General features: G+C 48.1%; 1 protein-coding gene across 1 annotated transcript; it reads left to right on the forward strand.

Annotated features, from left to right (window-relative positions):
• Nucleotides 1-21,143: 21,143 nt before the first annotated feature.
• On the forward strand, nt 21,144-74,255 carry LOC123448599 (RNA polymerase sigma factor sigB). The gene is made up of 6 exons (XM_045125549.1): nt 21,144-21,548; nt 33,879-34,433; nt 71,189-71,419; nt 71,515-71,655; nt 73,469-73,666; nt 73,749-74,255. The coding sequence occupies exons 1-6, from the start codon at nt 21,309-21,311 to the stop codon at nt 74,040-74,042; spliced, it is 1,659 nt and encodes a 552-aa protein (XP_044981484.1). The 5' UTR covers nt 21,144-21,308; the 3' UTR covers nt 74,043-74,255.
• Nucleotides 74,256-144,179: the final 69,924 nt, after the last annotated feature.

The raw sequence follows: 144,179 nt of genomic DNA on the forward strand, positions 1-144,179 counted from the left end.
AATGGGGCAATAGTTCAAGGCCGCATACTCAAGCCTAAATAAGGCAAATCCATTCTCACAGGCATGTATCTTGTCATAGGGCATCTTAAGTAGACGGAGGATTTTCTCTGACTGGTACAGGTTTGCAGGCAGTACATGGCCTTTGGGTAGAAAGCGTCCAAATATCGTCATCATCGCGTCGTAGCATTCTCTGCCTAGGTTGAATTGAGCCTTCGGAGCCATTACTTGTGCGATGGCATCCAGCTGGCAAAGCTTAGTCTGCTCGTGGAGAGGACGTTTTGAAGACTCCAACATTTCATAGAAGGCCTTTGCAGATTCCTCCATCTCATCGTCCGAATCCCGAGCATCATCAAAGTCTTGCACCATGTCTTCAATCTCGGTACCATGCTCGTCGGTGAGACGACGAATCACCTCAGCTCTGGCACGTTGGTCAGACTCACCATGAAAAGTCCACACCGTATAATTAGGCGTAAAACCCCACTACTGCAGGTGTTTACCCATTTCAAACTCTGTCAGCTTTTCCCAGTTGTCGCAGTTGGGACAGGGGCACCATGTTTTTTGCTGGCCATTTGCAAATGCGGCTCTCACAAACCCCCTGGTTTTTGTTAACCATTCATGGGTCATGTCTTTTCTGACTAGGGTGGCCAGTATACATCCAAGCACGATCACTCATGTTGCCTAGCTACCTATGGGTGCACAAGAAATAAATATATAATTCATCATCTATATTCATACGCTAATCAAGTTTGTCAGTTTTATTACGTCCATGCAACCTACATGCTAATAGGTAAAGATAGGTCCTAATCCCACCCGAGTATGTGTAGATTGGGTTCGTTTTCCCATGCTCTGCTCCAGATGCGACACAGAATTTCGGCAGCACCTCCCCGTTGTTCTCCTGATACACGTCTTGGCAATAAGCAGAGAGGATGTGTACCCGGAGAACAACAGGGGAGGCACTGACGAAATTCCGCATCGGATCCGAAGCACAACATACGGGAAAACAAACCCAATTTACACATACGCGGGCTGTCCATGGATAATGTTGGACAATTCGAAAGGATGGTGGTTATAAATATGCAAAGAAATGCATATTTATAGATGTCGCCCTTTCGAACGGGAGACGCATACTGGTCACACATACTCATGATTGAAGAAACCAATAGCTAACAAGTTTCATCGGCACGAAGACCGGGAGAGAGCAAATTAAGGGGGTAGGAGGAGAAGTCATTTGTGCTCACCAAGAAACACAAGGGCGAAGCTCGTCCAATGCTCGTGGAGGTCGTCGAACAACTGCACATTGAAATTCACACGATCAACACAAATATGATGTTTTTATAATTAACATAATCGGAAAATTTGTGACCTAACTCATAATTTACAAAACTATGACCCCGTGGGCCTCTAGAAGGCCAAAAAGCACCTTCTCGTTCAACAGTAAGTAGAAGAGGTGTCGGGGGTCGGGGCTTAGTGGCGTCGAGGGTCGGTGGTGTCGGGTGTCAGTGGCCGGGAGTCGGGTTAAATGCGTCGATGGTCGGGGTCAGTGTCGTCGGGGTAGAGGGTCACTAGCGTCGGGGGTTGGGGTCTTTTCGATCAACAAGAGGCCAAAGAGGTGTCGGGGGCCCGGGGTTGGGGGTTAGTGGCGTCGGGGGTCGGGGGTAGGGGGTCGGGGGTCGAGGGTTAGTGGCGTCGGGGGTCGGGGGTCGGGGGTCAGTGGTGTCGGGCGTCGGGGGTCGGGAGTCGGGGGTCGGGGGTCGGGGGTCAGTGGTGTCGGGCATCGGGAGTTGGGGGTCGGGGTCAGTGGTGTGGGGCGTCGGGGGTCGGGAGTCGGGTGTTAGTGGCGTCGGGGGTCGGGGGTCGAGGGTCGGGGATTGGTGGCGTCGGGCGTCGAGGGTTGGTGGCGTCAGGCGTCGGGGGTCGGGAGTCGGGTGTCGGGGGTCGGGGGTCAGTGGTGTCGGGTGTCGGGGGTCGGGAGTCGGGTTTCAGTGGCGTCGGGGATCGGGGGTCGAGGGTCGGGGGTTGGTGGCGTCGGGCCTCGGGGGTTGGTAGCGTCGGGCGTCGGGGGTCGTGGGCGGGGGGCGGGGGTCGGGGTCCTTTTCTTTCTTCTTCTCCTCTCTCCTCTTTTTCTTCTTCTTCTTCTTCTTCTTCTTCTTCTTCTTCTTCTTCTTCTTCTTTCTCCTCCTCCTCTTATTCTTCTTCTTCTTCTTCTTCTTCTTTTCTCTCCTCTTCTTCTTCTTCTTCTTCTTCTTCTTCTTCTTTTCTTTCTCCTCCTCCTCCTCCTCTTCTAACAGTAACCTAATTAACACTAAACTAATAGTAACCTAATTAACCTAAACTAACAATAACCTAATTAACATTAAACTAATAGTAACCTAATTAACCTAAACTAACATTGACCGAATTAACACTGACATTAACCTGAACTAACAGATGCAATGAAATGAAAAAAAGAAAAAAAAATGAAAGAAAATGAACTCACCAAGGAGGAGGTGTGGTGGTGGGGGAGGAGGGCCGCGGGGAGGGGGTGGCCGCGGGGAGGGGGTGGTCGCAGGGAGGGGTCGCCGCGGGGAGGGGTGTGGCCGCGGGGAGGGGTGTGGCCGCGGGGAGGGGGTGGCCGCAGGGAGGGGTCGCCGCGGGGAGGGGTGTGGCCGCGGGGAGGGGGTGGCCTCGGGGAGGGGGTCGCCGCGGGGAGGGGAGCGCCGCGGGGAGGGGGTCGCCGGTGGGAGCGAGGTCGGGCGGTGGCGGGGGCGAGTGAGAGTGAGTGCGAGGGGGGGAGAGAGAGACAGTGTGGGGGAGAGAGAGAGACAGTGAGCGCGAGGGGGAAAAGACGGTCGTTACACAGTCGGCCCCTTTGCCGTCCGCCCCCCGACGGCAAAGGGCCCCAAGGCAGACGGCAAAGGCCGACACATGGCAAAGTTAGCCTTCCGTCGGACACGGCACGCATGGGACCCACCTGTCGTGGGTATAAGTCTGAAAGTAGAAGTATGGGGTACGAAAGTATATGGGCAGAGCCTTAGCTACTGCGAGGATGTATGAGTTCAGGCCCCTCTACGGTGGAGGTAAAAGCCCTACATCTCACTGCTCTAGGGAGCTTTGTGTCGAGTGTATTAAGGGATTACAGCAAGTGCCAACCCGTGTACCAGTGGTGAAGGGCGGCTTATATAGAGTGCGCTGCCCTTCATAATGGTCCGGTGGACAGGGGTGGAATAGTGGTGAGTAAATGTTGGCGTTACTGGTAACGTAAGCCTTAAATGCTAGTTATGGTGTATGAAAACGTATGACTGTTGCCCTCCTGGGAGGTTACGATGTACAGAGTGGATTCCAGTCGGTACGTTAGATATGCTCCGAGTGGATCATCGCCGACTGGATGATGGGGGCGTCCTTAGTTCAGTCGGAACTGTCTAAGGGCCTTGTCCCCTATGAAGGGTAGTCCTTGGGTAGGACCTATAGGGCATACCTATGACCCTACCCTGGGACTATAACCCCATCATTAGTCCCCGAATGGATCGGGGCTGGAACGATGAAGTTATGTCCGGAGTTTGGAGCCGACTGGTATTGAGGTGATCTTAGCGTTGTGTGCCTCGATCCATTTTATCTTTGCGGCTGGTGATCCGAGTGAATATGCAAGCGAAACGAACCGTGAGGGACCGATTGCTTCCGTGGAATCTTTCGACGTGACCGGTCATACTGACAGCGCCGGATTTTCCGGGATTCTCAAATTTCGGTTGCCGCGTGCTCAGCGGGGATGACGTCATCGCCATCGAGTAGATTTTGCCTCCTCGATTACCGCACCACGATCTTCTCCACTAATCTTGCAGCAGCCGGTTGGGAGGATAAGATCTTGGGCCCACCTGTAGGTGACTCAGTCGGAGGCCTTTTAAAGCCTTCCTGGTGGACCTTCTTGTTGCGCTGCTCGTCTTCCTCCCAATGATCTCCCCCCCCCCCCCCCGCAACTCCCTGCACACCTCTAGCCACCTCCTTCCCCTCCTCCTCTGCGGATCTGTCGCCCTCGCCATGACGAAGGGGCAGACCAGCAAGCTTGAGGCAAAGAAGAAGAAGAAGGGGCGGCCTCCACTCAGCGGCGGCAGCGGGCGTTGCCGGCGAGCTAGATCCAGGGGGACTTCCTCCCCTCCACGGTGAGGGAGACCGATGTGCTGGAGCTGGTGGAGCACGACATGGTCGTCAATAAGTCTTGGAGGCTGCCGGAAGGCGAGATGGAGCCGGCGCTGAGGGAGGGGGAGCGCGTCCTGCTGCTCAGCCACGTGGCCGGAGGTTTCTCCTTGCCTCCCCATCCTTTCTTCCGAGGTATTATGAACTACTTCGGGGCGCAGCTCCATCACTTTCCGCCGAATGCGATAGCTCATCTTTCCGCATTCATCACCCTCTACGAGTGTTTCATAGGATGTCCTCCCCACTGGGGGCTCCTCAAATATGTTTTCTCTGCTAGATCTCAAACGGTTAAGAAACTTAGCCAGTCTGATGATAAGACACACATCCTCCAGCTCTGCGGGGGTTTAGGATTTCAGAAGAAAACGAAAAGTAGTTATCCCTCCCTTCAGCTATCCGAGTCGGTTAGGAACTGGCAATCGTCCTGGTTCTATTGCCAAGACATTGCCTGCCCGAATGCTCCGAGTGGGTTACCACCCTTTAGTTTAGACCGTCCGGGCCCTCCCAAGAAGCTAGCGCTCTCTAAGGGAGAAAAAACCCAGATCCGGCCTTTGATCGACGCGCTGATAACCGTCGCCCGGAACGGAGTCACCGGTATGGACCTGTTGGAGACTTTTCTAGGTCGACGCATCCAGCCGCTCCAGGACCGAGACCACGCAATGTGGCATTACACGGGGCCTTCGGATACCACTCGGTCTCATCCTGAAGACGTGAGTGAGGAGACCGTGGGTGCGTGGGTCCGCAGCATCACGGGCACATGTGATAACCCCGTGGGAGCTCGGCGGGTGAAGGCCTTCCGCGCCCAAAATCCTCCTCCGAATGAGGTGAGTACATGTTGTCGAGTGCTTTTAACCTTCTCAGTTTTATTGCTTTTCTTGTCTCGCCGACTGACGTTGCCGACTGTGTTTTGTGCAGGAGTTGACGAACTAGCATTCTGAAGTCTCAAATGGGGATCCGGTCGAGGAAGAAGAAGGCAGCATGGAGGGTACCGCGGGTAGTGTCGTGTACGTCTCTGGCAGTAGGGAGACGGAGGAGGAAACAAAAGAGGAGGAGGAGGAGAGTGAAGAGCAGAGCACGTCACCCTCACCACCAGAACGCCGAACCAAGCACCGTCATGACCCCGCTGTTCCGCCGGCTACTCCCGTGGCCCCGAGTGCTCGGAATGTGAAGAGAACCAGGGGTTCTTCTGTCGAGCCCGTGGATCAGCCGTCCAAGGTGGCTAAACCCAGCGGGTCTAAACCTCGGAAAGCTTTGCCCCAGATGAGGATCGTTGTTCCGGTCGCCTCAGCGTAAGTATCTTTGCTCTTCCATCTTCCTTCAGTATCCGATTGGACTCTTCTTTTTGGGAATTCATGTTTACCCGTCGAATGGATTTCACTCAACAGAGTTGCTACCTCCGACACCTCTCTGTCGTGTCAGGGTGACGATCCCATGGACACTGATAACGCTGCCACGTCCCAGCAAGGTACGTTGTCACGACTCCGAGAGCTGTATTACCGTTTCACGAGTGCTGTCTTTGATCTTGATCTTTTTCTGTATTTTTATTTTGTTCGGTCGGGCTTCCTTCGGAGGTGATCCATCTGGACGACGACGACCAAAGGGGGTCGAAACCAGCTTTGGCGCCTGTCCCTGGGGTTATCCAACCTGCTGCCAGCCCCGCCATGAGCGTGCCGTCGACTGAGACGGTGGCCTTCACGGCGGAACCGACTGGAGCAGAGCTCGGGATGCCGAGGGAGCTCGGGATACCTAGGGCGCCTTCTGCCACGCCGGGTCCGTTGTCTGTTCACTATGCTGCCCGACACATCCCGGAAGATCAAGTAGGAGCCGCCAAGGACGCCATGGTACAAGTGGAGCTTATGGTGGGCGAAGCCAAGGGAGCATATGACTCTGTTGCGTCCCTGTACAAGAAGAGCTTGGAGCTTCTGGATGATATCCGAGTAAGTGCGCTAGTAAGTGTTTACATTCCTCTTGGTGCCCACTGGGGGTTTTGGCGAGATACTCGGATACAGTAGGTTAATTTTCCAGTGGGTTCACTCCGAGTGAACCCAGTGGGTGTAGTCCCCGAGACTTCTGCCGAGTGTTTGCACCGGCAGTTGTCTTTATATGTATTTCCCATAATCTCTACAGATCAGAGCTGATTTGCCCGAATGGTACCAGTGGGGGCACGCCGAGTGCACCCACTGGGTGTAGTCCCCGAGAGTAGTGTTACTCGGGTCGAGTAATAGTAGTCTCATAGTGTTGTTGGTTTGCTATGGAGCTCAATGGGACCGACCTGTTCGAGCTTCATACCAGTGGGGTCACTCTCAATGAACCCACTGGGTGTAGTCCCCGAGACCGCTGTCAATTGCTTGCATCGGCAGGGGTCTGAAGAATCTTGAGTTTTGATTGTTTTGTCATATCTGACGAGACTTTTTCCTTGTTGAATCTGGCTGATCCTCCCTTTATGTCTCTTTGACAGAGGACTTGTGAAGTGGGATCGGCCTATACTTCTCTGATGGCTGAGAAGACTCAACTTGCTGCCGACTTGGAGGTAGCTGCGAATGACATGGCTGGCATGAAGAAGGCTCTCGCTGAACGAGAAAAATATTTGGAGGAATCTCGGGAGACTAACAAGGCACTGTTAGCCGAGTTAGAAAATATGAAGAAGGAGAGATCTGAATGGGTGGGCCAGCTGAAGTCAATGAACGCTCGGTGCAAAGCGCAGGAGAAATACGTCGGCGACTGGGCGAAGAAGATGGTCGCACTGCTTGGTGGTAAGTTGCTTGCCGAGTGCTCTTTGACTTTGGAGTTCACTCTGCGCTTATTTTCTCCCTGTCTTTTCTTTGCAGATTTCTGTCGGGACGTTGAAGCCAAGACCGCCGAAATTGAACCGGAGCTTGGGCAACCGAATGTTCCACTTGGTGATGAAGCTAACCGGGACATATTCCCACTGAATTCCCGCCTTAACAAGGTGGGTCCTTTCGTTGGTCGCCTGAGAGAAGTTGTCGGCCGAATTGACAAAGAGTTGTGGCCCGAAGATGACTCCCGGAATGAGATAGAGGGGTTGATGACTCGACTGGAGGATGTTCCAAGCAGAGTGTGACTTTTGATGCACACTCGGAGCAAGTTGTTTACTTAGGCGACTCTGGGTCGCAGCTAAGTCCCCGAGTGTGACTTTTGGTGCACACTCCGAGCAAGTTGTTTACTTAGGCGACTCTGGGTCGTAGCTAAGTCCCCGAGTGTGACTTTTGGTGCACACTCAAAGCAAGTTGTTTACTTAGGCGACTCTGGGTCGCAGCTAAGTCCCCGAGTGTGACTTTTGGTGCACACTCGGAGCAAGTTGTTTACTTAGGCGACTCTGGGTCGCAGCTAAGTCCCCGAGTGTGACTTTTGGTGCACACTCGGAGTTAGTTTTTTAATTAGGCGACTCTGGGTCGCAGCTAAGTCCCCGAGTGTGACTTTTGGTGCACACTCGGAGCGAGTTGTTTACTTAGGTGACTCTGGGCCGCAGCTAAGTCCTCGAGTGCGACTTTCGGTGCACACTCGGAGCGAGTTGTTTACTTAGGCGACTCTGGGTCGCAGCTAAGTCCCCGAGTGTGACTTTTGGTGCACACTCAGAGCAAGTTGTTTACTTAGGCGACTCTGGGTCGCAGCTAAGTCCCCGAGTGCGACTTTTGGTGCACACTCGAAGCAAGTTGTTTTACTTAGGCGACTCTGGGTCGCAGCTAAGTCCCCGAGTGTGACTTTTGGTGCACAGTCGGAGCGAGTTTTTTAGACCGGAGTCTGCAAACGCGGAATAATTTTGAATCGGCAAGAAATTAATCCGCTTTGTATTACTTCGATGACATTTGTTCTTTACATTGTCTCTGTCGACGGTTATGTGTAGAAGCGCTTCAGTAGATCTCCATTCCATGCTCGCGGCTCGTCCGTATTCCTGTCGAGGTTGTAGAGTCGATACGCTCTGTTGTTCAGCACCTTAGAAATGATGAACGGTCCTTCCCAGGCGGGAGCCAACTTGTGTGGTCTCTGTTGATCCACTCGGAGCACCAGGTCGCCTGCTTGGAACGTGCGGCTCCTGACGTGCCGCGCATGAAATCGCGGCAGATCTTGCTGATAAATTGTTGAACGGATCAATGCCATCTCGCGCTCCTCTTCTAAAAGGTCTACTCCGTCTTGCCAGGCTTGCTCTGCTTCGGCTTCGGAGAAGAGTTCGACTCGTGGAGAGTTGTGAAGCAAGTCACTCGGGAGGACTGCCCCTGCTCCATAAACGAGGAAAAATGGGCATCGTCCTGTCGATCTATTCGGAGTTGTTCGGAGGCCCCAAAGCACCGAAGGCACCTCGGTGACCCATGCGCCGGCGGCATGTCCAACTTCCCACAGGAGTCGAGGCTTCAACCCTTGAAGAATGAGTCCATTCGCCCGCTCCGCTTGTCCATTTGTTTGGGGGTGCGCAACGGATGCAAAATCCACTCGCATACCTTGGCATGCGCAAAAACCTTTGAACTCGACCGAGTCAAAGTTTGTGCCATTGTCGGTGATTATGCTGTGTGGAACCTCGTATCTGGCGATGATGTCTTTGATAAATTTGATGGCCGTAAGGGCGTCAAGCTTCTTGATTGGCTTGGCTTCAATCCACTTGGTAAACTTGTCGACTGCTACCAGCAGATGGGTGAATCCTCCTTGGCCTGTTCTGAATGGTCCGACTGTATCTAATCCCCACACGGCGAATGGCCAAGAAAGGGGAATTGTCTTCAGCGCGGACGTTGGCTTGTGGGACTTGTTTGAATAGAACTGACAACCTTCGCAATGGTCGACTATATCTTTTGCCATTTCATTCGCCTGCAACCAGAAGAAACCAGCTTTGAATGCTTTGGCGACGATTGCCCTTGAGGAGGCATGATGGCCGCAGGTTCCCGAGTGAATTTCTTCCAAAATTAACCGACCCTCCTCATGGGAGATACACCGCTGAAGGACGCCTGAAACACTTTCTCTGTATAACTGGTCTTCAACGATGGTGAAGGACTTCGACCTGCGAACGATCTGCCTAGCTTGGACCTCGTCTTCCGGTAACTCTTGCCTCAGGATGTACGCAATGAATGGCACAGTCCATTCGGGAATGACAGCTAGAATCTCCATGACCAGGTCAACCACAGCGGGAACCTCGACTTCAGTCTGATCTGTTGAGCTCTTCGGTTGCACAGGTTCCTCTGTAAAAGAATCTTCTTTTACTGAGGGGAGGTGTAGGTGCTCGAGGCAGACATCACTCGGGACAGGTCTCTGTGTGGATCCAAGTTTTGCCAATTCATCTGCTGCTTGGTTTTCCAGTCGGGGAACATGGTGAAGTTCCAGACCTTCGAACTTCTTTTCGAGCTTTCTTATTGCGTTGCAGTATGCAGTCATGGTGGGGTTCCTTACATCCCACTCCTTCATTACTTGATTAACCACTAGATCTGAGTCGCCATAGACCATCAGGCGACGGACGCCGAGTGTGATGGCCATGCGCAACCCGTAAAGGAGAGCTTCGTACTCTGCTTCGTTGTTGGAAGAATCAAAATGGATCTGCAACACATACTTGAGTTTATCACCTTCAGGGATATGAGCACTACGCCGGCGCTGGAGCCATTTAACATCTTGGACCCATCGAAGAACATGGTCCAATGAGCCGAGTAGATGTGATTCGGTTGCTGTTGTTCTACCCATTCTGCTATGAAGTCAGGAAGAGCTTGAGACTTAATAGCTTTCTTGGCTTCGAACTTGATGTCGCAGTATAGCATCTCCATTGCCCACTTTGCCACTCGGCCTGATGCGTCCCGATTGTGGAGAATTTCCGACAACGGGGCATCAGATATGACAGATACCGAGTGGTCTTGGAAATAATGATCCACCTTCTTAGCAGTCATGTAGATCCCATAAATAAGCTTCTGATAATGGGGATACCTCCGCTTGGAAGGAGTCAAGACTTCAGAAACATAATATACTGGCCGCTGAACCTTGTATGCTTTGCCTTCTTCTTCGCGTTCGACTGTCAGAACGGTGCTGGCGACTTGATTTCTAGCCGCGATGTACAGAAGAAGGGGTTCTTTACTGAGCGGGGCAGTAAGAACCGGCTTGGTGGAAAGCAGGGCTTTGAGGTCATTGAATGCGGTTTGGGCTTCGTCTGTCCACTCAAAGGTATCCGACTTCTTCATGAGTCGGTACAGAGGTAACGCCTTCTCGGCGAGTCGAGCGATAAACCTGCTCAAAGCCGCTAGGCAACCTGTGAGCTTTTGTACGTCATGGACTCTTACCGGCCGCTCCATTCGAACAATGGTCCCGATCTTTTCGGGGTTGACATCGATACCTCGTTCGGAAACGAAGAAACCGAGTAACTTCCCGCTGGGAACGCCGAATGAACACTTGGCTGGGTTGAGCTTGATATCGTACCTACGTAGGTTGGCGAATGTTTCTGCCAAGTCAGTCAGCAGGTTGGAACCTTTGCGTGACTTGACTATGATATCGTCCATATATGCCTCCACATTTCGACCAATCTGGTCTAGGAGGCATTTTTGGATCATCCGCATAAAAGTTACTCCTGCATTTTTCAAACCGAATGGGATAGTGATGTAACAGAAGCACCCGAATGGGGTGATGAAAGATGTTTTTAATTCATCTGGACCATACAGACGGGTCTGATGATAGCCCGAATAGGCATCAAGGAAGGATAAGCGCTCGCAACCCGCAGTCGAATCAACGATTTGATCAATGCGGGGTAGCGGGAAGTGGTCTTTCGGACAGACCTTATTAAGGTGCTTGAAATCGATGCACATACGGAGAGACTTGTCCTTCTTGGGCACCATGACAACATTAGCGAGCCACTCGGAGTGGTGTACCTCGCGAATGAAGTTGGCTGCCAGAAGTTTAGCTACCTCCTCTCCGATTGCTTTTCTCTAGTGCGCGGTGCACCGACGCAGGCGTTCTCGGACGGGCCGAGCGGCAGGATCCACATGCAGTCGGTGCTTAGACAACTCCCTGGGTACACCTGGCATGTCAGCAGGCTTCCATGCAAAAATGTCCCAGTTCTCACGGAGGAATTGGATGAGCTCGGCTTCCTATTTTGGATCAAGGGTGGTGGAGATGTTTGTTGGGGCGGCGGTGGCATCCGTCGGGTGGATGCTTACTTTCTTCGTGTCTCCCGCCGACTGGAATGCGGACTCGGAAGCTGGCTTCTTTGAACGCATCAGGTCGGCGGGGTCGGCAATCTTCTTGTACCCATCCAACTCGAGTACAACCATCTGATGGTCTGCAATTCTCGACCCCTGCTGCAGACACTCCTCAGCCCGCTGCCGATTGCCTGTGACAGTAATCACGCCTTTGGGACCAGGCATCTTCAGCTTCAAATATACGTAACATGGACGAGCCATGAAACGTACATATGCCGGACGACCCAGAATGGCATGGTATGCACTCTGGAAGTCTACCACCTCGAATGTTAACTTCTCTTTGCGGAAGTTCTTGTTAGAGCCGAAAACGACATCCAACGCAATCTGGCCGAGTGATTTGGCCTTTCTTCCTGGGATGACTCCATGGAATTGCATACTGCTCTCGCTAAGTCTGGACATCGGAATGCCCATTCCCTTGAGAGTATCGGCGTACATGATATTCAAGCCGCTGCCGCCGTCCATGAGGACTTTGTGCAGCCTAACTCCTTCCACCACCGGGTCGACGACCAGAGCTTGCCTCTCTGGGGTGGGTACGTGTGCTGGGTGGTCTGACTGATCAAAAGTGATTGCAGTCTGTGACCACTTGAGGAACGTGGGAGTGGATGGGGTTGCCATGCTTACCTCCCTGTTGACCAGCTTCAGTCGACTTTTGCTTTCTACATCAGCAAAAATCATTAACGTTGCATGGACTTGAGGGAACGGATCCCCCTTGTCCTTGTCATCTTGCTCGGAGTCTTTCTCACTCGGCTGTCCTTCACCGAATCCTTGGATCAGGAGGCGACACTGCCGAGTGGTATGTTTCGCAATATGACATTGCCTTCTTCATCCGTCTTCGTGTGGATCGGACACGATTGACCTAGGATGGAATTTCATGACTGTTTCTTCTTGGGGGTGTACTGTGGTTTCCCCTTGCCTTTGGACTTAGCGTTTGTAACGACTGTCGCCTCTGTTTGCAGAGTGGATTGGGCTTTCTGTTTCTGCTTCCGACTGCTGCTCCCATCTCTGTCGGCGACTGACTTATGCTTGCCGCTACGTATGCGATCCTCCTCTTTGCCATTCGCATAGCGCGCGGCTATCTTCATCATCTTGCTCATGGAGATGTCGCCTGTCCGACCAAACTTCAGGTATAGATCTCTGTATCGAACGCCTGCCTTAAAGGCGCAGACTGCTTGGTGTTCTGTAACATTCTCCACCGTGTGGTAGAGGGTTGTCCAGCGCTGGATGAAATCGCGCAAGGGCTCGTTTTGCTTCTGGACACAGTGTTGAAGCTCTGTGAGACTAGCAGGGAGTTTGCACGTACCCTCAAAGGTCCTGATGAAGACTCGGGACAGATCTGCCCAACTGTAAATGCTTGATGGAGCTAACTGGTTTAGCCAAGCTCGAGCCGAACCGTCAAGCATCAGTGCGAGATGTTTCATGGCGACATGGTCATCTCCGCCACCGATCTGGACCGCCACTCTGTAGTCGTATAACCAAGTTTCTGGTTTGGACTCTCCTGTGAATTTGCTGATTCCCGTCGCCAATCGGAAGTTGGGAGGGATGTCAGCCGAGCGAATGGCCCGACTGAAACACTCGGGACCAGAAACAACGGTCCTGCTTCCACTCGGATGATCTCTATCGTGACCATCACGGTGGACTCGGCTTCTATCAACCTTCTTCTGAGTGATAAACCCTCTTGCATCAGGCCTTTGATCATGCACGTCACCGCCCGAACGATGACCATCGTAATGCCGGGGTCCGTAAGGCCCACTCTGCGGAGGAGTACGCAAACGACGATGATCTTCGGGATGAGACTGAATGGAAAGCGGATTCCGACTCTGGTCCCTGGAACGATCGTTCCAGAGGCTGCCCCCTCTACGACGCTGGTGAGAGCCGGGACTGAAAACCAACCGATGTGTGTTTGCTTGAATGGAACTGTTGTGGATCTTGTTGTGCGACTGGGAGACCGCCGAGTTTTGCTGCTGCGCCGTATGTAACAAGGCATGGATCTGCTCGATTCCTCTACCAGCCTCCGAATCAGTCGGTTGGAGAGAATCAGCGATCCTGGCGGCTGCAGCCAAGTTGAGGATGGGTGTGCGGAACACCTCGACGTTGCTCTGGCGAGCGCGTCGACTGGAAGAACGAGGGTGCTGACGACAAGCGCCGGATGATTCTCCGATCTCACGCTTGTTCCGACCAGTCCTGGAGGGACTTTCGTGGGAATCGGCCATGAGTACTTCAGCTGCAGGCCCGTGACCCCGATACTCGTAAGGTAGTTCAGTCGGAACTGACTCCAAGCACTGGGATGACCGCGGGACCACAACCGATTCGAGCACCGCCACTTGAGAGGACATGTTTTGTCGCGCTAGGGCGTGTCACACCCAACGCTGGAGCCGCGAACGACGGGATCGCTTGTTGCGGCGCGCGACGGGGGCGAAGACCGACACCGGGGTCGATGGCTGGAGAAGAAGAACGCCGCAAGAACTGGCACGGAAGTGCGTAGCCCCGTGACTCGGAAGCGTCTCGATGTCGAGGGGCGCATCCTAAAGCCATGCCGAATCATCAGCGATGAAGGAGAGTGCACCGAAGAGGATCTCATGACCCATGCACAGATCTCCGCCGGATGACATGACGAAAAGATGAAATTGCAAACTCGCCGGGAGTCGCTTAGACGCCTGCCCCACGGTGGGCGCCAACTGCCGTGGGTATAAGTCTGACAGTAGAAGTACGGGGTACGAAAGTATATGGGCAGAGACTTAGCTACGGCGAGGATGTATGAGTTCAGGCCCCTCTACGGTGGAGGTAAAAGCCCTACGTCTCAGTGCTCTTGGGAGCTTTGTGTCGAGTGTATTAAGGGATTACAGCAAGTGCCAACCCATGTACCAGTGGTGAAGGGCGGCTTATATAGAGTGCGCTGCCCTTCATAATGGTCCGGTGGACAGGGGTGGAATAGTGGTGAGTGAATGCTGGCGTTACTGGTAACGTAAGCCTTAAATGCTAGTTATGGTGTATGAAAACGTATGACCGTTGCCCTCCTCGGAGGTTACGATGTACAGAGTGGATTCCAGTCGGTACGTTAGATATGCTCCGAGTGGACCGTCGCCGACTGGATGATGGGGGCGTCCTTAGTTCAGTCAGAACTGTCTAAGGGCCTTGTCCCCTATGAAGGGTAGTCCTTGGGTAGGACCTATAGGGCAGACCTATGACCCTACCCTGGGACTATAACCCCATCACCACCCGTGCTCTTTGCCGTCTGCCCTTGGTCCTTTTGTCGTCCGCTCGCAGACGGCAAAGGGCCGACACATGGCAAATAGTATTTTTGCCATCAGTCAGTCCTTTGTCGTCCGCCTTGTGTCAACTGACGGCAAAGAGGTTCTTTGCCATCAGCCAGCAGACGGCAAAGACATGGCTGACGGCAAAGAACTGGATTCCAGTAGTGAGTGCATTATCAACGGTCTTGTTCATGATTGACATTGCAATGAATTCATCCAACACCACACTAGAAGACAAGGAGTGGAAATTTAGTCGTTGGCGAATGACGGATGACATGGCTTTGTTAAATGGCATGCTGGCCTTTAGAAACTTGCGCTTGATCCATGTGTCATCCACATCCTTGCTCCCATGATCCTTGAGAGCAACAACAATAGCAGTCACCCTTCGATAGTGATCACGAGGGTCCTCATCTTCCTTCATCACAAACTCATCGGCCTCATCAAGCACCACTTCATAGTTGGACCGTTGAATGCTTTAGCTTCCGTTATACAACACCATAATGTGCTCCCAACAGTCCTTAGCCAGAGTGAAGGGGCGCAAGTGAGGAAGATCTTCAGGAGGCACTGCGGACTGGAGAATAAACAATGCAGAGTGATTATATTGATTGTACGCTTCTTCTCTTGGAGTGAGGTTGTTTGGGTCATGAGGATAGTAGCCTTGCTCGATGATTCTCCATAAATTTGTTGAGATGTGATTCAAATGAGACTTAATAGAAAACACCGAGTTAGCAAAATCACCCTTAACAAGCTTAGGAGGAGGACCAATAGGATTAATACGCGATGTAGGAACTGGTCCTCCATAGACCATGGGAGGTGGAACTGAGGCATAGGTTCCAGTCCATTATTTTTGAGAGGGGAAGAAGGTCGCATACCTTTAGCCGCTTCCCTAGAGGAATTGGCCTCCGAATCCGTGTTGGCGGGTTTAACCACCAATGCCGGTTCGGGAGAACTTTTAATTCCCTCAATTAACTCTTTAAGCATGGTCTTGACTTCATTCGTCAAGGACGTCCCGAGGTTGGCCATAGCCGCATTCAAGTCGTCCCTTGTGACCGAAGTCAAGGCCATGGCCTCGGGTTGCCCATGGGCTCCTCCCTCATCACCCTCCATACTCTTCGGGTGGTGAAACCCTAAATAAAGAGGCGTGGCTCTGATACCAATTGAAAGGATCGATATGGTTGACTAGAGGGGGGGTGAATAGGCAACTACCACTTTTTAACTATTCTTAACAAGTTAGGGTTGGCAACATAAAGGTTCTCTAAAATGATAATTAGGTGATCAACCTATATGATGCTACCAACTATAATCGCTAAGGCAAGTAAGAAATAGTCTACAACAATAACATACATAATGTAAAGATTAGAAATAACCACAAGTGGAACCAATGAACACGAGGATGTGTTACCGAAGTTCCTCCCATTTGACATGAAGTACATCTCCGTTGGAGCGGTGTGGAGGCACAATGCTCCCCAATAAGCCACTAGGGCCACCGTATTCTCCTCACGCCCTCACACAATGCAAGGTGCCGTGATTCCACTATGGGTGCTCTTGAAGGCAGCGACCGAACCTTTACAAACAAGGTTGGGGCTAACTCCACACAAAGCTTGGAGGCTCCCAACAAGACCACGGAGCTTCACCACAATGGAATGTGGCTCCGAGGTGACCTCAACCGTCTAGGGTGCTCAAACACCCAAGAGTAACAAGATCCGCAAGGGATTAGTGGGGGGAATCAATTTTCTCTTGGTGAAAGTGTAGATCTAGGCCTTCTCAACCAATCCCTAGGAAATCAACAAGTTTGATTGGCTAGGGAGAGAGATCGGGCACTTTTGAGCTTAGGAAGCAACAATGGAGCTTGGGAGGGTCAAAGGTAGGGTTCTTGAGCAAGAAGAACCCTGTATATAGTGGGGGAAAGAATCCAACCGTTTTCCTCGCTCACAACACGAGCCCGGCGGTACTACCGCTGGCAGCAGCGGTACTACCGCTGACCCTCCAGCGGTACTACCGCTGGCTGCAGCGGTACTACCGCTCACCCTCCAGTGGTACTACCGCTGGATGTAGCGGTACTACCGCTGAGCCCATGGTAGCGCAAATATACTACCGGGCCAACCACCGCCAAGAAAGTCTTCGCAAAAAGTCCGACGTAGTACAACCGCAAGGATGACGGTACTAAAGTCCTGGAGCGGTACTACCGCTGACCAGGGGCGGTACTACCGTTGGGCCAGCGGTACTACCGCAGCTCCAGCGCTACTACCGCTAGGGCCGGCGGTACTACCGCCAGCTCCAGCGGTACTACCGCCAGAGGACATTTTTGCAAGAAGAGAAAGACCAGAGAGGGGAAAATCTCCATAGTTGCAAGGGAAAGGAGATGGAGAAAAAGTGCGTGCGTGCAAGATTGATTCCACCCAAACCTTCCCAATACGGATCCCCTCTTAATAGTACGACGTTCCTACGACTCAAAACCACCAAAGAGAATCGTAGAAGACACCGTGCTTATATTCCACGGAGGGTGCCGAATCGTCTTGTGCCTTTGTCATGTATTATCTGAAATGCTCAATGCACATGATTAGTCCACTAAGGTACTTTCATCAATCACCAAAATTACTTAGGCATAAATATGCCCTAACAGCTTACACTCGCCACAAGCTACATCAAGATCACATCAATACATCAATATACAGTCATCATGAAGGATAGCAGGGTCCGACTACGGACGAAAACAAACAATAAAAGAACGATGTACATCCTTGCTATCCCAGGTTGGCAGCCTGGAACCCATCCTAGACCGAAGAAGAAGAAGAAACTCCAAATAGCACAATAGCACGCTCACTTCAAAGTATCTCTTTACGTGTACCTGCAACTGGTGTTGCAGTAATCTGTGAGCCATAGGGACTCAACAATCTCATTCCCAAAGGTATCAAGACTGACAAAGCTTAATGGGTGAGGTATGGTTAAGTGGTGAGGCTGCAGCAAGCGACTAAGCATTTATTTTAGGTGGCTAACTTACGAGTACAAGAATAAAAGAGAGGGACGATCTACACATAATCGTACGTGTACTGATGAGGATCAAATGAATTATCCTGAACACCTACTTACGTCAGACATAACCCCACTGTGTCCTCGATCAGAGAAGGAGCTCATGAAAGAGATAGTCACAGTTACGCAGCCAGTTGGCAAGTTTAATTAAGTTACTTTGAGTTATCTAGAACTGTATGTTAAACAAAGTTTCCAAGTTTGCCACATAACCGTGGGCACGACTTTCTGAAAGATTTAACCCTGCAGGGGTGCTCCAACTAGTCCATCACAAACTACCACACGCTATGACGGAATGACCTCGATCAGGGAAAACCCGTGATCTCCTCGGGTTCCTATTGGAAAACGTCAACCTATTTGGGACCAGTGCTGATGGTGTTGGTCCCAAACAGGTTGAGGTTTTCCAATAGGAACCCGAGGAGATCACAGGTTTTTCTGATCGAGGTCATTCCGGTGCAACATGTGGTAGTTTGTGATGGACTAGTTGGAGCACCCCTGCAGGGTTAAATCTTTCGGAAAGCCGTGCCCGTGGTTATGTGTCAAACTTGGAAACTTTGTTTAACATCCAACTCTAGATAACTTGAAGTAAGCTTAACTAAGACTTGCCAACTGAGTGCGTAACCGTGACTGTCTCTTTCGTGAGCTCCTTCTCCGATCGTGGACACAGTGGGGTTATGTCTGACTTAAGTAGGTGTTCAAGATCATTCATTTGATCCTTAGTAGTTCACGTCCGCTATGCGTAGATCATCCCCCTCTTTTATTCTTGTACTCATAAGTTAGCCACCTCAAACAAATGCTTAGTCGCTTGTTGCAGCCTCACCACTTAACCATACGTCACCCATTAAGCTTTCCTAGTCTTGATACCTTTGGAAATGAGATTGTTGAGTTCGTGTGGCTCATAGATTACTACAACACCAGTTGCAGGTACAAGTAAAGCGATATTAAGACGCGAGCACGTTGATTGTGCTATTTGGAGTTTCTTCTTCTTCATCATCGATCTAGGATGGGTCCCAGGCCGGTAGCCTGAGATAGCAAGGATGGACGTCATTCTTTTATCGTTTGTTTTCCTTTGTAGATGGACCTTGATATTCTTCATGATGATTGTATATTGCTGAATTGATGTGATCTTGATGTAGCTTGTGGCGAGTGTAAGCCAACTCCTTATACTCATCTTTTCAGTACATGTACTTGTAATGATATTCATTCTTGCGAAACGACGAGATGCGTTTCTATCCCCGTCGAGGCCCTCTCGCCAAACCAAGGATAGGACCGCATATTGGACATTACACACGGTTAACCAGTTATGTACTCCTCACTTGGTGACACATCATACTCTTGTCCATGGAATGAGTGGCAACATACGTTTTCGAGGAATCCTTTGAGGCTCCTCGAGAGGCGATGGCTGTGTGGGAGCTGCTTTAGGTGCTGGGATATTTGTTCCCGAGGCCTCAAGCACGGGAACGTCGGCGAAAGGGGGAGGACTACAAGTTAAACTAAGAAAAACTCAGTAAGATGACAACAGGAAAAAGGAATCTGTGTAGGGCCGCCAGAAAACCACACTTACAAAGTGGAGGAGGGTGGCACTTGCGTCACATGCTCCTTGACGGTACCTTGGCAGATGACTAGACGGGGATTCCTACTCGGTTCGCTCTCCTCTTGGGGTGGAACGGTCTTGGTATGCTTAAGCTGACGACGCATGGTGGAAGGGGAGTAAGTGCTCATGGCTGGAAAAAATTATAGAAAAGTATTAATCCTCTCTAATATATTTTTAACATTCCAAATCTAGAAAAATGTGACACGACAAGGCAATGGCATGGACCTCCTCCTAAAAGGGGAGTTAATTGGGATCATTTCTTCCATGAGTTTCGCATGCAACAAAGCCAAGTCATAAGCACATCCAAGTATCTTGGTTTATGCAAGGCCATAACCACTCAAACGTCGAGTTTCAGTCCATCGAGAAAACCACACTTACAAAGTGGAGGAGGGTGGCACTTGCGTCACATGCTCCTTGACGGTACCTTGGCAGATGACTGGACGGGGATTCCTACTCGGTTCGCTCTCCTCTTGGGGTGGAACGGTCTTGGTATGCTTAAGCTGACGACGCATGGTGGAAGGGGAGTAAGTGCTCATGGCTGGAAAAAATTCTAGAAAAGTATTAATCCTCTCTAATATATTTTTAACATTCCAAATCTAGAAAAATGTGACACGACAAGGCAATGGCATGGACCTCCTCCTAATAGGGGAGTTAATTGGGATCATTTCTTCTATGAGTTCCGCATGCAACAAAGCCAAGTCATAAGCACATCCAAGTATCTTGGTTTATGCAAAGGCTATAACCACTCAAACGTCGAGTTTCAGTCCATCGAGAAACGGATGGTATAATGCAGGGAATCAGGTGGATCTTTGTATGTAGACAACACAAGCTTGGAAAAATGCTCTACATAATTCTCAACAGTGCTAGTTTGTGAAAGGCTGAACAAGAGTAAAATAGTAGTTTGTTGTTGATTATGTCTGAGCATGCTCTGAGTGCTTGACAAAATCTAGTCCATGTCGCCTGCGGCAGACGACGCTGAGCAGACTCTAGCCAACGTGACGCTGCTCCGTGAAACTGTGTTATATTAAGTGAAATCCGCCGATAACTAGATGTTCTCTAGAGGAGGAATTGATCTTCCCAGCGAGGTTGCCGAAGACACATATTAGTGCCATCTCAAGAAGGATCCACACCAAGGATCTCACGGTAATGAAAAAAAAATCAGGGACAAAATTGATTCATGCTCACTTCCAACTAGAGGAGGGACATAAACATTATGTGCCTTCCCCCGATGGTTGTGGTCGAAGGCAAGGGCGTCGATGGCAGCGTTGTCGCGATCATTCCCAACATTCGTGATGAGGAAGAATCATCTGCACATTGTGAGCTCTTCTTATTAAGATCCGTCCGGATCTGCTCGATGTCAAGCGTACCTCCTTCCGAACGGCATCAACCCGTGTCATGATGAGACCATCAAACACGGCGGTGTTCGTCTTCAATAACCCGTCAACAGATGTAAGAAGTAACTCACCATGATCCTTGAACTTGGTTCAAATCGCTAATGAACTCCACATGAAGAAGTTCATACACCTTAATAAGTTCTTCATGGCTTCTGCTCGCCATCGTTCTTGCCATCGAGTAACGTGGCTGTATCGTGTAATCTTCATGACTCGTTGTCTTTGATACCAATTGTAAGGGTACCTCGATCTAGATCTAAACTAGCTCACAAACTGAATTAATTCGAAGAGCACATGAATTTGAACTAGCTCACAAACTGAATTAATTCCAAAGAACACATGAATTTGATTCAAATACCTAAAAGACGGTTTTATTGGACAGCTGATATATTTTGCATCATTTAGATGATGTATATAAGATATTTTTAGAGTTTGCCGTTTTTGCAGCAACTAAGTCCCCCCCCCCCCCCCCCCCCCCCCCCCCCAAAAAAAAAAAACCCTAAGTTTGGACATCACCTCGACAGCCTGTGTGATATCGTGCAGCGCGCCTCAGCCGACCTGATCACTTTTCCCTTATCCGAAGAGACCAAACAAACCCCCGAGTCCATCCCACCGTCGCCTTGTCTCTCCCCGCTTCCTCCCTACGCGCGCCAATGGAGATCACCGACCCTAGGTGAGCCTCTCGATCAGCCCGGGCTTCACAATGGCGTGTCTGGCGCCGCACTTCAAGTGGGCCCCGTCTTCGTTCTCCACCACCCACGCGTACCAGCACCCTTCCCCGTCGTCCTCATCCTCCAACTCAGGCAGGTGCTCCGGCCGCCGCCTCATCCGTGTCCAGTGCGCTGCCACTTCTGCTGCTGCAGCAGTCGTCGACGGTGAACGCGCAGCTGGTGGGCCGCTCCACCTCGTTTACTCGTCTCCGGAGTCGGCGCCGGTTCTCCAGGTGACGTAGCCTGCTCGGTTGTTTTTTGCATTGCGTTTTACATTTAACTGATAAAGAAGGTTTGGTTGAGCTAGGAGTGGGCAGGATTGGCCGAATGTTGTTGTTAATAAGGAGGTTCTCTTACACTAAGTTGTTTCTGAGTGAGAATGTGAGCTAATATTGACCTATTATGGTCAACAGTGATGGACATAGAGCAATGACACTCTTGGTGGAATTTGATTTGCAATACAGTAGGATATTACTCCCTCCGTTCCTAAATATAAGACCTTTTAGAGATTTCACTATAAACTACATACGGATGTATATAGACATACTTTAGAGTGTAGGTTCACTCATTTTACTCCGTATGTAGTCCATAGTGAAATCTCTAAAAGGTCTTATATTTAGGAACGGAGGGAGTATATCACTACAGGTAGATTGTATTTCACACTAGTAAATGTGCACGTGCAATGCACGTCTCAACTAATATTAACCTATATTACATGGGTTCCAGCAAAAATATATTATAAATGAACTTGTATAGAATGTGTTCATTGCCCAAAAGACTATTGTATTCTTATTTCAAACCATTAGTAACCCTTATTCTATGAATTTCGAAATAAATATTTAAGGACCCATGTACAACTAGTATTTTCAATTTCTAGTATTCTAGAACTCCATACACTTTTACAAATACAATTATTCTTTTACAAGTCCACTTTTTTATAATCATCCTATCTTTCAACGTTGTCTTCTCAACCAATACAGTTGACAAGTCTTAAGAGTGGGATCACATCCATTCTATCTTTATGTGGATAGACACGGACAGGTATGAAGCAGTCATGTAGGTTCACCATATCAGTTAAGATCTTGACATCAGTCGGATGTGCGCTTCTGAATTCCTACATACACATAGTTTTGTTTATTTATACAAAAAAATTAATGATATGTTTTTTCTTTTTGTGTTGTTCGCATGTTTTTCCCAAGAATGGAGAGGCCGGGGGTCTTAACCTCCTTTTCCAAAAAAAAAAGTTTTTCGCAAGAAATCTATGCGATCCCTTGAATTCAAAAACACACAGAAAGGATAAGTAAATTCTAGAAAGAAATGATGGCTCGTGGGATTAAATCTGATGGATATCGTTGATCATCTGCGAGTTCAAAGGATGATGAAATCAGCCACAGGAAAATATCACACAACTGTCATAAACTACTTCGACAGTTGTTATGCCACAATCGAGCATGCAGTGCACAACAACCAAATGATGGTGTTATGACCGGTTTACATTACAACTGGAGAAGGCCCAGTTAAATAGAGCTGGCCCAGTTATCTTATAGTATTAGGGGCTTAGCCCAGTTTATTATATTTGCTAGCCTAGAGAAGTTATATATACTCATGTAAAGGACACCTTTTGGAATTAAGCAAGATCAATCTATTTTGATCGGCTCCTAGAAGGAGCCGGTGCCCTAACCCTAGCAGCCGAACTCTCTCTCTCTCTTAACCACGGCGCCCCACCGCCGTCGCCCGCTTCCTCCACCTCGCCAACCCTCCCTACACCCATATTACCTGAGAGATCAACCTGGTAGGCATCGAGTTCCTACCAATTTGGTATCAGATAGACCAGGATCGACCATGTCGACACCACCACCCACCCCCAGCCTTTCGTCGGCCACCAACCCCTGCCGCCGGCCTCCCTGTCGCTAGCCTCCTCGGCCGCCGCGCCGGTCCTCACCGGGCCGCCTGCCGCGACCGCCTGGCCCCCGACGATCTCGGCTGGCCTCGTCCTCTCTCCCGCGGGGATGACCTCTGCGCTCCTGAAGCTCAGCCACGCCATGGCGGGCATCCGCTCGCTCCTTGCGGGGCCTTACGCGCAGCAGCCGGCTGCTGCGTTCTTCCCCACCGTAGCGCCGCCTCCGTTCCTCTCGACAGCGCCGCACCAGGGGACCACCTCGTCGTCAAGCGGGCTGCCGCCACTTTCGGGCGCACCCATCCAGGCGGTGCGGTTTCCACCATCACCGTCTCCGCTGCCGGCTTGGCTCACCGAGCCGGTCTACATGGCCGGGCCGGGTCAGCCCTCCTTTCCACCGACAGCCGCCGTGCAGCCGGCCGGGCCACTCGCCGGTTCCTCGGGCACGGCGGGCCCCTACGCCAGCGTGGACGAACCCTTGTTCCATGGTGGGACGTTGCAGCCCGCCCTCCCGGTCCTGTCGTCAACAATGCTCCACACCGCGGAGCCACCGATGGCCGCAGGCTACGGCCAGCACCCGTCGCGTTTCTCCAAGCTGGAGTTCGCCACCTACGACGGATCCGGGGACCCCCTAAATTGGCTCAACCAGTGCGGCCAGTTCTTCGGGGGGCAACGCACGCTCGCGTCCGACCGCACCTGGATCGCCTCGTACCACCTTCGCGGCACCGCCCAAACGTGGTATTATGCCCTCGAACAGGACGAGGGCGGGATGCCGCCGTGGGAACGCTTCCGCGACCTCTGCCTCCTCCGGTTCGGTCCACCCGTCCGCGGTAGCCGGCTAGCGGAACTCGGACGCCTTCCGTTCCTCTCCTCGGTGCAGGATTTTGCCGACCGCTTCCAGGCGCTGGTCTGCCACGCTCCTGTCGTCTCGGCCCTCCAACGGGCCGAGCTCTTTGTCGGCGGCCTTCCCGACCATATCCGCATGGACGTCGAGATGCGGGGACCGCAGACCCTTCGGACGGCCATGTACTATGCCCGCGCGTTCGAGCAACGGGTGGTGGCCATGCAACAGGCGTTCCCGGCCCAGGCACCTCGCCCACGCCCTCGGCCGGCCATGTCTGCACCCGGCCGACCGTCCCAGCCGGCGACAGGAACTCCCGCCACGGCAGGGGCTCGACCGTTCCGCCGGCTAACCCCGGCCGAACAACTCGAGCGTCGCCAACAAGGGTTATGATTCAACTGCGACGAGCCCTACGTGCTAGGTCACGTCTGCCCGCGCCTCTTCTACCTGGAGGCGGACGACTACATCGAGGAGGATATAGCTTCCCCCGAGCTTGCCAAGGCGGCTGCCCCGGCATCAGTCACCGCCCTCGTGGTCTCCCTCCATGCCCTTGCCGGCATACGAGCGGAGAAAACGATGCTGCCAGTGACGGTTAATGGGGAGCGCCTCCTAGCTCTCCTGGACACGGGCTCTACACACAACTTCCTACCCGAGTATGCGTCGCCTGGCCCTCCAGCTGACGGGTGGCGAGCAGCTCTGAGTTACCGTGGCTAATGGTGACCGTCTTCGCTGCCACGGTATTGCACGGCAGGTTCCCATCCTCATCGGCGACGAGCACTTCGCCATCACGTGCGTACGCATCGACTTGGGCTGCTTCGACTTCATCCTCGGCGTCGACTTCTTGCGGACGCTCGGACCCATCCTTTGGGACTTCGACGCCCTGACCATGACTTTCTGGCGCCAGGGGCGTGAAGTGCAGTGGAAGGGCGAGGGTGGCACTTCTCCAGCAGTTCCCTCCCAATTGTGGACCGCCATCGCCGACTCCGAGTCGCCCCTGTTGGCTCATCTCCTGTAGCAGCACATCTACCTTTTCGACGAGCCTCGGGGTCTTCCGCCCACGCGGGTCTTCGACCATCGCATTCACCTTCTCCCGGGAACAACACCCGTCGCCGTACGCCCATACCGCTATCCACAGCTGCAGAAGGACGAGCTGGAACGGTAGTGCGCGCTTATGCTCGCTTTGGGCATCATACGGATTTCTACTTCGCCGTTCTCGGCACCAGTGCTCCTTTTTCGCAAGCTCGACGGCTCGTGGCGTTTCTGCATCAATTACCGTGCTCTCAATGCCAAGACGTCGAAGGACAAATTTCCTATACCGGTCGTGGAGGAGCTCCTGGACGAGCTTCATGGGGCACGCTTCTTCACTAAGCTTGACTTGCGTTCTGGCCATCATCAGGTTCGTATGCACCCGGACGACATCGCGAAAACGGTCTTTCGCATCCATCATGGCCACTTCGAGTTTTTGGTGATGCCCTTCGGTCTCTCCAATGCACCGGCGACATTCCAGGTCACCGTTCTACGCAGTCACTTGACCCTGGCGCCAAGCGCAAGCTAGGCCCTCGCTATGCGGGACCCTTTCAGGTGTTGGAACGCATAGGCAACGTCGCCTACCGCCTTCAGCTGCCCCATGGTGCTCGTCACCACGATGTCTTTCATGTGGGCTTATTGAAGCCTTTCCATGTGGAGCCGCGGGCAGCCGGACCAAATCTTCCGCCGACCTCAGACGGGCGCTTACTTCCTGATCCAGCTAAGGTGTTAAGGTTCACCAAAGTCGTGGTGTGTGGCGTCTTTTGATCCAGTGGCACGGTCTTCTAGAAGGGGATGCTACTTGGGAGATCCTTGAGGAGTTCCGCAAACATTTTCCAGACTTCCAGCTCGAGGACGAGCTGTTTGCGCAGGCGGGGAGAGATGTTATGACCGGTTTACATTACAACCGGAGAAGACCCAGTTAAATAGAGCTGACCCAGTTATCTTATAGTATTAGGGGCTTAGCCCAGTTTATTATATTTGCTAGCCTATAGAAGTTATATATACTCATGTAAAGGACACCTTTTGGAATTAAGCAAGATCAATCTATTTTGATCGGCTCCTAGAAGGAGCCGGTGCCCTAACCCTAGCAGCCGAACTCTCTCTCTCTCTCAACCACGACGCCCTAGCGCCGTCGCCTGCTTCCTCCACCTCGCCAGCCCTTCCTACACCCATATTACCTAAGAGATCGACCTGGTAGGCATCGAGTTCCTACCAGATGGTTTGCAGTTCATTGAATGAGTCACACACCTCGGTCTTGTATTGATGACGTCATGCTTGATTTATTACTCAATCTATTATTCTGCACATAGAAGAAAGAAAACAACATGTGTCTTATCACTAACTATTATATGTTACTATTCTTTCTAATGTAAGCAAACCCTAGAATCTTGTCATACATACTTCAGACACGCTGGTAGTATGTAGTCCCTTTTTGTATCCAAATAAACCTCAACAGTTGCTAGTTTTGTGACTTTTGTCAACAGATTCTTTCTTAGATGGGAACACTGTTGGTACGAACTCTCAGTATAATAGTCTTCTTAACCCAAATGGTTGCTGGTGCCTGCCCAATAATTAGTAATATTAAGGACCAATGGGTTACCTAATAAGCATAATGAAGACAAAATATACTTGACTTGTAGTTTTCACCTAATATTATCCTAATAGTAAGCATTCCAAGGACCAAAGGTGAATGCACAAGCGCTACAAAACAGTATGCACTTAATTTACTTCAATTAGCTTCTGATGAGATCTTAGAATTTTAAGGCCTATGTAGGGTAAGAAAGTTGTCGGAGATCAAGAGACTACATTGAAATAACTTCATATATGTTATGACCGGTACTATGTACCAAAGGAGGAGGCCCAATGGGCAGGATTAGTTACGGGCTTAGCCCAAGTTATCTTAGTTATCTTAGTTATCTTAGTGTCCAAGTTATCTTAGAGTCCAAGTTATCTTAGTTATCTTAGAGTCCAAGTTATCGAGATTATATAAACCGATGTAAACAACTCTTTTGGAATTAAACAATATAGTCATAACTCTATTGCCGGGCTCCCAGAGGAACCGGAACCCTAGCTCTGCCGCCGCCTCCCTCTCGCGCGCAACGGTGCCCCGCCGCCGGTCTCCGCGCGCCAGCCCTCGCCAACTCCGTTTCATCCCCTACAACCTCCGCCCTAGACCCGGTAGAACCCTAGCGGTTCCTACCAATTTGGTATCTAGAGACTCCAGGCCGATCATGTCATCCTCGCCGGCCGCCACCACCCTCCCGCCTGCCTCCACCCTCCCAATCATCACCACCACCCCGTTGCAGGCCCTCTCCACCGCGCTGCTGGGTACGGTGGCCGCCACAGCCGCGTCGGCTACCACTGCCGCCCCGGCCCCTGTCATCTAGACCCCGGAGGAGTTCACGGGGGCCCTGCGCGACCTCGCCACCGCGGTCCAGGGGATCCGCCTTTATCTGGCCGGCCCCTATGGTCCGCCACCGGCCCCCGCCACCGGGCTGCAGCTGCTCCCATGACAGCAGCCACCACCGCCGGGCCCCGTGATTGTCGGGCCACTTCAGCTGCCGCCCCCACCAGCCACCACTCCGCCTTGGTCGCCCTGGCCGACTCAGGCGCTGGCGGCGTTGGCCGCGCCCGCCGCCCCCTTCTGGCAGTCGCTGCAGCTGCCGGGGCCGCCGCAGTTCAGCTCCGGGCCGCCTTCCACAACACCAGCAGGCGTCCCGATCCAGCAGGTCCGGTTTTCGCCCTCACCGTCCCCACTTCCGGCCTGGTTGGCCGAGTCCGTTCTGCGGCCGGTCTACACGATGGCGTCGGAGCAGCCGGCTACCGCTATGAAGTACGGGGGGCCCTCAAGCTCCGCGGGCCCCTACGCCAGCCGCAACGGGCCGTCTTTCCATGGGGGACCCCCAGTGGCCACCGACCCAGCACCGTCAACCTTGCTTCGCACCGCCGAGCCGTACGGACACGACGGTCTTACTCAGACACCGCCGCGCTTCGCCAAGATTGACTTCGCCACCTACGACGGTACGGAGGACCCCCTCAACTGGCTCAATCAGTGTGAGCAATTCTTCCGGGGGCAACGCACACTCGCGTCGGACCGCACTTGGCTCGCCTCATATCACCTCCGAGGCGCCGCACATACATGGTATTACGCCCTTGAGCAGGACGAGGGCGACATGCCCTCATGGGAACGCTTCCGCGAGCTCTGCCTCCTTCGCTTCGGACCTCCGATACAAGGGAGCCGACTGGCGGAGCTTGGTCGACTGCCCTTCACCTCCACGGTACAGGACTTCGCCGACCGGTTCCAGGCCCTGGCGTGCCACGCGCCAGGCGTGACGGCTCAGCAGCGGGCCGAGCTCTTCGTCGGTGGTCTGCCAGATCACATCCGCGTGGACGTGGAGCTTCGGGGGCCCCAGGGCCTCCAGACGGCCATGTACTACGCCCGCGCCTTCGAGTGTCGCACAAGCCTTGCAGCAGGCGGCGCCGGCGCGAAGTGGCCGACAGCCGACCCGGTTTTCCCAGAATACGGCTGTGCCAGGCCGTCCGCCCCCGGTCCCTCCTGTGACTACCACTTCGGCCTCGGCGCGGCCCTTCCGCCGGCTAACCCCGGCCGAGTAGATCGAGCGCCGTCGCCAGGGGCTGTGCTTTAACTCCGACAAGCCCTACGTGTCGGGCCACGTCTGCCCGCGACTCTTCTACTTGGAGGCGGCCGACTACGTCGAGGAGGACACGCCCGCCGACGAGCTCGGCGACTTGGCCGCACCAGCTGCCGCGGAGGTCGCATCGGCACCAGCGACAGCTCTCGTGGTCTCCCTCCATGCCCTCGCGGGTATACGAGCAGAGAAGACTATGCTCCTACCGGTGATGATCCACGGCGAGCGCCTCCTTGCCCTTCTGGATATGGGCTCCGCACATAACTTCCTGCCCGAGTCGACCATGCGCCGCTTGGCACTTCAGTCGACGGGCGGGGAGCAGCCGCGGGTCACCGTGGCTAACGTCGACCGTCTTCGATGTCTTGGGCTCGCACGGGACGTTTCCATCACCATCGGCGACGAACACTTCACCATCACATGCGCTGGCATCGACTTGGGCTGCTTCGACTTCATCCTCGGCGTCGACTTCTTGCGGACCCTGGGTCCCATTCTCTGGGACTTCGACGCCATGACGATGACATCCTGGCGCCTGGGTCGCCGCGTCCGGTGGGAGGGCGTGGGTGGCGCCCCACCAGCGACGCCACAGCCGCAGCTGGCCACGACTGCTGCCGACTCCGCGCACCCTCTGTTGGACCATCTCTTGCAGCAACACAGCGACCTCTTCGACGAGCCTCAGGGTCTGCTGCCGGCTCGGGAGTATGACCACCGCATCTATCTCCTGCCAGGCACGGCGCCGGTGGCGGTGCGTCCCTACTGCTACCCCAGCTGCAGAAGGACGAGCTGGAGCGGCAGTGCGCGCTCATGCTAGCCCTAGGCATCATCCGAATCTCCACTTCACCATTTTCGGCGCCGGTCCTCCTCGTTCGCAAGTCGGACGACTCGTGGCGCTTCTGCATCGACTACCGCGCTCTTAAAGCCCTGACACTCAAAGACAAATTTCCCACTCCGATCGTCGATGAGCTCCTGGACGAACTACATGGGGCGTGCTTCTTCACCAAGCTCGACCTCCGTTCGGGCTACCACGCCACTGGCGGCCGTACGCCACTGGCGGCCATACGCCACTGGCGGCCATATCTTTGGGGACGGTCGTTCTGGATTCGCACGGATCACTACAGCCTCAAGTTCCTATTGGACCAGAGGCTGTCTACCGTGTCGCAGCACCAGTGGATCAGCAAGCTCTTTAGCTTCGATTTCACCGTCGAGTATCGTCCGGGCCGCCTTAACACAGTGGCCGACGCCCTGTCCAGCCGCGACGACCACGACACTGACGCGGGCGACTCCGACGGGGCGGCCCTCTGCATTCGGTCAGGGCTCTCGTTCGCCCTCTTCGACGACATCCGCCGGGCCACCACGGACGCGCTCGACGCGCAGTCCCTTCGGCAGCGCCTTGATGCCGGTGACCTGGAGGAGCCGTGGCGTTTGGCGGAGGGCCCGCTCCTGCACGGGCGACGCCTCTTCGTGCTGGATCACGGCGACATCCGTCATCAAGTGTTGCTGCTGGCCCACTCGGCGGGCCACGAGGGTGTGCAGAAGACCCTCCACCATCTCCGCGCCGACTTCTACATCCCCGGCGATCGGGCCCTGGTTCGAGACTGGGGCGGTCTTGTGCGACGTGCCAACTAACAAGACAGAGACACGGCGATCGGCAGGACTGCTACAGCCCTTGGAGGTGCCTTCTCAGGTCTGGGCCGATATCTCCATGGACTTCATTGAGGGCCTTCCCAAGGTGGGCGGCAAGTCCGTCATCCTCACAGTGGTCGATCGCTTCTCCAAGTACGCCCACTTCATCGCGCTTGGCCATCCTTACACCACCACCTCCGTGGCCGGGCCTTCTTCGACGACATCGTTCGCCTGCATGGGTTTCCCTCTTCGATCGTCAACGACCGGGACTCGGTGTTGAACGGGCATGTCTGGCGCGATCTCTTCAGGATGGCGGGCGTGAAGCTCCGCTTAAGCACGGCGTTCCATCCTCAGACGGACGGGCAATCCGAGGTGGTCAACAAGGTGATTGTCATGTATTTGCGTTGTGTTACGGGTGATCGTCCTCGTGCTTGGGTGGACTGGTTTGCGTGGGCGAAGTACTGCTACAACACCTCTTATCACTCCGCCCTGCGCGCCACGCCGTTCGAGGTGGTCTATGGCCGACCGCCCCCGCCCATCCTACCGGTTGACCCGGAGACGGCTAGGACGGAAGCGGCGGGTGATCTTCGCAGCCGCAACGAGATGCTTGCCGAGGTGCGCCAACGCCTCGTTCAGGCCCAACAGTTGGCCAAACACTACTATAACGGCCACCACCGCGAGGCGGAGTTCGCGGTGGGCGACTGGGTGTGGTTGCGTCTCCTTCACCGCTCTACGCAGTCCCTTGACCCGCGTGCGAAGCGCAAGCTGGGCCCACGCTACGCCGGGCCATTTTTCGTGCTGGAGCGCATTGGAAAGGTGGCCTACCGTCTTCAGCTTCCGGCCGGTGCTCGCATCCACTACGTCTTCCATGTGGAGCTCCTGAAGCCTTTCCGTGGGGAGCCACCGTCAGCTACGCCGGCACTACCCCCGACATCCGACGGGCGCCTCCTTTCCGGGCCAGCAAAGGTGTTGCGGGCCCAACTTCGTCGCGGGGTGTGGTACCTGTTGATCCAGTGGGAAGGCCTTCCAGAGGAGGACGCGACTTGGGAGCAGCGTGACAAATTTTTCAGTCAGCACTATCCAGACTTCCAGCTCGAGGACGAGCTGTTTGCGCAGGCAGAGAGAGATGTTATGACCGGTACTATGTACCGAAGGAGGAGGCCCAATGGGCAGGATTAGTTACGGGCTTAGCCCAAGTTATCTTAGTGTTCAAGTTATCTTAGAGTCCAAGTTATCTTAGGGTCCAAGTTATCGAGATTATATAAACCGATGTAAACAACTCTTTTGGAATTAATCAATATAGTCATAACTCTATTGCCCGGCTCCCAGAGGAGCCAGAGCCCTAGCTGTGCCGCCGCCTTCCACCACCGTCGCCTCCCTCTCGCGCGCAACGGCGCCCCGCCGCCGGCCTCCGCGCGCCAGCCCTCGCCAACTCCGTTTCATCCCCTACAACCTCCGCCCTAGACCCGGTAGAACCCTAGCGATTCCTACCAATATAGCTCCTGGATACAAAAGCAACCCCTAGAAATACCCATGGAGTGTTGCTTCCACTTCAGAATTGCTTTGCTTAGGAACCATGTTGTAAGAGGAAAACATAAATCATCAAAGCAGCACAGCCAGTTGACAACTGAAGTAATTGAACTGAAATTTGCTATATCACATATTGATATTATTATCAGTGCAGTCACTTGACATGGCTACACATTTGGTGTTGTCTAAAAAATAACAATAGAAGGGATCCGCTCAGAAGATAGTGTTTCGTCATGGTATAGAGATCATTTGAATATCTGCTTGCATGGTCAGCGGTACATCCATGTAGCTCATGAAGAACACGCGCAATTCAACACCAATAAAAAATAGACCATTAGAAGGACCTGAATATGTAAAAAATCCATAAGACCTTATTATTGATTACGACATGCCTCTAAAGTTTCAAAATATGTTTCTAAAGATAAATATATTGGGATAGCATGCAGATCAGGAAAACATACCACACACTTTGACCCAAGCTGATGTAGCTGAGTTCACTCGATCTTCTCCGCCGACAATCTTGATGTTGTTTCTCCACAATAACACAGCCTCAATCCAAGTGTGCTTTCTGACCACAAATCTATGAAAATATTACACAGCAAATCACTGAAATGTGTTCTTCAGTTTTCTTATAAATAAGCGGTTGTGTACCCCAAATCAGATAGACTGAACCAACATGAGACAGAAACACTTGCGACAGAGCATTATCAAATTTTTCTTTCCTCTTCTTTCATTGTATTCCCAGAACAGGGAAATCTGATAGCCTATAAGTGGAGCACAAAAAAAGTCTTAGCTGATAGTGGAGCACAAATCCATCCGTAGTGCACTGCTGGCCTGCTGCAGCCGTGGTCCTGCTGATTTGGGGCTGCCTGGTGGTCCCCGCATCGTCTCCTTGCCTTCCCTGGCGTCGGTCGGCGACAGCAATGCGCAGAGCTATTGACAGCGGGGGGACGGCGATGTAGGACGGGTTAGTTCTGGCCGCGTTGTTGTTGGCCGCATAGGGGCGGAGGCGGACGCACGACAGTGGCTGGGGCCGGGGTGTGCGACCCGAGGCTCGTCTACATCGCGGTAACGCTCGACGCAAACTACCTCCGGGGATCCATGACCGCCATCTACTCGCTGCTCAAGCATACCTTCTGCCCGGAGTTGCTCTTATTCCACTTTTGGCCGCGGACAGCGGCGCCGCGACCGGGGATGTCTGAGCCTAGAAGCGTGTTCGCTGCCTACTTACCATCGCTGTGGTTCGAGATCTATCCGTTCCGTGCCGACGTCGTCACCGGCCTCGTCTCGTGGCGAGATGACCAGTTTACTTTCTTGGTTGCCTTGCGTGATTACAGGCCTTACGGACGCGAGGCGTGTATATAGTTTCCTAATTTCATTCCATTCGTTCCTCTACGGTGGAACACGGTCAGTCAACTTAAATCTCTAAATGCACACAAGACAACACATCAGGTTAACGCTAACGGTTAGATTTTGTTTAGTGGGTCTAATCATGCGGTGGTAATGGGTCCGTGTACGTTTCATGGAATGGTTGTGTACATTTCATGGGATGATTGTAAAGAAGATAATGTTTGTTCTTTTATTAGTAGTACAGATTACATATGCACTTGTCTGTACCTAGGTCTACTGCCAGGATCGTTAGTTTACTTTTAAATACTGCAATCTGGTACTCCCTCCATTCCAGAATGTAGTGCGCCCACGTTTTTCGAGATTTAAGTTTGACCATAAATTTAACCAACTTGGTCTATTGCGACGGGAGCAAACATTATACCATTGAATTCGTATTTGAAAGAAGCTTTTAATGGTATGACTTTTGCTCTCGCCGCAGTCGTCCACGTTGGTTTAATTTATGGTCAAAATTAAATCTCGAAAAGCATGGGCGCCCTACATTATGGAATGGAGGGTGTACTAATTATAGGACCTGTAGCATTAGCAACTCTTAATAGTTATGTCAAAACATGTTTTTTATTTGTTTATTTTGTGAAATTGTCGACAGAGAAATTTTGAGTCAACTCTGGCATCAGAAACAGTTCTGAACAAAGAAGCTGTTGTAACTGCTGCAGCTGCAGAGGCCGTTGCCCTTGCAAGAGCAGCTGCTGAAGCTGCCCAAGAAGTTGTTCACATGGTACAGAAGAGTAGTTCCCAGCCTGTTTTTAGAAAAAAGGGGGAAGTGGAAAATTACTTGGCGAAAGAAATACTTCGCACTGAAATGTTATCGAGCAGGGCATATGAATATAGTGATGGTGTTCTATCGGGGGTCTTAGAACCATATGGCATTCCGAGTGATGAAGCAGAACTAGATGATGATAAACAGGACGCTGAGAACATAGCTGTTAAGTCTGCACGTCAATCCGAGAGAAGAGCTCGGAGAACAAGAGCAACAATGAAGGCAGCTATAACAGTCCGTGGTTCCCTAAAACTAGTAACATCATCGAAGAAAAAGCGATCCAAGGGTCCATCGACCATGAATCCTTTAGGTTCCTTGTGGAAGATGACTGGCCGGAAACTTCTTACAGCAAAGGAAGAGGTTGAGCTCTCTAATGGTATTCAGGTAAGGCTACCATTTTACAATTAATTTGTATGAATTATTAGGTTTCTTTCTAGGGAAATAGCAACCTGTATTCCCATGAGGCCATAGACCAGTGGCAGTATATATACACATAAATGTGTGATACAACATGCAGAAACTATCTTATATAATGGGACTATACACGGCTAATATATACAATTGTGACACCACTCCCGTACTCATGGTGGATTAACAACACCGAGCTTGGAGAGGAATAGCCGAGTTGTGCTCCAGTCTGGCTCTTCTTGAAGAAATCAGCCTACTGTAACTCTAAAAGCACATACTGAAGACTGTAGACAAGTGATGTGAGAACGCAGTGCACCTTCGGTGCTGCTCATCTATTCAAGTGTATATATAGGTCATGTGCAACAATGCACATGGCGATCTGTAGGGCCTCAACCCAGTACGGGTAGGGCATAGTCTGGTGCTGCACGTCTGTCTCGAGCTGCTGATCGCGCAAAGTGCAGAGACTCTTGTAGTCGGTGACGATCATGAATGGCCCATGCTGGAGGTAGGAGTGCCACTTGTCGACAGCCATCATGATGGCGAGGAACTCTTTCTTGTAGGTGGAGAGCTTCTGGTTCTTCACGACCAAGGCCTTGCTGTAGTATGCAATGACGTGGCCTTCTTGGACAAGGACAACACTGATGCCCGTATCGCATGCTTCCGTCTCGCTGGAGAAGGGCTTGTCGAAGTTGGGGAGTGTGAGTACCGGCATGGTCACCATGGCTTGCTTGAGCGTGTCGAATGCGTGTTTGTGCTTGCTCCGTCCAAGCGAAACCCTTCTTCGTGAGCTGCTGCGTCAAGGGCTTGGCTATGATCTCGTAGCCAGGACAAACTTACGGTAGAATCCTGTAAGTATCAGGAAACCGCGAAGGTTGGTGGCGTTGGCGGGTATTGGCCAGTTTCCCATGGCAGTGATCTTCTCGTCGTCAGTGGCCACGCCGTCCTTGGAGATCATGTGCCTGAGGTAGTTGATGTGGTCCTTCGTGAACAAGCACTTGGACAGCTTGGCGAAGAGCTGGTGTTCGCAGAGGAGCTCTAGCACCGGACGCAAATGCTAAATGTGTTCTTCCAAGGTCTCGCTGAAAACCATAATGTCGTCAAGAAAAATGATGACGAACTTACGCATGAATGCTGCAAAGATTGCGGTATAAGACATTGGAAGGTAGCTTGAGCGTTCGTCAGTCCGAACGACATGAGTGAAACTGGAAGTGGCCATGGTGGGTCTTGAAGGTAGTCTTGTCTTTGTCAGATTTCTTCATGCAGATTTGGTGATAACCTGTGCGCAAATCCAGCTTCGAGAAGTATGCCGCGCCCGAGAGCTCGTGGAGCAGCTCGTCCATCACAGGCAAGGGAAACTTGTTTTTGATGGATACGTCGTTGAGCCACCTGTAGTGGACACAGAATCTCCAGGTGTCGTCCTTTTTCTCGACGAGGAGCACTGGGGTGGCATACGGGCTGACACTGTGAGTGATCACCCCCAGTCGAGCATTTCGCAAACTTGACGCTCACTTTCGTCCTTCTGGAGCGGCGAGTATCAATACGGGCGCGTGTTGGCGGGCTGTGCACCGTTTACAAGGGTGACGACATGGTCATATTGGCGATGAGGGGGTAAACCCTTGGGCTCGGCAAAGACGTCAGATAATTCCGCTAGTGGATCACTAATCGGTGTCAGAAACGGCTTGTCTGGTGTTGTCTTGCTGGGTGCTGTCTTGCCAGGCGCTGGCTTTCTGGCACTGGCTTCTTAGGCGCTGACTTGCCGGGTGGCTCAACATGCCACATTTCTATCATGGCCATCGCCCATGCGTCGTTACCGGCGATCAACTTGCATAGCTCCTTGGGCCCCACGACGGCAATTGTGGGTTTGGCTTTTGGACGAACACAAGAAGATGCTCTTGCCAGTGACACGTCATGGGGCTGAGCTGGTCTAGCCAATGCATGCCCAGGATGCTGTCGTAGGCACCGATCTCTAGCTCGCGCATGGAAGTGGTGAATTTGTGCCCATGCATGCACCATTTCAACTCCGACACGACGCGTGAGCAGACGAGGCGGTCACCATTGGCCACACGACTTCACCTGGCAGTTGCTCCTGTGTGGTTGCGCCAATGCGATCGACGAACGACTTGTTGACAAAGCTGTGTGTGCTTCCCGAGTCAACTAGTAAGAGCATCACTTGGTTGCCCACCAGAGCACGCAGTCGCATGGTGCTGGGCGCGTCCGAGCTAGCGTTCACGCGCAAACTCATCTACGTGTGGCCGCAGAGCAGCCACAGGACGTGCTAGTAGTGGTGCTGGCGTAGGCGGTGGACGGCCTGATGGAGTTGGCCATGCGCATGCTCAATTCCTCTAGGACGGGCGCCAGGATGGACGTGTGCGTGATGCTCGACGGTGCTTGAAGCCGAACCGCAGCCCGCAACTCGTCCTTGAGGCCAATCATGAATTGCGTGATGAAGAACTTTCGGCTTAGAAACGGGTCGAGCGCCAACAAATTGTACATGTGGGCGTCGAACACTTATCTGTATTGTGCCACCCCGCCGCTCTGACGAAGCTGCAACATCTTGTGCATCTCGAGTTAAAATTCATCCACATGAAATTCTTCTGTGATCGCCGCATGGAATGCCTCCCATGTCAGCTCTTGATTGACTTGAGGAAATGCTTGCAGCCGGTGTGCGGCCTGGCCTTCGATGTACAAGGTCGGAGTGGCCACCCAACTGTTGACAGACACTTTGCCGAGGTCGAAGTAGGCGCGGAAACGATCGAGCCGAAGGTAGGGCACATTGTCGTCGAACCGAGGAAAATCGTGCTTCTGTGGCTTGATGTAGTGGTCGTCGGTATGCTGTTGGTGGTGATGCTACTCGAGTGGCGGCGGTTGCTCCACCTACAGCGCCGCGACGTCCTTCTGGATGCCCGATGGCGTTGTTGTGGTAGGTTGCGCCAGCAGAGAGGGTTGCTGATCTGTAAGACGTGGCGAGGGAGGTAGGCCGTGCTATTGCGGCGCAGGTGCTGGGCGCAGGGGCGGGGATGGTGGTGGGTTGAAGACGACACCCAATCCTGATCCTTGAGGGGATGGAGACCACTTCAACGCCTTGCTCGTTTCGTCCACGTTCGCCTGGTTGAGGTCGATCTTCTTGGTGAGGCCGCATAGATCTTGGGACACCTGAGTGTTGAAGGCGATCTCTTGTCGTTGTCGAGCTTCTGCTTGTCGAGGTGGGTGACGATCGACTCCGGGAGCGCCTTGAGGCTCTTGTTGTTGCTGTCAATCACCGACAAAATTTGCTCGGTCTGCCCGGAAGGTTTCGTCTGCGCCGTTGCTCACACTCCGAACTGATCTAATCCCGTCGGGCATTTTGGGTGGTCTTGCTGAGGTGAAGAGGATTTGGGACCAGCGGAGAAAAATTACCAATTGTAACACCCCTGTCGAGATCTTAGAATGATCGGAGTAGGTTTGAAGTGGGGTTCGAGGGTAGGTGAGATAACTCGAGGAAGAAGATGAGAACGAGAGAAGGGGATGGGAATTCGAAATCTCATGTCAACATCCTGGTTCCATCTGTACACACACGGGACCTTAAGTATCCCCCGTTACATGGCCAACTGGCCACAACACACACACGCTACCCTGGTCCTAGGGACCCACTTGTCAGTCACATGATTGGGTTTCACCAATTGGTGTGGCAAGGCCCCAGGGCGCGGGCAGAGGATGCTCGCACCAGGAGCATGGGGCTTCCAGGGCATGGGCCAAGCGTGGACCATGCCGGTCCAGGGCGCTGGTGCGGGGGCAGCAGGACAAGGGGTTGAACCACCCCTGCTGGAGCGTGATGATGGGCCCTCGCCAGAGTTGGTAGTCTTCCCCTGCCCTTGCGGACTAACCTGAGTCCGAATGGCGCACCCGGATCCCATATGAGTGGTTCCTGCCCTGTTAAGTGCGCGACCCTATAGGTTCTCATACATGGGCATGACCCGAGTCAATGGCTGGTAGTGGCTCCTAGTAGAATGTGTCAGCTCCCAAGTGTGCACAACGTGATATTGGTGAACCTTGAGAATGCGTCTTACTGTCTTATGGAACATTCTTGTGCCTCATGATATATTTTGTCGAGTTTAAGGCGAGTACTTGTCACCCTTGTTGGTAGCTTGACCTCTCTTCTTGAAACCAAATTCATCATCTTTTTCACTGGGCTGGTATGAAACCTTTTATCAAACATGTTCAACATTGCTTGATCCGCCATGAAACCTTTTATCAAACATGTTCAACATTTTGCTTGATCCGCCAGGAGGCGAAGCCTAAACATGCGTCTTACTATGTCCTTATTCAGCCCTTGCCCATCCCTAAGCTTCACTGGGAAAGGGTTGTTGAAGCGTATATGTAGTGCATGAAGGTTAACATGGTATCAGATATAAGGTCTCGAGTTCAAGTCCTGGCTTTCTCAATTTATCCAAAAATTGCTGCTGCCCCCCTTTGTCCACGTATATGCCTCTTGAGCCATACCTCTGAGTCTATCCACGTGTTGACTTTCCATGTCACACGTGAGAGGGGGTGTTGAAGTGTATATGTGGATTGCCTAGCCCTTTCCATCAGTTCGGACTTTTGGTTGCGTTGCTAGTGCATGAAGCTTAACAATGGTAACTATGGACTTCATCGAAGGTTGCCAGCCTACCCTTCTACTGCTCTACCTCTCGCTGATGCCTTTCTGGACATGATTTACAAATTGCATGCTATGCCTCTTCTATTGTCTTTGAATGTGATCACTTCTTTACCGGTACCTTTTGGAAAGACTTGTTTCAGTGCACTCGCACCTGCTATGTATGATCCTGCCTCGCCACCTGCAATGAGATGGCCAAACAAAGTGTGTAAATCAATAGGTGGAGTGTTATCTCCGCTGTTGTGCTAGTTCACATCCAACTCGTTGGTTGGTCTCGGTGGCTCCCTCTTTGTGAATTTTGGTAAAATAGCAATTGTGTTATGACCGGCTTGGTCTATAGCCGGCAGAGGCCCACCGGGCGTTAATATTAGGGGCTTGGCCCGCAAGTTATCTTAGGCAAATTATTTTAGGAAAGTTATCTTAGGCTCGAGTTATAAATACTAGTTGTAAGACATCAATTGAGATGAAGCAATAAAGATATTATCTTCTGTTGCCCGGCTCCCCAAGGAGCCGGAACCCTAGCCACCGCCGCGCCCAACCCTAGCCGCGACGGCGCCCTCTCGCCGGCGCGCCCGCTCCAGCCCTCGCTCCCCTCCTCCTTGCCCATACAATCTACGCCGAAGGCCCGATAGGAACCCTAGTCCTACCAATTTGGTATCCAGAGATTCCAGGTTGATCATGTCGCTCCCTCCACCACCGCCGCCGCAAACCACCACCACCGCCCCGCCGCCGCAAACCACCACCACCGCCCCGCCGCCGCTGCCGATCACGTCCGGGACCGCTCCCTCGCCAGCGCCGATCATCACCACGGCGGAGCCGCTCCCCATCCTCTCGCCCGAGGCGATGTCGGGCACCCTGCGGGAGCTCGTCCAAGCGGTTCGAGGCATCAGCCTCTACCTCGCTGGGACCCAACCCCCGCCGCCGAGCATCGCCCCCACTGCCTACGGGCCGCCGCCGCTGCCGTGGGCCACCCCGGCCTTCCAGCCGCCCTACGGAGGGGCGCCGCCGCCGCCGAAGCTGCTGCTGCAGCACTACTCCGCCGCGGGCACCCCATGGCCGGTGTGGCCGGCCACCACCGCGCCGCTGGGGGGGCCTTCCCACCAGTTTCTACCGGCCACCACGGCGCCGGCTACGGCCCAGCACCACCAGCCGCCGCCGCCATCGACAGCAGCACCACCAGCGCCCCGACCCACCGGTCGGCCTGCACCAGGTGCAGTTTCCGCCATCGCCATCGCCGCTTCCCGCGTGGGCAGCCGGATCATCTTCGTGCCCGGTCTATACCACGACACCGGAACACCCGGCACCCTCTCTGCCGTTCGAGCGGTCCTCCAGCTCGGCGCCCTACGCTCCGGAGCTTCCCGACCCGGCGTACGCGATGCCATCGACAGCCGCAGCTACCGGACACGGCGGTTCGACACCCCCTCGGTTCGCTAAGCTGAACTTCACCACTTATGAGGGCACGGAAGACCCCCTCAACTGGCTCAACCAGTGCGAGCAGTTCTTTCGGGGGCAGCGGACGCTCGCGTCGGATCGCACCTGGCTCGCGTCCTATCATCTCCGTGGCGCTGCATAGACTTGGTACTACGCCCTCGAGCAGGACGAGGGCGGCATGCCACCATGGGATCGATTTCGCGAGCTCTGCCTTCTCCGGTTTGGCCCCCCCATCCGTGGCAGCCGACTGGCAGCCCTCGGCCGCTTACCGTTTACATCCACGGTCCAGGACTACGCCGACCGATTCCAAGCCCTGGCGTGCCACGCGCCAGGCGTATCCGCGACTCAGCGCGCTGAGCTCTTTGTGGGTGGTCTACCGGACCATATTCGCGTGGATGTCGAGCTCCGGGAACCCCCCGACCTTCAGTCCGCCATGTACTACGCCCGGGCCTTCGAGCAGCGGGCCCATGCACTGCAGCAACCGCCCGGACGGGGCGGCCGCCAGCTCAGTCGACCCGCGCCGACCCTACCAGCGCCGGGCCGGCCTCCGCCAGCCGCGGTGGCCGCACCCCCGGCCGCCACACGGACCTTCCGCCGGTTGTCCCCGGCCGAGCAGTAGGAGCGTTGACGTCAGGGTCTCTGCTTTAATTGCGATGAGCCCTACACGCCGACACATGTCTGCCCCCGCCTCTTCTACTTGGAGACGGTCGACTACACCGAGGCGGACGAGACGACCGACGCACCACCGCCACCGGCGGCAACTCGGGACACGGCCGCAGATTCTACGGCGACGGCATGCGTCGTCTCTCTCCACGCCCTAGCCGGCATCCGTGCTGAGCGGACCATGTTGCTGCCGGTGACGCTCCATGGCGAGCAGCTGGTGGCCCTGCTGGATACGGGCTCCACTCATAACTTCCTGCCCGAGGCAACCATGCGTCGTCTAGCTATTCCGACAACGGGCGGGGAGCGCCTTCGGATCACGGTGGCCAACGGTGACCGCCTCCAGTGTCATGGACTCGCCCGCAATGTTCCCATCACCATCGGGGGCGAACACTTTTCCATTACCTGTGCAGGCATCGACCTCGGCTGCTTCGACTTCATCCTCGGTGTGGACTTTCTCCGGACCCTCGGGCCCATCGTGTGGGACTTCGACGCGCTCACGATGACATTCTGGCGGCTGGGCCGCAAAATCCGGTGGGACGGCATTGGGGGCGCTACGCCAGCCGTGCCACATCTCCAGCTGGCCGCCGCATCCTCCGAGGCCGAGCACCCTCTGCTGGATCCCCTTCTGCAGCAGCATAGCGCCCTCTTCGACGAGCCACGGGGACTTCCACCTGCTCGGGTGTACGACCATTGCATTCACCTGGTGCCGGGCTCCACTCCCGTGGCGGTGCGGCCTTACCGCTACCCTCAGCTACAGAAGGATGAGTTGGAGAGACAGTGTGCCCTTATGCTCGCAGCGGGCATCATCTGGATCTCGACGTCACCCTTCTCCGCGCCGGTGCTTCTCGTCCGCAAGACAGACGGCACGTGGCGTTTCTGCATCGACTACCGCGGCCTGAACGCGCTCACGCTCAAGGACAAGTTCCCGATACCGGTGGTCGACGAGCTCTTGGATGAGCTTCATGGGGCGCGCTTCTTCACCAAACTCGATCTCCGGTCGGGCTATCACCAGGTGCGTATGCATCCGGACGACATCGCCAAGACGGCGTTTCGCACCCACCATGGCCACTTCGAGTTCTTGGTGATGCCTTTCGGCCTCGCCAATGCCCCGGCGACCTTCCAGGCCCTGATGAACGACGTTCTGCGACCCTACTTACGGCGGTTTGTGCTTGTTTTCTTTGATGATATTCTTATCTTCAGCGCCACCTGGGCCGAGCACCTCCAGCACGTCGCCATCGTCTTTAACGAGCTTCGGGCGCACGACCTCCACCTTAAGCGCTCGAAGTGCTCGTTCGGGACACCTACCGTTGCCTACCTCGGCCATGTCATCTCGGCCGACGGGGTGGCTATGGACGCCGACAAGGTGGCAGCTGTCTCCGCCTGGCCGACGCCTCACTCGCCGCGGGCTCTCCGCAGGTTCCTCGGCCTCGCAGGATACTACCAAAAATTTATCCGGGAGTTCGGGCTCATCGCGGCACCTCTCACGCGGCTGCTCCGTCGCGATGCTTTCGCCTGGGACGACGAGGCGACAGCGGCATTCGAGGCCCTCAAAGGGGCCCTCACGACGGGTCCCGTCCTCCAGATGCCCGACTTCGACCGCCCGTTCGTGGTGGACTGTGACGCTTTGGGCGCGGGCTTCGGCGCCGTGCTTCATCAGGGCGAGGGGCCCCTTGCTTTCTTCAGCCGGCCTTTTGCTCCGCGCCATCTTAAGCTGGCGGCGTACGAGCGGGAGCTCATTGGCCTGGTGCAGGCCGTGCGCCATTGGCGGCCGTACTTGTGGGGACGGGTCTTCCACATCCGCACGGACCATTACAGCCTGAAGTTCTTACTGGACCAACGGCTGTCGACTGTGCCGCAGCACCAGTGGATTAGCAAGCTCTTCGGCTTCGACTTCTTCGTCGAGTATCGTCCGGGCCGCCTTAACACCGTGGCCGATGCGCTGTCCTGTCGCGACTCCGATCTCGCTCCTTCCACCGACGAGTCCGCTGGGGCGTCCCTGTGCGTCCGCTCCGGGCCGACGTTCGGCCTCTTCGCCGACATTCGCCGCGCAATTGCAACAGCCGACGACGCCGTTCTTCTCCAGCAGCAACTCACGGCCGGAGACCTGGAGGAGCCCTGGCGCTTCGCTGACGGACTGCTTCTCCATGGGCGCCGGATCTTTGTTCCGGCGCATGATGATCTCCGTCACCAGGTGTTACAGCTCGCCCACTCGGCGGGTCATGAGGGTGTGCAGAAAACCCTACATCGTCTTCGCGCTGACTTCTACATCCCCGGCGATCGCGCCCTCGTCCGCGACTGGGTTCGGTCTTGTCAGACATGCCAGCGCAACAAGACGGAGACCCTGAGACCGGCTGGGTTACTTCAGCCCTTGGAGGTGCCATCTCAGGTCTGGGCGGATATTTCCATGGACTTCATCGAGGGCCTCCCCAAGGTGGGTGGCAAGTCGGTCATCCTCACGGTGGTCGACCGCTTTTCTAAGTACGCCCACTTCATCGCGCTCGGTCATCCATACACGGCGGCGTCCGTGGCCCGGGCCTTCTTCGACGGCATCGTTTGCCTACACGGGTTCCCAGCTTCGATCGTCAGTGATCGGGACCCGGTGTTCACGGGACATGTCTGGCGCGACCTCTTCAGGATGGCGGGCGTCCAGCTCCGCCTGAGTACGGCATTTCATCCTCAGACGGACGGTCAGTCCGAGGTGGTTAACAAGGTCATTGCCATGTATTTGCGTTGTGTGACAGGTGATCGGCCTCGAGCTTGGGTGGACTGACTCTCTTGGGCGGAGTACTGCTACAACACCTCCTATCACTCCGCCCTTCGTGCTACGCCGTTTGAGGTGGTATATGGTCGTCCACCCCCGCCTATACTTCCGGTGGACCCGGAGACGGCTCGGACGGAGGTTGCGGGTGACCTTATCCGCACCCGTGACGAGATGCTTGCTGAGGTACGTCAGCGTCTCCTTCAGGCCCAGCAGCTGGCCAAGCACTACTACGACGATCACCATCGCGAGGCGGAATTCGCCGTGGGTGATTGGGTGTGGCTGCGTCTTCTCCACCGCTCTACGCAGTCACTCGACCCGCGCGCGAAGCGAAAGCTCGGCCCTCGCTACGCTGGGCCCTTCCCTATCGTGGAGCGCATTGGGAAGGTGGCCTATCGTCTTCAGCTGCCACACCGCGCTCGTATCCACGACGTCTTCCATGTGGGGCTGCTCAAGCCTTTCCGTGGCGAGCCACCGGCGGCCCCTCCGGTGCTTCCTCCAACCGCCGATGGTCGCATTCTTCCGGAACCAGCCAAGGTGTTGCAGGCACAGCTTCGACGTGGAGTGTGGTTCGTCCTCGTTCAGTGGGCGGGTCTTTTGGAGGAGGAGGCTACGTGGGAGCAGCGTGAGGAATTCCGCCAACACTATCCAAACTTTCAGCTCGAGGACGAGCTGTTTGCGCAGGCGGGGAGAGATGTTATGACCGGCTTGGTCTATAGCCGGCAGAGGCCCACCGGGCGTTAATATTAGGGGCTTGGCCCGCAAGTTATCTTAGGCAAATTATTTTAGGAAAGTTATCTTAGGCTCGAGTTATAAATACTAGTTGTAAGACATCAATTGAGATGAAGCAATAAAGATATTATCTTCTGTTGCCCGGCTCCCCAAGGAGCCGGAACCCTAGCCACCGCCGGGCCCAACCCTAGCCGCGACGGCGCCCTCTCGCCGGCGCGCCCGCTCCAGCCCCCGCTCCCCTCCTCCTTGCCCATACAATCTACGCCGGAGGCCCGGTAGGAACCCTAGTCCTACCAAATTGACACTCTGTAATTGGCAAGACCCCCTTTAAGATCATCTATGGACATCATCCGTGACACTTCGGCATTGCTCGTAATTATACCATTGCTATTCCTGATCTTCGGCAGTGGCTTGAACGTTGCCTCCTCATTATGGACCCGGTCGGTCAACACCTATTGCGCGCACAACAACAGATGAAGAGCCAGGCCAACAGGCATCACATCGATAGATTTTTTGCTGTTGGTAATGAGGTCTTCTTGAAGCTCCAGCCGTATTCAGGCCTCTGTCCCTCCCTAAGGGAATCACAAATTGGTTTTCAAGTCCTTCGGTCCCTTCGAAGTACTCGAGAGCGTTGGCGAAGTGCCTATTGGCTAGCCTTGCCGGCGTCAACCAAAGTTTATCCTGTGTTTCAGGTTTCTTGCTCCGCAAGGTTCTAAAGCCGGACTATCAAGTATTACCTCAGTTGCTTTCACCTAACGCTCATTTGCAGGTCCGTGGGAAGGTGCTCCAGCAATGAGTTCTTCGCCGTAGTGCCGTTTCTCTTGTTTAAGTTCTGGTTCAATGGAGCAACGCACCATCCGAGCTGGTGCACAACCTAGTGAACTAAGTGCGTGTGTGAGCTGGAGAGTAGGTGGCGGTGGTGAAACTGCTAGCCAGAAACAGAGAAGAAAGGAGAGAGGCGTGGGTTTAGGCGAGAGCTCGATGGACACCAATGCCGCGTTGCTTGTACTCGAGATATTGCTGGATCTAGTATTCGAAATTCCAGTGAGACCGAGTGCTTACATGGATATTGCATTGCTCTTTTCATTTAGAGTCAGTTTTTTTTCCGACAAAATGCAAAAGGATTTTTGCGTTTCATTTCGTTGAAAATGTTAGGAATATGCAACTTGTATTTCCAGGAGGCCATAGGCCAGTATATATACATGTACAAGTGTGTAATATGTAGAAAACCCTTATACAATAGGGTAAATACGAAAGGCTACATGGCTACATATATAGTACTCTTAACACCCTCCTCAAACTCATGGTGGATGAACAACACTGAGTATGGAGAGCTAGAAGCCATGTTGTGCTCTAGTCTAGGCCTTCGTCAGAAAATCCGCCAACTGTAACTCAGAAGGCACATGCTGAAGAGCAATAACCTGATCCTGCACACCAGCGCGCACATAGAAAGCATCAACACCTATATGCCTGGTGAGCTCATGCTTCACAGGATCGCGCGCACACTCTGGTGGACGAGGACGAGAACGCAAGCCATAGGTAAGCTGAGACGAGGAGGACGACACATCCACAGAGGCATCCACATGACGTAAACGACGAGTGTAATACTGAGGAAAAGATGGAATCACCAAGGTAGAATCGGGGGGTGGAGATGAAGAAGTCACCGGAGAGGAAGGTGCAGAATCCGGTGACATGCTAGGTGAAGAAACCATGGGAGATGGTGGCGGCAAATCGGTAAGAGGTGGAGAAGCAGAGGTAGTGGAACGAATAGACAGAGGATCGAAGGGCGTGATAGGTGTGTCAGGAAAAGTGAGAAAAGAGATATCCTCCACTGAAAAAGTCGAGGAAGATGGGCGTGGGTAGAAGGGACGAGACTCATCAAAAGTCACATCCCAAGTAATATGCATCCGACGACCGATAGGATCCCAACAACGATAGCCCTTATGCTCATCATTATAGCCTAAGAAGACACACTCAACAGACTGAGCGGTCAGTTTGGTGCGTTCTCGAGGGGCAAGAAGAACATAGCCAACACAACCAAACAAACGAAGCATCGAATAATCGGGAGAACGATCAAAAAGACGCTCGAAAGGAACACCACCCTGTAGAGCAGCGGAAGGTTGTAGATTGATGAGATAGGTGGAGAAGGAGACGGCCTCAGCCCAAAAATGAGGCGGAAGAGAGGAAGCAATCATCAATGCACGAGCCGTCTCAAGAAGGTGACGATGCTTGCGCTCAGCCATGCCATTCTAAGCGTGAGCACCAGGACAAGAGAACTGAGAAAGAGTCCTGTGCTCAGCAAGAACACCACGCAACATCTTAGAAATATACTCGCCATTAGAGTCAGCACGAAACACGCGAATGCGCGAAGAGAACTGAGTGTGAACCATGGCAGCAAAACGCTTATAAATAGACAACACCTCACTACGAGAAGTCATAAAATAAAGCCATGTGTAACGAGAGAAATCATCTATGAAAATAATATAGTATCGATGACCCCCTTTCGAAGCGAAGGGAGCCGAACCCCATACATCAGAATGGACTAAATCAAAAGGACGCTTAGACACCGACTCACTATTTGAATATGGTAACTGAATCTGCTTGCCAAGACGACAACCCTGACATTCTAAAGAGACATCTTCTGAGACAGACCCCAGAAGACCTTGATGAACTAAAGATGACAACCGAGAACCATACAGATGACCAAGTCGATGATGCCACCGCTGGAAGGAACCAGTAGCGGAGGCGACCGAAGCGGAGGAACTGGCGATAGTGGTGGCAGCGGAAGGAACATGAAGCCAGTCTAACTCCCAAAGACCCTGAGAATCACGGCAGCGAGGGCCAGCCCCAACCAGAGTGTGCGTGCGATGGTCCTGGATAGAACAAGAGTCAACGTCAAGGATGACGCGACAACCAGAATCAGTGAGTTGATCAGCAGAAAACAGATTCATGGTAAGTCGAGGAACATGAGCAACTTCAGCAACATAATAGGAGTAGTAAGATTGCCTCTACTAGCAACAGAAAGAGGAGTACCATCAGCAGTGATGACATGAACAGGAAAATCAAGTGACCTAAGAGAGGACAAAGTGGAAGAATGAGAAGACATATGAAAAGAAGCTACGGAGTCTAAAACCCATGGGGATGTACCTGATTGTGTAGAAGGTGGTTGCTCAGTGCGGGAAGCATCAGTCACATAACCAGCAGTACTCGTCGAGGAAGAACCTGAAGCGGCGAGCAGACGCTTAAGTCTCAGAATATCCTGCTCAGTCAAGGCGGTGGCTGAAGATGTCGTGGTAGAAGACGAAATCCCTGAAGATGATGATCGTGCCTTACGCATGTGTTTCTTCTTCTAGAAGCACTGAGACTCGACATGACCATCCTGCAGTAGCCACAATGTGGACGGGGGCGGCTCGAGCCGCCATGAGGAGTGGGCAAGAGCGGGGGAGCACTCGAGTGAGAAGTCGGTGCAGTATGTGGCGTAGCAGGAGCTCGAGCAGCGAGCACCGAGGGAACCTCTAGTAAACCAGCACCACGTAAGCGAGTCTGCTCAGCACGAATCTCAGAAAGTGCCTCCATGAGAGAAATACGGCCACGAGCAAACAACTGAGCATGTCGGGGCTCAAACTCCTTACGGAGCCGAGACAAGAACTCGTAGACACGATGAAACTCCAAATTGGCCTGTACAGTCTGGCAACACAGGCAAGTACGACAACCAGCATTGCGTAGAGAATCAAGCTGGCGCCAGATAGCAGAACTATGTGCATAGAAATCATCAACAGTGGAGTCACCCTGCTGAAGACCATGCTCCTGACGGACCACATAGCAATCATCAACAGTGGAGTCACCCTGCTGAAGAGCATGCTCCTGACGGACCACAGAGAGGTATAAGGCATCACCAGAGGGCTCATAGCACTGACGAAGTCGAGTCCACATCTCAAATACAGTAGGAAGGCCCAGAAACTCAGAGGCAAACTGAGGCAGAACACTAGCAGTGAGAACAGCTGCAACACGGGCATCATCATCAAGCCACTGGGTGTAAACAAACAGTGCACCATGATACGCGTGGAGCCTCCTCATAAGTCAAAAACTGTTCATCATAAGCACGAACAACGGCCTCATCAGCAAGCTTAGCCGCATCCTTTGCGGCCTGATTAGCATCCGCTGGAAGAACTGGTGGAGTCAGCGGAGTAGGGGCCACAGGAGGAACCGGACGCGGCGGACAACAGACCTTGCCAGAAAGAACACCCCATAGACGTATGACACGCATATGAATGCGCATGAAGCCAATGAACTCGGTGTAGTTGGTGCCATCAAAAATCACCGGACAGCGAGGAACAACAACGTAGCCAGATACTGCAGACATTTTTTTGGGGTCAACGATCAGGTGAACACCCGCAACAGCAACCGCTGGTCCGGCAGGCGGGACGATCCGATCGGGGGCTGCAGCATGCTCGAGCTGGCTAGATCGGGGTGGGAAGATCCGATCGGGAAGTGCAGCAGATCGGGAAGTGGAGCCGGCGACGGCGGTCCTGTGACGGGGGCGACTTCGATCTGGAGGGCGGGGGTGGCTCGGTGAGCGGAGCCTCGATCCTGAGACATGATAGGCTTCGATCTGGAGAGTAGAAGCAACTCGGCAGGAGCTACTTCGATCTGGAGACGCCGAGGCTGCAGCACGAGCACGACGCGTCCGGGGAGGAGAGAGGGCCAGCCCAAGGTAGCTAAGCGCGAGCGTCGGCGAGGAGGGAAAATCATGACGCGCCGGCACAATAACTGGATCGGAAAAAACACGAGTTGCGCGTGCGATAAAAAACCCTAGGGCTCTAATACCATGTTAGGAATATGCAACTTGTATTTCCAGGAGGCCATAGGCCAGTATATATACATGTACATGTGTGTAATATGCAGAAAACCCCTTATACAATAGGGTAAATACGAAAGTCTACATGGCTACATATATAGTACTGTAACAAAAAAGATGAAGTACAATCCTCCTAGGAGGCTGGTGATACATGGGCCATGCGCCAGTCAGTGGACATCCCAAGATGTGGGCAAAGCAAACCGTAGCCCCTTCGCCTCAACAAGTGCCCAACACTTGGCCTCATGTATGATCCTATCCACTAACGCATCGATCAAGGGCCGCGCGTTGTTGAATGCGCATTCGTTCCGGTGTTTCCAAATCTTCCAGGGGACGAGCACGGCGATGGATTGCAGGCCTTTGCACAGTGCCTGGGGTGTCTGCTCCTTCGCACTCTGCCAGCAGTCCAATGGTGTAGGTTCGTTGGTGGGGGGTTGTGCTTGTATGCATGTCCAGGCCAGTATGTCGTGCCAAGTTTGCCGGGCAAACGGGCATGCCAAAAGCAGGCGTTTGATAGTATCCAAGGCTTGGTCACACATTAGGCATCTGGGGTGGTGTGGCAGGCCTCGTCGGGCAAGCCGCTCCACCGTCCAACATCGATCTCGGCCTGCCAACCAATTGATGAACCTGCCTGGAGGCGGCACCCAACTCTTCCACGTGAGTTTCGATGAGGGAGAATGCGTGGAACCGTGGAATGTCGCGGTGTAGCATGATTGTGCCGAGTATGTGGTGCTTGCCGTCCATCTCCAAAGCATTTGACCAGGCTCGTGCGCGAGGGTGATGTGTTGCACGACCTGCCAAAGCTCCAGATATTGCCCAATCTCATGTATCCTGATGATTCCTTGGATGTCGCGAGCCCATGAGGTACCGGTGAGCCCCTCCGCTAGCGTTCCCGATTTGCATTGTCGTTTGAGTATGCATTGATATAGCGTCGGTGCGAATTCGCGCACTGACTGCCCATGTAGCGAGCGGTCGTCCTAAGACAGCAAAGTCGGTCCATCTCCGATGATCTTAGTGGTGGAGGCGAAAAATAGCGGTTGTTGTCGGTGCGAGCGTACCACAACCATCATAGTCTGAGTGCCAGCCCGGCGTGCTCTAGGTCTCTGATCCCCAAGCCACCGTACTTAATTGGGCGAGAGACGTGGCGCCAATTGACATGGTAGTGCCCACCGTTGGCCATGACGTGTCCGGCCCAAAGAAAGCCTCTCCGGATCTTCTCTAGTTGTTTCAGGGTCTTCTTTGGTGGGGCGAATGCTAGCAATTGGTGAACCGGGATAGTGTTTGTTAGGGAAATATGCAACTTGTATTCCAGGAGGCCATAGGCCAGTATATATACATGTACAGGTGAAGAATATGCAGGAAACCCCTTATACAATGGGGTTTATAAGGGTACATGGCTATATATATATTACTCTAACACCCCCTCAAACTTATGGTGGATTAACAACACTGATTTTGAAGAGATAGAAGCCGTGCGCTCTAGTCTTGGCCTTCGTCAGAAAATCCACCAACTGTAACTCGGAAGGCACATACTGAAGAGCGATAACCTGATCCTGCACACCAGCGCGCACATAGAAAGCATCAACACCAATATGCTTGGTGAGCTCATGCTTCACAGGATCACGCGCAATGCTAATAGTACATGTACTGTTAGATAATAGCAGAGCAGGTGTAGTGACAGAAACACCAAAATCCTGAAGTAACCACTATAACCAAGTCACCTCAGCCGTCAAAAGAGCCACAGCTTACAACCCAACCTTTGCACTCGACCGGGAAACTGCAGTCTGTTTCTTCGTCTTCCATGCAATGAGAGAACCACCAAGAAAAACATAGTAAGAAGAAAGTGAACGACGACCTGAGGGATCACTAGCCCATGTAGCATCCGAATAGGCCTGAAGCTATAAAGAACTGGAGCAAGGAAAGAATAGATGGTGAGAGATCGTGCCCCAAAGATACCGAAGAACACGAGGGAGGTGACTATAGTGAACCAAAGTGGGAGCAGAGACAAACTGACTCAGAATATGAACCCGATAAGAGATATCCGGACGAGTGACAACTAGATCGACAAGACTCGCAACAAGATGACAATATCACGTCGGATAGGGCAAGGGGTCACCATGAGTATCACGGAGGTGAACATTGAGCTCCATGAAAGTCTCAACAATGCGCTCATCAGTAAGAGCAACATGAGCAAGAACATCATGTATATACTTTTCCTAAGATATAAAAAAGCCATCAGAGGTAGAAGAGACATCAATCCCAAGAAAGTAGCGAAGAGGTCCAAGATCGGACATAAGAAACTACTCTCTAAGACGGGCCTTTACAAAGGCAATATACTCGGGGTTGTCGCCAGTGATGATCATGTCATCGACATAGAGAAGAAGAAGATTCCGACCACGAGGTGAAAGATGGATAAACAGTGCTGGATCGTGAGCACTCGCTGAAAAACCAGCGGCAATCACCACAGAGGCAAAACGCTCAAACCAGGGGAGGGGGGCTTGCTTAAGGCCATAAAGAGAGCGACGAAGACGACATACCATGCCACCAGGAATGGAATACCCAGGTGGTGGCTGCATATAAACCTCCTCGCGCAACTCACCATTAGAAAAGGCATTCTTAACATCAAGCTGGGATACAGACCAGCGGCGTGCAGAGGCCACGACAACAAGTGTACGAATAGTGGTCATATGTGCCACAGGAGCACAAGCCTCGTCGTAATCTCGACCATGCTCCTGCTGAAAGCCACGAGCCACAAGACGAGCTTTGTAACGCTCAAGAGAACCATCAGAGCGAGTCTTAACCTTTTGGACCCACTTAGAAGTAATGGGCCGGACACCTGGAGGAAGAGAAACAAGATCCCATGTACCATTGCGTTCAAGAGCAATAATCTCCTCTGCCATCGCAAACTGCCATTCAGGATGAACAATAGCCTCACAATAAGAAGTCGGCTCAAGAATAGCAGCACCAGTGGTTGAAAAACCAAGGCGATCAATAGGCGGAAGCGAACGAGGACGCAAGCCATAGGTAGGCTGAGACGAGGAGGACGACACATCGACAGAGGCATCCACATGACGTGAACGACGAGTATAGTACTGAGGAAAAGATGGAAGAATACGAGGAGGAATCGTCGAGGTAGAATCAGGGGTTGGAGACGAAGAAGTCACCGGGGATGAAGGTGCAGAATCCGGTGACATGCGAGGTGAGGAAACCGTGGGAGATGGTGGCAGTGAATTGGCAAGAGGTGGAGAAGCAGAGTTAGCAGGACAGATAGACAAAGGCTCGGCATGGGTGATAGGTATGTCAGGAAAAGTGAGGAAAGAGATATCCTCCACTGAAAAGGTCGAGGAAGATGGACGCGGGTAGAAGGGACGAGACTCATCAAAAGTCACATTCCGAGAAATACGCATCCGACGACCGATAGGATCCCAACAATGATAGACCTTATGTTCATCACTATAGCCTATGAAGACACACTCAACAGACTGAGCGGTCAGTTTGGTGCATTCGCGAGGGGCAAGAAGAACATAGCAAACACAAACAAACAAACAAGCGTCCAATAATCAGGAGAACGATCAAAAAGATGCTCGAAAGGAACACCATCCTGTAGAGCAGCGGACGGTTGAAGATTGATGGGATAGGTCGAGGTGGAGACGGCCTCAGCCCAAAAATGAGGCGGGTGAGAGGCGGCGATCATCAATGCACGAGCCGTCTCAAGAAGGTGATGATGCTTGCGCTCAGCCACGCCATTCTGGGATGAGCACCAGGGCAAGAGAACTGAGAGAGTCCCTTGCTCAGCAAGAACACCAAACAACATCTTGGAAATATACTCGCCAGCGGAGTCAGCATGAAACACACGAATAGGCGAAAAGAACTGAGTGTCAACCATGGCAGCAAAACACTTATATATGGATAGAACTTCACTTTGAGAAGTCATAAATATAGCCAAGCGTAAGTAGAGAAATCATCTATGAAAGTCATATAGTATCGATGACCCCCTTTCGAAGCGAAGGGAGCCGGACCCCATACATCGGAGTGGACTAAATCAAAAGGACGTTGGGACACTGACTCACTGGTAGGATAGGGTAACTGAATCTGTTTGCCAAGCCGACAACCCTGACACTTTAAAGAGACGTCTCCTGAGACAGACCCTAGAAGGCCTTGATGAACTAAAGACGACAAACGAGAACCACAAAGATGACCAAGTCGATGATGCCACTGCTGGAAGGAAACGGTAGCTGAAGTGACAGAAGCATATGGGCTGGCGATAGTGGTAGCAGCGGAAGGAACATGAAGCCAGTCAAGCTACCAAAGACCCTGAGAGTCACGGCGGTGAGGGCCAACCAAACCAAAGTGTGGGTTCGACGATCCTGAACAGAACAAGAGTCAACGTCAAGGATGACGCGACAACCAAAATCAGTAAGTTGACCAGCATAAAAAAGATCCATGGTAAGTCGAGGAACATGAGCAACATCGGGAACAAAATAAGAAGGTGTGGTAAGATTGCCTCGACTAGCAACAGAAAGAGGAGTACCATCAGCAGTGAGTACATGAATAGGAAAATCAAGCAATTTAAGATGGGACAAATTGGAAGGATGAGAATACATATGAAAAGAAGCTCCGGAGTCTAGAACTCACAAGGATGGACCAGACTGTGTAGAGGGTGGTTGCTCAGTGCAGGAAGCATCAACCACGGAACCTGCAGTACCCGTCGAAGAAGAACCTAAAGCAGCAAGCAGACGCTTAAGCCTCACAATATCCTTCTCAGTCAAGGCTGTGGCGGAAGATGTCGAAGTAGAGGTCCATGAAGATGATGACCGCGCCTTACGCAGGCGTCGCTTCATCTGGAAGCACTAAAATTCAACATGGCCATCCATATTGCAGTAGCCGCAGTGTGCACGAGAGCGACCCTGGCCGTCTGTAGGAGTAGGCAAGAACGACGGAGCACTGGAGCGGGAGGGAGTCGGTGCAGCAGGCAGCATAGCAGGAACTCGAGCAGCGAGCATAGAGGGAACCTCAAGTAACTAGCGCCACGTAGGCGAGTCTCCTTAGCACGAATCTCAAAAAGCGCCTCCACGAGGGAGATACGACCACGAGGAAACAACTGAGCATGCCGGGGCTCAAACTCCTTACGGAGCCAAGACAAGAACTTGTAGACACGATGATACACCAAATCAGCCCGCACAGCCTGGCAACACTGACAAGTATGGCAACCTGCAGTGCGGAGAGAATCAAGCTGACGTCAGATAGGAGAACTCTGTGCATAGAAATCATTAACAGTGGAGTCACCCTGCTGAAGAGCATGCTCCTGGCGGACCACAGACAAGTATAAGGCTTCACCAGAGGGCTGATAGCGCTGACGGAGACGGGTCCACATCTCAAATACAGTAGGAAGGCCCAGAAACTCAGAGGCAAACTGAGGCAGAATACTAGCAGTGAGAACGGCTGCAACACGAGCATCATCATCAAGCCACTGGGTGTAATCAGACAGAGCCTCATGATAAGTAGAAAGAGCCTCCTCATAAGTCGAAACCTGCTCATCATAAGCACGAACAATAGCCTCGTTAGCAAGCTTAGCTGCATCCTTCTCAGTCTGAGTAGTATCTGCAGCAAGAACCGGTGGCGTCGACGGAGTAGGAGCCACATGAGGAAACGAACACGGTGGATTGGAGACCTCACCAGAAAGAACGCCCCAAAGACGAAGACCACGCATATGAATACACATGGAGCCAACAAACTCAATGTAGTTGGTACCATCAAAGATCATCAGACAACGAGGAACAACAATATAGCCCAACAATGAAGACATTGCTCTTTTTTTTAATCAACGAGCAGCAGGACCGGAGCGAACAACAGATAGAAGCGACCAGCAGCAACACGAGGATTCGGCGAGGGCAACCTCCAGCAGCAGCATGGACCAACAGCAATAGGCGGGATCTGGCGAGAGCAACCTCCAACAGCAGCGGGGACCAGCAGCAGTGGCAGAATCCGGCGAGTACAGCGGCTGGCAGCGAGATCCGGCAAGGTCGACGGCTGGATCCGGCGAGGACGGCGGTCTGGGGCGGGATCTAGCAAGGACGACAGTCTGGCAGCGAGGACGGCGATCTGGCGGCGAGGACGGCGGCTGGCAGCAAGAGGATTCGGTGACGACTGGCAGCGAGAGGATTTGGTGACGGCGTGAGGATGGGAAATGGAGCAACTTGTCTTCGTGAGGAGAGGGAGCAACCTGTCTTGGTGAGGAGATGCACGGGTTGTTGGGCGGGTCGAGCTAGCGTTGAGAGCCAGTGACAACGAAGAATAGGAGGAGCGGCGGCCACGAAGGAAAGTGCCGATGCAGAGCGGATCAACTGCACGAGTTGCGGCATGCAAAAAGTTGACCTAGCTCTAATACCATGTTATGGAAATATACAACTTGTATTTCCAGGAGGCCATAGGCCAGTATATATACATGTATAGGTGAAGAATATGCAGGAAACCCCTTATACAATGGGGTTAAGATGAAAGGTTACATGGCTGTATATATATCTATATATATATATATATTACTCTAACAACGTTGAGCGCCTTTTTAACCAATGCTAGTCTTTCGGCCTTGTTCATAAGCCACGCCTTCCATGTCGGGAGCCTCGTAGCCATCGAGTCGGCGAGTGGCTGGAGCTGAGCAACTGTGGGGCGTCACAATGTCAGTGGAATGCCAAGGTAGGTGATAGGTAGCTCCACCACCGTGCATCCCACTTGGGCAATCATTGCGGTCGCGTCTGGATCTCCATGCATGATGGTGGCCAAACTTTTTGTGTAATTGACTCGGTAGGCCGCTGGCATTGCCGAACAGGGTGAGGATGCCCTTGATGGCCTCCATGTCGTCCGGCATGGCATGGCAAAACGGCATCACATTGTCGGCGTATAGCGAAATAGCCGGGATGTTTTGTTGTGGGTGCAGCTGTCGCAGGATGCTGCAGTCGTGGGCGCGTCGGATGAGGCGGCCGAGGGTGTCCACGGCGAGCATGAAGAGTTGCGGGAACACGGGGTCACCTTGGCGTATCCCGCATTGGTGCCAGATTGGCGGCGCTGGTTTTGCATTGAGCATGATCCTGGTGCTTGAGGTCAAGCGTAAGATCGTGATCCACTCCTGAAATTGAGGCCCAAACCCATATTGGCCGAGCACTTCAAACAACAAGGGCCAAGATAGGGAGTCGAAAGCCAGCGTGAGATCGAGTTTGAGCATGACTTGTGGGGCCGCAAGTTGGTGCAACTGCTTCATCGATTGCGTGACGAGGACAAAGTTGTCGTGGAGACCCCGATGTGGGATGAATGCATTTTGGTTGCGGCATACCAGTTCTCCTAGTCTTGGGGCAAGACGCAATGAGATCACTTTCGCGAAGATCTTGGCTACGATGTGTATGGGGCAGATCGGACAATAATTTCTAAGCTGACAGGCGTCGACGTGCTGAAGCAAGGTCCGGAGGGCCTGATTTAGCCTGCTGAAGCCGTGGCCACGCAGCTCGAACAGCTGCTGGAAGACATCCATGAAATCCCGCCTCACGATGTCCTAACATGCTCGCTAGGACTTGGGCCGTAAACCCGTCGGGTCCGGGTGCTTTGCAGGCTGGGAGGCGTTTGACAGCGTCTCAGATCTCCTCGTGGTTGATTAGGGCATTGCTACCTCTTGAGCTTGCGTTGGTTTTTCCCTTAAAGAGGAAAGGGTGATGCAGCAAAGTAGAGATAAGTATTTCCCTCAGTTTGAGAACCAAGGTATCAATCCAGTAGGAGTATCAAGATGAGGCACCAATGAACCTGCGCAAAAACAAACAAACTTGCACCAAACGCGATAAAGGGGTTGTCAATCCCTTCACGATTACTTGCAAGGTGAGATCTGATAGTGATGAAAGGTAAATAGATAAAAGTGCAGCAAGGTATTTTTGGTATTTTTGCATGTAGGTCTGAATATATGATGTGTAAAATAGACCCGGGGGCCATAGTGTTCACTAGAGGCTTCTCTCATGATAGCAAGTATTACGGTGGGTGAACGAATTACTGTCGAGCAATTGATAGAATGGCGCAAAGTCATGACGATATCTAAGGCAATGATCATACATATAGGCATCACGTCCGAGACAAGTAGACCGATACTGTCTGCATCTACTACTATTACTCCACACATCGACCGCTATCCAGCATGCATCTAGTGTATTAAGTTCATAACAAACGGAGTAACGCCTTAAGCAAGATGACATGATGTAGAGGGATAAATTCATGCAATATGATATAAACCCCATCTTTTTACCCTTGATGGCAACAACACGATGCGTGCCTCGCTACCCTTTCTGTCATTAGGTGAGGACACCGCACGGTATGAACCCAAAACCAAGCACTTCTCCCATTGCAAGAATTATAGATCAAGTTGGACAAACGAAACCCATAACTCGAAGAGAATTACGAGGATACGAAATCATGCATATAAGAAATCAGAGGAGGCTCAAATAATATTCATAGATAATCTGATCATAAATCCACAATTCATCGGATCTCGACAAACACACCGCAAAAGAAAGTTACATCGGATAGATCTTCATGAAGATCATGGAGAACTTTGTATTGAAGATCCAAGAGAGAGAAGAAGCCATCTAGCTACTAGCTATGGACCCGAAGGTCTGTGGTGAACTACTCACGCATCATCGGAGAGGCAATGGTGTTGATGAAGAAGGCCACAGGAGATGGATTCCCCCTCCGGCAGGGTGCCGGAACGGGCTCCCGATTGGTTTTTGGTGGCTACAGAGGCTTGCGGCGGCGGAACTCCCGATCTAGGTTTCTTTTTGGGGGTTTCTGTATTTATAGGAATTTATGGCGGTGGAATTACGTCAGTTGGGCCCACGAGGAGGTCACGAGCCTGCTAGGCCCTCCCGGGGGTAGGGCGCGCCCACCGGGCTCGTGACTCCCTCGTGGCTCTTCTGGCCTTCTTCCAAAGCTTCGGGGGTCTTTTTTGGTCCAAAAAAAATCATCGCGAAAGTTTTATTCCATTTGGACTCCGTTTAATATTCTTTTCTGAAAAAGGTCAAAAACACGGAAAAAACAGAAACTTGCACTAGTCACTGAGTTAATAGGTTAGTCCCAAAAAATGATATAAAATAGCATATAAATGCATATAAGACATCCCAAGTTGATAATATAATATCATGGAACAATCAAAAGTTATAGATACGTTGGAGATGTATCAGGCATCGAGGCAAGCCAAGTCGCATGGCTCAATGAGCTGCCACAGATCCAACAAGTAATAGTGCACGACGGGGGAGCCGAGCAGCTCGTCTAAGTGTGAAAAGGCTGCCCTCCTGGTCTGTGATCACATTGTCATCCACGGTGAGGCCAAATATGTGGTTCTTTTGCCGGCGGAAAGAACATTGCCGATGGAAGAACGTCGTGTTGGCGTTACCGTCTTTGAGAGAAGCGATTCTAGCGCGCTACCTCGCGATGGTGTGCTCCAAAGAGGCCAACCCAGGTGATATTTAATTGCTTGCGCAGCTAGCCCTCAGCAGGGGAGAGCGCACGGTCCTCCCGGGCATGTCAAAGCGTGAAATCAACTCACGGGAGATGGCCATCTGATATGGGGCACACCCGCGGTGGTCAATCTTTTCACACTTGGAGGGGGAAAGAGAGGGAAAATCAAGAGAAACACAAGAACTCAAGAACAATCCTCAAATCACACATTCACTAGATCCACATAAACACATGGGGATACACGATCCAAAGTCATTAAAAGGATACACATAAAGATAGTCTTCCCTACAAGAGGGGCCTTGTATCCACAAGGGGATCTCCCATAGATTAGGGGCCTTGGCATCACTATGGATCTTCTCACATGGAGGACATCTCCATGGGAGGAGGATAGTAGATGGAGCTAAGCTCAACAAAAGGTTGTCTATACATTAGCTAACCCTAAAACGAAGGTACGGGAGAGTATTTATAGTCTAGGTCATAAATAGAGGCTGAAGGGGTACATGGGCACTCGGGCCCAAGTGACTGCGCGCAGGCATGCCGGAAGATCCAGGTCAGTCCGAAAGTTCCTTGCGCCGGAAGTTCCGGGAAGGTTCCGGGATTTCCCGAGTGATGTCGTCGGTCGAGGTGGCCAGGCCGAGTAGGGGCCGGAAGTTCCGGGCAGGCCGGACGTTCCGGGGGCCGAAAGTTTCGGGCGGGTTCCGAGCTGGACAGAAAGTTGTCGAGGCCCGCGATTGCCGAGCAGCACATGGGCCAGAAGTTCTGGGCTGGCCGGAAGTTCTGGGCTCCGGAAGACTTGTCCTTCCTTTGGTCCTCTCGCTCGGTCGTCTTTGAGTCCATTCCCATAGTGTCTTGGAGACCTTGATCCTGGTACCTGAGCATGCACAGTGTTTCCGCTTGACGTAGCACCCACGTTCCATTTGTATCAAAGGAATAGTCATTAAGGAGAGATGTCACCTGGGTCTCAATCGCACGTGCGCGTGCTCTTGTCATGGGACCACTTGCAGCTTGAGGTGTATCCATGGGGATGATCATGGGATGCTCTGTATCATCTTCCCCCCGCCCCTCCCCCCCCTTTGGAAAGATCCGTCCTCGGATCAAGTTGTTCATGACCATGAAAAGGAGATAGGTCCTTGTCGTTGAATGTGTCGTTGACGTTGTACTTGTCACGTGGAATGTCGATATTGTAGGCATTGTTGTTGTACCGTGCCAACACCTTGAAAGGTTCATCTGCTCGGGGTAGTAGCTTGGACTTGCTTTCGGCGGGGAAGCGGTCCTTACGAAGGTGCAGCCACACAAGATCACCGGGATTAAACACCATGGGGTGTTTGTTGATGTTGCGCTTGTTGGTGACGCATTCCACTTGATGTTCGATCGCGTGCCTTGTATCTTCATGCATCTTCTTGATATAGCTTGCCCTTGTACTTGCGTCCATGTCCACTCGCTCTTGAAGTGGTAGAGGAAGGATGTCCAATGGGGACAAGGGGTTGAAGCCGTAGGCCACTTCAAAAGACTTGCCGATGGTGAAGTGCCTTGCACGGTTGTAGGTGTACTCGGCGATGGGGATGCAATCTTCCCATTCTTTGAGATTCTTCTTGATCAACACGTGTGGGAGAGTTGATAGTGTTCGGTTCGTCACCTCCGTTTGGCCATCGGTTTGTGGATGATAGGCTGAAGAGAATAGGAACTTGATTCCGAGCTTGGTGCATAGAGTCTTCCAAAAATAGCTAAGAAAGTTGACGTCGCGGTCCTACACAATCGTCTTGGGGACGCCATGTAGTCTCAAGATGTCCCTACAAAAGAGATGCATAACATGTGAAGCATCGTCTATCTTGTGAGATGGAATGGAGTGAGCCATCTTGGAAAGACGGTCCACAACAACAAACACAGAATCATGGCCATTCTTTGTTCTAGGCAAACCGAGCACAAAGTCCATGCTTATATCTTCCCAGGGTTGAAAAGGTATAGGGAGAGGCATGTAAAGGCCATGGGATTAAGCTTTTGACCTAGCTTTGCGGCATGTAAAGCATTGGTTGGTGAAGCGTGCAACATCTCGAAACATCTTTGGCCAAAAGTACTTGTTGGAGAGTGTGGCATATGTCTTGTCGCGTCCAAAGTGACCCATGAGTCCTTCGCCGTGAGCTTCTTGTAAAAGCAACAAACGATGAGAAGACTCGGGAATGGATAATTTGTTAGCACGCATAAGATAGCCATATTTCATGTAATATCTTTCCCAACAAGGTTTATCATGACATTTAGTATATGGGGTCGCAAAGAAAGGATCATGCTCATATAAATCTTTGATGTGCTCAAATCCAATCACATTTAATTCAAGTTTCGTAATGATCATGCATTTGCGTGAAAACGCATCGGCTACTACATTCTCTTTACCTTTAATATATTTGATAACATAAGGAAAAGATTCAATGAATTCACCCCATTTAGCATGTCGCTTGTTCAATTTGGTTTTGTTAAGCTTGATGCACTAGCCAACGCAACCAAAAGTCCGAACTTATGGAAAGGGCTAGTGCAATCCACATATACTGTAACACCCCCTCTCACGTGTGACGGGGACGACAAGTCAACACGTGCAACCGGAAGAGAGCGACGGCACGCGAAACTCACGTCTGACTCAAGAGGCCTCTACGTGGACACAAAGGGGGCTACCAGCAACTTTTAATAAATTGCGAAAACCAGGACTTGAACTCAAGACCTTAGCTCTGATACCATGTTAAGCTTCATGCACTAGCCAACGCAACCAAAAGTCCGAACTTATGGAAAGGGCTAGTGCAATCCACATATACTGTAACAGGTTTGACCCTTAAGGTATTTCGATGTTTCATGGTCGGTATGAATGACAAATTCATGAGGTCGTAGATAGTGTTCCCAAACATGCAAGACTCTCACTAAAGCATACAATTCTTTGTCATGCAAGACTCTCAAAGGGTGCATTTTTCTTGCTCAAAGCATGTAGAGGAGATGCAATGGTGCTAAAATACTTAACAAAGCGACGTTAAAAGCCGGCTAGGCCAAGGAAACTACGCACTTGTCGCAAATTCGGGCATGGGCCAAGTTTTAATAGCATCAATTTTAGTGTCATCAACTTGCATACCCTTAGAAGATACTACAAATCCAAGAAAAACAATCTTGTCAACACCAAAAGTGCATTTTTTCATGTTTGCATAAAGTTGTTCATTTCTAAGAACTTGCAATACTTCCCTAACATGTTTAGCATGCTCCTCTAGATTGCTGATAAAAACAAGAATGTCATCAAAGTAGACCACAACACAATCATCAATGAGATGGCGTAAGACATAATGCATGACACACATGAAAGTGGTTGGTGCTTTGGATAAGCGCATAGACATCACTAACCATTCATATAGACCAAATTTAGTTTTAAACGCCGTTTTCCACTCATCACCTTCTTGTATGCGTATTTGATAGTAACCACTTTTCAAATCAATTTTGGAAAATATAGTGGCACCGCTAAGTTCATCTAGCATATCACCAAGGCGAGGTATAGGATGTCTATAACGAACGGTGGTAGCATTTATGGGGTGGCAATCCGAACACATGCGCATACTACCATCTTTCTTAGGAACGAGGATTACCGAAACCGCATAAGGACTTAGCCTCTCATGTACATGCCCGTTATCTATGAGTTTTTGGACTTGCCTTTGTATCTCCTTAGTTTCTTCCGGGTTGACGCGATAAGGTGCCTTGTTAGGAAGCGGTGCTCCGGGTATGAGGTCGATGCGATGTTCGATCCCTCATTTTGGTGGTAGTCCCGGAGGTAGCTCGTCGGGAAAGACGTCTTGAAATTCCTGCAATAAACGAGACAACACAAGAGGTAGATGTTGTGAAGTATTAGTCCTTACGACCTCATCTTTGCACACAAGTACAAAGGGAAGAACGGTTGATGGGCTCTCACTCACATCCCTCGAGTCTCTTTTGGTGGCTAAAATAACTAGATCTCTCTTGTCTCTCATCATGGAGTCACTCAATTTTGGCTTGTGGCACTCACTCTCTTTTAGGTGGGCCGCTCTCTCACTTTTGTCTCCATGATGGGATATATTTTGTTTGTCGGCGATGACTTGACTTGGAGTCATTGGTCGAAGCACATATTCCTTGCCTTTCATCTTGAAGCTATAGTGATTGGTCCGGCCATTGTGGATGACACCACGGTCGAATTGCCAAGGTCGTCCAAGTAGGAGATGGCAAACGAACATGGGAACCACATCACACTCCAATGCATCTTCATATGCGCTAATCTTGACGGATACTTGCACGGTGTGTTCGACTTGGAGTGTGGCGGAGTCACTAAGCCATTGTACGTTGTAGGGGCGTGGATGTGTATGCTTGACCAATTGTAGTCTGGAGCAAAGTTCCTCACTTGCTAAACTGTGGCAACTTCCGTCGTCGATGATGACCTTGATGGATTTTCCTTGAATGCCCACCTTGGTGTGGAAGATGTGGCAACGTTGGTCCTCGTCTTGTTGTTGTTGAAGAATCAATACCTTTTAAACAACGAGAGCGGGGCTCGAATCGTTGTCGCAATAGATTTGCACATCTTCATCTTCATTGACTTGTCGGTGCACGACCACATGTTCCAATGCATCCATCTCGTCTTCGCTCATAAATTCATAGGTGCCGTCATCTTGGAGGATCATCGTGCGTCTTGTGGGACACTTGTAAGTCTTGTGGCCGCGGCCTTGGCACGTGAAGCACTTGATGGAGCTTGTTTTAGTGTTGGCATCTGGTGTTGGAGTAGAGGATGAAGCTCTTGGCTTGTAGTTGCTTGTTGCAGGAGTGCGGCTTGACGAAGTCATCTTATCCTTGTAGCTTGACTTGTCGCCGGTTGTTGTAGAAGGCTTTGTAGTCGAAGGCGTCGTAGTCGTAGAAGTTTGTGCATTTGAGTCGTAGGTCTTGGAAGAGAACTTGGAGTACTTGTAGTCATCTTGCACTTGGCGTTCCGCTTTTGATGCTTGATGCACTAGCTCGAGTAAGTTGGCGTAGGGTTGGAAGTCCACAATTTTCTTGACCTGGTAGTTGAGACCATTCAAGAAACGCGCCATTGTTTGCTCCTTATCTTCCTTGACATTGGCTCGAATCATGGCCATTTCCATCTCTTGATAATATTCTTCTACCGACTTTGTGCCTTGCTTGAGTAGTTGTAGCTTCTTGAAGAGGTCACGGTTATAGTGAGTAGGCACGAAGCGAGCTCTGATGAGATCCTTCATTTGGGTCCACTTGGTGATAGGAGGATCACCCTTCTCTCCTCTTTGCTCAATCACTTGTTCCCACCAAATGAGAACATAATCTTGGAACTCAAGTGAGGCCATGGCAATCTTCTTCTCTTCATCAAAGTTGTGTAGACGGAAGATCTTATCAACTTTGAGTGCCCATGAGGGATAATCTTCGGGATCATTGCTTCTGGAGAACTTAGGCATGGTGAACTTGAGATTGCCGAGGCGATGCTCTTCGTGATTGTTGTTTCGGCGATGACCTTGTCTTGGCGGAGGGTCCTCAATGTCGTTGTCGACTTGAGGTTGTTGTTCTTGCCTTGGAGCTTGGTCATCCATTTGCTCATCGTGATTTGCTTGAGATCGTTGGCGAGGTCCTCCTGCGCGGTGTCGTAGCTCTTGGTGCTCCTCTTGATGCGCGGCTTCGTCTTGACGTTCACGCCGGAGTGCTTCTTGTTCTTCGCGCGCTTGGCGGTTGCGTTCTTGCATCGCGCGTGTTGCTTCTCGTAGAGCATGTTGAGCTTCAAGCGCTTGTTCTTCAGGTCGCCGTTCGTCTTCATAGCGTTGTTGAATGCGTGCTTGCTCCAAAGCTTCTTGTTCTTGTCGATGACGTCGATCACGGTCCCGAAGTCGATCTTGTGATCCATTGCCATGGAAAGGATTGTTCGAATTTTGGTTGTGGTGATGGTCGTCACGTTGATGATGTCGAGCTCGAGGAGGACTTGCGCCGAAGGAGTACTCGTCGGAGTGGTGACTTGAGTGGCGCCGTGACGATGAAGTAGAGGTTGAGGACGCGCAATTCACCATCAATGCGCGGATTTCGTCCATGTGGCTTGATAGCTTGTCGTCGAGGTAGTCCCTCGTGTGCATCTCGGATTTACGCAAGTCGGTGGCGAGTTGCTCGATGCGGTCGTTCATAGCGTCTTGTGCTTGGTGCATTCCTCTTTGGGCGCCGAAGAAGTGTAGTTTGGTGACGTAGTTGTTCTTGTCGTCGTCTTGCTCCTCGAAGGCCGGGTTCAACATGGTAGTCCTATCCATAGTACTCAAGTCGATATAAGTGGAAGAGTGAGAAGACAAATATCGATTAGCGATCCAAAAATTGAAAATGAATCGAGATCACCTAATGTGCAATTATGGAAATAGTAGAATTGGTACTGAAGATTGTCCTTCTCACACCTACACAAATAAAGCTTATGGAGGAGCTTGGTTAGGATGGTGGCACAAAATTCAAGCAATCCGAAGATGAGAATCAATAATGTTGAAAGAAATTCGCAAATTCACAAGTAAGACAAGCTAGATCGATAGCAATGAGTATACACGGAAACACACACGGATAGAAAAGTGGGGTCGTGCAACCAAAAGATGAGCACAAAATGTGGTTTCCACGGAAACGCTCGTGTTTCACAACACTAGAGAGACGCTAGCACGATTGCTCAAATGGGCGTGATACGAACTTATGCACAACCTATAAGAAAAAAACATGTCGTCTTCCTATTCCCGACTTTTGCTATATGTATGAGGCATAATGTCTCTCGCTCAAGTGAATGAAGATGATCAATTATGATATGATATGATATCAATGTGATGCAAGTTGGCGATGCTATTGCTCTTTGCACTTCTTAAAAGCTTTGCTTTTCTTTCTTTTGGTGATGATATTTTGTACGTTCACTATGCATGACGTGCACACCAAGATAGCAATTGTGTATGCGGGTACTATTGAAACACAAAAGATACTAGTATGACACCACAATATAATACTTATGGTGTTTGCATGCGATTGAAGCTATGCGGCGTATGTATCACTAATGTGCACAAGTAGCGTGGCCCGCAATACTCGATGGCTAGTCTCGATAGGCAAGTTACGCAAGTAGGCTCGGGGTAACAATGCAATGGCAAGGGTATCTGTCAAGAGTGCCGTCGCGGTTACCGTCCTTGCTTACGGTGAGGTGTCAATGAAGAGTTGTTGAGCGACGATCCGGGGCGATGATAAGCGGCGATGTTGGTGTAGAACCACTCCTAATTAGCCGAAACACCTTAGGAAGTGGTAGGACTTGCGACTCAAAATCTCAAATGCAAATGGGTTGCGGAAGAAAGTGGCGGAGGTTGCGGAAGCGAAAACGCTCTGCGTAGGCCGGAAGGTCCGTTGCTGAAGTTTCGGGTGGAGCCGGAAGTTCCGGGGGTCGGGAAACTGGGGATGAACCCTAATTTCCAGATCTGAGATTTGGACGGAAAAACTGGGAGAAGAACCCAAATCCTACGGTAAAAAAGAAAAAATGCTGAAGGATGGATGGATGGAAAGCTAGATCCACTTGTCCACAACGAAATCCACGGATCCAAATCAACAAAATCTCTTCAAATCCAACGAAATCAAGAAATTTTGGTATGGCTATTTTTGTGGGGAATTTTCAAAATTAGGTCAATTCAAACAAAATTGGCTAGAAAGTGGAGGGTGAGACTCCAAGGTGTGAATCAACCTGGCTCATGATACCAATGCACACCCGCGGTGGTCGATCTTTTCACACTTGGAGGGGGAAAGAGAGGGAAAATCAAGAGAAACACAAGAACTCAAGAACAATCCTCAAATCACACACCCAGTAGATCCACATAAACACACAGGGATACACGATCCAAAGTCAACGAAAGGATACACGTAACGGTAGTCTTCCCTACGAGAGGGGCCTTGTATCCACGAGGGGATCTTCCCTAGATTAGGGGCCTTGACATCGCTATGGACCTTCTCACATGGAGGACATCTCCATGGGAGGAGGATAGTAGATGGAGCTAAGCTCAACAAAAGGTTGTCTAAACATTAGCTAACCCTAAAACGAAGGTAGGGGAAGAGTATTTATAGTCTAGGTAAAAAAACGAGGCCGAAGGGGTACATGGGCACTCGGGCCCGAGTGACTGCGCGTAGGTAGGCCGGAAGTTCCGGGAAATTTCGGGCTGGTTCCGGGGTTTTCCGAGTGATGTCGCCGGTCTAGTTGCTGAGGCTGAGTAGGGGCCAGAAGTTCCGGGCAGGCCGGACGTTCCGGGGGCCGCAAGTTCCGGGGGCCACAAGTTCCGGGCCGGTTCCGGGCTGGACAGAAAGTTGTCGAGGTCAACGGTTGCCGAGCAGCACATGGGCCGGAAGTTCTGGGCTCTGGAAGACTTGTCCTTCCTTTGGTCCTCTTGCTCGGTCGTCTTTGAGTCCATTCCCATAGTGTCTTGGTGACCTTGATCGTGGTACCTGAGCATGCATAGAGTTTCCGCTTGAGGTAGCACCCGCGTTTCATTTGTATCAAAGGAATAGTCGTTAAGGAGAGATGTCACTTGGGTCTCAATGGCACGTGCGCGGGCTCTTGTCATGGGACCACTTGCAGCTTGAGGTGTATCCATGGGGATGATCATGGGATGCTCCGTATCACCATCTTGTCTCGGATGTTCCCTTTGGATTTGGCGCTCTAGCTCGTCAGCTTGCGGGCCCTGGCTTGGAGCCGTAGCATCAGTCAGCGGAAGGGATCCGTGTAGTGCACCGAGCTCTAAGCAGCGGCCACCGTGTCGTGAAACCCATCCAACCGTAGCCAATAATCCTCAAAGTGGAAGCGCCGGTGTGCCGCATGTGTGGGCGAGCAGTCAAGGAGGAGAGGGCAGTGATACAACATAATGGAGGCGAGGCAGCACATATGATAGCTTCCATGTGCATCCTCCCAATCCGACGTGCAGAGCAAGCGGTCCAGGTGCACCAAGGTTGGTGGTGATTGCTCGTTCGACCACGTGAACCGTCGACCGTTGAGGTATATCTCCTTCAATGCGAGGTCGTTGACGACGCGGCGGAATCTGCCCATCATGCGGTGGTGCAAGTTGCCGGTGCTCTTGTCCTCATCGCGTAGTATCAGGTTGAAGTCCCCGCATAACATCCAAGGCCCGTGGCAGTCCGTGCGTATGTCACGAAGCTCCTGCAAGAAGGCGATTTTGTCGGCATCCTCTTGGGGGGCGTATACCATAGATAGCCACCAGAGCGTGCCGGTGGGCGTCGTTACCTTGGCCGTGAGAGCGTTGGTGGTGAACATCGGGTCCGTGATAGTCACGGGCCGACTCTTCCAAGCTAGCAATGTGCCGTCCCGAGTGCCTTGCGCCGGGAGGTACTTATAATCATCAAATTCCGAGCCGAGTGTCTCAAGGACAACAGACGAGCTGATCAACGCCATTTTTGTTTCTTGTAAGCATACAATGGAGGCGGAAGTGGTGTCCAGCAGCGATTGTACGGCGATGTGCCGTGCTCGCGCGTTGAGGGCACACACATTCCAGACAACAATCCTAAGGTTGTGATCCATGAACGTATGATCGACGAGGGGTGCAACAATTGCGGCCTATGACGCGGCAACTACCTCTGTATGCGCCGCAACGGCCGTCGGGGTGGGCATGCTTGTTGGGATCTCGCAGTCGACCATGGCTGCAATGACCGTGAGTACCGATAATGGGATTGGCGCCGCGAACAGCTCATTGTACACTTTCATCTCAACGAAGCTGATCCTATGGTTAGTCCCAACGATCCCGAGCGTGCGTAGGACCCGCCTGGGCTCTTCTCTTCGCGATGGCGGCACAGACAGCAGGGATGTGGTCGTAGCAGGGCGGCCGCATCGAGGGGCGAAGTTGAGCGGGCGATGTGGTCTTTTCCCTGGGGTTGGCAAGGCTGCTGTGATGTGCTTCGTGGCAGCGGCAAGAAACTCGCCCAACGTCCACGTTTTCGGTGCGGCGGCACCTCCACGGGATCGGCGTAACATGATCCGTGAAGAGGCGAACCGTTCCGCTGTTGCTAGGTGTGCGCCATGCTCGGGCCCCGTCGGTGTGGGCTCAGAGGAGTCCTCGATGGGCCTTGGCGTGGTGGGCTGGTTGGCTGCGGGCCTAGGCGTGGTTGGCTGGGCCTAAGGCCTTTGCAGGATCGTCACAAGCGTGCAAGGCTCCGGTTGCCTGATGGGGGAGTTGGCGCCAACGGCCAGTTGTGTTTCCCCGATCTCCGCGGCGCGCGTGTGGGCTCGGGAGACTGGTCAGCGGGCGTGTCTGCATCCTGGGCGTTGGCGTAGGCAAAACACGACTTTGTCCCGACAAGTCTGCAGGCCGATCTGGTGGGGCGGGCTGCGAGTCTGGCACCTCACTCAAAGCAGTCAGTTCCCGACCAAGCATCGGATCAGACGAGCCATAGGTGCCCCCTTGCAATCGTCCTGAGGTGCGCAATGTGTGACCCGATTTGAATCCTGAGCCGCTTCTAGGGTGTTCTCTGCGAATGGGAGGTCGCCACATGTTGCCTGGCTCGTGTTGGTGCCAGCGACCGAGGCCGTTGCAACGAAAGTGGTGCAGCCAGCTGGTGGCGGCATCACAGCCCTGGCGCCCGCCGCGTCACCCTCAACTTTGCACGGTTGGTCCACCTGCAAAGCTCGCTTTCGCCCTCCTTGGCCTTTCCTTTTCTAGCATGGCGACGAGAGGGGCGAGGCCCCTGCTGACCCAGCCATGGGGCCATGCCGCGTCGATGCTCTAGTACGGGCGGTGGCGACGCTTCCACGCCAGCGGGAGCAGGCCAGGCGGATGCCACGGCGACCCCATCGGCGCGGGTGGCACGGTTGCTTGTGCACCACAACGAGTCGTCCATAGCCATGCCGTCTGCCCGATCAGGTGGTGGCGCGTCCGTGCGTCGGCGCTTGCGTCCCAGGTGACACCCCCACCCAGGGCCGGGGCCAGGCATGCGGTCGTGGCTGTCGCCGTCCCAGTTGTCGTTGCCACCATGTTCGGTGCTATGATGGGCACAGAGAGACGTCGCTCCGGAACATGGCCAGGTCAGCCCTGGAGCGCGTGTTGGGGTGGAGTCGTTCGATCCAGCAGCTCTCTCCAAGGATGTTCTCTGCCGTGGATAGATGCCAGGCCTGTGCGGGGATGCCGCGAAGCTCTAGCTCGACGCAGTACTCGAACTCGCCGGAGCCGACATGGGCGAGCTTGCTCCAGGGCCGTAAGGAGAGTGAGAACTGCCATGAGTTGATGAAATGGTCTCCTTCCAGGCAGCGCTTGGCAGAGTGCGAGCTGAAGAGGATCAGGAAGTCCTCTGGGTGGTGGGCTTCACCGTCGACGAGCTTGAAGGTGGAGCGGAGCACGTCGGAGACCTTGGCGGCGGACGCGCGCGGTCTGTTGCCGGTGATGGAGGCCACCATAGCCCGGCCCGGAACCTCCTCTGCTTCCTCCATCGCAACGGAGTGCGCCATGATGACCCGCACGTACTTCGGTGCGCGCCGTGCGGGGATGGTGGCTGTAGGGGCGACGGTAGGTGGCGGGGGCGGCGGCGGGGGAGTGGCTTGGCGTGGGGCTTGCCCTGGGGCGGCTGGGCCCGTGCGACCATTGGTGGTGCGAGCTTGCCCGACCGCGTCACGGCACATGGGGCCGTAGGAGCGCGAGTCGTGGCCGGACACGAGACACCGGCGACATCTGATGTCGTTGGTGCAGTCCCGGACCCGGTGGCGGTGGTCGAGGCAGCGGAAGCATAGCCCCGCGATTTCCTCCGGGGAGGGGCTGCGCCGACGCGGCTGCGGGGGCCTCGGCTCGGCTGCCTGGCGCGGATGGCGGTGGTGATTCCTGCGCCGCGGCTGCTGGTAGCCTTCCGCGTAGACCTCGACGCTGCCGGAAACACATTACACCTCAGAGCGGGGGCTGAGGCGGGTTGAAGCGTGCGGCAGGGAGGGGGCCGCGGCCGGCGGGGCTGGAGGAGCCAGCGGCGCAGGGGTCGGCGGTGTGTGGGCGACCTCGCTGTACGAGTGCGTTGAGGACTCGCTCTCCGAGTTGAACCAGCGGTTGCCAGAGAGGGTCGCTCGGTGCTCGACAGGGTCGGCCGCGGGAGGAGCCATGGCTGTCTCTTTAGAGTCAGTTTTGGATCTAAATATGCAAGATTACCTTGAATTGGTGCAGGATCTCTTGAAGCTGGAGGCAATTCAAGGTGAGCTTGCAGAGTATAATGGTGGTCAGCCAACCTTCCCACAGTGGGCAGCTGCAGCTGGAACTGATGAGAACACTCTGCGGAAACGTCTGGATCATGGTATTCATTGCAAGAACAGAATGGTAACATCTAATGTGCGGCTTGTAATCTCTATTGCCAGAGAATTTGAAGGTCCAGGGTTGGAGCTTTATGATCTTATTCAGGTACATGGATTTTTCTTTAGCTGTTGTGGTTAATAAGTATGGTACTTCTATGCTGTATTTAGCACGGCTATTTTATTTCTAGGTCTTCATTACAGGAAGGGATGCAGGGCCTTATAAGAGGTGCTGAAAAGTTTGATGCATCAAAGGGTTTTCGGTTCTCTACATATTCTCACTGGTGGATCAAACAAGCAATGCGGAAATCTGTCTCTGAGCAAACCCAGATATTTCGCTTACCAGTATGTTCCCCATCCTTGTTCTTTTAGTTATTGCATGTTTTGTTGCACGATTCTGTGTACCTACCTGCTGGCTGCTGTGGTCATACTGATTGTGACTTGGTGCCTAATATTAGTATCATGCATGAGTGCAAGCTGAATTAAGTTAGACAAGTTCTATTTATTTGGAAAATAATAAAAATACACAGCACAGCCCTGTTGTTTCCCTGAAAAAAATGAAGTTAGACAATTTCTGAGATTCTGCAGTATGAGTGAACCCATTCAAATTGGTGACACTGCTAGTCCATGTGCAAATGGAAGATACACCCTCCGTTCCTAAATACTCCTCCCGTCCCAAAATTCTTGTCTTAGATTTGTCTAGATATGAATGTATCTAGTCAAGTTTTAGTATTTAGATACATTCATTTCTAGACAAACCTAAGACAAGAATTTTGGGACGGAGGGAGTATAAGTCTTTTTAGGGATTTCACTAGGGGGACTACATACGGAGCAAAATGAGTGAACCTACACTCTAAAGTACGTCTATATACATCCGTATCTAGTCTTCAAGTGAAAACTCTAATAAAACTTATATTTAGGAACGGATGGAGTAACTATTACTTTTGTAGCATAACGCCTTGATGCCAGTTTCTTCATGCAACGAGACACATGGTACAGTTGACGTATTCTTTTATCTTTTTTTTTGGCGGAAAGGCCAGTGGCGACATATTAAGTTGAACAAACCCTTACAGAAACAGCTTTACAGAAATTGAAAAATCCATTCAGCTCCCTGGGGTTGCCGAAGTTTTCTTCCTTCTGCATCCATTGGCCGCGCGCCTTAAGCAAAGCTCGTTGCCGCCTCTGGACCTTTGTCTCAACGGATCAAACTTTTTGAAGCCCACTAGCTTGTATAAGCAACGGCCGGGAAGTCGTTGATGTGAAGACGCTGGCTGCCGTGATCTGCGCAGAAAATTGCCGCCCCGAAAAGAACACACCGGAAAGGGCCTGTAGAATGCCCCAGGCCCCGGCCAAACAGAGTCGGGGAACACAAATCTCAGACGCTCCCTGTTGAGGCCGAGGCTAGCCAACCTTCGTCGGTCAGAATTGGAGCCGGAGGACCAAGATGCACAACAACGTTCTCCACTCCGCAGGGCAGCACGACGGAGACAAAACTTCAGAAGAAAAGTAAAAGAACCAGATCTGGTTCTACTCTTCCACATGCCACAAAGAACTGCCAGAATGACGGCGAGGCGTGGAGACCTTATCCTTGCTCACAATGATGCCATCGTCTCATCACCTCCCATCGGAGACAAACACTGAATTTATTCCAAACCCTACCACCACCACCGGACCGAAGCCCTAGGGTCCCTGGCCCCTCCTGTCAGTTGAGCACAGCGGAGGGAGATGGGCCCTTGGTCTCACCGGGGAGTAGGGTAGACCGGCCCCGCCTGTTGCCTAGGTCGTGAGAGCAGGAGAAAGAATGATTCATATGATGATTACGGGTATTACTTGGGTCAGACATCTTTGGTACTTTTGGCAGTTAGTCTTTTTCCTTTCATATAGTGAAAAGACATTGAACATTACTGCAATATTACTTCTGTTGACTTTCTCTTTTAATATTATCTGTTAATCGATGATTCCGGTTAACTACGATTTATGTTTTGATTGTCTGAGACCGTCTCAGTTCATTTGCTTCATCTTACCAGACAGTAGGCATGTATCTTACCAGACGGTAGGAATGAATGCCAATTTGTATTTGATACGGAGCACTTGTATTTTATGAATGCTGGTTCTCTTAGCTGCAATATTTCTTACACTGGTTTATTCTGATTACCAGGCTCACATGGTTGAGGCAAGTTATCGTGTGAAGGAGTGCACAAAACGACTGCGCCGTAAACTTAAAAGGCGACCCTCTAATGAGGAAATAGCAGTGGACATTGGTATGCCAGTTAAACGAGTCGAAGCAGCAGTGAGCCTCCCGAAGTATAGTGTATCCCTTGATAGCAAAATTGGAAGCACAGACATGACTTACCAGGTGCTGTCTCGTTTGTATTTTGTATCTCACCCGTGCTTGCTGTATATATAGAATTCAAACAAGAACGTGCTCCCATTTTCAGGAGGTCACAGCTGATCCCAGCGCTGAGACCGCTGAAGAAATGCTGAATAGAATGTCAATGAAGAAAGATGTGCATCAGGCACTGGATACTCTGAGCCCACGCGAGAGACAAGTTGTCAAGCTTAGGTTTGGAATCAACGATGGTAGGATAAGAACTTTGCAGGAGATTGGCAACATCATGGGTGTCAGCAGGGAGAGGATTCGGCAGATTGAATCGGGTGCGTTTCGGAAACTGAGGGGCAAGAAAAAGGTGAAGTGTTTGATGGATTATCTGGTGCCTGTAGGCAATTGGTGAACTGTTTGTCTGCACAGAGTATTTTTCTTTCAGATTTAGTTTTGTTTTTGAGAATCCATTCCTTGTGCCATTTACTTAGCACCCCCCCCCCCCCCCCCGCCCCGATCAAATAGGTTGTCCAAAATATTTGTCTTTATAGCAAAAGGGCCTATGTGTTGTAACGGAAGAAAAGAATACCACATGCTCCTAATTTACAAAAAAAATGGTCTATAATCTAAGTATTTGTAGCTACAGCCCAAACAAAGATGATCTTAACCTACAAAAGCGTAATTTAAGATTCCTACGGTGCTTGCGGTATATAATCGGAGTATCCTACATATAGATTTCATGCTACAAAGAAACAGACAAATGATCTTTAATTTCGTCTCCAATCGTAATTTTGTCGAGATGTTTATCCGCAATCCGGATCAGTACTGATTAAGATTGCATCCTAGATAGTAGTTTTTTTTAAATGGTTAACATGTAAAATAACATTATATTCAGATTCTAAATATTTTTCTAATCAAATTTCATATATAACACGTTAAATTTGAAGTTAATTTTTAGAAAATATGAGTATTTAAAAAAAACATTTGATATGTACCTACAGATTTAATGTTAGAAATATCAGAGTTTTTTACTCCATCCGTTCGGAAATACTTCTCCTAGAAATATACAAAATGGATGTATCTATAACTAAAATAAGTCTAGATACATCTACTTATAGGACAAGTATTTTCGGACGGAGGAAGTATAAAATAGCATGACGGATTAAGAATACCTATTTCCTTTATTAGTAAGTTTGTGTGGAAACATTGAAGTATCATGCATCCCTGCCGTGCCGTCCCCCCACCTAATGGGCCTGTTTGGATCAGCGTTTTTTGTTTCAAATACCTCAGTAAAAAATACATTCCTTTATCGTGCGTTTCGTTTCCGATCAGGAATTACCCATTACTTCCTCCATTCCTAAATATAAGTAGTTTTAGATTTCACCAAGGGGGCTACATACGAAGCAAAATGACTGAAACTCACTCTAAAGTATCCGTATGTAGTATCCTAATGAAACCTCTAAAAAAACTTATATTTAAGAACAGAGGGAGTAGTTGATAAGTTACACCTGTAAAAAATAAACCTCTATATTATTTTACATCCAATCCAAACGCGTCCAAGAATAATACTCACTCTGTTCCAAATTTCTTGTCTTAGGTTTGTCTAGAAATGAATGTGTCTAAATACTAAAATGTGACTAGATACATTCATATCTACACAAATCTAAGACAAGAATTTTGGGACGGAGGGAGTATAATCGAACCAAACCAAATTAAGGCTATGATGTCAAAGAGTATATAGCAAAATAACTTAAATCAGCACCCTACAGGTGAGAGTATAACGTAACGAATTGCTGAAAGATTAATGGGAAATGTATGGCCAAGCGTGCATGTAGTTTGGCAGTCGCGAGCACCACTCACTTGCAAGATTTCGGCTGGCTGGCAGCACGAAACCTAGTGCAGAGACAAAGCGAGCAACGCCAGCACCGGCGGCCTGCCCATTCAGGAGACTGAGGGCATCTCCATCCGTGCCCCAGGCCTTCCACGTCTCTTTTTTTATCGTCGACACTAAAAAATCTGCCCAATCGTATTTCAAGATTTTTTTTGTCGGTTTGGACCGAAATTGATGTCGGTGGATCCAGACCGAACCCAGCACGTCGGGTGACGCTGAGGAAAAAAGTCTGACGCAAAAACAAACCGCGCCAAATTCCTCCCGCATGGACCCGTCGAGTCAGCGAGACTGGGCATTGCCGAGAACGTTCCTCCTCCTTGCCGGCTTGGCTCCCACGCCAGTTCAATGCGCCGGATTCCAAGGTCTGGCAGCGCAGTGATGGAGCGCCGCCGCGCGTCCCGCCCTTTTCCGCCAGGTGTGCACTCCACTCCCGCCCCTCCCCGCTATAAAAGCCGCCGCCGCCGCCGCTGCTCGCCGCACACTTGCCCCTACATCCTCTTCTCCCATCTCTCTCGCCTCCACCATCGGAAACTTTCGAGTCCATGGCGAAGCGGTTCCCCGGTGACAGAGTGGGTGCCAACGGTTTCGGCCGTCGGTCGTTGCACGAGTGGGAGGCACACGCCCTCCATGAGGCCAACTACCCGGCACCACCAGCATGCGCATGCTGGGCGCCTGGGGACTGAGCGCCAGAGGCATCCCCGTGCCCCCACCACCATCCGCCGCGGAACGCCGTAGTGAGATCCCGCGCATCTTGGCGTATTTGCGGGAGCACGTGCGACAGGAAGAAAGGTACGCCGCCACAACTTCCCTCTATGGACGGTGTACTTCTAGTGCCGCCACGCCGACCAGATCGCCTTCACCAAGGGTTTTCGGCGTCAAAGGGGTGCCACAACTGTTGCCGTCAGTGGTGGGGCGTCCCCGGGCGCACGCTCCATGCTGTCCTCGAGCACATCGAGGGCGGCAATGAGCCGCCGCTGGAGTACCTGGCACCGTCGCTTTCGCGCTGAAGCGGGAGCTCATGGCTATCGAGGCGAATGGCAGGGTCCTCCTCTCGCTCCTCCGGCACGACGCCGCCGCTCGCCACCATCAAGGCCGAGCCCAGGAGATGTCGGAGCATCGTCGCAGCCTTGGCGGCAACCTTGTTGTAAACGAGGGCCACCACCAACCTTCGCCTCCCTGCAGCCACCTTCGCCTGGTCAGGCCGAAGAAGGAGAAGGAGCCGGCAACGCCGCCGGTGGTCGTCAAGCAGGAGAACGCTGAGATGCCCGCCGACCTAGACATTGTCTTAAAGTGGTCGCGCGACGACTACGTTCGGAAGGAGATGGAGCGCCAGCCTTGCGCTCTGGAGGAGATCGCCGCACAACGCTGCGGTCGCGAAGAGGGCGACGTCATCGTCCTCGTCGACAATGACGAGGAGACGATGGCGCAAACCGCCTTCGTCCACAGCGGCTATCTAGGGCAAGGCTGCAGTAAGGACGACGCGCAGGACGTCGAGAGGATTAGAACGTCGACGGCGGCGACGATGATGATGACGACAGCGACGACTACACCGCCTTCTACCAGCTCCTCGACATGAACTAGGTTAGCGGCGACAGGATGACGACGGCGGCGTAGTTTTTTTTAATGTTTTTATGTATTTTTAGGTTTGTACAAATTTAAATGAAATCGCCTAAATTTCATCCAAAATCGCCTAAATTTCTTTGAATTTGGTCCGAATTCAATTTGGAAAACGACGTCTCGGGCGACCTTGGGGGGGGGCTGGGAACATGAGCCCGCAAGCCGATTTTAGCGTTGGTTCACCCCCAAGCAGTGCTATTTCAGGGGGAGGGGGGAGGACGGCTCGAGATACTTTGAAACACTACAACATTTGCTGCTTGGATGTGTGCTGGCAAGGCAGGTATGGGTGTGATCCTAAAGCAATGAAATAGGCAAGCTTTATACCGATAGCAAACACCGAGTTGGTGCAATGGTGGACAACCAAGGAGGATGCGGGAGTCCTTTCTAAGGATAGTAGAGCCACGATTCTGTTGGTGCTCTAAAGCAAACTATTTGGTGCTCTAAAGCAAACTATTTTTAGGGAGATAGACCTAACATGCAGACAGTTCACCTGGGCAAACACGTTGCTAAATCCAACATATGAAAAGTTGGATCTAGTTCTAACCAGTATCGAATGGGAACAAAAGCTTCTTTTGGTAACGGTTCGATCTTTGAATGGGAGCATTTCAGACCACACCTTTACTTGTTGACTTCGGGGAGGCAACCCATTTGGGAAACAAGAACGTTTTCTCATTTGAACTAGTATGGTCGGACAGGGAAGGCTTTATCGACCTAACAGCCTAGGAGTTGTCTAAGGACACGGGAGGGAGGTTTAATGTCGAGCGATGGCAAAATAAAATTAGGCATTTACGGCAATTCTTGAGGGGATGTGCCAAAAATGAAAGTGGAGCATATAAGGTGGAACAAGAGAGTCTTCTCAACCTTATCCATAAGAAGGTTGAATCCATCCTACTAGATGCGGCATAACGGGCATCTAAGAGGGAAGATGAGGGTACATTTGAGCGTTGCTCAGGGAAGAAGAGGTGAGATGGGCACTGAGAGCGAAAGTTATGCATGTTGTGCAAGGAGATGACAACACCCAGTTTTTCCATTTGATCGCAAATGGAAAACAAAGAAAGAATAATATATACCAACTTGAGAGGGTACAATTATAGGCCATGAGAACCTAAAGCTATACATCTCTAATTATTATAAACAACTTTTTGGAGCCCCTGAACACAATTTGTGTCTCTCGATGAGTGGAGCGTAGAGGATGTATCTCGACTCGGGAAAAATGAGAACGAGGTGTTATCCGCACCATTTACTGAGAAAGAGATGTTCAAGGCTATATCACAAATGAAGAATAGTAAGTCACCGGGTCCGGATGGATTCCCAGTAGAGTTTTATAAGAAGTGCTAGCATATTATTAAGGGTGACCTCCTACCCATGTTCCATGATTTGTTTAACGAAAACTTCAGTTATTCCACCTACGCTTTGGGACAATAACATTGTTGCCAAAAAAAGGCGGAGGTGGTACACATTGAGCAGTTCAGAACGACATCTTTGCTTAATGTGAGTTTTAAGATCTTTACAAAAGTTGCCACAACCGACTGACGCGGATTGCACACAGTGTGGTGCAACCAACTCTGACTGCTTTCATGCCAGGCAGAAACATACTCAAGGGAGTAGTAGTCCTTCGTGAAATTCTTCATGAGATTCACTCCAAGAAACTAGATGGCGCGACTTTTAAGGTGGATTTCGAAAAAGCTTATGATAAAGCCAAATGGTCGTTTCTCCAACAAGCCTTACGTGTGAAGGGATTCGATGATTCATGGAGGAAGTAGGTTGACTCGTTTGTACAAAAGGGCAGCGTCGAAATCAAAGTGAATGATGATATAGGTCACTACTTTCAAACATAAAAGGGTCTCAGGCAAGGAGATCCTATGTCACCTATTTTGTTCAGCATAGTGACAGACATGTTGGCAACTCTAATAGGCAGAGCTAAGGACAATGATCAAGTCAGAGGACTAGTTCCACATCTTGTTGATGGTGGTGTGTCCATCCAACAATATGCAGATGACACAATCATATTCATGGAACATGACATGGAAAACGCTAGTAATATGAAGCTTGTGTTATGCTTATTTGAACAATTATCAGGTTTAAAGATTAATTTTAATAAGTGTGAACTGTTCTGCTTTGGGAGAGCTAAAGATGAACATGATGCTTATCGACAATTGTTCGGCTCTGAATTGGGTAACCTACCGTTTAGTTATTTAGGTATGCCATTTCACCACTGAAAACTCTCTAACAAAAAATGGAAATGCATTGAGGACCGATTTGAAAAAACTAAGCTGCTGGAAGGGTAAGCTTATGTCATATGGAGGACGGTTAGTACTGATAAATTCAGTACACAAGAGTATGCCAATATTCATCCTATATTTCTTTGAAATGCCGATAGGGGTATGGAAAAGGTTAGATTTCTATCGACCAAGATTTTTTTGGCAAAGTGAGGAGAATAATAGAAAATACATGCTTGGTAAATGGGATATAATTTGTCACCCCAGGGACCGGGGGGGGGGGGCTAGGTATTGAGAATTTAGAGGTAAAGAACATATGCATACTGAGCAAGTGGTTATTTAGGCTATATGTGGAGACAGAAGGCATGTGGGTGCAGTTACTAAGGAACAAATACCTACATTCTAAAACATTGGCCCAGGTCACCGTTATACCAATGATAGACCTTTCTGGAAGGGGGTGATGACAGTGAAAGCAACCTTCTTCCATAGAACAAAGTTCATTATTGGGAACGGTCAGTCCACTAGATTCTGGGAGGATGTGTGGCTAGGGGAGGCACCGCTCGCTACACAGTATCCATCTTTGTATAATATTGTGCAGCGAAAGGATGCATATGTTGTGACAGTATTACAAGCCGTACCTATAAATATCCAGTTCCGTAGGTCGGTAGTAGGTGACTGATGGAATCATTGGCTTCATATTGTCAGGAGGTTGATGGATGTCCATCTAGCTGATGAGGCAGACTACAATCACTGGAAGCTAATGGTGAGCGGGCAATTTTCACTGAAATCCATGTATATCGATTTAATTAAATCTAGTCCAATACCGAGATCGACACATATTTGGAAAACTAGAGTACCTTTAAGAATCAAAGTCTTCATATGGTTTGTTCACAAGGAGATGATTCTACGTAAGGACAACTAGCCAAAGCGTGGTTGGAAGGGCAGTAAATGATGTTGTTTTTCTGATCATGAAGAAATGATTAAACACCTCTTTCCCGAGTGTCCTCTGGCTATATCATTATGGCGCTCAGTTCATATAGCTTTTAACATCAGCCCTCCAAACAATATTCACACGTTATTTGGGACGTGGTTAAATGGGGTTGAGTCAACTATTGCTACACATATTCGGATAGGAATATGTGCGCCACTTTGGATTATATGTAACCGCATGGATGATATGTTTTTTAACAAAAAACCCAGATTAAGTTTTTGCAGGTAATCTACATGGCCACTAATTGGATCCATACATAGTCGCTACTCTCTCTTGCGAATGCTAGGGAGCATTTAGTTAGAGGGTCTACCTCATGGGAGATGGTAGCTCGGGATTTCTGCAACCGGTTTGGAGGGCGGTCCAAGTATAGATTAGGTGTTTAGTCATCTTTACCTATTGTTCCCGGTTGTGTCACTTTACCTTTTTTATCTTCATTTACCTTCATTTCAGTTCGGACTAAACATGTACCCGTACTTGGAAATTGTTTACTTTCTTGCTTAATAAGATGGCCGCATGCATGGTGTTGATGCAGAGCCCGGGGGTCTTTCCTCCTTTTCCAAAAAATGTTTTTAGGGAAATAGCAGGACTATGCAACGTATTTTTTATATTAAATTTTGTAAATAAAATATAAAGTCTCAGTGTGGTAAATGATACTTGTGATCTGCGTTGGGTTTCCGTGAAGAGGAATGGGTTATCGCAGCATAATATGGGTAAGTATTTCCCTGAGTTATAAAACCAAGGTTTATCGAACCAATAGGAATATCAACCACCACCGTCTACAACGGCTGCACACAAAAAAACAAACAACTTGCACCCAATGTGGGCAAGAGGGTTGTCAATCCCCTTGTAATTGTTATTTGCAAGCGAGTGAGGTGTGTAAAAAATTGTAGATAGCAAGAAAAAAACAAGTAAATGACATCAAGGTATTAAAGGTTTTGTAAATATGTTGTGAATATACCCAAGGGCCATAGTTTTCCCTAATGGCATCTCTCATGAAAAATAGCATAAGATGGGTAAACAAATTACTAGTGGGTCATTGACAGAAAAGCAGATAGTTATGCAATATTCACGAAAATGATCATGCGTATATAGGCATCACATCCATAAAAAAATAGGTTGACTCCCGCCTGCACCTATTACTATAACTCCACTCATCGACCTCTATCCAGCATGCATCTAGAGTATCAAGTAAAACAGAGTAATGCATGGAGAACAATGACATGATATGGAGAATGTAAACTCAAGCAATATGAATAAACAAAAAAAATTACGTGACATGATGTCCATAATGTAACCTTATGCATGTATGTTCATTGAGAAATGATGAATTAACAAATATTAATACATCAATACTTATAGGTATAAGCAGCAAAATAATTAATCTTTCAAAGTATTACAATCCCCAAAGATTATTTTACCCCATTCATCTTATTATATTAGCATGTCATGGCTGAATCTTCACCACATTAATACAAATATCAAGTACCACGGTGTCCAAGTGAGGCAATTAGATCATACTTTTTCAGTATGCATAAACTTTTTATTCTTCACGCAATACATGAGCGTGAACCAATGGACATAGCATATAGGTGGAATAGAATATGGTGGTAGGTTTCAAAGGGGGTAACAAGTGGAGAATATAATCTCACATCAACTACGTGTATCAACGGGCTATGGAGATGCCCGTCAATATATATCGATGCAAGGAGTAGGGATTGCCATGCAAATGATGCACTAGAGCTATAAGTGTATGAAAGCTCCACTGAAGCTAAGTGGGGTGTGCATCCAACTTTCTTGCTCATGAAGACCTCGGTCATTTGAGGAAGCGTGTCATCGGAATAGATAAGTCAAGTTTATGAAAAAGTGATTCCCACTAGCATACGAAATGATATAACATGAGACTCTCTATATGAAGAACAAGGTGCCACTTTGAGGCACAAGTGTGGTAAAGGATAGTAGTAAAGTCCCTTGTCACTTTTTATCTCATTAATTTTTTTCCTCTTTTCATTTTTAATATTATGGGCTCATTTGGCCTCCCCCATTTCTATTTCCTCATTGGTACAATGCTCTAATAATTATGATCATCACACTTTTATTTACTTACAACTCAATATGAAAATAGATAGGACGATATGATTGTGTATGAATGCATCTGGCAGTGTAACATGATGTGCAAAGATCTAGCGTGGCATGTATAAAAAAATATGATGAATGGCGGCTTAGCCACAAATACTATGTCAGCTCTATATGATCATGCAAATCATTATGATGATGAACGAACAAGTCATGTGAAGTCACGATGACATTTGCATGGCAATAGATCTCATAATGGCTATGGAAATGCCATGCTAGTTAGGTATGGTGGCTGTTTTGAGGAGGATATAAAAAGGCTTACGTGCAACACAGTGTGTCATGTGACGTGGTTTGGATGCACCATCGAAAGTTGCATCGATCCTCTAGGTGAGAGCGAGCAATGCATAGTAACGAAGAGGCTAGCAAATATGAGTAGGTGAGATTGCGTATGTCCATGATGTCACCTTGGTCTTGAAGAGCTCATGTACCATCCTTCATCTTGAAGTTGTCAAGCTAACTTTGAAGCACATCCAACTTAGATTCTCCGTCACAATCAGTACCTTCATGCATATCGATCAAAGTATCCCAAATCTCTTTTGCATTCTCAAGGCGACTGATTTTGTTGAATTCTTCCGGGCAGAGACAGTTGAAGACGATGTCGAAGGATTTGTTGTGAGACAAACATGTTTGAAATGACAACTTAGAGATCATAGTTGCTTATGCCATGCTTACTCAGCAAGGAGCTTATAATGGGTTGCCTTGGTTGCCAACATGAATGTTGAGATGACTATGATGTAGTATGATAGGATGGTATCCTCCTTTGAATGATTCAAGTGGCTTGACTTGGCGCATGTTTACGCATGTAGTTGAAACAAAATCAACTTAGCCTATATGATATTCATGTTCATGGTGATTTATGTCCTACTCATGCTTGCACTCAATGCATTTTGATGACTGTTGTCGCTCTCTAGTTGGTCGCTTCCGAGTCTTTTGCTAGCCTTCACTTGTACTAAGCGGGAATACTGCTTGTGCATCCACTCCCATAAACCCAAAGTTGTGCCATATGAGTCCACCATACCTACCTATGTGCGGTATCTACCTGCCGTTCCAAGTAAATTTGCATGTGCCACTCTCTAAACCTTCAAGAAATAATCTATTTTGCATGCCCGAACCGCTCATGTGGTGACAGGGGGCTATTGGTATCTTCCATGCTAGGCGTGTTATCCTAGATATTGTTTATTCACTATCATTTACGAGAATGGGGCCGGTAATTGGAATTCCCAGTTCCATGCTCAAATCGAAAAAATAATTGCAAACAAAACTCCCCCAGGATTGATGTTGGTATGGACGGTACCCGAGGATTCAGCTAGCCGTGGAGTGTGATTGATTGGTGGTGGGGGAGTCAAAACTTTACTTTTCTGTTTGGGAACCGCCTATAGCATGTGTAGCATGGAACATGTTGAGAACTCTTAGTCATTGCGTTGACAATGAGAGCATGCCACCCAAAATTATTATCGCTATTTTCAAAAGCTTGAGCTCTGGCACCTATGCAAATCAATGCTTCCCTCTGCGAAGGGCCTGCCTATTTATGTTCCTGTTGAGTCATCCTCCTCTTACAAAAGCACCAATTAGAGAGCACCTCTGTCATTTTTATGCTTTGCTTTTAACTATGTTGAGTATGACTGTGACGGGATCTTCTTTGCCATGAATTACAATGTTTAGTCAGCCCTTTGTCTTTGAAGGTGCTCTACATTTATGTTTTGCGGTCTCAAAAAGAGCTAGCGAGATACCATTTGTTCGTACTGCTTCATGTTGTTTTGATTGAAGTGTTGACGTCTGAGGCTTATTATTATTTGCTCGCTAGCTGATTATGCCATTGATATGAGTTTACTGTGAGACCTAGGTGTCATTTGCTTATGTGGTTTGCTTGTGATCTTGCTGAAACTCTGGATATGAGTTAGACATAGTTGCAATAACAAGATCAAACAGAGTTCGTCAAAGTTATTCTTTTGTCTATTTCAATTTGTCAACTGAATTGCTTGAGGACAAGCAAGGCTTTAAGCTTGGGGGAGTTGATACGTCTCCGTCGTATCTACTTTTCCGAACTCTTTTGCCCTTGTTTTGGACTCTAATTTGCATGATTTGAATGGAACTAACCCGGACTAACGCTGTTTTCAGCAGAATCGCCATGGTGTTGTTTTTGTGCAGAAATAAAAGTTCTCGGAATGTCCTGAAAATTTACGGAGATTTTTTCTGGAATAAAAGAAAAATATTCGCGCAAAGATCCACCGGAGGAGGTGTGCTAGTGGGCCACAAGCCCACAGGCTGCGGCCACCCCCCAGACCGCGCCGTGAGGGCTTGTGGGGCCCACGTGGCGCCACCGCCTCCAAACTCAGCTCTATATCTTCCGTCTCGCCCGAAAAAAATCAGAGAGAAGGATTCATCGCGTTTTCTGATACGGAGGCGCCGCCACCCCCTGTTCTTCATCTGGAGGGCAGATCTGGAGTCCGTTTTGCGCTCCGGAGAGGGGAAATCATTGCCATCGTCATGTAACGACCAAGATGCGGTCCTTTCCGATCTGGGGGTCGAGGCCCCCGAATAGGAAAGAAGCGCATCTAAGCATTTCGCAAGCGAGTAAACATAGCACAGCATAATAATTACAAGTAGACAATTTGGGATTGAACTGCCTTCTTATTATTAATACAGAGTACAACGCAGATACAAACAAGGTAGTTCCGGTACGGACTACAAAACAAGGAAAATGCTATGCTACCCGCTGCAGGCCCACGATCATGACCACGACTCAGTCCTCTGGATAGTTCACGTAAAGGCGATCTGTCTCCTCGTCGTACTGCCACGCCAGCTGGGTGCCGTCGGGATCATCTGCCTCTGGGGTACCTGTACCTGCTGGGAGTTTCGGAGGAATCCGTGAGCCACGGGGACTCAGCAATCTAAGACCTTGGTGCCAGAACTAGTCATGTTATTGGGTAAGGAAGGGATGAAGTGTTTCAGGCTGCTGCAACCTATGATTGAATAAGTGGCTAACTTACGCAAAAGAGAAGTGAAGGTGGTCTACGCTAACGGTCGAGATTATTTGATCAGAAAGTGATCCTGAACACCTACCTACGGCATACATAACCCCACCGTGTTCCCGATCGAAGAGAGATCTTCGAAGGGACAGTCATGGTTACGCACACAGTTGGTATCTTTTAGTAGTTTATGTTTAAGTTCTCTAATACCGGATGTTAACAAAATATTCCAAGTTGCCACATAAACGCGGGCACGGCTTTCCGAAAGATTAAACCCTGCAGGGGTGCTCCAACTAGTCCATCACAAACGAACACAGGCCGCAAAGGCATCCTCTATCACGAATCTCGTGATCTCGTCGGATTCCTTAGAGGAAAGCCTCAACTCTGGGGAAAACCAAAGCTTCACTGGGATTCCTATACGCAAGATATATCGCTAAGGTAAGGCAAGGCTAGCAGGACCTCCCGACGTGTCGACGACCCTGATAAGAGCCACGTATCTCAGTCTCAGGACACGACGGATGAGCGATGGTTACCACGCCAAAACACCGAGTTGCCCCGGGGAGCGTAATAAGCTGCTCTGGATTGGACCAACACTCATGAGGAGCACTGGCCCGGGTTGTTGATTAAGGATCCTCGGGGTAGCTATTCCCTATGCAGTTTATTATTAGGTGATAAGCAAGTAGTACCAATGTTGGGTCCTGCCGGACAAGCCTTAGCACTACGCGATTTATCGAGGGGGTCCCCATAACAAACCCCGAACGTGTTAGGAGCGATCATTATGGAATCAAACACCGGTAACCGGTAACTAAGGCGGCAATAATGAAACAAAGCACCCGGCAAAAGGCTAGGCCTCCCGTCATTTACCAAGTATATAGGTGCATTAATTAAATAACATAATTTAAAATAATGATATCAAGCTCATGTTATCACATGAGTCAAACACCTGCAACTATCAAAGCTAACATTAGAAACTGAGCAAGCCTACTTAGCCATACAAGTTTGCTAGGAAGGAGTACGGTGTTTGGTCTCATGGCATATGAAGAGGCAATTTAATTTCAGTGGTAGGCAGCGAGCAATATGACATGGAAACGAAACTAACTTAACAAGTCTAGAGTGGAATCAAGGTCATATCATCTTGCCTGTGATATCCTCAGCTTGGAATGGTTCTGGATCGTCCTGCACGCACTCTCCTGACTCCACGTATTCGTTCTCCGCTCCCGGTGCTACCCAACATAAGAATAACATCCAATGAACAGCAGCACCTCAAAATGCAACAATCACATGAAGCATTAGATGAAAGTTGAGCATGCACCACTATTTCTATCACTAGCACAAGCAAAATAAACTACATCAAGTTTCTGGACAGAACTGTGCACTAAGCTATTTTGACATGCGTGAGAATGACATGAACAGATGCATCTCGTAAAAACGGTGCAAAACCATATAAAGTACATTGCAAACGGAGCTACGGATCAACGGGAATCAACGAAACAAGATATGAAGCTCTACGTGAAAGATTCAACACCACACACACAATTAGCACAAATCTGGTATACCCAGGTTGCCAAGACATGTAATAACCCAACATGAATGAAATGGAGCAAGGTAGAACACCACAACATCAATTAAGCACAAACTTTGAACAAAATGGCAAAACTACATAATCTGCCAGTTTCTGCATCTTAGCTGTTTGGGAGCAACATGCAACATAGCTACAGGTCTTCAAACATGACAAATAATATATGTGGCTGTTGCCAACCAAGACCACTACAAGCCCCAGCAAGAATCACAGCTAAAGGAATTAAACTCTAGAAGATACAAGGCCACAAACTTTCCCAAAACCATCAGATCTCAGGGACTTAGTGAAAATTCCTGCACCTGAGTTTCTGTTTCTGTTCTGAAGCTTTTTGACAGCAATCAAAACACAAGCTACTGGACTCCAAATGATTTGAAAATTGACAGGAATCTTCAACAACATATCAGGTTCAACATACTAGCACTGAACTAAGGCCAGTTCTCAACATAATGACCAGCACATCCTCATCTACAGGGGAAGAAAATGTTTCTAGAATCCCACACTTAGTGAAATTTTCAGAGTTCAATAATCTGGAATTTTCCAGCCACATGCCCACTTTGTCTAGGCATAGTTTGCACACACAACACCAAGAGGTCATTGACACCACTATGGTGTTGAGCACAAACCCCTACTTCTATCACACAAATACTCATGCCCTTGGGCTCCACCTATTCCATGGAATCAAAGACCAAACTTGCAACAAAACTGAATATGCAACTCCATAAAGAATCATTCTAAGACAACAACTAAAGGGTGAGTTCATGTGCACAATGACAAAGTGACATGGGGGTTTGAACCCCATGTTTGTGTCATGCACATCAACAACACCAACACATCTACCAAACTATCCCCACACACAAACACCATGCCCTCTCACATATAGACATGTGAAGGTGCATAGTTTTTGCAAAGGTGGAGAAGTTCCACACACAAACATATACTCCACATCATCCACAAGCACATCTTGCTCTAGATCAAGCACCTACCTACACATGTTATGATGGCAATAAACACTAGAATAAGCTCACACACACATATATATGTGGTGAGGGAGGGCACCCCTACATTCACACAAACTTGCACAAGGCCACCATCATGAGGACAACTAGCACCCACATGCACTAGCCTAGCAAGGCACACAAGTAAAATCACAAATATACACACACTTGCACACACATCACACCTCAAGCACCAACTCACAAGCACCTAGATCCACACCACTACTACCATCACAAACCTACTCTTACTCCTCCAACAAATAATAGGGAAGGAAAGAAATACATAGGCAAAAGTATCCCACTGAACTAGGCATGGAGTAGCACACATAGCAATGGAAAACAACTGCAAAAACAGAAAGAAAATAAAAGAAAAAGAATTTGGGGCTCTCTGGGATTCGAACCCCAGAGCCCCTAGTTCAACAACACCACACCCACCACTACGCTGCTGCAATTGCTGTGGAGAAGGAAGGTGGTACCTGCAGGCCAAGGTCTCTCTGCAGTGCACTGAACCGCAAGCAATACAACCGGAAAAAGAAAGTGCCGAGGGGGGGACTCGAACCCACGCCCTCCTACACGCACATGCACTGACAGCACTACCACTACCAACCTGCTACAGATCGTTGACTCGCTCTATCGTGCTGTGGAAACAGAAGGAGTCTCTCTGCTGCTAGGAGGAGTCCCGCCGGCGGCCGAACCAGAGAGAGCTGGCGGCGCCTCTCTCGACCACCTACGACAGGGAGGACCCTCGGCGGGGGATGCGGGGGCCTCAGGGGTTCCATTCCCGAACTGAGCACGGGAAAAGGAGCTCGCTTGGCTTCCCGGACTGCAGCGGAGGTGCCACTGCTGCTGCACCGCTCGACATGGTAGCACGGCGACAGAGAGGTCACCGGCTACCCGTCGTGCTGCTGCTGCTACTGCGCCACTAGGGTCTACCCCGATGCTACCCTGCTGTTGCTGCGTGGTGCTAGCCACGCCCTTCTACTGCTACTTCGAACTTGCCTCTCCACCCAACAACGCGCGCACATCACGAACTCGGGCACGGAAGTGCAGCAACTACGGCTAGCCGGAGCCGACGAGGGAGAAGGGAGGACGAAGGAAGGGGAAGGCACCTCACCTTGGGGAAGGAAGGAGGGAACCCCACGGCGACGAGACGACGGAGAGGGAGGGGAGAACTGCTGCTGCTACTGAAGAAGAGGAAGAAGAACCCCTGGACCGAGGCGATGACGAGGTCCTGGCCGTCGTTGAGGTCGCTCCTCGACCTCAGCGATGGCGGGAATGGAGCGTGGGGAATCACCCCGAGCCCTTGGACATGGCCACCGGTGCCGGAGACGACGGGAAGATGGCGGTGTGGCTGCACTCTCTCTCTCTCTGCTAACTCCTACAAAGGCTTACCAGGGGGAAGAAAGATAGAAGGGGGAAGGTGGCGGCGCTGGGGAGAAGGAGAGGGAACCCTAGGGAGGAGGACCTGGGCTCCTTATATCGACTCGGGAGGCGAGCATGGAACCACCAGATCAACGGGAAGGAAGATCGGCGGTGGAGCACTGTTCGTACAGCGTGACGTCGAGGGAGGAAGACGACGTGGACGAGCGGGCTGCTGGCGAGGGACTTGGGCCCACGAGGATTTGGGCCTCAATGCCAGGGAGATGGAACAAGAAAAAATAGAAAGAACCAGGCCCTCTCATATATATAACTACCACCACAGCAAATAATACACCAAGAAATACTAAGGCCTAGAAAGAAATAAAAACAAATGCCCCTGGGCACAAGGGATTTATGCCCAAATTTATAAAAATACCCAAATGATATTTTTGCAACTAAAATTAATTGACAAACATATTAAATTAAACTGAAAACAAAGGAAAAACTCCAACCCAAATAAGTCTAAAAACCCCTCTGTTACATCCCCACATACCAACTAAAATGCTCCAAAGGTGCAACATTTTTAAAACAGCCTAGGAGCAAATAGATTTTTGAACTTGGGAAAAATAAAGAGAGATAGGTTGGACACTAACAAGGGGTTGAAAATAAAACAAAGCCAAACACCACACTCCACTAAATCACCCCACTACTTCACTTATGCAACCACTCATGAAATCACAAGATCACACAATCACACCTAGCAAGATATGTGCACACAAGACATGACATGGAGCATCATGGTTTGCATGCATGGAAGGGAAACTGAAAATAAGAGTCACATGAAATCACAAGATCAAGGAGATGACATGTTATGTTATGCTAAGCATGCATGCAAGGAAGATATGCAAGGGACACAAGGTGGCACAGGAAATCATAGACACAAGTGACATCATCATATCTCTGACAAGGTGGACCCACATGCAACAGGTTCCAAATAGGGAAGGTTCCACACTTGGGGCATTACACGTCATCATCAACCTTCCTCCATCGACAATTCCATGATGCTCTTCACCATTCGTGAGTAATCTCATCGTAGGCTTGCTGGACGGTGATGAGTTGGATGAGATCTATCATGTAATCGAGTTAGTTTTGACAGGGATTGATCCCTAGTATCCACTATGTTCTGAGATTGATGTTGCTACTACTTTGCCATGTTTAATGCTTGTCACTAGGGCGCGAGTGCCATGATTTTAGATCTGAACCTATTATGTTGTCGCCAATATATGTGTGTTTTAGATCCTATCTTGCAAGTTGTAGTCACCTACTATGTGTTATGACCCGGAAACCCCGGAGTGACAATAGCTGGAACCACTCCCGGAGATGACCATAGTATGAGGAGTTCATGTATTCACCGAGTGTTAATGCATTGGTCCGGTTCTTTATTAAAAGGAGAACCTTAATATCCCGTAGTTTCCATTAGGACCCCGCTACCACGGGAGGGATGGACAATAGATGTCATGCAAGTTCTTTTCCCTAAGCACGTATGACTACATACGGAATACATGCCTACATTAGATTGACGAAAGGGAGCTAGTTATATATCTCTCCGTGTTATAGCTGTTACATGATGAATCGCATCCGTCATACTCATCCATCACCGATCCACTGCCTACGAGTCTTTTATTACTGGTCCTTGCTACGTTACTTTGTCGCTGCTACAGTTGCTACTGCTGTTATTCTGCTGCTGCTGTTGCTACTGCTGTTCCTTGCTACTGCTGTCACTACTGCTGTTACTTTGCTGCTAGTTGTTGCAGGACTTTTCTATAGCCGTTGCCGGGGAAGAATAGTTCCCCGTCCACGTGCTATTTACTGGCGCCATTGATACAACAGTTAGGAATAGTCTGCCGTCAACAGATCTGTTTCTCGCACCGTTGCTATCATACTACTTTGCTACTCATACTTTGCTTGCAAACACTAATCTTTCAGGTGTGGTTGAATCTGACAAACTCAGCTGCTAATACTTGAGAATATTCTTTTGCTTCCCCTTGAGTCGAATCAATAAATTTGGGTTGAATACTCTACCCTCGAAAACTGTTGCAATCCCCTACACTTGTGGGTTATCAGCGCGTCACGTGGCTGGTGAGGCAGGCAGGTGGGTCAAGCCACTTAAGTGGCAACGCCTCCGCCTTTACCGCCTCCCTGCAGCGAACGTGCACTCGGGCGAATACGCCTCCGGCGTGGCCCTCACGCGCTCCAGCCGCTCAGTTGGGCCGGCCCGAAGGCCTATCTAACGCCCTGGGCGCAAGATAACCCCCGAGGCTGAGCTCCTTTTTCTCATTTTCCTATTTTGCGTAACTTCAAAAATCCATATAAAAATCATTCTAACTCCAAAATTGTTTGATTCAAACTCCTGCAGGTTCCTAAAATTCAGGGCTATCCAAATATGTGCCTTGCACATTTTTCCAAGCAACCTTTATGTGGTGTTTTTATTTAAATCCAAATCTGAATGATTTAAACCCCACCTTGTGAAATTCCTAGAGGATCCAAATCAAATCCAAATGGAGTGATTTCAATTTCCAGAGCCTTCTAATATCATACCTATTTTTGAAGCCTTGGTCAACATTTTTATCTAGTATTATTCTATTGCATTAAATAAATATCTTCCCATTGCTATTTATCTAGCATTAGAAAATCCATAGGATATTCATTTCAACTCCAAATCCAGTGAGACAACTTCCTAAATATTTCTAAAATTGTTCTCTGTTAAATGACTGCCTCCACTCATTTTTATCATAATATTTTTGTGGGCTTCATAAAGAATCCTCTACTCCTCCTTTCCTCCATTCAAAAATCCCTCATGATCCAAACCTCCTATGTCAAGCTTCAGGTATTTTTCTTATGACCAAAGAGGTCCAAGAAAAATATAACTTCCATTTTTATAGCACTTTTATTTCTTCTTATTGTGTGGCTTATTGTGTTTGCTTCTGAGTTGACGGAGTAGACGGAATACTCAGAGGTTGATCGGAAGACCTCGAAGACCCCGAGAACTTATGAGAGAAAAGGCAAGCAGCCCTGTGACCATGACTGAGCATATGTTATATTGCATGCTAGTGTAGCAAATATTTCCGTTGCATATGATCATAAGTGTCGGTAAATCATTGAAGTGATGTTACCGATGGCACCCGTGGAGCACATGCATTGACTTTGATCCTACCACCTATAAGGGTCATGCTAATATCATGTTGACAAGTAAAGTTAGAGTAATATTAGCATGAGCATGTTGTTGGTATAAATCAAAGGTTTATGAAAACCCCGTCGGGTGCCACTAATGCCCGAGGGTGATGATGAGTTAGGTGGCCACTTTCGGTGAAGTGGTGCACCGGGTATTTGTGTGAGTATGGTTTCAGAAATGGGAATAGATTTATGATGTGTCGACCGTCCCAACCTTACATGTACGACCATGTTACCCCTTATGGGACGGGGCTGTGTTGATTTCTCTGGTCGGTGCTAGCAAAGAGCCACATTACTAGTGGAGGGAGTGATGTGTGGTCACTCTCGTGATGGGGTCGTGCCAGGTAGGGCGACTATGCCGTTTTTACGTGTTCCAGGCACACCGTTGGTCCCCGCATGGTTGATACTGTCCAGAGTCGGTGCTCGCAAGACGTACAACATGTGGGCTGGGTACCAATCGAGTCGACCTCTTTGTCTAGTATCGTCAGGGGAAAGGCATTGATCGGGTACTTACCGCGGGTATGTTATATACCGCGAGTCGTGGATGACACGGAAGTTTCCCGGATCTCGTGGGTCCAACGTACTACCTCTGCAGAGTGTAAAACTATTCGAATAGCCGTGTCCACGGTCAAGGACAGTTGGGTAATCCTGCTTAATCTACGTCCAGTCGTTTCCGTATAAACCAAGTGTGTGTGAGTATGTGGTAAAAGGTGTTAATATGAAAGAGTTAATATGACCAAGTTTGGTGACTTGGCATATAGGGTGAACCCGGAGTGTTCAGCCCTCGAGAAATATATTGATATCTGTAACCTGTTCTTCAAAAATCAACATTTAGCTTATGTTGCATTCTCATGATCGTGTTTATTACAACAAGATTGTTGTCCACCAAAGATGCATATTATTGTTATCCTCCACTCGCATTGTTCATATCATGGGCTGTTTGCGAGTACATTCAAAGTACTCATTGGCTTGCCACTGGTTATTTCATTGACCAGGTATGAGAGAACATGATTTGGTGCAGAGTAACTCGGTGACGTTCTTGCGAGCTAGGATGCTTCCCAGTCAGAATGCCCGTAGGTTAAGGCTGATGGCATGGGTTCACGCTTTCGGCCAATATTTCCGATGTTGGTCCAGTTTGGTGTGTTGGCCCTCAAGGCCCTATATATGTAAGACTTGACCGCGATGGTCATTCATTGTATCAAACGATATGTATGGATGTAAGACTCTTAATATTCAGTATCTGTGTGTTCGGTGAGCATTGATCTCTGGGATCACTGAGCATGTTCATTCGATGATCTCGACTCGTAAGTCGGGGTTCCCACAGTCACTCTTCCATGTCACATACATCTTGGTGGTGCTTAAACAAGATAAGAATGAATAGTAAGCACATGACACCAACAAGATAAGTGAATGATCATCACAAGGATAGCTAAAATATAGTAGCATCACACAAGGTAAAGCGTATGGTCACGCACAAGATAAAGTCATCCAAAAGATCAAAGTTTTAAAATCAAATGAGAGCAAATAAATCAAAAGCTCTCTCTCACATGAAGTCTATAATCTATACATTTCTCCCCCTTTGGCAACAAGTTACCAAAAAGTTCAAAAGGTATAGAACTACTCGTCTTTCTGGACAACTAATGATGTGGTTGCGAAGTATTTTGCAGATTGTCCTAGAGCTGGAGGAGTGGATACAGGAGGTGCCTGAGTTGATGCTGTAGGTGGAGTTGAAGGTGAAGATGATTGAATTGATGAAGTCTGTCGTGTCTCCGGAGCAGGTACAACAGCAGATCTAGGCTTGGTGGTGAACTGAGTGGTAGTACGAGGAGGTGACTCTTCATCATCATCATCACTGTCATCATCATTGACATCATCATCTGAGCGATCAATCTTCACAGAGTCAACCTCAAGTTGAAGTTGTTTGAGTGTAGTGTTCAATTCCGTGACCTTCACATCCATGTCATGAAATTTTGTCTCGACAACTCTCTCAAGGCTCTTCTGGTTTGCAGAATCTCCAAAATGTTCTTCTCCATGGCTTGGACAATGCTAACTAGAAATGCCATTTGCTCAGCTTGAGTCCTGAGCTGTGGAACTAGTGGTGGCATGTTTCTAGCAGCCTCAGCTTCTGCTGCCTCTGCTGCCATCCTGGCTGTAGTAGAACTGGGATCATTGTCATCCATCACCACTTCATTATCTTCAAACTCTGGTTGAAGAGGTAGATGGGGACAATCAAGTAGATATACATGCTTGCCTAGCTTGGCATTGATAAGCATCTGAATGTATGTGGCATATACACATGATCTCTTTTGATCAACAGCAGTCCTTCGGCTAGTCTCTACTATCAAATCCTTCACTCTGAATCTGGTGTGAGTGTCCAAATGGTGCAACAAGTTGATGGAGTGTCCTCTGACCATCTTCTCATCACCTGATTTAGGCATCAAGGTGTATCTCAAATAGTGTTTGTTGTGGGTATTCATGCTTGCAAGAAATAAACTGAGCCCATCTTGTGACTAGCCAAATAGTCATGAGGAATTGGCTTGTACATGTTGGCCATGGAGTTGTGACTCTTCTTTGCTGCAGAATACACATCAACATCACTCTCTTTTTGCTTAGGGGCACTAATGATAGTGGCCCACTCATCAATTGTAGGTTCGTACTTGTGAACATTAGTCATCCAGACCAAAGAACCATCTCCATAGAAATGAACAGTTGCATAAAATTGCATGATCAACTCATCATTCCATGGGGTCATCTCTTTTCCAACAAACTTCTCAATGTCCACTAGCCTGAAATTTTCTTGGACATGGGGAAAGAAATTCTCATTCTCCTTGAATTATTCCCAGTCAACATACGTAATCAGTGACAGCTGGACTCTTGTCAAACAAGACAATCTCATAAAAATCTTGTTGTTCCTTGGTGTGAAACCTTGGATCAACAACAGTTCTTCTTTTGACAACATATTGGTCAACATCTGTCCACTTTCTTAGACTTGCATCCTTTCTCTTCTTCTTGTCTTCAGCTATAGGATGAGCATCATTATGAATTGGCAGATGTGTTCTGATCTTCCTAAGAATGGTTGCATCCTCATCATCCTCTTCCTCTACGGCAAGGGCACTGGAAGAGGGCCTTTCTTCTTAGTAGCTACAGGAATGTCCTTTGTAGTCTTCCTGTGAGCTAAAAACTGCTTGTCCTTAGGAGGCTTTGGAGTAGACTTCATAGCATCAGCCGTGAGCTTCTTCTTGGGAGGAGCTGGAATCTCATCATCTTCTTCAGCAGCTTCTTCAGGGTCTTCAAACATGGAAGTTTGTTTTCCAACAACACGAACTACCCTCTTCCTTGCTCTCTTAGTACCTGCCTTCTTAGGGGCATCATCAGTGGAAGGTGTTGTGTTTTTCTTCACATAGTCAGGCGCTCTCAGATTGGCAGCACTAGCAAATATCTTCCCGACAACTTTCCTTGGAGGAGCCTTAGGAGGATCTGAAGTTTCCTTAGGCATAAAATCTGAGTCATCTTCATCAGAATGCAGCTTCTTCCTCTTCCTGGTGGCTGCCTTGGGCAAACCATGGGAGCTGGGAGAACTTGAGTCAGAGGCAGACTTCTCTCGACTAGTGCCTGAGTCCATCTCAACACTCTGTTCTCTGAAATCATACTGACTTTCATCTGAACCAGACATTTTTGACAAGCAAGCAAAACCTCAGCAGCAAGCAGCAAATCCTGTGAAGAAGATATAGGAAATACAGAAGGATTGAGCATCACAAAATTCAGATGTTTTTGAAAATTTTAACAAAGAAGTCCTTAGTTTTAACTTTGTGCAGAACACATTTGGGTGGAACCGAGTTTGAACTTTCGGAGTCTCCGAGACATATGATCTCCTTTATAGAAACTTGGTCATCATTTTTGGTGGCACCGAAAATGACAAGTTGGTTTCATCGAGATCATACTCTGGAACCCTAGATCCAAAATTGGTAGCACTGAGTTTTGCAACTCGGAGGCACCGAGATGGGGTCTGCGAACAACTAACCCTAAAAAATTTCTCGTCCACTAATCTACGGGATTTTGTGGTGGATGGGGAGGTTTGCACATGGTGGAACATAGAAAAATCTTTCCATTGCGTGGGAATTAGATGGAGGAACACAGAGGAGGATACAAACCATACCCTAAATCGGCGGTGGTCCGGCTACGACGGCGACGGCGGTGAAGAATCCGTCAGCGGCGGTGAATCCCAGTGGCGGAGGCGCACAGGGAGTCAAGGGCAACGACCAGGGGTCAAGAGGTAGCGTACGGTTTTTGGACAAAACGACTTTGCCAATTGGAATTCAAAGATTCGGTCAACTTGAATTTGTACCCTTGTGCTATCGGTGTCACCGAGATTACAAAATCGGTGTCACCGAGTTCCTCTACTGTCAGTTGACAGAGAAACTTGGTGTAACCGAGTTTGTGATTTTGGTGGTACCGATATGAAATCCTATGTCAACTCTAGGAATTGGTGGAACCAAGTTTGTGAAGTTAGTTTCACCAAGTTCATTCTCACAAGGTTTTGGAGGTCAGCCATTGATGATACGGAACTCCGAGTGCTCCTTCACACAGAGGGATCGACAAGTGCTTGTTCAATTTTTGTGATGAAGCATGAATGGAAGTTGAGATGAGATAGCATAGATACCTAGAGAAGGGTCCTAGGCATTCTTGTCCATCCAATAGGCAAAAGACAAATCAAAAGCCAAATAACAACAATTAGATGTCCTCGAATGAGCAAACACATGCAGACCAACATGCTCACATAGTAAGAATGATAGAGAAAATATGGTGAACATGCACAAACATCCTAGCAGCTATCAAGCACATGGGTGATGACAAAGTCATCTATATATGAGTATTTTGACTTAGGAGCCAAGTAACCGTACTTGATCATAGGTCATACTCATCGTTAAGCACAAGTGGGGTTACCACTTTTACATAAGCATTAATGTGTTCATATCCTTAGGAGATGCTTGTACTCAAGATTTAGAGTGAAGCTCCCCCTTGATATGACACCCCCTTAAGGCGGACAAACTAACCTTGGGTTTTGTCATAGAAGACTTCAAGTAGGTGAAGTAGTGGTGGATGCTCAACGTTGATGAAGATCATCTTGAGTTGGGAGCAATCCTTGTTGTTTCTTACTCTTCTCACCTACATGGGTTTGTACGAACATATGGAAGAATATCTATGGAAATGGAGTTAGACACAAATGGGATGATGTCCAAAGATGCATTAATTACCTTGTCCTTTTCTTACCTTTGAGGGAATGTGTGACTCCTTGAACTAATGGATATGGTGGAGGTTGATTGCATATAGTTCTTACCAAAATGAATAAGAGTGAATTTCATTGGCAGAGTCACCCCTCAAGAACTCTCTAGTTCTTCCTCTTGGGAATCTACATAAACTTGATGGGAATCCACATAAAATTGATGGGGATCCTTGGAGTTGTGGTAGCTCTAGATGAGGCTGTGCTAGAAGTGTCTTTGGGAATCCACTTGACCTTGACTTGGGGTTCTTGTTCATATAGGTCAATGTCTTCTTGAAGCTTTCCCTTGCCTTTGTGGTCTTGTGGTCAAATGTCATCTTGTGAGCTTGTTCCCTTGGGAAGAGTGGGATCATACTTCTCCTCTTGAGGAACAAACTTAGGAATGGGATATGGACCTTCTGCCCTATCATATCCGTTGACGTTGAAGTAGCCAACACCTTGTTTCTTCTGATGTCCTCCTTGCTTGCGTACAATTTCCTCAAATTGTTTACTTCCGGCAAGACTCTTGAAGACATCTATCTCTATAATCCCTTTCAATAAATCATTTTCTTGCTCAAGTGTAACTTGGCTAAAAGAATCATTAGTGGAATCAAGAGAGCTACTAGCAACAATATTAGGTTTAGCTTTAGCATTGTTGTTACTAGATGAAGAAACTTTCTTGCCTTTGCTACTAGTTTTCCTAGGTTTAACTTGTGGAACAAAAGTAGACAAGAGTAATCATTTGGCTAGATAATAAGGACTCTTATTCCGAAGATCATCATTGATTGCTTTTAGGAACTCATGCTCTTTCTCCAAATTGAGCTTCTTGAAGCGTAGCTTCTCATGAGTTCTTGCAAGCTCTCTATGATCTTCTAGAGTAGTTTCATGAGCTAACTTAAGAGTGTTTAATTCATGAGTTAGTTGTTCAATCTCTTTCTTATCGTCATCATTCGATTTTCTCTTAACTAGCATGATAATTAGCAAGTTCATTTTTAGCGCAATCACTAATTTTATCAAAGAGCAAGTAATCTTCTCCTAACAAGTCATCCTCATCACTATTGAAATCAAGATACTCGTGATGTGATACCTTGGTGCCTTTATCCATGAAGCAGTTTCCGATTTCCTCATTTGGTGAATCAAATAAGTCGTAGAGTGGGAGGAAACGAGTGCAATGCCGGCAACACCTTCATCTTGACTATAGTCGGAGTTGGAGTGATAGGTTCTCTCGGAGTGGTGATCAGACTCGGAGCCACAAAACCATTCACGCATGAGCTTGATGTCTTCTTCTTGAGCTGCCCTTGGTGTATTTGTCCTTCTTCTCCGATTCCTTGCCTCTCCGTGAGTGTCTTCGTTCATGAGGATCTTATATACTCCTTCTCTCTCTGCGAGGTGACTCATCTCTTGAGCTTCGTCTTCGAGGTGACTCTTCTATCCGTTTGTAGGGAGATGAGCACTCATTGGAGTAGTGTCCAGGCTTCCCACAATTGTAGTAGTTTCGGTCACGACTAGACAAACGCTTCTCATCATGACTTGACCTTGAGATCTTATATTTGCCTCTACTCCTATAGAACTTGTTGAATTGTTTGACCATGAGGCTTATCTCTTCATCAGTGACAAGATTGTCCTTTGAAGTAGAGAGAGCATCACATGAAGCTTTGTAAGCACCACTTGACTTGTTGTGCAGCTCATCTTTGTGCTTGAGTGACATCTCATGAGCGACAATCCTACCAATGACTTTAGTTGGATTGAGATCTTTGTAGTTTGGCATCATTTGAATCAATGCGCACACTGTGTCATACTTTCCATCAAGAGCTCTAAGTATCTTCTTGATGATGAATTTGTCGGTCATCTCTTCACTTCTTAAGCCGACAATCTCATTGATGATGAAAACTAGCCTAGAGTACATTTCAGCGACACCTTCACCATCCTTCATCTTGAACTTGTCAAAGCTAACTTTGAACACATCCAACTTAGATTCTCTGATAGAATCAGGACCTTCGTGCATATTGATCAAAATATACCAAATCTCTTTTATCTCTCAAGGCAGCTGATTTTGTTGAATTCTTCCGAGCAAAGACAATTGAAGATGATGTCGCAGGCTTGTGCATTAAGTTGCACCATCTTCAGTTCATCAGCTGTCGCTTCATGATCCGGTTCATGCCCTTCTCTGAAGAAATCACCTTGGACACCAACACGAATAACAACCCAAACATGAGGATTAAAGCCAAGTATATGCATTTTCATCTTATGTTTCCAACTAGCAAAATTAGTGCCATCTAAGTAAGGACCTCTATGATGATAATTTCCCTCACTAGATGCCATACTCTCCTAGGTTGTTAAACTAATGAAATGGAGACCAAAGCTCTAATACCACTTGTAGGATCAAAAGTATGTCTAGAGGGGGGGGGGGTGATTAGACTACTTGAGAACATAATTTTTTGCCTTTTCTCAATTTTTGTTGAGAGGCAGCTATGGCAGTTATAGCAAGTCAAGTACACCCTACACATGCATTTCGAAGAGTGTAGCAGCGGAAAGAAAAACATGAAAGTGTAAAGTAAAGGAGTAAGGTAGGGAGATCAAACGCATAAGGTTGACACGACGATTTTTAGCATGGTTTCGATAGGTGGCGCTATCGTACGTCCATGATAGTGAATACTTCAACCCACAGAGGGTAACGGCTGCGAGAGTCCACAGAGGGTCCACAAAGAAGCGGCCTTGTCTATTCCACCACGGCTTCCGTCCACAGAGGACTAGCCTTACTCACGATAGATCTTCACGGAGTAGGCGATCTCCTTGCCCTTACAAACATCTTGGTTCAAGTCCATAACACGAAGTAGGATGCTCCCAAGCGACACCTAACCAATCTAGGAGGCACCACCCTCCAAGAGGTAATAGATGTGGTAGATCAATGAACTCCTTGCTCTTGTGCTTCTAAAGATAGTCTCCTCAACACAAAATTACTCTCTCATAGAATATGAATGGGTATGAGAGGTTGATTTGGTGGAAAGCAGTTTGGGGAGGCTAGAGATCAAGATTCAAATGAATTGAGTGGAATATCTTGGTCTCAACACATGAGTAGGTGGTTATCTCTCAGAAAATGGTTCTGGATATGAAGTGTGTGTGTTCCGAGTGCTTCTCCCATGAATGAGAGGTGGGTGAAGGGGTATATATAGGCAGCATCCAAAATCCAACCGTTACACACAAAGTGGGAAACTCGGTGACACCAAAGTTGAAAACTCGGTGGTACTGATTAGCACAAAGGTGTGAACTTTAGAATCTCGGTGAGACCGATATTTGAAACTCGGTGGCACCAAAAAGGTGGCTAAGAGTCAGATGGCCAAACTCGGTAGCACCAATACTCAAACTCGGAAATTCCGATTTTGTGTACCGAGGCACCCGAAAGTTGGTCACACTGAACTCGGTAGCACCGATATGGATTCGGTTGCACCGATTTGGTGGAAGTGGCTAGGGTTTCTGTCTAAGGTAAAACTCGGTGGGTCCGAAATATGAAAGTTGGTGACACCGAATTTGTGTATGTGGAATTTGACAGAATAGTTATGTCGTAAAATGACTGAGTATTTTGGTGGCTAACTTAGAGCACTTTGAGCAATCAGTTCATTTTACTACCTCACCCCCTTGTAATAGTATTGGCTTTCTTATGGACTCAAATGTGATTTCTCACAAAATAGAAAATGAAAAGTCTTCTAACTTGAATCTTGAGCCAATTCTATTCCATTCTTGCATCAAGGGGCATCTCCACATAAACCTTTAGCCATAGCATCTTTTGAGCTTTTATGAAATATACCTGGAAAACATATTAGTCCAATGATGCATATGTTGTGATCAATTATCAAAACCACCATAGGGAGAAATAGTGCTTTCAAACAATAAGATTAACATCTCTTAATATCGACACCTCTCTGAATTAATAATAATGCACTCACAACCTTTTCATATCACCACATGAATATCATTAACCCATAATTTATCTATTTGTGCTGCATGATGGTTGTAATTATCACTCATTGAACACCCATTATTGTTGATCTAGTCTTATGGCCCATGCAAATAACTGTCACTATTTACTTAACTCTCAAACAAATATATTTGAAGAACGAGAGCATAATATTTCTCTAATTATACACACCACCATGCTCAAAAAGATATAAGTTAAGTACTAGAGCAACTGCCAAGCTCAAAAGATATAAGTGAAGCACATAGATTATTCTAACAAATTGTGATGTGGTATCTCTCTCAAACAGGTGTATCCAACACACAATGATTGTGTCAAACTGAAAGTAAAAGGAACAAAAGAAAACGACGCTCCGAGCAAAACTCATATCATGTGATGAATAAAAATGTAGCTTCAAGTGACATACAATGAATAAAACTGTAGCTTCAAGAAGAGACTGAGTTTATTCTTACCCTTATCATTCAGCTCTTCTTAATATCTCATACAATTGCTCCTTAATGTTATTCCTTCTGTGTACCCGCTGGTTGATCTCTAAAATAAAGGGGGAGCTCCAATTCCCGTACTTATCTCATATGGGCACACAGCAAGGGGGAGCTCCGCTTTTGTTTTAGAGACCATCAATGCAAATCGTGTTGTTGTCATAATCCACCAAAAAGGGGGAGATTGTAAGGGCATTCTCTTACCTTAAGTGTTTTGGTGATGATTACACCTAACTATGTTATCTAACCGGGTGTCAAGTTGTTCACGTATTATGTGTGAGACACAAGACAGTTAGGTATTCCCTCCAAACGGAAAAGATCGAAGACGATGTTCTCTACGTGTTTATTCTCCTTGGTTGTAGGGATCCCGTACTATTAAGAAGAAGTCTACATTGGAAGTTCTTGGGTGAATCAATTCTCTCTCACATTCTTATGCACCCAACTCATTCCACCACATCAAAGAGAAAGAGGCCCCTCTTTCTTTCCATTCCCGCCGGTTGTACCGCTGCCCCTGGCGGTTGTACCACCCAGAACAGGGTGGCAGCCGTGGATGGTTAAATCGGCCCAACACCAGGCTTCAACCGGACAGAGTTCTCTTGTGCTCCAGTTGATGGGCGGTGGTGGACTAGTTGTACAACTATATTGCATGCCCGGTACTACCGGTGTTCCAGGTGGTTGAACCGCTTGGGACTTGTCGTGTCTAGTGCTCGAGGTGAGTGGAACCACTGGCCAAGTTTCTGTTATGGTCTCATGGTTGGGCAGTGGTTGGGCGGTTGTACCTCTATATTATATAGCCCGGTTGTACCACCCGATCGCCGGTTGTACCGCTTCCATGTAAGAATGGCTGTAACAGTTGGAAAGTGGGGGGCCTATATAAAGTGGTGGTTCTTTCACCTCTATCTTATCTCTTAGCTCTCTCTCTCCACCATTGATACACTCCAAGCTTTCTTGCCCAATCTCTCTCTCTAGCTACCCAAACTTGTTGTCTTTCTAGGGATTGAAGGAGGAGATCTAGATCTATACTTCCACCAAAGGAAAATTGATTCCCCTATAGTTTCTTGTGCATATTTTGTTACTCTTGTGTGTTTGAGCACCCTAGATGGAAGAGGTCACCTCGAAGCCATATTCTATTGTGGCGAAGCTTCGTGGTTTCGTTGGGAGCCTCCAATTGAGTTGTGGAGTGAGCCCCAACTTTGTTTGTAAAGGTCCGGTCGCCGCCTCTAAGGGCACCACTTAGCGGAATCACGGCACCTAACATCGTGTGAGGGCGTGAGGAGAATACGGTGGCCTTAGTGGCATCTTGGGGAGCATTGTGCCTCCACACCGCTCCAACGGGGACGTACTTCCCCTCAAAGGGAAGGAACTTCGTAAACACATCCTCGTCTTCATCGGTTTCACTTGTGGTTATTTCTTGCCTTTACTTGTATTTACTTCTTGCTTACTATTTTTGTTGTTAGCATCATATAGGTTGTTCACTTAGTTGCATATCTAGACGACCTTTTTGTTGCTAAACTTAATTTGTTAAAAGAAAATACTAAAATTTGGTAGTTACCTATTCACCCCCCTAGTCAACCATATCGATCATTTCAATTGGTATGAGAGCCTCGTCTCTTTATTAAGGGTTTCACCACCCAAAGAGTATGGTTGATGATGAGGTTAGTCCGGTGGAAGTGCCTCGGGCAGCTGCTGCGAACTCGGTCTCCTGGGAGGACCTAAATGAGTCCATGTACACATTTAGATCCTTAGTGGCCATCGAGGTCAAGAATATGCTTAAAGATTTCCTTGATAGTTTTGAATCGTCTACCGACCCATTGCATGTGGTTAATCCCAGAACTTCGAATACGGGGACCAATTCTGAGATAAATTGCCTCAAGGAACGAGTGGGGCAAATACCTTTGCCTCGGCTCCCCCTCCCATGGTATATGGAGGACCGGTTCACCCACCGCATATTATTAACCTCGGTCCTCCACCTAAGCTTCTTAAGAATGATTTTTCTAACTCGGTTTTTTGTATAAAGGCTCATTTGAATCCAGACTCAACACAACTTTGGAGAATCATCGTGCAAGGCTACCACCCTCATGATCCAAGAAACCTCACTCCAAGAGAAGAGGTTGACAATCAGCTCAACCATTCAGCCTTGTTCATCCTTCAATCGGTTGTTCCTATTGAAGAACTTTCTCATTTGCATCCCTTCACTGTGCCAAAGATTGCTCGGAGCACATCATTTTCCTGTACAAGGGAGTTTTTGGTATTGAACGGTCAAACTATGAAGTGATACTTGATGAGGCCAATGAATTTGCTATGATTGAGGATGAATATCCTCGTGAGCTATACCGAAGGGTTACGACTCTTGCTGTCGCTCTTCAAGATCATGGAAGCAAGGATGTGGATGACAATTGGATCAAGCGTAACTTTCTGAAGGCTATTATGCCCTTCAACAAATCCATGTCCCCCGTCATCTGTAAGTGGCCAGAGTTTCACTCCATGTCCTCAAGTGATGTGTTGGATGAGTTTATTTCCATGAACATATTGAAAAAGACCACTGACAATGCTCTAGCTCATGTTCAACGATCAAGAAAAGACTCTTCCAACCTTGCTTTGAAGGCCAAGGCTGTATTGGAGGACGACGAGGAAGAAGAAGAAGAGGAATTGTGCCCCGAAGACACGAAGTATGCTTATCACGAGCATATGGCTCTTGCATCAAGACAGTTTTGGGGCAACAAGAGAAACTCAAAGCCAAATTTCTCCAAGAACAACTCAACTGGGTCTAAGGGCAAGCAACATGTTAGGACTTGCTATAATTGTGGCAATGTGAGTCACTTTGTGGTCGATTGTCCATATGAGAAGAGGTAAGACAATGGTGGCAAGCTCATCCGCAAGGACAAATACAAGTCTCTCCCCAACAAGAACAACTTCCCCAAGAAAGTGCCTCAAAAGGTGCTGGTGGCTCAAGGAGAGTACCTCTCCCATGAGGATGAGGACAATGATGATGGGGATGGCCACCGTGGCCATTGCATCCTCTTCTCCAATCAAGGTGTCCCTCTTCAACGCCCCCAACGAGAACAACATTGCCAAGTGCCTTATGGCCAAGGAATCCAACAAGGTAACATCCAACATTAAAACTTCCAACCTCAATGTGACCATTTCCACTACCTCCATTAGTGGTGATGAAAAGGAAGAGGTAGAGGATGAGGAAAGCTCCTTTGATAAATTCATGAGGCAAATCAAGGGTAAATCCATGAAGCATTTTGTTTCTATCTTGGAACAACTAGGAGAGGCTAATGACCTCATTGAATCTCATGAAGAAACTATCATTACGTTACAAGGACACATTCGTGACTATGCCGATGAGATTGCAGATCTTTATATTTCTCTTGAAGAAGAGCAAGGACTTTGTTTGACTCTTGAGGAGTCACACAACTATGGTCTTGCTAAATTAAAGAAAGATCTTGATCATGCTCTTGTTCTTACTCATATGCTCCAATCCGAAAAGGTTGCACTTGGGCTTGACCATGTCAGACTCAAGGAAGAGCTTGCAACACTTGGTAAGGCTCAAAAGGACTTGAAGAGTGTTCATGCATCTTTGAAAGAGTCTCATGCGCAACTCCAAGTAAAACTCACTAAGGCCTTGTTTGTTTATAGGGGAGCTAATCCCCTAGTGGAACTAATCCACAAGGGGATTGGGTTGATCCCCGCTTGTCACCTAATCCCCTAGAGGATCAATCTCCTCTAACCCTTCCACTCCACTTAGAAATATTTTATTTGGATGGGGGGAAAGCAACAGGAGCTCTCCCAGGCATGGCGCCACCATCGCCTCAGCGTCACCTCTGCTGGATTGGTTCCACGGGTAGGAGGCGATTCTTCTGCCCCCATGTATCGACGTGGTTTAGGCCGGTAAGTTCCTCGTCATACCTCAAACCAAACAAGTAAATTAGGATCAACGTGAGCATGCACATCCTGAGGAAGAGAACACCAAATTAAACGAGCACCTTGAGAAAGGCCTTGTGACATGCATCGAAGGTGAAATGAATCTTAATGACCTTTCGAGCAATCAAAAGGAAGTGGTTGCAAAGGAAGGAGTTGGGTTTGCACCCAAATCCAAGAAGAACAAGAAGAGAAATACCAAGCAACCTCCACAGCTTATGGAAACTGTTATTAAAACTAGGGAGGGTACTCGTGAGAAGAAGAAGGACCAAGCTAAGGGTGGTAATGCCAAGAAGGGAAAAACCCCCCTTCCCAACACAGTCGGCCACTTTAACACCTCTTATGTTTTATGTCGTGCCAGTGATGTGAATGTTTTTGCTAATTTTTTTGGTTCGCATGATGAGTACATTGAATGGTCTATTTGGGTTCCTAAGACCCTTGTTAATAACCTCAAAGTACCCATTAAAGAATGCGTACCTAAACCCAAGCATTGATCTTATGCAGGAGTTTGCTTCCGGTGGGGTGTCATGGTTGCTTGATAGTGGAGCAACAAATCATATGACCAGAAGCAAGGAGTTGGTGGTAGACGTTCATCCCGACCCATACGTTGCCACCCATGTGTCCTTTGATGATGATGCAATTTCAAAGGTATTGGGTCCCAGCAAGGTGGTAATTTCTCCAAAACTTATAATTGAAAAGATTATGCTTGTTGAGACCCTCACATGCAACTTACTTTTCGTTCATCAACTTGCACTTATGGGCTTTAGTACCTTCTTTGGCATTGACTCTGTGGACCTTTTGTGGAGCAAGATTCTTAAAGTAGCTTTTGTTGGGCATGCGAGAACGGTCTCTACGTGGTTAACTTTTTGGAGCGACCCACTAAGACCGTCACTTCCTAATTGCTGAAGTTGATGTGGGATGGCTTTGGCATCGCGTCGGCTAGCCCATGTCAATATGAGATATTTGCAAAGTCTCTTCAAAGGGTATCACGTTCTTGGACTAACAAATGTGAGTTTTGCCAGAGATCGGGCTTGCAGTGCTTGTATTGAAGGAAAGATTCATGAGACACCTTAACGCCCCACGACTACCATCTACTCAAAAAGGACCTTGGAGCTCCTCCACATGGATATATTTGGTCCTCCATCTTATGATAGCCTTGGGGGAAGAAAGTATTTCTTGGTGATTGTGGATGATTACTCAAGATATACTTGGGTATACTTTTTCAATAGAAAGATTGAGACTCAACAAACCATCATCGACTTTGCCAATGAAGCTCAACGACAACATGATGCAAAGATATTGATGATTAGAAGTGACAATGGCACCGAGTTCAAGAATTACACCTTAAATGAATTTCAGAGTGAAGAAGGAATCAAGCATCAATACTCGGCTGCTTATACTCCTTAACAAAATGGTGTGGCGGAAAGGAAGAACCGAACGTTAATGGACGCGACAAGAACCATGATGCCAGAGTTTAAATCTCTGTATAAGTTTTTGGCCGAAGCCATCAACACCGCATGTCATGCATCCAATCGGTTCTACCTTCGCAATGGCTTGAACAAGAATCCATATGAAATTTTTACTGGTAACAAGCCCAACATCAAGTACTTTCGGGTGTTTGGTTGTAAGTGTTTCATTCTTAAGAAAGGTGCTCGCTTGTATGAATTTGAACCTAGAGCTCAAGAGGGCATATTTGCTGGTTATGCTACAAACTCTCGCGCTTACCGTGTCCTCAACAAGTCCTTAGGACTCACTGAGGAGACGTGCGATGTAGAGTTTGGTGAAAATAATGGCTCCCAAGTGGAGCAAAGTGATCTTTGTGATGTAGGTGATGAAATTCCTCCCCAAGACATAAGAAGAATGGGTGTTGGACACTTCCTGGCCGTTGAGGAACCCCTTGTGGCTGAAGGAGAAGGACAATGTTCCACTCATGTGGAACCATCACCGATGCAAGACCCACACGCTTCCGAAGAACAAACTGGAGGCCCTCAACCTTGTGATCAAGATCAAGGAAAAGATCCATTACATGATGGTGGTTCACCAATTGATATCCTTAATCAAGATCACTCCCCCGAGCAAGCTCAAGATCTAGAGCAGGCTCAAGCTCAAGAGCAAGCTTAAGACCAATATCAAACTCAAGATCAAGAGCAAGCTCCCAAAGGCTGTAAAGTTCACAAAAATGATCCTCCTCAACTCACTCCCGAGGAGATTCTAGAAAGACGTATCGCCAAGAATGCTGCCATGCTCATCAAGTATTCACATATTTTAGAGAATGTCTACGGCAGCGTGAAACAAGGGGTAACCACTCGCACACAATTATCAAACTTTTGTGCACATCATGCATTTGTTTCTTGCATTGAACCCCTTAAGGTACAATATGCACTCGAAGACATGGACTGGGTTGAAGCCATGCATGACGAACTCAATAACTTCGAGCACAACAAAGTGTGGTGTTTGGTGCCTAGACCAAAGGAGAACCACAATGTCATTGGAACCAAGTGGATGTTTAAGAACAATCAAGATGCAAACGACGTCATCATTCGTAACAAGGCTACTCCCAAGTCAAGGGCATCGACTACGGTGAAATATTTGCTCCAGTTGCTCGCCTTGAATCTATTCGCATGTTGCTTGCATTTGCTTCTCATCATAACTTCGAATTATACCAAATGGATGTGAAGAGTGCATTTCTTAATGCCGCCTTAAGGAGTTGGTCTATGAAAACCAACCCCCGGGGTTCGAGGATCCCAAGTTCCCCAATCATGTTTATGTTCTCGATAAGGCACTCTATGGCCTTAAACAAGCCCCGTATGCGTGGTATGAGCACCTTACCGAGATGTTATATGATCGTGGGTTTGAAGTTGGGAAAATTGACCCCACTCTTTTTACCAAGAAGGTCAAGTTTGAGATGTCTACGATGGGAGAGGTGAAGTTTTTCCTTGGATTCGAAGTCAAGAAACGAAGTCAAGGAACCTTCATCAATCAAGCCAAATATACTCAAGCCATGCTCAAAAGGTTCAAGATGGATGATCTCAAACCGGCCAAGGCCAACACTCCCATGGATGCTGGTAATGCCATATTTTTCTTTTGTTCCTGGATTCTTTCCTTCAAATCCTCCTTTATTAGGGCATTGCCCAGTTCCGTGTTTTCTAGTTAAAATTATTGGAGAGATGAGATCCTGTATATACTTCCAATTAGTTGTGATGAGTAGAAACTATAATTAGTGGTGTACTTCTCAGATCCAGCTGCACCCGTCCCCCAGCAGCGGTACAACCGTTGTTGCAGTACAACTGGTTGGGTGACCGGTTCTACAAGACTCTCTCATTCCTGCCCCATCGATTCTTGTTTCTCCTCTTCACACCTAATTTGTTCCTACTTTTGTGTACAATCCTCTCATTTTCTCTGTGTTTCGTTCATGTGCTCCTCTTGTGTGTGTCTGCGGGTGGCTCTTGCTCTCGTTCTGGTCCTCGGGAGAAGTCCAAGAAATGAGCTCGCACGTGTAGGCTCGTTGATGACCCTAAGCAAGAGGAAGTTGAGATTCCTACCAAGCAAACTCACCGTGAGAAGTCCTTGGCCACCAAGCAAAAAACTGCCATGCAAGTGCACTCTTGAAATCAAACTCAGTGGGAACGGGTTTGTTTTCAAAAATTCTTATGCGGATCCCATTGCTCCCACGTGGACCACCCCTTAGTTCCGAATGAGTTACAAATGCGGATTGTGTATGAGCTCTATGACCATCACAAGAACAAATTTGTTAAGCAATGGACAATTGACATTGAGCACTGGAAGAACAACATGGATTACTTTGGAGAGGCGTTAGCACTATGTGAAGACTTTGACTTGATCAAGCTCATGACTATCAACTATCCCTTTGATGTGCAGCTCATTCACCAGTTCTATGCCACTCTTCACTTTGCCATTGATGAAGCCCGTACCCTTACCTTCATGTGCCGTGATGAGCTTTTCGAGGTCCCGTGGCGTGCCTTTTGCAATGCACTTGGTTATGATGATAATGGCCTCACCGGGAATGGCGAAATCCGCCCTCATGATCAGGCTACTTCTATGGATAAGGTGAAGTTAGCCACCTTGTACATTCCCCGGTGTGGGATTCCTAGAACCTCTAAGGACCTGCAGCAGGTCTATGATATTTTGCATCGTGTTTTCCGGAATGTTCTTCTACCCAAGGATGGAAATTAAGATGAGATTCATGGATACTTTGTTGATCTTCTTGTTGCCATGCTGCCAACCCTGAGGTTGTCTTTGCTACTTCCAGTGACAGTGATTTTCAGCTTCCTGCAGGAGCAAAACCATCTTGGGTCTCCAAGCTCTCTGACAAATTAAAGAAGACCTTCTGCCTCTAGACTCACGTTCAGAAGAAACTTTATGAATCCCATGTCAATGAGAAACTTTCCACACACAGACAAATTCAGATTATGCGGGCTCTCGGGCTTGAGGTCGCTAGTGTTTTTGAGAAGACTATCACCCCCGAGGAACAATGGATCTATGAACATAACACTTGGACTGATGATGAGATCCAGGGTCAGCCTGATGCCTCCTCCTCTGCTGCTACGACTGATGATGAGGATGATGGTGATGATGATGATGGGTTTGGTAGTGGTGATTTCGAGGAGACTGACGGATCTGACGAGCTCTACTGAGCAGCAGGGCGTTAGCAATGCTCTTTTCCTTTTTAGTGTCCTGATGCAAAGGGGGAGAGAGCTATATTATGACGGGATTTGCATGGGGGGCTTTGGTTGTCATCGTGTCTTTCGTTTTGCTTCCCAGTTGAACTCTTATTTGCTTTTTAGCCGGTCATGAACCTTTCTTATGTGAAGACTATTTGAGTTTCAGTAGAGACTGAGTTTATTCTTACCCTTGTCGTTAAACTCTACTTATTATCTCGTAAAATTTCTCTTTAATGTTATTCCCTCTGTGTACCCATTGGTGATGATGACACCTCACTATGTTATATAACTGGGTGTCAAGTTGTTCAGGTATTATGTATGAGACACAAGATAGTTATGTATTCCCTCCAAACGGAAAATATCGAAGATGGTGTTCTCTACGTGTTTATTCTCTTTGGTCGTAGGATACCATACTATTAAGAGGGAATCCACATTGGAAGTTCTTGGGTGAATCAATTCTCTCTCAATTCTTATGCACCCAACTCATTCCATTGGATCAAAGAGAGATAGGCCCGTCTTTCCTTCCATTCCTACCTGTTGTACCATTGCCCTGGCGATTGTACCGCCCACAACAGGGTGGCAGCCCTGGACGGTTGAACCGGCCCAACACCGAGCGTCAACTAGACAGGGTTCTGTTGTGCTCCGGTTGTTGGGCGGTGGTGGACAGTTGTACCGCTATATTACATAGCATGGTACTACTGGTGTTCCAGGTGGTTGTACCGCTTGGTACTTTGCCGTGTCCAACGCTTGAGGTGAGTGGAACCGCCGACCAAGTTTCTGTTATGGTCTGGTGGTTGGGCGGTGGTTGGGTGGTTGTACCACTATATTATATAGCCCGGTTGTACTGCCCGCACTGCCGATTGTACTGCTGCCTTGTCAAAATGGGTATAACAGTTGGAAAGTGGGTGGCCTATATAAAGGGGCGGTTCTTCCACCTCCATCTTATCTCTTACCTCTCTCTCTCCACCATTAATGCACTCCAAGATTTCTTGCCCAATCTCTCTCTCTCTAGCCACTCAAACTTGTTGTCTTTCTAGGGATTGAAGGAGGAGATCTAGATCTACACTTCCACCAAAGGAAAATTGATTCCCCCATAGTTTCTTTTGAGGATTTTGTTACTCTTGGTTGTTTGAGAACCCTAGACGGAAGAGGTCACCTCGAAGGCATATTCCATTGCGGTGAAGCTTCGTAGTTTCGTTGGGAGTGTGCAATTGAGTTGTGGAGAGAGCCCCAGTCTTGTTTGTAAAGGTCCGGTCGCTGCCTCCAAGGGCACCACTTAGTGGAATCACGATACCTCGCATCGTGTGAGGGTGTGAGGAGAATACGATGACCTTAGTGGCATCTTGGGGAGCATTGTGCCTCCACACAGCTCCAATGGAGACATACTTCCCCTTAAAAGGAAGGAACTTCGGAAACACATCCTCATCTTCATCGGTTCCACTTGTGGTTATTTCTTACCTTTACTTGTATTTACTTCTTTCTTACTACTGTTAGCATCATATATGTTTCTCACTTAGTTGCATATCTAGACAACTGTTTGAAATATGCCCTAGAGGCAATAATAAATCGGTTATTATTATATTTCCTTGTTCATTATAATCATTTATTATCCATGCTAAAATTGTATTGATTGGAAAGTCAAATACATGTGTGGATACATAGACAACACCCTGTCCCTAGTAAGCCTCTAGTTGACTAGCTCATTGATCAAAGATGGTCAAGGTTTCCTGGCCATAGACATGAGATGTCATTTGATAACGCGATCACATCATTAGGAGAATGATGTGATGGACAAGACCCAAACTATGAACATAACATATGATCGTATGAGTTTATTGCTACTGTTTTGTGCATGTCAATGTATTTGTTCCTGTGACCATGAGATCATGTAACCCCCGTGCACCGAAGGAATACCTTGTGTGTATCAAACGTCACAGCGTAACTGGGTGACTATAAAGGTGCTCTACAGGTATCTCCAAAGGTGTCTGTTGGGTTGGTGTGAATCAAGACTAGGATATGTCACTCCGTGTGACGAAGAGGTATCTTAGGGCCCACTCGGTAATACAACATCACAACAAGCCTTGCAAGCAATGTGACTAAGGAGTTAGTCACGAGATCTTGTATTACAGAACGAGTAAAGAGACTTGCTGGTAATGAGATTGAACTAGGTATAGAGATACCGACGATTGAATCTCGGGCAAGTAACATACCGAAAGACAAAGGGAACATCATACAGGATTAACTGAATCCTTGACATAGAGGTTCAACCGATAAAGATCTTACTAGAATAGGTAGGAGCCAATATGGGCATCCAGGTCCCACTATTGGTTATTGACCGGAGAGTGTCTCAGGTCATGTCTACATAGTTCTCGAACCCGCAGGGTCTACACACTTAAGGTTTGGTGACATTTCGGTATTTATTGAGTTATGTATGTTGGTGCCCGAAAGTTTTTCGGAGTCCTGGATGATATCTCAGATGTCATAGGAGCTCCTCAATGGTCGGAGGTATCGATTGATATATAGGAAAGTTGTATTTGGCTTCCGGGAAGTTTCCAGGCATTACCGGTAAAGTACCGGTAGTGACGAATGGGTTCTGGGGTTGCACCAAGAGGGGCCACCCACCGGGGAGAGACCCTAATAGGCCTAAAGGTGGTGCACCATCCCTTAGTGGGGTGGTGCGGCCAGCCCAAGAGGGCCTATTTCGACCAAGGAGTAAAAAAAGGGAAAAAGGGAAAATGGGAAGGATGAGACAAGGTGGAATCCTACTAGGAGTAGGATTGGAGGTGGACTCCTTCACCTCCTCTCCTATTTTGCCGAATCAAAGGAGCCTTTTGGCTGCCTCTTCCCCTCCCTCCCTCCTATATATACTATAAGATTTTGAGGATAGGCCTAACTCTAATAAGCCACGAGCTTCCCTCTTTCTCTCTAGATCGTTTTCTACTCTAGATTAGTTCGGCAACGCTTGGCGAAGCCCTGCTGGATTGTTCACCACCACCACCACACCGTCAAGCTAGAGAACTCATCTACCTCGTTGCCCCTCTTGCTGGATCACGAAGGCGGTGATCATCATCGAACTGTACATGTGCTGAAAGCGGAGGTGCCGTCCGTTCGGCACTGGCCGGGATGGATCGTGATGGGATCGCGGGACGAATCATGATGAGATCGTAGGACGGGCTGCGATTAGGATCGCGAAGATGTTTCACTACATCAACCGTGTTATATACTCTTTCGCTTAGTGATATACAAGGGTATGTAGATGCACTCTGCCCTCTCGTAGATGGTCATCAACATGGATAGATCTTATGTGCGCGTAGGAATTTTTTTGTTTCCCATGCAACATTCCCCAACAGTGGAATCATGAGCTAGGTCTATGCGTAGATGATATCTCGAGTAGAAGACAAAGGAGTTTGTGGGCGTTGATGTTCAATTTGCTGTCCTCCATAGTCTTTTCTTGATTCAACGATATTGTTGGATGAAGCGGCCCGAACCAACATTACTCGCACGCTTACAAGAGACCGGTTTCATCGACTAACATGCAACTTGTTGCATAAAGATGACTGGCGGGTGTCTGTTTCTCCAACTTTAGTTGAATCGGATTTGACTGAGGTGGTCCTTGGAGAAGGTTAAATAGAAACGTGCATATCACCCTTGTGGTTTTTGCGTAAGGAAGATGCGATCATTCTTGCTAGTTACCCATAGCAGCCACGTAAAACATGCAACAATAAATTAGAGGACATCTAACTTCTTTTTGCAGTGTATGATGTGATGTGATATGGACAAAGGCATGATATGGTATATTTGATGTATGAGATGATCATGTTGTAATAGTTAAATATTGACTTGCATGTCGATGCTATGACAAACGGTAGGAGCCATAGGGTTGTCTTTAATTATTTTGTGCCTGGTGATGCTTTGCTTTATCACTATCTCAATAGCTTTAGTAGTAACAACATAGTTGGCGCGACAACCTCTATGGCATCACAATGATGGAGATCATGGTGTGGCGCCGGTGATGATGGAAATCATGCCCATGCTTTGGTGATGGAGATCAAGAAGCACATGTTCATGGCCATATCATGTCACTTATGTTTTGCATGTGATTTTAATCCTTTTATGCACCTTGTTTTTCTTAGGACGAGATAGCATTATAAGGCGATCCCTCACTAAAATTTCCAGATAAAACTGTGTTCTCCCCGAGTGTGCACCACTACGACAACTCATCGTTTCGAGACACCATGTGATGATCGGGTGTAATAGACTCTACGTTCACATAGAAGGGGTGCAAAACAGTTGCACACGCATAACACTCGGGGTAAACTTGACGAGCCTAGCATGTACAAACATGGCCTTGGAACACAAGAGATTGAAAGGTCGAATATGAGCCATATAGTAGGTATGATCAACATAGAGATGTTCACCATTGAAGCCAACCTAACTCACGTGATGAACGGACTTGAGTTGGTGAATTTGGATCATGTGTCAATTGAATGACTAGAGGGATGTCAATTTGAGTGGGAGTTCTTAAGTAATATGATTAATTGAACTTATTATCATGAACATAGTCAAAAATTGCTTTGAAAATTATGTTGTAGTTTGCACTAGATGGAAGGAAATCAAAACTATGAAACCTGGGATGGCGAAATGTTCTGACAAAACTGGTGTTTATATTTCCCTTTTTGGTCTCTTGAAAGCATAACAGAACAACCACATTCAGTAATCTTATTTTGAAGACAAAGCCACTTGTTAGGAGAATTAAGTCCCCTCACATTCTAGTGCATTACTTTTAGTGATTGTTTACCCATCAAACAATAATGAAAAGAGAATAACCCAGGGCAATCATTCTTAAACCTATGCCACAAAAGTCTAGAGATGACTAGTCCTTATACACTTGAGAAACTGAAAGCTGACAGCAAACAAATAGAAAAGTCTGAATCATATTACAACTCCTTATATGAATAAAAGATAGTTCAAAGGTAGCAATAATGGACACACCACAGAACACATAATAAGCACTCCTATGAAAGCCACCTGCCACTCCACGAAGGCTGCACTTTCTATGTCTTGTTCTGCCCTTTTGGTTTCTTCTTGTCATCTCCACCTTCTTCCGAGAGGTGTTGTTCTGATGGTATTCTTCATAAAAAACATACCAAAATTATAATGGAGATTTTTGAAACAATTTCTTATTAATATGGGGAGCAACAGTAGAGCATACACGACCTTTTTTTAATCAAAAATGTCTTCCCGTGTAGCAATGACCTAAGAGCTTAAGCCCGTAACTTCTTCTCACTTCAGAAACCACCAAGGATGTTTAACTTATTCTTATTTTGTCCTGGAAAGCGTATATGGAAGTTAGGGGCTGAGGAACATGCCTCATAAGGTCTCTGCTGATCCGTGGAGTTGAGAAACCTTTGGTAATTTACTGAGAGGCAGCTGTGAGAAAGCGCACACGAGCATCTAAGGAAGGGCAATATGTAGGAACAATAAATTCTCTCAAAATGCCTTCAATACTTCCTTGATACATAATGTTCCAAAGGCTAGAGAACAAAATAGCCCTATCCCAATCAAAATTAGCTGGGGATGAGAAACTTTACTGTGAAAAATAAGACCAAAGTGTAGGAACAATAACCATAGGTGGTGTTTGTTTACATGGACTTTTTGGTGTAGGGCCTAAAAAAAGTCCCTTTTAGTCCCATCTAAACCAAACGGGAGGGACTTTTAGGGAATAAAAGTGGGCATTTGGGACTAAAGAAAGAAGTCCCTAAGGGAGAGTCTTTTTGGGACTTTTTCCAATAGCTCCCCTTCTTTTAGCATGTCATTTAATAACCCCTTGTCTATTAGTAGGGGTAACATGGTCTTTTAGCATGTCATTTAATAACCTCTAGTCCATGTTTAGTCCCTAGAACCAAATAGGCAAGGACTAGGGACTTTTGAATTGGGACTAAAAAAGTTTTAGGACTTTTTAAACAAATAGGGGCATAGTCTCAAGCCCCCCCTTAGGACAAAATAACTTTTCCCATGCCTTAGTGCCTTCACTAGAGAAGACAGAGATTAGAGGCAACTCATCACATTCCACAACCGATTTTGGGAGTACATCAGCTGGTAAAACATTGTGACTTAGCAATATATGTTGCTGTGCTAGTTGGACCTTGGGCTGAATTGGAACCATACAAATCCGAATATTCTAAAAAAACAATTCTTCTACCCACTGAATAGGAACTTGCACATGATTTTGCTCTAGTATCGGCTGCACTTGGTCAACCTGTAGGTTCTCATTAGGAGCTACAATAAGGGGCGCGTGTCCTCTTGCTTAGGCTGGTCAATATCCGTTTGAGCTCCTCAGATGTTCACAGCCATCTTCCCAAGGTTGATGGAGTCACTAGATGTCTGCTCTGCATCTGAGGTGAATGTGGCATCTATTCACCGTTGATTTAAACCCACTGGTCTCCTATTGCTAGTGGATAGTTGATGATAACTGGATTCAGAATTTCTTGAAGATCTTAAAAATCAGCATGCTTAGGCAAATGAGGACCGACTCGTAGGTCATTAAGATCAATCAAATCATTCGCCATCTTTGGTGGATCCTGGTTTAGGTTTAGATTGTTGTATCCTCCAGATATGTGCACTAGGTTCTGACCATGTCCATTGAAGTGCCCTAATTTCTAATTCTGAAGTAATGCTGCTTAATCAGGGGGGAGCTGCTGCTTGGTTAGGAGGGATTAAAGGGTCCTCATCCTCCCACATTGGTCAGTTTAGATCTGTAGGTTCGTGCTCCATATGATTGCACTATGATGCAAAATATCCCAGGGTAATGAATGTGGATTCCCACCATTTGGTGGTGGCTAGTCCTCAGAACCAGGTAGAGCTCCAAGCAAATTATGGGAAAGAATAATGATAGGAACAAACCAGGACTCCGCCTGAAACATGTTGCGTGCTAACACCACACAACTGCTAGGGATCAAAGCCATATCAACCACCCGAACCTTCACAAGTACCCTAGAATAGTCACCCACTCTAGAGAATTTGCTTACACCATAAAGATATAGTCTACAATGCAATCAAAGATGAAGGTATGTTTAAAGGCCGAAGCCGATCTTTATTTAGATGGGGAAAGAAAATTTATAAAGCAGCCAAGGCCACCTAGATTACAGATAGGCCATAAGCTGCAGGCCACAGCACACTACACCGAAGGGCCATCCAGGGACAACCCTCCCCAGCAACAGCCCTGGCAGGGCTCTAACTCTGCTGGCAATTAAAGGGCAGCTGCCGTGGCAAAGTAGCCAACCACACGCCAGGATTTGAGGTCCCCGATGGTCGCACTCACCACCTCAGCAGGGACGGACGCCGTTTCCTCGAAGATGCGGGCATTGCGCTCCTTCGAGATGCACCAATCAAGCAGGATAACGACTGCGTCAAAATCCCTCCTGAGCTGCATAGGCGCAGCCTGCCTAGCCTGCAACCACCATTATTCCATGCACCTGTCCTCCCCGACCGGAATCGAGAAGGAGGCACCCAGCCAGCCACGAAAGCGCATCCAAACCTTGTTCGCGAAGCGGCAGTGCACGAACAAGTGAGTGCATGACTCATGCGCGGCGCTGCATAGCACGCACACCCCCTGATTCAGCTAACCACGACATTTGAGATTGTCGACGGTGAGGTAGCATCCGTGGACCACAAGGCACATGAAGAACTTCAGCCGCGGGGGTGCTGGACTTCCAAATGGCGGGTTCACAACCAAAGTCTTGGTTAGGCATGAAGAATAGGTGGTAAACAGAGCTGGCAGAGAACTCCCCGCTGGTCTCAAACTTCCAGACGACGGCGTCGTGGTGAGACTTGTCAAGAAGGATGTCCACGACTAAGTCCCAGAGCTGCAAGTACTGGTACTGACAAGTCTCCTCTGACATCACACACCCAACGGTGATTAACGAGAGACTGCTGGATGGTGATTCGGGAACATCTGACAAAGGAGGCAAGAGCGAGGATGATCTATGGTACCAACAACCCACTAGGAAGCCATCCATCGGGCCAAAAGAGGGCCTTATCGCCGCGACCAAGCACCACCCGTGCCCCCGCACGAAAGAGAGCTAGGGCAGCAGCATCGTCATCTTCCGGGATCAGGCACCAAGCGCATGGGGAGTCTGACCAGCGGAGCCAAGGCCAGCGGTAGGGAAGCGCGGTGCCGAAGAGCTATAGGTTGAGGATCCCAAGGTCACCTTTGTCCAAGGGCATACACACCCAAGACCAAGGAAAGAGGCAGTGCCCCCCGCTAATCTCCTCCTCCCCCTTCCATAAAAAACCCTGACACTTCCTGTTGATGATCTTGAGCGCCCAGGCAGGGAGAGGTAGCACCAAAAGCAGGTGGATGGGGAGGGCCATCAGGATCGAGCATGTGAGCGTCAGGTGGCCGCTCGGGGCCAGAAACCTCGGCTGCCAGCCACCAAATTTCTTGGAGAACTTGTCGATGATTGGGAGGATGTCAGCTTCCCGTAGCCTGCCAGGGGAGAGGGGCAGTCCAAGGTACATGATCAGAAACGGCTACACCCGAGCAGTGCAGAGGCCTGGAGCTCCTGCTCCTCGCTACAGAGGATCCCAGATATGGTGCTCTTGTAGAAGTTAATCTTTAGGCCCGAGGCGTCCCTGAAAAGCTGTAGCAACGCGGAGAGCACCTCGCAGTCTGACGCTGCTGGCTTAAGAAGGACCACCGCGTCATCGGCGAAGAAGGACGCCCGTGGGACCCGCTCATGGAGACCCATGTCCCCCAACAAGCCATGGTCATTAGCCCACTGGATGGCATCGTGCAAAGCGTCCATGGCTATAACAAAGAGCGCCGGCGACACGGGGTCTCCCTGCTGGACACCGCTGGCAAGGGCGATGGAGTTGCTTCTGGCCGCGTTGATGGAGACCGAAGTTGATGTGGTGCATAGCAGATTGCAGATCCAAGACGTCCACCGAGCACCAAAACCCCTTTGAGCAAGCATATCCAGGAGGAACTCCGAGGACAGGGTGTCAAAGGCCTTGGAGATGTCAATCTTTAGAAGGATTGCATGCCTCCTCTTCCTATGCACAAACCGGATAGAGTTCCGGATTAACTTGAAATTCTCGTGAATGGTCCCGATCTTGGTGAAGGCGCTCTGGGCAGGAGTGATTAGCTTGGGCATGAGGGGTGCAAGACAGCGGGCCAGGAGCTTGGCCCAGATCTTGGCAATGGTGTGAATGAGGCATATAGGTCGGAACTCCTTGATATCGACCGCAGCTGGGACCTTGGACAGAAGGGTGATGATGGACGCGTTAAGGCATCCCATGTTCTGATTGCATCCTTGATGCAAGTAGTTGATCGCCCGAATGACATCATCGACGATCACATCCCAGCACACCTTGAAGAACAAACCTGAGAAGCCATCGGGCCCCGGCGCACGGTCAGAAGGAATATCCATGACCGCCGCGCGAATCTCCTCCGTGGAGAACGGCTGCTCAAGCGCCATGGCCTCCTGCCTGGATAGGCGAGGTAGAGGAAGCCTCTCGATCGCGCGGCTCCTCGGGATGGATCCAGGCGAGCCCAAGGTGCTGGAGAACTAGAGGGAAGTTGAGCTTATCCGAGCAGCTAGGCTAGTGGAAGGTTGGCAAGTAGTGACTAGTGGGTAGTTAATGTAATGTCTGTTTCTTGACTCTTTAGTGAATGACATGTACTAGACGTATACCCTTTCCTTTGTGTGATACTGATGCATCCAGCTTGGACGTACACTTGAAAAGAAGAACTTGTAGAAGGCACGTGCTATTCACGACGTGTCTTGTGATAAAAAGGAGTTGCACGCATCTTCAACACAGGCCCTCGAAACGGGAAATCTATTCTCCACCAGATTTGGCACAATTTTTCCCACATGCCCATTAATTGTGTAGTTGCACAGAGGCGCTTGTTTGTTAGTCAACAAAGCAAACAACTAAGACCGTTGTCTCACATTGTAACCATTGTGAGACCTAGGAATGCCAAATAAAATGTACCAATTCCAGATGCCATGTGATGCAACTGCTTCGAGAATGATGGTGGGTTTCTTCACATTGCCCCGATATTGTTGTTTAAGAGCTTTTTGATAGTTATACCATCTTGAGTGCATGCAATAAAGTGATCCGAGCTTACCTCGCAATCCCCTTCCTTCTAAGCATGCCATGAGACTTCCGGTGTTTGTAAAGGTCGAGAAGTTTGGAATGCAAGCGCATTCACCGTTTAGAACAATGGTCTTTGCGGAGGTCCGGAAGGGGCTTGACGTGATGGTACAACAGTGGTGTCAATGAGGGAGGAGGCGGATATAGAGAAACAGGGAAGGAATGGAGAAGTAGGGTCCAGATGTGATTTTTGGTGGGCCTCGGGTTTTGGAGTCCTACGTGATGGAGGTACGGACTCCCACAAAACACCCTTGTTTGCTTTTTATTTTCAAAAAAAATGGACAAACAGTCTGGTCCATGACAGAAGCGGGACAACATTAGATGGCAAAGTGCATCCAGACCACTCGGTCCTGATGGTTGCAGATGATTTAAGGGTCCGTTTTAGAGATGCCCTTAGTTTGCCTTTTCCATTTTCATAATATAAAGTCACAACAACAAACCTAGAAAGATCTATAGTTGACAATGTATAGGGGCGCGCCCATACAACATGAATCCAAGAAACAAGAGCCTTTAGATCACTTGAGTTTGGTTAACAAGTAATAAGGATACACCTATGGAACTAATCTGGGACTAACAGTTTTGCTTCTAGAACTCAATGGATGGCAAGTACAAGTTCAAAAATTGTTGTACTCTAGTAGTAGACATAGAGAAATCCAAGCTAGCATCCGAGAGATACCCAAGGAAAACTCCAACTACCGACACGTTTGATCAGGGCATGTATCGTTTGGGTCGGAACAAACATAAACACTAACCCAATGTGCCTCTTCACACGAATGAACGCCCATTTTCTATCCACATTGACCCATTTCCGACCAAAATTTGGGTTAGGTTTGCGTCGGTGTGGGGTTGGCGCTGAAGTGTACAACACCTTCTTGTCCAATCCTAACCTTCCTCTGGGTGGCAAATCCACCCCATTTCCCTTGTCTCCCAAGAACATCCCGCCCATATGCTACTTGTGAGCCGTGTTGGGTTTTTCCCCGAAGAGAAAGGGTGAAGCAATATAGTAGCAATAAGTATTTCCCTGAGTGATAACCAAGGCTTATCAAACCAATAAGAGAATTAAGGCAAACTCTCATTGTGAGAACCTACACACAGAAAACGAAACACTTGCACCCAACACGGACACGATGGTTGTCAATCCCCTTGAACTCGTTACTTGCAAGGATTAGTTCTGAGAGAGATAGATATAGAAAACTAAAAGTAAATAAATATTAAATAATGAAAGCAAGGTTTTTAGGGTTTTAGCGATATGATTAAATAGACTCGGTGGCCATAGTTTTCACTAGAGGATTCTCTCTCAAACGCATGGCATACAGTGGGAAGACAAATTTGTTGTTCAATTGAGATAAAAGTGCAGAATTATGATGTTAGTCAAAAAAATGATCAGGTATATAGGCAACACACACAAACAACAAAAGAAAAACACTCTAAATATTTTCAATAAGAGGTCCTATGTTGTCAGTCAAAGGGATGGCACACCCTAGGGCCCATCAATAGGTGTCGTAAAAAAGTGCACAACGGAGGCATGGTCCACACACACACACAAAAAATCATTCTAAATATTTTCAAAACAAGGATCTCAAGATTTATTTAGCCGTATTGACATACCACTACAAACATTTACTACTAAATGCCTATAGTGATCATATCATACTGCCTAAATGAACATTGAGATGTAGCAACTTCCCAACTGGTCATCCATACTTGGAGTACTACACCCAAAACACGCTTAACTTCCGAGTTCCTTTCGAATCGGTTAGGGGCTGGGAAGCTACAACTTGCTCATAAGGCCGGTATCCTAGCATTTATATGGCGTCCCCCGATGGACATGTGACTCCTCCCTGATTGCGTCGGTTTCCCTCCAAGCTTAAAGGGTGATGTAGCACAGTGACAACAAGTATTTCCCTTAGTTATGAAACCAAGGTATAAATCCAGTAGGAATATCCACAAGACTATGTAAGCAGCATCTGCACACAAATAGCAAATTCTAGCAACCCAACACGTGGAGGGGTTGTCAATCCCTCATGGGTAAAGTAAGGATAGATTGATAGATGCAAATAAGAGTGATATCAAATGGAATGCAACAAGGTATTTTTTTATAATATACATCTGAAAATAAAAGAGAATAAAATAAACGCAAATAACAAAGTAGAGATTGCAAATAGATGATGTCAAGTAGACCCGGGGGGCATAGGTTTCACTAGTGGCTTCTCTTGAGAAAATAGAAAACGGTGGTTAGACAAATTACTTTTGGGCAATTTATAGAAGAGCAAATAATTATGATGATATTTAAAACAATAATCATGTATATAGGCATCACATCCAAGATAAGTAGATCGCCTTCTGCCTGCCTTTACTTCTATTACTCCACACGTCGACTGCTATCGAGCATGCATCTAGTGTATTGAGTTCATGGAGATATGGAGTAATGTCTTAAGAACGATGACACGATGTAGACAAGATCTATTCATGTAGGAATAGACCCCATCATGTTATCCTTGATAGCAATGATACGTACATGGCATGTCTCTTTCTGTCACTAGGATTGACCACCGCAAGATCGAACCCATCACAAAGCACGTCTTCCCATTGCAAGATAAAAGATCAAGTTGTCCAAACAAAAACCAAATATCAGAAAAGAAATACGAGGCTATAATAATCAAGCATGAATATGTCTTCATAGATGTGATCATAAACTTACAATTCACTGGATCCCAACAAACACAACACAAAAGAAAGTTACATCATATGGACTCCAAGAGACCATTGTATTGAGAAACAAAACGAGAGAGAAAGCGATCTAGCTACTTCCTACGGACCCGTAGGTATTATAGGAACTACCTATGCATCATCGCAGGAGCACCAATGAGGATGGTGAACCCCTCCGTGATAGTGTTCCTCTCCGGAACGGACTCGAGATTGGATTTTGTGGCTTCTGGAACCTGCGGCCGCTGAAACAATTTTTCATCAACTCCTCTAGGGTTTTATGAATGTTGGGGGTATTTATAGAGCTCAGAGGCTGTGGAGGAGGTTCCCGAGGGCCCCACTAGATACCAGGCCGCGCGAGGGGCCCTGGACGCGCCCTAGTGTCTAGTGGCCCCCCATGGGCCTCGTCTGCTGGTCATTCTTGGCTCCAAAGTTTCCTTCTGGTCCAAAACAAATCTTCATAAAGTTTTGTGGCATTTGGACTTCATGTGATATTGATTTTTTGCAAAGGAAAAAAACAAAAAACAACAACTGGCACTAGGCACTATGTCAATAGGTTAGTCCCAAAATATGATATAAAGTTCTATAAAATGATCATAAAACATCCAAGAATAATAATATAACAACATGGAAGAATCAAAAATTACAAATACATTGGAGATGTATTAGCATCCCCAAGCTTAATTCCTGCTCGTCCTCGAGTAGGTAAATGATAAAAAATAGATTTTTTGATGTGGAATGCTGCCTCACATGTTGATCAAATTCTTTTTTTAGCATGGACGTATGGACTTATGGAAGATGCAAAGCAATAGTCTATAGTTTGACATGAAAATTTCAGTACTTCAACATATCAACAAGCAACCAAGTCTTTCAAAATATCAATGCTAAAGAACACTATCCCTAGCCCATCTTGCTCTATCATTGATCCATTCATGCAACACACTCAAATATTAACTACATCCAATGCTCAAGTATGATAATGGTGTTCCTTAGTTGGTGCTTTATAAGAGAATATGGAGACTCAAATTCAAAAATAAAAATTTCATAAAGTAAATAGATAGGCCCTTTGTAGAGGGAAGCATGCATTTGTAGAGGTGCTAGAGCTCAAAGTGAAAAACTCAGAGATAATTTTTTTTGGGTGGTATCCTTTTCCTGTCAACGAGAACGACTAAGAGTTTCCAATATCCTCCATGCTAAAAAAATATAGGTGGTTCCCAAACAGAAAATTAACTTTATTCCCCTTTCCACCATTCTTTCACATTCCATGGTCTCGGGGATATAACTCCATGGTATAACCCGCCATACCGGGATGGGTCAAACCGTAGATAAGACAAGAGGGCACACCAAAAGACTTATCCAGTAAGCCGTCAGATGGCCCAACACCAAAAGACGACGACTTAAGGCTCAGAAGGTGGGAGACGCAAGAAGCTTTCCTAGGTTAGGAGGCAACATAAAGTAGAATCATAATAGGGCACGAGTACTTGCTCGACCCGGACTCTATTGTAGACTCGAGGCCTCTACCTATATATAAAGGGGAGCCCTCGAGCCAAAAAGATCGGGCAAGAAACTCTCGTGAGCTAGATTAGCTATTCCGAACCTTTGTAATTGAGATTCCCCATTAATATACACACAAAGCAGGACATAGGCTTTTACCTCCATCGGAGGGGCCAAACCTAGGTAAACTCGTCTCCCGTTCCCGATCAACCTCTTCAAGTTGCCACACCATGATGAAGGCCTCACCGCTAAATCCTTTCACGAGGACATCTGCCGTGACAAAACCGCGACAGTTGGCGCCCATCGTGGGGCTATCGCAAGGTGGACTTGAATTCTCGGAGGGAGCTCTTCCACGGGTCGAGAGATACGTGGCGGGTCAGATGACCAAGATTCGCCGCGGTAAGATCTACATCGACGGTCGAAGCTGGGGTCCCGATGCTGACTCAATCGAGTACGGGTAGCGAGTCCCCTTCGGCAAGATCCACATCTTCATTGGTAAGGTCAAATAAACAGCGTCCTAGCTGGACATCTGCATTGATATAATCGAACCATCTCATCGTGCTCATCCTAGCGGATGTAGGGCTGACCGAAGCCACACCATGGTGGAGAACACCAGGTTATCCCATCGTCTCAAAGATAGGGACATTGAAGGCCAAGGTACCAACAAGCGGAAGCGACCCGAAGGCAGGTAAGAGCCTACGGTCAGTGCCAACGCTCGTTTCAAAAGCCAGCGGTGGAGCAGCCACCCTAAGGATCTTCACATGAGTAAGACGCTCAACTACGAGGCTTCGTTCAAAGTGCCTTGCCCCAAACATGGTTCTCAGCTGAAGCGGGCCAATCATTCATGGGAGGACTGCTATATCATGCGAGATTTCCAGAACTGGATTCTCTAGAAGCACAAAGAGGAGCGTCCGGGTCAGGATACCTCCGGCAGTGCATCTGGGGATCTCAAACAACCAAGTAGTGGTCAGTACCATGTATTCACCACCAATGCTTGCAAACGAGACACAAAGGTCAAAAAGAGAGCTACCAACATGGCCGAGCCGTGGATTCCCGAGTATCTCTGTTGGTCTAAGTAGCCAACGTCATCCACCTCCCCGAATCGACAACCTCGGGGATTTGGCTTTGTTGGTAGCGCATCAAGTGGGTGGCTATAACCTCTCAAGGGTCCCCATGGACGGAGGAAGCAGCATCAACATACTATATTATGACACCTTTTGGCAGATAAATCTCCTCGACAATAGCTTGGAGACTTCGACCACCGTTTTCCATGGAATCATTCTCGGGAAGTTGGCATATCCAGTCGGGTAAATTATTCTTCATGTGGCCTTCGTCGATGAGCATAACTATAGGATCGAGCCTTTGACTTTCGAAGTGGTGAATATAGAAAGCCCCAATCACGCTCACTTCGGAAGACCGGCTTACACACGTTTCATGGCTCGCCCCTGTTATGTCTACCTCAAGCTTAAGATATCTGGTCCCAACGACACTATCATAGTATAAGGAGATAGGAAAATGGCTCGGGAATGTGAGAAAGGGGATGCAGCCTACGCTGAGTCGGCCTGCACTGCCGAAGAACTAAAGTTTTACACGGGTAATGTCGACCTGGCCGACATTCCTCTATAGAAGCCAATGTCTGAGTCCAAAGAACCTCTCAAGTTTAAGCCAGCTGAAGATACCAAATAGATTAACTTCGTCCCAGGCAACTCATCCAAGCAGTTCACCATTGGGACTAGTATGAATTCTAAATAGGAAAGCACACTCATCAAGTTCATCCGTAAGCATCGGGACATCTTTGCATGGAAACCTTCTCACATGCCTAGAATATCGAGAGAACTCGCTAAGCACCATCTTAATGTGGATCCAAAGATGAAACCTGTACGACAATACCTCCATCATTTTAATGAGAAGAGACACAAGGCTATTGGCGAAGAGGTAGCCTGGCTCCTAGCTGTCGGGTTTATCATTGATGTTTTTCATCCTGAATGGTTGGCTAACCTGGTGCTTGTTCTTAAAAAAACAACACCTGGCGCATGTGTGTTGACTACACGGATCTCAACAAAGCCTGTCCCAAAGATCCCTTTCCCTCGTGCGCATCGACCAGATCATTGACTCTATGTCGGGTTGCGAGCGGTTGTGCTTTTTGGACGCATATTCAGGCCATCACCAAATCGAAATGGCTGAGGATCAGGAGAAGATGGATTTTATAACCCCTTTTGATGCCTTCTACTATGTCTCCATGCCTTTTAGGCTTAAGAGTGCAGAGGCGACTTATCAGCGATGTGTGCAGAATTGCCTTCACTCACATATTGGGGAAACGCTCACGCTTATGTTGATGACATCATGGTGAGGTCTCTAAAGAAGGAGACACTCCTGGATGATCTCAAAGAAACATTTGATAACCTTTGAGTGCACCAGATGAAGTTTAACCCAGCGAAGTGTGTCTTTGGGGTCCCTGCCGGTAAATTGCTGAGCTTCTTGGTTTCCGAATGAGGCATTGAAGCCAACCCTGACAAGATAAAGGTGGTAACATTGCTGAGCAAGCCGGCTAACAAAAACCAGGTTAAACGCCTGGCGGGCCGCATAGTAGCATTGATCCGGTTCACAAGCCGCCCTGGGTAGAAGGTGATCCCTCTATATCAGTTGCTGAAGAAACGGAAAATTTTGTTTGGACGGATGCAGCCAACGAAGCCTTCAAAGCACTCAAGAAGCAGTTGGCTGAGCCGTCGGTTCTAGCCGCCCCAACTGACAAAGATCCCATGCTCCTATACATTGCCGCCAATTCAAGGGCGGTAAGCATTTCACTTGTCGTTGAGCCAAAGGATGAAGGAAAGGTATATCCAGTTCAACCACCGGTTTATTTCGTTAGTGAAGCTATGATCGTATCCAAGCAACAATATCCGCATTGGTAGAAATTGGTCTTTGGGGTCTTTTAGGCAAGTCGGAAGTTAAAACATTACTTACAAGAGCATCCAATCACTATGGTTTGTTCATCACCCCTCGGCAATATCATACAAAATCGCAAGGCCACTGGACGAATCGACAAATGGGAAATCAAGCTTGGCCCACATCAAGTGAAGTACATGCCCCAAATGGCCATAAAATCCCAAGCGCTGGTGGATTTCATCAATGACTGGACAAAGCTACATATTACAGAAGACATGCCACATGCCACATACTGGACCTTTGATACGTCCCAAACGTATCTATATTTTCTGCTTGTTCCATGATCTTTTTGGTGACATTGTTATATGTTTTGCTACACTTTTATATGTTTTTACACATATTTGGACTAACCTACTAACTCAGTGCACCCAGTGCCAGTTTCTGTCTGCTGATGTCTATTTTGCACAGGCTTTTACCCAATTTTCCAGAGCCCCCAAAATCCCGAGGAAAATATATAAAAATCAGCATATCGGAAGCTTCCAAATCACCGAAGATGAGCCACAGGGGGGCCAGGGGCCGTCGAGGCGACCTCCTAGTGCGGCCTACCGCCTGGCCGCACCCACAGGCCGCCTGGGTGGGGCCCACCTCCTCTAGTGCCCTACTTTGGCTCCTATTTTTACCCCCGTGGAGGAAACACTGAGGGCGGAACCCTTTTCTCCAAAAGCAATTCCAATCTCCTCCGCCATCGCCAACAAGTTTCGGGGGACCCGAATTCCTGTGCCGGCACCCTGCTAGGACGGGGCAGTGCCCCCGGATTCATCTCCATCAAGGTTTCTTCCTCCCTCCATGAAGCGGGAGTAGTTCCTCCTCGGGGCTGAAGTCTTCTACAGTAGCTATGTGGTTAATTCTCTCTCCCACGATGTGATCTTGATTGTGATCATAGGCTATGTTAATCTAGGGTGATCCCATGATGTTTTCGCTTCTTCTATGTATTGGATTGATGTACCTACTTGATCTTATCTAGTATAATCCCCGAGACCATGGTGAAAGCGGTCTATTGGACATGGTTAGAAGAATATTTTCATGAGTGATTTCCTCTTTTGTGAATTTATTGAAGATTGAGAGTCTCTTGGTGCTTGTCTTTGACTATCCTTGAGATATGTTGTGGTGATTGTGGTACTCTCTTTGGATGGAAGCGGTGACATTGGGAAATCCATAGATGAGAACTACGAACTCCGAGGTCGGCTTTGGTAGCGCTACATAATTCTCGTCCTCTCTTGATAACAAAGGAATGACCTCCAAGTACGTCTCCATTGCATGTTTTAGTGGAATTATCATGTGATTATATTATGTTTATGTTGTTGGGAGTTGCCACTAGTGAAAGTATGAAGCCTAGGCCTTGTTTCTCACCATTGTTACACCCTTTATGCTCATTTTTGTCACTTGCTACCTTGCTGCCATTTTTATTACAGATTTATATTACCTTGCTTTGCCACACCTATAACCCATATTTTACCATCTCTTCGCCGAACTTGTGCACCAATACAATTTACCATTGTATTTGGTGTGTTGGGGACGCAAGGGACTTCTTGTTTCTTAATTGCAGGGTTGCTTGAGACAAACCATCTTCAACCTGTACTTCCCTGAGTTCAATAAACCTTAGGTCATCCACTTGAGGGAAATTGGTGCTGTCTTACAAACCTCTGCGCTTGGAGGCCCAACATAGTCTACAAGAATAGAAGCGTGCGTAGACATCAAGCTATTTCTGGCGCCGTTGCCGGGGATGTGAGTGCTAGAAGGTATATCTTTAGATCTTGCAATTAAGTCTTTTCGTTTCTTGTTTTTATTTTCACTAGTTAGGCTTATGGAAAACTGCACTCTTAGTTCGCTGCTTGGGGAAGGCCCCTTTACCACACCCGTGGTAGAGAATTCTCCTCCACCCACTGAATATATCCCATTCTAAATACCACTTGGGATAATTGAAATAATTAGGAAGGATTGTTATGTAGGAGATGGAACAGTCAGTCCTAGTTTCCATTTGTTGAAACTTACACAACTTTGTGAGTTGTTTAAGATTTCAGGTTTGACAAGAGATGGAGTCATGAGGAAATTATTTGCCTTGTCACTGAAAGGAAAATCATTGGAATGGTATAGGCTACTAGATGATTCTCACCTACGGGATTGGGAAGAGATCCAGTCTCTCTTTTGCTCCAAGTTTTATCCTCTTCATGAAGTCCATGAGAATAGGATTATGTTTATAATTTCTATCGTCATGACAGAGAGAGCATAGCTCAAGCTTGGGGGAGACTAAAAACTGTAATGCTAAAATGTCCTAACCATGGGCTCCCCAAAGATATGATTATTACTAATTTCTATGCGAGGCTCTCTCGACAGGATAAAGACTTGCTCGATGCTTCCCTTATGGGTTCTTTCACAAGTGAAAGGACTGATGCTAAATGGGAACTCCTTGAAAGAATTCAACGCAATACTAAAGATTGGGAGATCGGCGAAGGTATGGAGTCAGGTATAAATTATGAGTATGATTGCATTAAGGCCTTTGTTGAAACTACAAGTTTTAATAAGTTTAGTGCTAAGTTTGGGCTTGATTCTCACCTCCTTGTTGATTTCCTCAAATCTATTGCTTCACATCTTAATATGCCTAATGAGAATTGGATCAAGCATCATGAACCTTTTAAAGATATTTGCAAAGAAAATTAATTTGTTAATGATAATTGCAACATGCATGATCCAATTCCTGAAAATGAAGTTTTATATAAGCATGTTAATTTTTGTGGAGTGGATAGACATTGTGAAAGGCCTATGATTGAAGAAGAGAAGTATTATAAGCAACATAAGCATGAAAGAACAACCACTTGGGTTAGAGATTTAAATGAAATTTCTAGAGAATTGTGTGACCTTTATCCTTTTACTTGTGAACTTTGTGGTATAGAGGGTCACTTTGATTTTCAATGCATGAACTTTCAAAACATAACTCTTAACCAGTTGTGTGATAACATGATCACTTCTGATCTTTATGATGAGCTTATATTATTTTTGATGTGTGAAGAGTTATCAGGAAAAACTTCTTGGCTAGATGATAATGCCTTAGGAACAAACAACACTTTGCAAAAATGCCATCTCTATTGTGTTGTTAATTGCCATGAGAATGATTACCTAAGTAAGATTAGAAAGGAGGGGACTTTACCTAAGCATAAAAATGTCTCTTATGTTTCCACTAATAAAAAGGAGAGTTTCTCCCAAGTTTCCCATATTGTTTCTAATGATAAACTCGAATATTTGGAGAAGCTTCCTCTCCAACCACTTTCTCATAAGGTGAAGAATAGGAAAAAGAAGAGGAGGAAGAGGAACAAGAAGGAAGAAGAATGGGTATCAACCTGGCCTGAGCATATTTCTCGCATCAACTTTTATCCTAACAGAGATGAATTTATGGTGGATGGTGAGCTTGATTGTTATTATCTTGATGATAATTCCGTAGGTACTATTGAACATGATTTTGATTATGATATGCATGTTACTTATTGTGATTGGGAAGATGATGATAATGGTACTTATGATCTTGAAAATCTTTTTGGTACCAACTTTGAAAATGATGATATGGAAAGCTCTAATCTTGAGGATGATAGGATTGCAAGTCCTTTACCCATTAGTGATGTGATAGATGATAATTCTTTTGCTAGTAAGAATAAATACAACATGTTTACAAATATAGTTGCTAGAAATAATAATGCTCTTCTCTACCATGATGATGTTATCTCCTATCTATAGTGATTGTAAAGATACCTATGACATAAGGAGAAATTATCCATATGAAACTTGTCATAATCATGGAGGTAATTACTCCCTTGCTGAACACCATCTCCCCAATACACAATTAATCTATAGTGTTCAGGTTGTTTATGATAACCCTACTCCCACTATTACTAATGAGAAATATTATGCTTATGTGGAGAGTAAGAGTACCTTTTTGCATGTGAATCATGGTAACAATGCTTTATGTGATACTTATATTGTTGAGTTTATTCATGATCCCACTGAAAATTATTATGAGAAGGGAACATATGCTTATAGATATTTCAATAATATCAAGTTCCCTCTCTTTATGTTGAAGGTTTTGAAGCTGCACTTATTTTGCCTTCCTATGCTTATTGCTTTGTGGTTCAATGTATTATTCTATTGCAATATTCATATGCATAGGAAGCATGTTAGACTTAAATGTGTCTGGTATTTTCATCTTGATGATCTCTTTTGTTTTAGAACTCTTATTCCTACGATAGCATTTTAAAATCTTAAGCCTATCTTTATGACCATAAAGAAAGAGCTCTAGGGAGACAACCCTTGTTATCTTTACTTTGAGTTTTTACTTTCAGTTTTAGTGGTCTTGATGCTTGGTACTACTATAGCAACATCATTTTATCTTTACTTTCAAGCTTTATGCCAAGTTTTAGCCTCCGATTGTAAGAAAGTTCAAAAGTTGTGACATGCTGTCCAGAAATAAATTATGTCTACTCGACGGACAAATTCTCCAAAAATCACCAGATCATCTTTTTGATCTGAAGTTTTTTTGATAACATGCTCTATATAATTGATTTTCTAGCATGTGTTCTGAGTTTTTTGATTTGAGTTGCAGAAGCACCCCGAATAAATTATTTACTACCTGCTGTTCTATTTTTCACAGATTCTACCACATTTTGCATTTTCATCATTTTGCAAATCTTAAGCCTGCTTTTCCTTTGCAAAAACCTTTTGGCAATCATGAGAAACAGTAGCTTTTCATTAAAATATTTATTTCCAGTAGGTAATGAATTATTTTATCATGGGTACTAACCACTCTAATCAGCTTATGATGAGTTTCGTAGGAAGGGAGTTTTCAAGTATGCGATGGGAGATGATGAAAGAAGATACATGAGTGTAAAGCGCTCAAGCTTGGGGATGCCCCCATGCACCCCAAAAAATATTCAAGGAGACTCAAGCGTCTAAGCTTGGGGATGCCCCCGTGCATCCCATTCTCTATCAACAATCATCAGTTCATCCATCTTCATGCTATATTTTTATCACTTCATATGTTATATGCTATGCTTGGCATGTCCCGCTCTTTACTTTTTAGTTTGTTTTAGTTTTGCTTGCTGTTCATAACATGTCGAAACCTAGCCTACCTTGTTTGGGAGATAAACACACTCCATTCCACTCTAGAACACAACATAGGTTTCCATGCTTATCCTTTTTGTGTGTTCTTTATCTTTACATAGCTACTGTCATGCTTAGATCTTAGTTTTCATGCTATATCTTTTTAAGAGCTATTATTTAGGTTGATTTTGGAACTCTCTTGAGTTATCATGCTTATCTTGTCTAGAGAGTTGGCTTGTTTCACTAAGTTGTGTGTCTTGCATGAGTAGGTAATTAAGATTGCTATTTAAGTATAGTAGTAACTTGCAATAGTTTTGAGGTATTGATTTGAGTAATGTTTGGACTATTGGTGCCAAGAGCTTGAGCCTATTAGTGATGGGTGTCATATTTTGGGAAATCCGTGTGTTTTTCAGAAACTAAAAATTAGTTGAGAATTCTAGCTACTAAATTGATCGCTAACCTCTGGAGGGGTTGGAATATATAGAGTACCCTCACGTTACCATGAGTCGAGGATGCACAAGGATAACCAAACCCCCCAAACACTCCTACTCATGGTACTTGTCTCTTTTTGAATTTCCTGACTAGATAGAGAGTTACAGTTAATAAGTGTATGAGTTCTTCGGACTAATGTGAGTATTCGATTGTTGACACTTCCATCATCCATATTTTGATAGCTTCTTCGGTACCGTGCTTTGCCCTTTCTCACATTGAGAGTTGGTGCAAACTCCGCCGGTGCATCCGAAGCCATGACATGATGCGCTTTGTCATACATAAGACTCATTATATCTTTCCTCAAAACAGCCACCATACCTACCTATTAAGGCATTTCCATAACCTTTCCAAGATACATTGCCATGCAACATCCACCATCTCATGACTTGATCTTCATGTCATACATGCTTTTGCTTGGTCGTATAGCCACATGATGGTTGGGCCTTGTCCATATTATTGCTACATGACGTGTTAGTATCATTGCATATCCCGCTACACTGGCAGAGGCATACATTTGCATACATCATGATAGTTTTCACTTGTCTTTATGTTGAGTACTTCTCATAAAGTGTGATGATCTTCTTTTTATTCATGTAAAACATAGAGTGTTGCCCTTAAGTGAGGGAAAGAAACGAAAGAGGACAAAACAAAAGATCCCACATAGGACAAATGAGAGATAAATAGAAAGAGCCAAAGAGGCCAAAAAAAGAAAAAAAAGAAAAAAAAAGAGAGAAGGGGGCAACACTACTATTCCACTTGAAGATCCACACTCGTACTCCATTGCTATATTTGTTCTACATAGAGATTATCATTCATGCATAACTATGTGGGGACCCTTACACTATAGAACTTGGTTTGCATATTCCAATGATGAGCCTCCTCAAATGAGCTCTAGGTCTTCATGAGCAAACAAGTTGTATGCACCCCCACTAGTTCCATTGGAGAGCTTACCTTAGCTCATATGTGCATCCGTTACATGGCAATCCCTACTCCTCACATCATATTTATCATTTGGCTTTCTCTCGCCTATGGTTGTCCTGATTGATGTGAGCCTTTAACACCTTTTTGTCTTCCTTCCCCATCATTATTCTATTTTCCATCTTAAGTGCCAACATATCTTGCTTACGCTCACCCATTGCATGAGTGCTGAAAGTAGAAAGGGAGAGGATCATTTTGACTTGTGCCTCACTAGTGGTGTGGGGATGAGTCAAATAAGATTTCGAAGGAGACCAAGTGTGAAATTTTAGTAGATTGAGTTCTCAATTAAAAATTTATTTTATGACCTCAACCCATCTCCCACTTCTTGCACGAAAACACCATTTGGAGACATTCGAGTCACGGACAGCGAGAGCTCTTGCACCTTTATGTTCTTACGTTGCTAATTTCAATACTAGATATAGACTCTTGCTTGTTATTGTCTTGACTTGAATTGCATATCTTACTTGCTTTACTTTGAAGTTCTTTTATGTGTGTTAGCATGTCACCACAGAAATTATTGTGTTATCATTTACCTACTCGAGGACGAGCAGGAATTAAGCTTGGGGATGTTGATACGTCCCAAACGTATCTATAATTTCTGCTTGTCCCATGATCTTTTTGGTGGCATTCTTATATGTTTTGCTACACTTTTATATCTTCTTACATATATTTGGACTAACCTACTAACTTAGTGCACCCAGTGCCAGTTTCTGTCTGCTCATGTATATTTTGCAGGGGCTTTTACCCAATTTTCCAAAGCCCCAAAAATGCCGAGAAAATATATAAAAATCAGCATACAGGAAGCTTCCAGATCACCAAAAATGGGCCAGAGATGGCCAGGGGCTGTCCAGGCAACCTCCTGGCGCGGCCTACCCCCTGGCCACGCCCACATGCCGCCTGGGTGGGGCCCACCTCCTGTGGTGCCCTACTTTAGCTCCTATTTTACCCTCGTGGAGGAAACGCTGAGGGGGGAATCCTTTTCTCCAGAAGCAATTCCGATCTCCGCCGCGAGCGCCAACAAGTTTCGGGGTTCCAGAATTCCTATGCCGGCACCCTGCCGGGACATGGAAGTTCCCCGGAATTCATCTCCATCAACATTTCTTCCTCCCTCCATGAAGCGAGAGTAGTTCATCCTCGGGGCTGAGGTCTTCTACAATAGTTATGTGGTTAATTGTCTCTCCCATGATGTGATCTTGATTGTGATCATAGGTTATGTTAATCTAGGGTGATCCCATGATGTTTCCCCTTCTTATATGTATTGGATTGATGTACTTACTTTATCTTATCTAGTATAATCCCCGAGACCATGGTGATAGCGGTCTATTGGACATGGATTAGAAGAATATTTTCATGAGTGATTTCCTCTTCTGTGAATTGATTGAAGATTGAGAGTCTCTTGGTTCTTGTCTTTGACTATCCTTTAGATATGTTGTGGTGATTGTGGTACTCTTTTTGGATGGCCGCGGCGACATTGGGAAATTCATAGATGACAACTACGAACTATGAGGTGTGCTTTTGTAGCCCTACATAATTCTCGTCCTCTCTTGATCACAAAGGAATGACCTCCAAGTACGTCTTCATTGCATGTTTTAGTGGAAATATCACGTGATTAGGTTATGTTAATGTTGTTGGGAGTTGCCACTATTGAAAGTATGAAGCCTAGGCATTGTTTCTCACCATTATTACACCGTCTATGCTCACTTTTGTCACTTGCTACCTTGCTGCCATTTTTATTACAGATTTATATTACCTTGCTTTGCCACACCTATCACCCATATTTTACCATCTCTTCGCCGAACTAGTGCACCTATACAATTTATCATTGTATTAGGTGTGTTGGGGACACAAGAGACTTCTTGTTTCTTAATTGCACGGTTGCTTGAGAGAGACCATCTTCAACCTCTACTTCCCTGAGTTCGATAAACCTTTGGTCATCCACTTGAGGGAAATTGCTGCTGTTCTACAAACCTCTGCGCTTGGAGGCCCAACATAGTCTACAAGAATAGAAGCGTGCGTAGACATCAACCTTGCACTTTGACGGGTCCAGACAATTAGAAGGGTCCGGGGCTGGAGTCGTGTTAACTTCCCCACAGGGTGAAAATTTCTATTATGTTTTACCGCTGATGTTTCCCTGTACTAATAATGGAGCCGAATATGAGGCCCTGTTGCATGGGCTAAGGATGGCCAAGGAAATGAATTTCAGTCGGTTCAGGTGCTTGGGCGACTCAGATTGGTAGCACAACATGTCTCAGGGACCTGGGACTCTAAAGATCCTTTGATTGCAGCTTATCAACGAACGGTTACACAGGTTGCGGGTTACTTTCATGATTATCAAGTCGACCACAAAGATCGCCAGATCAATGAGGCGACACATGCTTTATCATGACTTGGCTCTCAGCAGAAGCCGGTACCTCCGTATGTCTTTTTAGATGTTCTTCACAACCCCTCAGTGAAAATACCGTCTAAAGAGGTTATTGCTATTCCAGACCCAGAATCACAGCTAGTGGCTAGTCTTCGAGCTACCCTAGATTGTATGGTATCATATTTGGCATACCTCACTTGAGGAGAACTCCCAACTGAGGAAGTCGAGGCCCGCCAGATAGTTTGTCGAGCAAAATCAATGACCATTATAAAAGGCGAGTTGCATCAACGGAGAAGCACTGGCATTTTTAACATTGTGTATCTCCCGAGGAAGGGCAGGAAATTCTCAATGAGATCCGCGCATGTGACTGTGGGCATCATGCCGACTCAAGAATCCTTGTGGCCAAGGCTTCCCGTCATGGGTTTTATTGGCTAACATCTCATGCTGATGTAGAAGATCTCGTACGCAAGTGCAATGGATGTATAAAGTTTGCCTAACAGGCCCATGTGTCGGCTCAAGATTAGCGCATGAACCTAATCACATGGCTGTTTGCAGTCTTGACGCTTCACATTGTTGGTTCGTTCAAAATGTCACTGGATAAAAAGGCCCACCGGGCAGGGGCTAGTTGGGCTGGCATTGGTGCGGGAGGAGGCTAGGCTGATGAAGGGCAACGCTGGCTGGGCCTGGGAGGACGCGACCCATGTGGGTGACGGAGGCGCGAGTTGGCCCTAGTTGCACACGTGTGTGGCCCATGCAGGGTGAATGCAAGCGGGGCGATGGCAGATCGAGGGTCGTCCTACCTGGATACGGTCGGCAGTGGCATGGTCGAGACCTTCGGTGGCAGACCGCGTCGGTCTTGGGATGGTGAAGATGGACGCGGAGTGTCGATGCTATGCAGATGATGCGATGATGAAAGCGACAAGTAATTAAAAGACAAGACGAAACTCGAAATACTCGAAGGCGTCTGAAGCATCGGCCTCGGGATGTTATAGAGTAATTTCCTAACAAGTACCTTGTCACAAATATATTCACTTTTTCTAATTTTTATTTGCTGTTATATTTGGCTTTCTATAAAAATGAAACACAGAAAAATATTTATCTTTGCTAGTTTACTTGTTTGCTTGTTTCGCTTGCTTGAAGTTGCTATCATGTGTGAGTTTGAAATTAATGCTACTTCGGCCACTAGTGCGGAAGCTTTATATTATCCAACTTCACCTTTCAATGATAATGCTAACAAAATTTTATGAAGTCTCCACGGAAAAACTTGATAATCTTGTGGAGGATGATCCTTCTAAAAGAGAACGTATTATGCAAACAACAAAATTCCGCATAAGTAGTGGTAACATTATTGGGAAAAGTGTGATTCAAGACTTTGTCACCTGTGTTCGCTCATTACCCATGATAGGACGATATAGCATTCCTATAACTACTAGCTATTTGGATGTCATATCTTTTCTCATAGTTGAATTGGAAAGACAGTCTGTTCATATGCATCCCTCCATGCAATGGTTGTTTCTATAATTCTCTAACATTCAGGATGCTTGTACTAAACGTTTAGCGACAATATCTCTTGTTCATGAGTTCAATCACATTATGCAGCCAGCTAGAGAAATATTTGCTCATTATAGGGTTAATGGTGATTGCCCACCAATGGAAGGAATTCTATGATTTGGAGGTAATAAGGAAATTGAGATTAACAAATTATGTTGTTTATAATGAGAACCTTAGAAAGAAGGTTCAACCTAATGTCTTAGTTAATAAAGATTCCGAACGCTATCATCAATTTGTCATACCAAATCTTGGATTGGGTCATGTCAGGACCGGTTTCCAAATAAAATAATTTATTGGAAATCAGCCATGAGCGTTACTAGTGTAGAAAAATATTTCCCACTGATTGACTCATCTCGATACAGAAAACCAGGTAGTACTTAATATTAAACAGAGTAGAGCGGAGGTCGCTCTACAAATTATTACAACATGTCCAAGTCTCACACAGACGGATATGTTACAGTGGTAATGTTATAACTCTACTGCTCGTAACAAAGGGGGCACGTCACATCACAGAAATGTGACATGACAAGTACTACTACGCACCAAGCGTCAGAGTGAGGCTTTACAATTTATTTGTGCTGGCGGAAGCGGTGAAATAATACAGCGACAGACTCGAAGATGGCAAAACTGACTAGGATTCCTCTAGATATCAGATTCGCTATCGAAATCTTCGTCCATGAGCTCTCCTTCATCATATCTAGCCACATCAACAAGCCACTGAGTACTTCAAAAAGTACTCGCAAACAGTTTCCACAAAAGATGAGATGCGTGCAGTTAATTGTTAATATGCATGGTTCAGCTCATAACTTTTTATAATAGAGACGTTCGAAAGAGTTTAAATTAGTGGATAAGTCGGGCGGTAATCCTGCCGAGGCATCCAAATAGAAAAAAAATAAGCCGATCAGGTGTGTGGAGCAATGCCTCGAAAGATTAACACCTAAATGAGATACCACCGTCAGGCGTCTAAGCGACACCTCATACATGGCATAAAATAAATAACAAGCCGCAGTAGAGCGTCTTAGCGACACCATAGAAAGGGTATAAAAATAAATAAGAAGCCATAGTCGGGCGTCTTAGTGACACCACTGAAACGACATAAAAATAAATAACAAGCCACAGTCCGGCGTCTTAGTGACACCACATAAATGCCATAAAATAAATAAGGATTATCCGGGTGGTACAACCCACCTTCAGGATAATATTAGAACCAATATGTTAATAATAAGTTTTTCCACACATTGTCAGATATCCACAACCATTATCATCCAACCAACTTGTGCTCCAAGGACCGACTCTAAGACTAACACTTGACCTATCAAACGACCGTCCTTCACCGTGGACACGGCTACTCGAATACTTTTTACTCTGCAAAGGATGTACTCTTTACCCATAGCTCACGGGTTCCAATAGTTCATATGAATAATCCCGCGTACGGTGTTTTAGAAGCAAACACTCAAAATGAACATAAACCCATTTTACCCCCACGAAGCCGGGATTCACCCAGACTACGCTACCAGGGGAAAACCATAACACGGGGAGGCTCCGACCTCGACTAGCATGGGATCAAATTTATACCGCGCACTACAAGGGAGTGCCCTCCCTCTCGGTCCCAGACTGGAAACACCCATGCCCCCTGACTGGATGACTGGATTTAGACGAGGGCCATGGATTCCTTCATCCCGGCCCCTCTACTTGGTGTGCAACTAATAACAGGCCTACGATCGACTATACCGAATCCTCATTCAGGAAACTGTGGCAGTACGATAATGAAAGTAAGACACTAACAAGACTCGATCTAAGTCGATACTGGAGTTATTATTTTCTATCCATCACTATCATGCACTTGTCATGACCAGGCCATAACCTATCACGTTTTGCATCACTAGGTTATCCACGACCTCTCACAACCATCACTTGCCATAGTCATGTTTTAACTTTTTTTATGAGAGATGCAAGATGCTTGATTAATGCAAGGGATGAATGTTAAATTCTGTTAGTGAGCAAACAACAAATCAAAAGTTCAAACATGCTTGCGTGGTTCCACGTAGTCGGGATCGAGCTCGGCGAAGTTAACATCAGTGTTTCCTTCGTTGGAATCTACGTCATACAACATATACCGTCGTAAGAGCTAAGTCCTAGCTACTCTCTCCAAATAATTTCAAATTAAATCTGAAAATAAACTAGACCCTCAGAGGAAGACTTTGCAAAAAGTATCAATTCAAAAGCTGTTATAGGTTAATAGCTACAAGCAAAACAAGATTAAGGACCATTCTTAATAAATCAGAATCTGTCCAGGGGCTTGTTTGAGAAAACTCAAGATGCCCGAAGGGTTATGCGCTAACCTGCAACGAAAATAACTTCTGGAGAAGGCGCTTTGAAAGAAAATGATTCCAAAAAGAATAGAACTCTGACGAGGATGTCCAACCCTGTCTGGTTCGAAACTCATCGGTGCTAGAGGCACGTGGTGGTTGCCGACAGCGATAGAAGAAGGGGAAGGACAAGCTGAGGTCACCTACACACTCACCGAGTTCCTGCGAGTCGATGGTAGGTGGATTGGACTAAAGAGGGTGCTTTATATCGAGGACGAGCTAGCTCCAGTGGACGACGACAACAGAGGGCGTGCTCTGCCGTGCCCGTGGTGTGGTGACGACAAACACGGCGCGCACTGTAGGCTAGGGACACACGGAGCTTGTAGGGGCGATGGGCGGTGCCGAAACTATGAGGGCTGCAGCAGGAGGGCTGTGGTGGTCGCCGTAGCCTCTACTGGTGCTGCTGCCAGACCTGGCTGGCTCAGGCCAACCCACCACCGACGCCAGCATGCGTCGAAAAGAGTGTTCCGCGGGTAGATAGGATCGAGCGCACGGGCGAGCCATCCCCGCTGATACTGCTGAGATTGATGAGGGGACAGACTGAAGTGGAGAAACACTGAATCTCTGAAGCTTTGACTGAATGTGGTTCAGAGATTGTGGCCAATGCACACCACGCATTTGATGTATTGAAAATGGCACGTGGAAAAGGTATTATAGCTTAAAATTTATGAGATGGCCTCTCATTGGGTGCAGAGACAGTCTGTAAATTTTTAGAATTTTTGAAAAAGCTTAAGACTGGTTTTTAATAAAAACAGAACATTTTGGTCAAACTTGAGTCAAATCAAATTTTATTTTTTCAAACTTGTGAACCCAAGATTCTTTGTGAAATGGGTTGAGGGTACTGAGGTCTTATAATTATAGGAGTTTGGGTCTCAAAGTCCAAAGGAAACTATGAGTTCCTTTGAAAATTTGCTCGGGTCAAAGCTGATTACACAAAACTCTTTTAATTGAAAAAAATATGAAAGGTGGTAAAACCCTTCTAAAACTTTGAGAACTCACGCGTGATGAAAACCTAGATGACGGAGAGGGGTCATATGATAGAAATCAGAAGAGATGGAGGAAGAAGAAATATTGAAGAAGGGGGACAAGGAAACTTATAGAAATTTATTCCAAACTTTTGTTAAAAGAATAAAAAAAAGAGTTTCAAACCAAATCATTTTGAAGAGAGGCAAACAAAATTCCTTCTTAAACCACACATGTTGGGAAAGGAAGTTCAAAAGATTTTCTTAAAAGGTTTTCAAGGAAACTCAAGAGTTTTCAACAAGCCAAATTTTTAAATCCCTTTTAAAACAACTGAAAGTTAAAGAAATGCAATTTGAAAAATTGTGGGTGTTATAGCACCTATCCCCTTAAGAAAAATCTCATCCCCGAGATTTCAGCCAGTCCTCAAGAAGCTGTGGTTGTTCTTTCTACAGAAAATATTCTCTTTCCTAAGTGGCCTCATCCTCTGAATGGTTGCTGCACTGTACTTTGAATGGCTTGGTGACTTTCTAACGTGTCCTCCTTTCTGCCTCCTCTAATATTCTCATGGCGTATTCTTGATAGGATAGGTCTGGTTGCACTTCTATACTGTCATGGGCTACCTGTTGATCGGGGTTCCTTACACACTTAGTTGAGAAATATGAAACACGTTGTGCACATATGACAGTTCCGCTGGTAGGTCGAGTTGATAGGCAACTTGGCCCCTTTGAGCAATTATCCAAAATGGTCTGATGAAGCGGGGCGCAAGCTTTTCCCTGACCTTGAACCTTTGTAGTCCTCTCATTGCTGATACTTTGAGATACACATAATCATTTGGATCGAAGCCGACATCATGGTGTTTTTGATCATAATAGCTCTTCTGAGGGTTTTGGGCTATCTTGAGTCCATCCCTTATGAGATTTACCTTTTTCTCTACCTCTTGAAGCAGTTGTGGGCTGAAGATACGGCTATCTCCGGTTTCTGACCAATTTAGAGGCTTACAACATCTTCTTCCATATAAGGCTTCAAAAGGTGACATTTGTAGGCTTGCCTGATAGCTGTTGTTGTACGAGAATTCGCGTAAGGCAAACTCTCCTCCCAACTATTTCCATATGTGAGTACACAAGCCCTGAGCACGTCTTTGAGAATCTGATTTACACGTTCGGTCTGTCCTCCAGTTTGAGGGTGATATGCTGTACTGAATACTAACTGGGTTCCCAATGCTCGTTGTAAATAATCCAAAAACCTTGATGTAAACTGGGTGCCTCTATCGGATACAATAGTTTTAGGTATCCCATGTAAGCAGAAGATGCGGGCGAGGTATAATCTGGCCAGCTTCTGAGTGGGGTAAGTAGTCTTTACCGGAATGAAGTGAGCCACCTTGGTGAGACGATATATGATAACCCATATAGCATCGTGTTCGTGTCGTGACTGGGGTAGTCCGACAATGAAGTCCATGCCCACCTCATCCCACTTCCACTTGAGTACCTCCATGGGCTGCAACAATCCTGCTGGCTTCTGGTGTTCTGCCTTGCTTCGTTGGCAAGAATCACAACGGGTAATGAAAGAAGCAATATCCTTTTTCATCCCGTGCCACCAATATTTTGTCTGTGGATCCTTGAACATTTTTGTACCTCCAGGATGGATTGAGTATGGCACATTGTGAGCTTCTTCCAAAATTTGAACTTTGAGGTCCTATTGATCTAGTACGCATAGTCGTCCTCCGTACTATAATATTCCCTGTTCATCAATAATAAATTCTGGTGCCTTACCAAGGTCCACCTTTCTCTTTATGCCTTCAATGCTGGGGTGATTCTTTTGAGCCTTCTTGATATTCTCATCCAGAGTGGGTTGTACTTCTAGTGGTGCTACAGTGCCTCCTCGGACGAGAATCAAGTTTAGCAGAGCGAACTCTCTTGCAAGTTCGGGTCTTAGCTTTGGTACCCGGTCTTTTCCTGAGTTGGGGTTCCGGCTGAGAGCATCGGCTACTACGTTAGCCTTACCAGGGTGGTAATGAATACCCACATCGTAATCCTTGATTAGTTCCAGCCAACGGCGTTGTCGTAGGTTGAGATCAGGCTGTGTGAAAATATACTTGAGACTCTTATGATCTGTATATATCTCACAACGATTTCCAAGTAGGAAG

The sequence above is a fragment of the Hordeum vulgare genome, chromosome 4H (genome assembly GCF_904849725.1).
Source record: "Hordeum vulgare subsp. vulgare chromosome 4H, MorexV3_pseudomolecules_assembly, whole genome shotgun sequence".
Classification (NCBI taxonomy): domain Eukaryota; kingdom Viridiplantae; phylum Streptophyta; class Magnoliopsida; order Poales; family Poaceae; genus Hordeum; species Hordeum vulgare.

Bases quoted from the DNA above. Each gene is read 5' to 3' on its own strand.
- LOC123448599 (XM_045125549.1), top strand. From the start codon at position 21,309: ATGGCGTGTCTGGCGCCGCACTTCAAGTGGGCCCCGTCTTCGTTCTCC. The intron at 21,549-33,878 runs GTGACGTAGCCT...AATTGTCGACAG, and splicing joins AGTCGGCGCCGGTTCTCCAG to AGAAATTTTGAGTCAACTCT. The intron at 34,434-71,188 runs GTAAGGCTACCA...GAATTGGTGCAG, and splicing joins AGCTCTCTAATGGTATTCAG to GATCTCTTGAAGCTGGAGGC.